The sequence below is a fragment of the Bombus huntii genome, unplaced genomic scaffold (genome assembly GCF_024542735.1).
Source record: "Bombus huntii isolate Logan2020A unplaced genomic scaffold, iyBomHunt1.1 ctg00000061.1, whole genome shotgun sequence".
Taxonomy (NCBI): Eukaryota; Metazoa; Arthropoda; class Insecta; order Hymenoptera; family Apidae; genus Bombus; species Bombus huntii.
In genome coordinates, this window is record NW_026099322.1 from 965,120 (window position 1) to 1,109,298 (window position 144,179).

The following is a 144,179-nucleotide window of genomic DNA, read 5'->3' on the forward strand; positions in this document are numbered from 1 at the left end:
TTTGGACAAACTGTAAATCCAGAAGACTCGCTACGTGCGTAAATGATGTAGAGACATCAGAGAGAAAGGAACCGAAATCGACGCGTAGGAACGTCGGTTTTTAGAAATATTCCATCCAATGTACCGATGAAGCAATGTACTCACGACAGGAATTCGAACGAAATCCTTTCTGGTCCTAGCCGCTACCGAAGAATAATGGCCGCGCAGAGGATTGCCACTTCACTCATCGCCGACTATCCTTGCACTAAAGCTCTGTCACCTCGCTCTGGCAACGATAACAAAACTTGCGGACGTAGTTCAGCATTCTAGAGGCCCTGCATTCGATCAGGGTACGTGGAGAGCGTGCCAGCGTGTAATTCTTCGCCACTTAGAGTGGGTCATTAACGATGCCCTCCACGATCTTTCGAAGCTCGCGTAATTCTCGTGCACGCGCTTCTTATCCTCTTTATTCTTTTTCGTTACGTTCACCTTCTTTGCTTCTTTTCTTTTTTCGATCGAAAAATGCAAGATAAAGTTACGATCTTCGTTATTCGCTGACTCGAGTCGATTATTAGACTATGTGGATTTTTAAACGTTCGCGGGCAGTTGAAAAGGCTTTCGATGAGAACATTCAACGAATGTCGAAAGCATTGTGATTTTTAAAACGCACGATCCTCTACGAGGAGATCTAATTTTCTATAGTAAACTTGTTCCATATTGTCGTTGCTACTATCTACCATATACTTATTACGCGTGGTTGATAGATGGTTATGCAACGTACATTCTATGCATTTTTGAGAAACTAGAGAAGCTTTGAATAAAAATCACTACTGCATCATAAAAATATTCTATTTTTCGATAGATTCGGTGCTACATAAAAAGATGTCGTTCTTCATAGCGATCTTTTGCATAATTTATTCTTGTTAATCTCAACATTTCTTTAATTAATACTCTCCTAATACCTACCCAATGTAAAAATATTAATTTTCATTGAGACATTAATGTGCATAGATAGAACATTAGTGTGGAGTTTTATCCATCTATAGGAAATTTAGAAACGAGAAAATCCGTAAGACGCTCCTAATATACAAAAATGTATTCTTTATAATGTTCCAGAATATTTGGTAAATAAACAAATTTCTGCTTACAATCTATTTCGTTGATCATTCATTAAAGTATAAACTTTGCCTTTTGACATATTTTTTCTTTTTTTCTCTCATCTAAATAATGTCTTTGATACACGAAGGTGTAAATTTACATAAATATCCTTGATCAAATTTGATTCTCACGCGAATAGTATAACGATGTGTTGTCACGATAAGCATTTTTGTATTCGAGTAAAGTCTGATCGAAAAAGAGGACTGAAGAGGGTTATACGATGGAAGAGAGGCTTGCAGAGAAGCTGGGAAACAGTTTACAAGTCGGGCTAGGAAATGGAAGATTGAGTAGTTTAGTTGTATGTTGGAAAAGAGGTTATATGAGAGGGACTGGGAAATAGAATCGAAAAATTATGCGTTCAAGCTTATTGAAAAGAACTTTTTTTAAGAGTGTTCGTAATATATTCATCGTACATGTTTTAAGGAATTTATTTGATACATCTGAGATTTATGTAGCTTTTGCTTGTGTAATTCTGCTCATTTCTTATAGATGCCTTTTCTTTGTCGCAATATAATGTTATTCATAACATGCAATGACATTTCCAATGGTGTTCCCTATCCTCGCATAATACGTATCGGTAATTCTGTCATAATACTTCATCTATGCACATATGCAGTCGACTACGTCAGCGATATGTGTAATACGTTTGTATCAGCTTTAAGATTAAACAATACTGCTATTGAGTTGGAAATTCATCCGATTGTTCGCATCGTACAGTGTGTAGTGTAATAGTGGATATTAAACAATAAATATTTGCTACGATATGTGTAACTAATTGCTTCAGATCGCAGTCAGAATTAGCTCAAACTCGCGCTATATCTAAAAAAATGTTCTTAAGTTACACAGACGGTTGTCTGTCATCTCGGAAGATGCAGTCATTGAAATCAGCGTTTGAATGTCATATTTTCTGGATGATATAATTTTCATCGGTAAAATTAGAACATATGAATTATCACAAACCAGGAATTAAGCCAAGTTTACGCAACGTGTTTATGCACCAGTTATAGTTTACATAAGAAATTCCAAATTATTTACATAATACGTCATACTAATACGTCAAAAAATTCATTTACTAAAATCCATGTCTCATCGAAATATGAAAAATACGAAAAAGAAAGCAGGAAACTATGGAGAACGATAGAATTCGATCGAAGAATCGGTCTCGTTCGGATAAAGAGGCTCTAGAACGCACGCAGGCCTAGTGGCCCCGATACTGGAAGAGGCCTCCATTGTGCGAAACCCACGAAGATGGAGATAACGTAATGAAACTAACTGGCTTGCTCTGACCAATTAACCAACCCAACTACGGCATAATATTTAACGTACACTCGCCGCCTTCCCCTGTTCACGTGGCCACGTTTACGCGATGGATATAGCGTTACATGAAAACGCGTTGCGAGGGAATCTCGCGTGATGATGAATTCGCTCACGCGCATCATCCCAGCGTGAGTTACAAGTACCTTCACGCGATTGACGGATCAAATATTCAAGGCAATTCGATTGGAATTATATTCGTGGGCCATAAAAATATTCACCTTCGCGATTTTATCGATCTATTCAAGACAGATTGGAAATCGATGTGTCGGAGATGAAAGAACACCTGTCGGAGATAAAAGAACACCGGAGCCTTTGGAACTTTGGATAACCCCGCAACATCGTAACCTAGAGTCTACTAAAACAGTAATTAAACAATTATAGTTATTCAATCCGATTGTAATTGTTCGAGATAGGTGATAGCGAGCTCTGGCTCGAGGCGACAGTCTGTCGCCCAACGTAGCCGCGGCCAACGGGATGACAAAAGGACGTACTCACAAAGTCTAAGTCTGGTTAAAACGTGAAATAACCACTGATCACGAAGATGTTAGTCTTTAGTCGATGAGATCGCGAGCGAGAATGACTTTCCCGTCCCGATGATACCACGGAGGAAAACTATATTGGGGCGTGTCTAAGGACACGAGATCGGATTCGTCGAGAAAAGCCTCCGTTCAGAAAGTAAGGGAAATTGTCGTTGCCGCTAATTGGTCAATCTCTATACCGGTGGTTAGAAAGAGATGCTGGCTGTTTTCGAGGGGAAGTTGCTAGTGGGAGACGCCGCTCGTTGAAAAATTGGTCTCCCCTATTTTCCCGTAGTGGGGACAAAGATTGTTTGTCTGTTTGATGGACTTTAGTTGACTAAATCTTAAGATTTATAACGAGCCCTCGAGCTAGCTGAACATGTACTGTGGAGACGCATCGACATCAGGCAATTATCTTACTCCAGGAATAGGGTCTGCGCGTGGCGAGCCACGGGACAAAAACCGTTGGAATATTTACTGTCACGTGTCGCCACGAATATTTCTTTTAAGCTATAGGATTTTAAGCTTTTGAGCTATAGGATTACTCCATACCTTCGTTAAACAAAGCGTTCATTCCTTGGCCGCGGCAACGTTGGGCGACAGACTGTCGCCTCGAGCCAGAGCTCACTATCACCAATCTCGAACAATTACAATCGGATTAAATAACTACAATTGTTTAATTACTGCTATAGTAGACTCTAGGTTACAATGTTGCGGGGTTATCCAAAGTTCCAAAGGCTCCGGTGTTCTTTCATCTCCGACAGATGAAATATTTTTATTCTCTGATTTATAATTTTGGAAGTGTAAGGATTTCGTCGAGTGAACGAAGAATATTCGTAACGGAGTACCACGTCTTTAAATCAGGAATTTTTGATAAATAAGTAACGTAAGGTTTTCTGAAGCAGATTACTGCAAAAAAAGAAATTCATCATAAATATTTATAATATTAGATAAATATTAAAAATGCCTTTTTATGCAAATGCGAGAGGTATATTACCATGAGACTGTGTTCGCATGATAACGATGATAATGGTCGCAGAAACTGTTTTTTGCCTAACGCTATTTTAACATAGACATCGTGTTTTTTGATGGTTACAAAAAAAAAAATTAAATTTTATAGATTATGTATAATCAATTAATTCAGTGATCAGAATTTTAAAGAAACTTTTTAATAGAATAAATGAGAACTCGAAAGGGCAAATACGTGGAATTGTAACGATGTGTTAAGGTGTAGGAAGATTTAAGATTAAGCTGTTACTGTTAATTTGTGTTTCCGCCTGTTTGCACGCGTCTGACCATAGACAGGCACGCTCTACTGCGGCTGCCAGGCATCCGCTGCACGTGAGCAATCGTATTTGAATATAACATCTGTTTGATTTGTTTTTACCAACTTTGTGTACCACTAATTACCAGTGGCGAAATTCAGAAATTATTCCTATTTCCTCGAAACAAAAAACATAGAATCTCGTCTTTTTAGATATATGATTTTACTTGGATATGTCTTACAGTTCGAACACCTAACCGATTTTCTGTACATTTAGTATTTATAATAATAATAGACTTTAGACTAGCTTCACGTACGAATATACAGGGTGGTTGGTAACTGGTGGTACAAGCGGAAAGGGGGTGATTCTACGCGAAAAAAGAAAATATAGAATAGAAATCTTTCGTTCGAGGCTTTGTTTTCGAGAAAATCAACTTTGAATCTTATCTCGTTATAACGGATCTCACTGTAGATCGTTGTCTCGATGGAAAAATTAAGAAAAAAATTTTTATTCTATATTTTCGACTTCTTTCACCCCCTTTCCGCTTGTACCATTAGTTACCATCCACATCCATTCCATATACATCCTGTCCATAAAATTATGAAATACCTACATTTTTCAATTATGTTCAAAATTCTACAGACCTCCCCCTTCCCCGAAATCTCATTTTGCGCTTTCGTCAATCATAAAAGTTTATTTGCGAAAACAAGCAGCCCAAGAAGAACAATTTGCGTCAGTCTAAAATTACCATCACGCATCAAGGAACGTACCTGACGTCAACAAACCTGAAGTCCCTCCCATATTTAACTCTACTAAGCCAACCACGGGAGTTCCGCGTTCAAAATACCAATCGTTCGTTTATTTGCATGAGAAAAGATTTGTCGGTGGCTGGGGAGGAAACGAGCCGAAGCGCGGATAGGTGAATGTCGGAAGAGAAGGGGAAAACCTTCCGAGTCCTGAAACAATTTTCGTTTCGAACAGCTCGTCCTGCTGGTGGGGAGGGTTGCATAAATATTCGAGGTTGCGCATCGTGCTCGACATAGCTGGAAACTGCTGGCAAGCGAACAAGTGGTGGAGAAGGAGCACCAGGACCTTAGTTTCGCCACAGCTCAGTACCAGTTGCGCTCCATACGAGTGTTCATCCAACCTGCTCGAAAGGGTGGAATTCCAACGTGAAGACATTGAGTTCGGTGACATCGGTGAGTTTAAATCCACTATATCTTCTATGAAATCATCGTGACGCTAAATGTAGTTACAAGAAATCATTCTAATTTATTTCTGTGTGTAATTTCTTTTCTTCATTTCGCGTGGTTTCTTACTTGGTCAAAAAGGTGAGGAACTTTTATGCGAGGATACTGTTGATAAATTTGCACCGTCCATCCTTTATTGAATTTATACGCAAGACCATCGACGTTGAGTTTCGCTCGATCATTGTCTATCGAATAATTATAAAATTTATTCTGATTTTTGTGCGTCTTCGGTCCTTTCCTTAGCTTTGTCCGATTCTTTTTTATTTGATCTGATTGATTGTAGCAATTTAAATACGAGGAGACTGCTGGTCAGTTCGAATCGATTATTTTCTGTGCAGTAATCGTAGCAAAATGAATATATTCTAATTTATACGTGTCCTTTGTCCCACTTTGTGCCCGCTCTTTTTCCCCTACTTTCTACTGTTTCGAGGCATGAATGAATCCTCTGAACTTGTTGCTCTGGCAGTGAATGAAAAGTGAAGTTTAGGATTGGAAAGTGAAATGAAAGTTTCAATTCCTCGCTTGTGTTTCACTTGTGGAAAGAATCTTCATCAGAAGTTTGACATTTTTGATAGACGCAAGTGTTTGTGCTTACATTTAGATTTTAGAAAGAATTTTGAATTGTATATGTCGATTACGTATATTGGTCTTTTAAAAAAATCATAAACACTGTTCAAACTTCTAAGGTACAATGAGAAAAATACAATGTTCATCATTTTATCTTTCCCATGCATTACTGTACTATTACTTAATGCTGGAAGTTATAAATACCTTTTGTCGTAACTTATCAAAATGTTCTGCTCAATGATATAGTCCCATTCATCCCCTGTCATTCCCACCCACCATTTACATCTCATAACATAATAATAAAACAGTACTTGACATGATTAATAACATATTAAAAGCATCACTTAGAAGAGATGAATTATTTCATAATATAAACTTTCATGTTTATTAATCCCTTAATGTTTTTGTATTCTAATACTTTTGTATATCGCTTATGCTGTAGGTTGAATATGCAAATTAATATTTTTATAGATATAATTTAAATAATACTCGATAATAGCGCTGGATAATATTATATCGAGTACTATTCCTCGAATATTTTACACGTTTTTCCATATTACATAATGGAACATAATTTTTGTCTAAATTACGATGCTTCTAATTAAATTTAAATATAAACGAAAGATTGCTTTCCTTCAAAGTTATTGAAATTCGTAAGAAAAGCGAAAGACAAAACAGAATCGATGTATCGATTAATTCCTTAAAAATTTTTACTCGATAACTGGCCCTTAACATTTCACGAACTATACGCGTTTTAATATTCATGGTTACAAGAAAGTAAGAAGAAAGAAGCCGAAATAGGTCGACGCGTGTTAGCGGCATATTTTTTATTCATGTACCCACTTCAAAGTCGTCTATACGTACCTCACCGACCTAATACGAACAGCTCTCTTTTCGGTCTCCTCCTTTTTATTTCTCTCGCATTTTTCTTCTTCCATTTCCTCCTGCCCCCCCCCTCTCTCTCTCTCGTTCGTTCCTTTGGCCTGGATATTTTTCGCGTGGTTCGAGCAACGATGAATTTCCGTGCCGCGAAATTGATGACACGAGGGATAATGAAAATTTATCGAGTATAATAGCCGACGTTCTGATCAAAGACCAAGCCAATCCGTGCCTAAAAAAAAAAAAAAATTTTTGGATACCGTCAATGAAGCTGTATTATATTTACATATAAACTATATTATATATGGGACGCAGGTGTTCTATATTAAACATAGCTAAATATAGGTAAATGCAATTAAATAGAGTTAAATATACCGTAATGAAATATATTTAGTTTATGAAACTTTTCCTAAATTAAATGAGAAAATTATTCGCATAGCTGGAAATTCGTATAGTATCTATAATAAAAATTTATAAAATAACAAGACAGCTCAGAGGACTTTTCAATATTTTTTATTTCGATATATATACTGCATTTCCATTAATCTTCGTTTCAGATATTTTTAAAAGGTACTTATTAATATCACTTCTAGTCATTTTTTAACATTATTCGATAAAGTTACATTAACAAAATCGTGTTTTTCAATTATACCATTTACTACTCTTTATCTTCATGATTATAATTGATTATACAAATATCCCATATATCGTAATGAAGCAATTGTGTATAGTTGTAGCATTGTAAAGTTATGACTCTGAGACAACAAAATCGTAAAAATTCTTAAAAAAAATTGGCTGACAGAATATCCTACCAAGTATTATTTTCAGCGAAGCAACAGGTTTTGTCAAACGTATAACCTTTATAAATTTCTGACGTAAAGTATTTCAAATCTATCTTCTCCAAAAAGAAGAACGTCGTAGGATAAAATTGTACATTTTAAAATGTACATTGTAAAATTATACATTTTCGATTTATTTCTTCACGTAGAAAATTTTACCTTATCCTTTATAGTACGATTAATGAGACACACTAAATATTTGAATGCTACGAAACTCGTAAGAACCAGTTGTACTATACTTTAACCAGTTACACATACTAAACGGTATCAAGTAACTTATCGATCAGTATCGCTTTCCTTTAATATGAAAGAACGAAATAAACGTAGAACAGAATTTTTACGAACAGAGAAAGTATTAGGTTGTCCGGAAAGTGTCTTTCTTTCGCAAGCGTGTCTTTTACAACGATGCACCTTCGTACAAACGTAAAACCAAGTCTGTGAAATTTATCTCAACAGAACAAATTGGATCGTACGTAATTCGACAAAATAATATAAAACAAAAAAACGTTGTGCGTCTATTATTTCCTCATAAAACGAAAGAAACTTCTTGGACAAGCTAATAGTTTTCGAAAGATTTACGACTTGTCTATGGAAGACGAGGGATTGAAAGAACGCCGAAGAATGAGGTTCAATGGATGAACCAGCAGGAAGTTCTCGAAGCAGCCGCGAATCGCGAGTATCCCCTCGAAAAGAGATGAAAGTGAATCGAAACTGTAAGACTGTTACGACTTTTCCTCTCCGATATTCGTGAATTGAATCACGGTCAACTCAGCTTGAAAGAGAAGTTCGATTAAAAACTTCTATTGTAAAATTCCTTAGTCACTCAGGCAGATCCATGCGATTAACTCTTAATTAGTATTCTTGATACAGCAATAGTTACTCAATTTTAGAGTTTCAATAATATACGTTGATTTGTATTTCGTACTTTACGTAATAAGTATCATTGATATTATTTACGGCATAACACTAAATAATAATTTAAATTTCAATATTGAAATTCTGTAATCATATATTAAAATATTGAAATTGTATACTGAAAGTATTTCATTCTGTTAGCTTAATTTGCTCAGGAGCCACGCTGATCACCTTCATAAATTCAAGCACAGAGAAAAATAACAGAAAACAATTACAAACGCTTTTGAAAATTTACCTTGGAGCCTGTGACTTTTTACAATTCTTTGCGATAGATAATTGCAAATTTGGAAAAATAGATCGTTCGTTTTTTAGCATGCTGAATATTAATTATATACTTAAATAATTAAATCGAGGAATTTTATATTAATTTTATATTTTTCACAAGGCTGATCAGTTTCTCGTGTGAAAATCTCACTGAAAAGAATTCATATGCTATTGTTAAATTAATCCTCGTCTTAAATTCTCGTTACTGATCTAATTTATACAAAATAAGGTTACACACTTGCAACAATAAAGAAGCTATAGAACGGCGAAGATATCCTCAAAGAAGGAGAGAAGAATCAATTATACGAGCCATTATTCGCCACTTACCTAATCTTAAATCTAACTGCAATTGTCCTTTGTTAATTTTATGATTTCCATTACGCGAATCGAGTTGAGTGTAAAAATTCTGTTTTACGACTAAACCATATTTACGACTAAACGAATCCTTACTCAACATATATATAAACATAAACATATATATAAACATTATAATGCAGAGATTGGAACACAATTCAATTTCGTGGACAGCATGTGTTCGTGATCAATCGACGCGTCAGATAATTTATTATTGAATAAACTGGCCGGTGGCGTCTGCGTTTCATGATTGGCAAGTCGATAACGATACAACCGATAGGTAACCGAAATAAATGTTCTACATCTGCGAAGTAAACGTTGTTCTACTAAGCTTTCGACGAGTGAATATTTCTCTTCTTTCTTTCCATCGATAAATCGCGTATCTCTTAGTAACATTCAACTAAATTTTACAAATTTCACCATAGGCAGAGTAATTCTATAGCCGAAAGATAGAAAAAAAGAAAAAAATGGAACAGCGAAAGAACCAAGTCAATTTCCCTCTTTCATCCAGTTTCAGAGCGAAATACGACATATATGATATTTTCATGCTTCAATTTACGATCAAAGGATATTCAGAGTCGCAACTTTTTATCGAATCGAAACTCCCAAGCTGCATGTTTCACGCAGAGGAAATGGGAGAAAGAGTTACATAAACACTGATAAGTGAGCCAGTGAGAAGTTAAATTGATCGATTCCATTTTTAAACAAGTTTTTTCGTTCTAAGATCCGATCGACTAAATCGCTACACTCACTGCTGATATTTATTTAAATTTATGTTTTTATAGAGCGCGACGAAGGAGAAGAACCTAGACAGAAATTTATTTTACTTACTGAACTATTAATAGCTGCTAGACTTTGCATATTTGTACACTTTCGCGCGTATTTTTACATCTTTCAATTTACCGTAAAACCTTATTCACATTGAACTCTTCAGAAACCAAACGATTAATCTCAATAGAGTCAACCTTCTTTACAAACAAGGTATTTCTATATTGCAACTATTTTGAAACATATACATGTATGAAATATAAACATATTTTTCATCCTAATTCCGGACACTCTTTTCACATGGATTTCGTCAAAATTATGCGGCCTTGCGATTAAAAGAAATTTTCTCGAGAAGTGTCGCGATTAGGCAACTTATTGGTATTAACAGATTATTAACAGAAAGACAAAATAAACTCCGTTACACAAATCGGATGATCAAGTTTTCGGAGGAGAAAGAGAAAGAGACAGAGAGGGGGGGAGAGAGAGAGAGAGAGAGAGAGAAACAAGGTTTATTGAAGGGAGGATGAGGGAACGGAAACACTTTGAGGAAACACTTTGAGCTCTATGCTTCGACCTGTCCAGCCGCCAATCGAATTAGCGTGCCATCCAGCATTGATTTTGCGTCCATATCGTGGAACCATGCCGTATTTATTGTTTACCAGGTTTCCTGTGTCCTATGAATTTCAGTTTTTCCGCAAGATGCCGCAAGATGCAGCTCGTTTTCCTTAGACTCCGATGTGAAATCGCGCGAAAAAGTAAGAATGAAGGCGTTTCCATTGGATCGCGATTGCACTTTATCGTATTAATTAACTCGACATTACAGCGTAGTCCTAGAAAATCGTATTAATCGAGGTAATCCGATGCAATTGATTCACGGCCAGCGTACTGCTGCGCATCACGCGAGTCGTTGTCTCAATTATTGAATTGCTCGTTGCGAAGTATTGTAGCGGAACCTCGGAAACGAAATTAACGATGTAATTGGGGACAGGATGCATTGTAACGATGGAAAATATTTTAGTTATAACAGCTAATTCGAAGGTTGAAAAATATCGATCGAACTGTTTGCTGGTGTTCGCCCAAGGATTCGAACATGTAGGGGTATAGTGGTTGAACAATTAGATCTGGTCATATCTGTTAATTTTTCTGTCGTTATTGTATAATTCATTGTATTCTTTGGTTTACTATATACACGTATCCCGTTTGATAAATTATATTTCTAATTTTCGTTAATAATATTAATACTTTGCATTCGAAGGTTTCATTTATTCATATTACCAGATACTCCAAGTAATTTCAGTAGAAAGAACGTGTTTTCGTATAATTGGTTAAATATATGCGTAGAATGAAGAGTCATAGCCGCATCACTCATCACCTACTCACTCACTCACTATCATCGCGCAGTGCGATACGATTTTGCTTGGTAGTGTAATATATCTTCGGCCAATACGTCGGTTTATTTTTCTGATTGTATCTTACCTGTTCGTTGCAAGAATACGTGAGATAATTATGATTTGACAGGTTAAGGACAAATTTTTAATTTATTGATTTATTAAATTTTTAATTTATTAATTATTTAATTTATTTGATATTATTAGCGGAGCCCTCGATTGCGAAGGGTTATAGTAGCGTCGAATAAAATTGAAATTGTTAATAGATCATTTTCTGATATTATATTTCAATGGATCTTCGTGGAAATTGGAATAATGTCTGATTCTATTATTTATCTTAGAAAACTTGAAAAACTAATTAATTATTCGTATCGAATTAGTAATATTCGTTTGTTTGTAAAATGTACTTGTCAAGATAGTATTATATAAAAATGCTGAATCTCGACAGGTTAATTTCTCATGTGAGTTTTCACGAAGCTTGAAAAAATAGAATTTGTAATTAGTGTTATTTGCAACAGACATTTATTTTCCCTGAAACCTATGTAGGTCACAAATATTCCTAGTAGCAATGCGTGTGAACTACATTCGCTTCTCTATGTACGTACATATGTACTCTCAAAATTTCATTAAAATCGTTCTTACGTTATTTTAAAATCCATTCTAAAATCGATTCTATGGTGACAACCAACGGTGTAACTTTATAATTCGACGAAATTTTCCAATGCATTTCAAACAGACAAATTTTTACAATCCCAATATAGAGAAGGTATAAAAATAAAATAGTTATTTTTCTTGCTCGGTTCTAGATGAGAACAATAAAAGTTGCGTGGACAGTGATTAAATTGCTTTAAGGAAAAACCTCCTATTTTTTGTTTTATATATTGACTTTTTGTTGCAATATTTTCCAAGAGCTTCGACTGGCATCGAGTCGTATAAAATCGCAGAAAAAGGCGCTAGTATTCTTTATAGTTGCATAGCTTCCATCATCGCCTGGGTAATAGGCCTCGCTTCGTCTTTGACGCGACAATCTCGTTACCAAGACTTCGATCTTCGAGTTGCTTAATGCGATATCGACATCAGAACGATGCCTCGACGAGCAATTCATCAAAAAAGTTTTTTAAATTTTATTCGTGTAATCTCGAAAGTGACTCGATATTGACCGAGAATAATACGATGTTTCATTTATTTGTCGAAGCTTGGGTGAAAATTTTCCGCCGACAGATTTTTGATTGCAACCAACGACATTTGAAATTACTGACACGAGAAATAGAAATTTATTGTCATAACTAGCAACGTTGTAAATTGTTCGTATTTGCTTTGATACGAAGATGAATTGGAAATTATTAAAATTTAACAATTTAATAGCATTTACAATTATTCGTATTATCTCATTTAATTATATCATAATTGACAATACAGAAGTGTCACTGTTTCTGTATACCTAAATATATTATGTAGTATCGTTTGTTTTTTTACAATAACTGTGCAATTCCATCGTATTGATGCCTTTTCTACTGTAATTCTACTCCTAACTAATTACATTGAATCAACGTCAGTCATTCGCATAATAACAATTCTATTCCCTGATATTCCCAACCCGAAAGCAAATATCCTCTTCCAAATTGTTGCGTATGTATAACCATCCGATTTCTATAGTGATATATTAGCCGTACTGTATTATGTGGATTCTTCGTTGTACGAACGTAAGTAGTCAAGTGAAATTTGTGATGTTCCTTGATCTATGTACGTTACGATCAGTTTGCAACAGGCAGTTTTCCCGAGTCGTTGCACGTTCAGCAAGAAATTAATCAGCAGTGAAGAAAAATATAAAGTTCCCCTGTATTTCTAACTTTGTACTCTGTAATGTCACGGTTTCTAATCTTTCATCCATAGTTCACACTTTAAGAAAAATTAATCAATTACATTAATTACGTTGCTTAAAATCATCGAATTTATCTAGTCGGTTAAGCGTGTAAAATCGACGAACGGAAGATTATTCAATGAGAAAACTCGACATTACAAAAATGAACGTTTGCCCATGTTGAAGTAGCATTTAAAGGATGAACGCGATACTCAGCGTCGAGTCGAAAACGTTTCGAGTTCGAGTTTCTATTCGCCTCCATATGAACCCATTGAATAATCGATACGAGTTGCTCGTTACACGGTAATTCCTTGCTTTCAAATTTGAAAGCCACCCCCATAGGCCCTGTTAATCGGTCAGACTAGCGCAGAGACGCGTTTCATTTGCTATAATTCGATCATCGGACGGTTTAGTTATCGTCGAATTTTGACGCTGCTTACCAGCAGATTAATCTCTAGCAAACAATTGATAGGCGTCACAAACAGACCAGTTGCTTCGTAGTTAGCGAGTCTCTGGACGTTCAGAATATGAGGATCCAGCTGATCCACCATTACAATTAATCGGATTAATTCTCACTCCCTCTCGCCAAGGGATATATGTAATTGATTTTCTGAATCAGGGATGGCTATTCCGATAATATACAGTAAATATAAAATATAGCGAAAATACATAGTAAATCGAATTTTTCCTTTTCATTTCTTAACTTTATCTGTTCTCAAGATACATAGCTTTTGCAGTTTTCCGTAATGGGACAGAAAGCGGAACGTCTTTAGGCTACCATCTTTTTCTTTTTACAATTTAAATTCGTTTCTTCAATGTCCGTTAGAACATTTTCCAGCCAATATTTTCTAAAATTTCACACGTATCCTTCCTTCGCTATAAGACGCGAGATACACGTGTACTTCAGCATCGACGTGTCTTCAACTCATCGATGCCTCTTTCTCGGCGTTTCCCATAGTCCGTTTTCCATTCTGTCCGCGTTTCAACCCCCGACCACATTTTCTGTGCAACGTGTACACACATCCAAATATGGGTTGACTGCGACACGGGAAAACTCAGCGTTAGAAACGAACGAAGAAACGCCTAACCATCGTGAAAGCGATGTGAACGCGGAAATCGGACGAGGCGAAGTTAATTTCGACTATCAGCCAGCTTTGGGCAATGAATCTCGACGATTTCCGCGAGCATATTGGACTTATCTGCTCCAGCACGCCTTACAATCACGATAACACCTTCTGTTGCACGCACGTGAACACGCAACCCCCTCGTTACCCTCGAAACGAGCGGTCAGAGATCCGTGAACAAGATTGAAATTCGTTGCGGTTACGGAAGCCGTTTACGAGCCTATGGATTACGAGGGTCGTTTCGAAGAATGCAGTGAGCGATCCCATGGAGCGTAATTCTTAGCCCATTAACGGGCAACGTTGCGTTAGCGAATTTCATCTGTCACCTTTTCCCCAATGAATTTGCGTTATCGAATTCTATTTGTTAACATTATCACCACGACAAGCAATTCCAAGGATGAGCTTCGCGTTTACCTCGTCTCTACTTTTTCTATCTGGATTCTACAATTTCATGAGTTTCAAAGGATGTGGATAAAACGGCATTATGAGAAACTGTTGGTTGATTCTTCATGGGTTAACGTAGTTTTGAAGAAATTCTTCCAGGAACCGGGAAGAATATTAAACATTGAAATCGGATACAGTACCAATTCTGAGAACTTTGAAAATGACACGGTACCACAATGTCGCTATAGAGACCAATATAATGTTACTCTAGAGGCTTTCACTGCTCGAATTGTCACAATTATTTTTTATACTTCCGATCCTTGATCATGCCAAAGCGTTATTTTTAAAAAATAAAATATATAATAGAAGTGTGTATAGAACTGTTGAAAGGGTCCGTGTAACAGACTTTCGTCGATGATCTATACAACTAAAATTCTTAATATTAAATTCAATTCGTAGAATATTCAAATCTATCTATAGTTTGATCGAATCTTCGATTATAAATCGACGTAAAATTTTTGGATACTACAAGCGTAGCCATCGTTCAGTATCTCGTAAACGTCTGATGAAGAAGTACATGTTACAAGGCTTATACGTCAAATCTATAGAACACCTGAATATAACTGACTTCCCAATATTTCAATATTCCAGGTCCCATAGCTATATCGGATGTCGATTAATACGAAACATGAGAAGTCAATCAATCGATATGTTCAATGGCACGTAATCTTGATAAAAGCTGTACAAACTTGCAGTCCTTTCCTTGTTTATAACGGGAAATTGAATACTTTGTAATTAAATTGTAGAAACAGAAGCAATAAAATGTTGCGTGGCCTGTCGCAATAACGTAACGAATCGATATAATGGTTGCCACAGATTAATTAATTAATATCAATCCCGCGATCCTCCATCGCAGCTGTCTTTATTTCCGCGTAGTTTGTATCGAATTCGTCGCGTTTCATCGTGAGAAATCTTCAGCCGTTCCAAAAGTCTCGTAAAGATTAATCCTTCATAATTGAAGAGCGGAAGTAGATAAAGTTGCCAGTATCGAAACTAAAGTTTTCTGGGAAACGACTGTTTATGAGAAATTGTTTGTTTATGGAAATGTTATTTATTAGAAAAATATAACGATACTTATTTATTACGCATATTATAATACTTTATATAATTTTACGATATCTCTATTCTATCGTTTCAAAGATCTGTTAATTAACGATAAAAAAAATATCTTCTTTATATCTTAAGAGAAGATATGTAAGTCCATTATGTAGTTTGCTTAAGAAGGTCAGTAGAGATTTTCTTATCTGATGGGATAATTGAGGCAGATTTATCTACGCACATGTTCAAGCACGATGGAGGGAGTTTGCTGGCACATGGTGCACACAGTCTAATTTAGGGAACTAATCGTATAACATACATCATACACAACCTATATCACGTATGAAACGTTAAAAACTGTACGAATTATTATGATTACACTTCCCTTCATATTTAGTGATATTAACCTTCATACAAACAACCTCTTCAAGGAAAAACAAAATTCTTTTTCGAAAATGGCACTTCCAATTCTTCTTATTCTCACTATTTAATTGCTAGCCGTATCAAGTAACAACGAAAAAAATAATAATATCTAATCGTTAAGCAGGGCCATATTTTTGGGGATACAATTAAAAAAGTAAATCGTCGGTGGAATATTGTTTCACCTATCAAGAATTTTTGAAGATATAATTAGAAAGGTACAACCTGGGTAGAAAATTGTACTCCTTATCGAGCATTTTTGAAAATATAATTGAGAAAGTGGAATCTGGATAGAGAATTGTTTTACCTACGAAGCATTATAAAAAGTAAGTTTAATAAAACTATACCTTGGATAGTTCATATATTTTTTCATATTATACGCATTCGTTAAAATTTTACACTCTCAAACATCCTGCTATACTTGCACAAAAAAGCGCAGTCTAGTAATATCCCCCTTACTGCTCCTCGCATTTTCTTTCTAATCATCTCTCGTTCGCTTTTCCTGATATTATTCTCAGCGTAAGTTCAGAGTGGCGGTTTTTAAACTCAGGAACGCGCGGCTGTTCGTTAAATGAAATATCAAACGTAAGAATTGCCGCAGTCTTAACGCGAGATAATTCATTTCGTGGCAAAGAGCGCACGTCGTTGAATATTAATTCATATCTCATATAAGTTGCGAATAAAAAAAGCAGATAAAAGAGGACAAAAATCCGATAATTACCGCGAATCTTTACGCAATTTCAAGAAATACAAAAGAAATTTGTTTGTAAGCATGCTACTAAGTATTATTAGAAGTACTGTACTTTCGATATTTTACATATTCTTGCATATTTTCTACATTTTTCTGTATTTTTGTATCCTTAAACTTTCTGTAAACGCGTAAACGTCTGCGCTCTGACAATGACAAGGAAGATTCTACTGATAAAAATAAAGCATCGAATTTCACCGAACTCTTAGAAATGTAATTCTCAGATCACATAAATTAAAAAGATATATATATATATATATATATATATATATATATATATATATATATATATATATATATATATATATATGTATATATGTATGTGTATATATATATATATATATATATATATATACATACGTAGCCACAAATCAATTTGGATCACGACAGATAAAATAGGTAGCAATAATGTCTCCACGAACATTATCATAATTTATTGGAATTTACATAAAAGCCAAAGAATGCTATTGTTTCAATGACACGGCGTTTTGTCGAGTTAGATAAATATGAATTGTGTGTTTGAACAAGTGTTCGGTCGTGTTTCACGCGACGAAAAAGGAAATCACAAGACAAGGTGTCGCCTCGTTGGAAGCAACAAATCGCAATACGAGAGTGGAAATTGGGTGATACCGGGAGGATTACGAGGGATGAGAAATCTGTCGAGAGCGTGAAAGGCTCGCAGTCACCGGGTTTCTCCAGTTCTGTCGCTTTTAACGCCGAGTTCTTCCGCTTCGAGGATAGAAGCTGCGAAATATCGAGGCCATTGTCCAAAGATTTTCAAGAATATCCGATGCAACGTCTTGAAATTTACGAGAGCAAGTCTGATAAATTCTTATCTCTGGTCCATTCGTGGCCAATTTTTTAATATCCTCGTAACTTGTAACGACAAATAAAAATATTGGTACAGGCCAATTTTTTTTTTGGATAAAATCTTGTGTGAATTTACAAAAAATACGATTCTTCGTTTAAATTTTTTCCCTTATTGTCTTTACATATTTGGAGTTTAAACGCGTTATAAGTACGTTTTTTTTTTTTAACATGATTACGTAGAATTCTTATTCTGAATAAATTATTTGTTTCCGCTTCATAACTGTTTCTAAATTACAGTGCATTTAATCTTGAAATGCACAGTAACATTTTATACTTTTTACGTTCTAAGGAATGTTCAGGATCGGTTAAAAATTAAATTACAGTAATGGTAATACTCAATATTAATGTCAGACGTGGATACTTCACTGTTTTGTATAATAATTTGTTATCTTGACATCGATCAAGGTATTTAATATACAAAGCGTACAGATTAATAAGAATTTTAATTAATCCTTCTTCTATAGTATTCACCGTTCTTTTCGAGCTCGTACCATTTCAAATAGACTTTCGAATAGATTTCAAAGATTTGTCTGTTCAAATAAAACGAGATCTTTTTTATTTCCCTATCAGTCGTCCCGTTACTGTTCCGTAGTTTCCAACAGATTGCAGATTCGTTTAAAAAACATTTGTAACGAAAAACAAACCCACTCGCAGAAATGTTATTCAATATCGCATATATAACTTTCATAGACATCCTCCTCTCATTGCTATCATTGTAAACAGATTGAAACTTCGTTTGCAAACACTCGCGATTAAAAAAAAAAAAAGAAGAATTAATCTTAAACAATTTTATCTTGTGTTCCATTTATAATTTTCATAATTGTCTTCCCGACGTTGTATCATTTTAAATGGCTTTTTTCTATCCATCTATGTTGCAGCGAGATCAACGGTCCTAATTACTAAATTGCACGATGTGTTCATACAAATTCACTTTTTATGAACGCGATGAAACGGAATGAAACCTAAGTAGAGATTTGTTTTCTCATCAAGTGTAACGAGTTTTATACTTTGGATAGATTGCCTCGTTGTGAGAAGGTCTTAATCGTTTATAATTGCGATTAAGTAATTGCAATAAGTCATATTTTTAAGAAACGTTCTCACATGCTGTCACACACTGTAATTAGAAAAGGATCATGAAACATTCGGTTTATGATATTATTTGTTTGTAAATCTTCCTGCTTCCGGAAACTTTTTTAAATATGAAAATATTTATATACAAAATGAAATATTTTTTTCAATATCAACACTTCTTGCGTTTATGTTGTCCTAGTCAGAATTATATTATTTCGTGTATCCTGTTGCTTTTTATATGATAGTCCTCCCGTTGGCCGCGGATTCGTTATCAAGCCTGAGGCCCTCGTCACTAGTATCACTATCGACAATAAAGGTACCCCACCCGCGACCGGACGATGGAGAACTCCAACACGGAATCGCAATCTCCCGCGAGCCCTGCCCGGGAGGGCGCCTCGAGCTCGGACTCGGAATGTGACTCGAGCTCGGCCTGCTCATGAGGGACCACCCCCTGAAAAACAGCGCACTGTATTCTGCCCTAAACCGTGCCCTAGGGGGTCCGGCAGCGTATTGGCTTACGCAGATAATGAACGGCGACGAGCTCACCTGGCCAGATTTTAAGGAACAATTCGCCGCGCACTTCGGTGGCCAAGAAGTAGCAGCCGCGTCGCTAATCAAGGTAGCCGAGAAACTACCGCGGGACGGCGAAACACCAGGAGCGTACGGAAATCATATCATCACCCTCCTGGGGTCGAAGTGGCGAAATTCAACCAGGGAAGAGGTACTCGCCGCCACCGCCCTCCATCTGCTGGGCTCGCGCGATGAACGTTTTAAACGACTAGCGCTCACGAGTGACATCACGTCGGTGAAACAATTCCAAAGAGAAATGAAGCCCTTCCTATACACGGAGTGGCCAACGCCCCCGCCGTGGAGGTCATTAGCGAGCTCCGGAAACAAAAAAGGCAGGTCACCCGCCCCCTGGACCAGGTGTGGTCACTGCGGTATTTACGGACATCCGACATTCGAATGCCGCAAGAGGGCGAAGTGGGAACCGAAGAAGGACCCCCGACTCCCGAAGGAAAGCCGACCGGCTGCACCACCAAAAGCGTTGTGCTTTCACTGCCACATGCCGGGACACATCGCGTCTCGCTGTCCATCGCGGCGAGAAGAAAAACATTGCCCCGAGGACAAGCGCCGGGTCGGTGCCTGCGTGGTGGAAGCCCCGACGCGTAGACTAAGCCAGCAGGCCACACACGAGGATGTGTAAGTGTCAGGATGGCCGAGTCGGAGACGAAAGGACGCCGGGGCCCCTCTGGAACTTCAGGACAACACCCTAACCTTGCAACCTAGACCCTAATATAGCCATAACGAAACAATCGCAAGTCCAAACCGATAGCAATCGTACGTCGATCGGAGGATCGTGTGTACTGAGACACTCGACCGGAGTCTTGTTTCGGTGGCGTCGTTGGGATGACGAGCAGTCTTGCTAGAGAGCTGATCGGTGAAGGAAGTCGAGTGCCTTACGAGCAGGGAGTGGTGCACGTGTGAGTTAGAGCAAGGGAACCTGTCCTCCCGTTGGTCACGGATTCGTTATCAAGCCTGAGGCCCTCGTCACTAGTACGCTCCCAATATTTTCTATTTGTGAAAACATACTTGTTGCTATTGCAACTACAAATATTTTTACAGTCGACGCTTTTGCCGTGAATCATTGGCTAACATGTAAAATCGAGAAAAAACATGGTTTATTGTGATGGAAATGTGGAAAACCGCAAAACCGATATAGAAGGGAAAATAAAGGAAAGGAAGGTAGGGATAAGTAGAAGCTTGGGCCCAAGTTTAATTCACTGAAACCGAGCTGCTTGTATTATCACAAAACAAAATTGCCAGTACGTCATTTCCGTACTCTCGTCCTCGCGAAAATGGTTTTGCTCGTTAAGAAAAAACGAAGAGACAGGGAAGAGAGGAAAAAGCAAACGGAGAGCGCTTTTAAAAAGCTGGCGAACCGTGTGTTACCACGACGAGACACGCGGTGCTATTTGTCGCTTTAAATTGTGTCGCAACTCGTTTTTGAGATCTTTGCCAGGGACGCGTTAAAACACGCTGCAAATATATTTCTGGCTTTTCTGGGGTTTAACTGAAATATGACAAATAACGTTGTAAAACATATGTACTTATGACTTACAGAGTAATTGAGTGTACAAAATATAATAGCCAGCGATTTAGGGCTTAAAAGATCAAAAGAAAAGAAAAGAAAAGAAAAGAAGAAAGATAATATGTTGCGGCAGTTTAAGTCGATCTAAGAAAATAGATAACGGGAGGGGGGGAGGGCAAAGCTAGTTAATCTGGAAAGAATCCAAGCGTCAATTTCAAGCATTTACAGAGAATCAAGCGGGCTGGTTAAAGTCGTGAGTTGAGCAATTATCCCGCGTTAGGTTCAATCAGGTTAGTCCCACGCGAAATTGATCCAACCATGCGAAAACGAGTGTATTCTGATTTCTGTCGCAGATACTTCTGGCTAGTGCACTTCTTTTACGCTTCTCATCGCGACTTCTGACGACTAACGAAGATGTTCGGCATTTTGACACTCTACATGAAGATGATGATAATTGCGGTCTGTGTACCGCCTACCCTTCCTTCTATTCTTCCGTTAAAGACTGGTAAGTTGATACTGATTAATTATGCGATCGAAATCCTATATAATGGCTACAAAAAATATTTGCATCATTATTCTCGTTTCCTAATGAATCGCTGTTTTAATCAAGTTTTATATTGCATCAAATTTCTGTAGTTACACGAAAGTACTAAATTATAGAAAACTTGATATACACGGATTTAATTAATTGATAAATTAGTCAATATATAGGCATTATTATTTATTATATTATATATTATAGGCATTATATATTAGTAATGTATATATACACTTTTGAATTTTAGCTTTCTATTATTCTTATATCCTTTAAACGTCATTTCAAGCTACAAGCGACTTTAACTCAAATAGCTCGATTTCAAGTTCTAACGTATACTGTAAAGCACACTTGAGAAGTGAAACAGTAAACACGATATGAAAACTCTCTCCCCAGTAAGAAATCGAATATCCAATTTCAATCGTGCTTCATCGATGAAGCATCAATGCTACGTAGAAGCATCGTGGCAGCCGCAATGCGGATCCGTTACGGATCCGAACAAAAATTTCCTGGCACGATCGTTTTCGTAACGCTATTAACCGTTTCAGTATCAGGGATGTTTTAAAAATCCGTATCGGATTGTACCATGAAGCGCAATAGCGCTTCGTTTATTTATTTACGAGAAGTGCCGATCAACTCGATTGCACTGCTCTTTTTTTTTGTCGAAACATACCGTTCAACGCGTTCACGCTTCACTTCATCAGCTATATCAGAAACGTTACACTAAAGAGTCAAAAGGTTGCCAAATATTCGTGCTTTACCTTTTGTTTGTGTGACGTTCTGTAATTGGTTTTCCAATTCAAGAGGTAATTTATACATTAGTTTTTTCTTTATTTGATTTACGATTATTTGAAAGAAAAGTAATTACGAGAGGAAACTCTGATAGACTAGCGGCAAGCTACGTTCGGAACCGAGCGCGTTGTGAGTTGACAGTCATAACCAAACATCGCGACACAGTTCACCACACTACGCGTACAGCATGATCACGCTGAGTGGCGTTGAAACGGTTAACGTAACTGCGCGTACGACCGTCGAATGACAAAGATATTCAAGCTGAGAATCGTTTTCAGATGCTATAAACAACAGCTGTGCTGACTTTCAAGGAGAAACCATTCGACATAATCTTACGTTTGAGCCGGGACCTTCGGTTTGCAGTTTCTGCGTCTGCTATAATTCGAGGTTGAAGTGGTGCCTGTCGATCGTATGCGACCCGCCCGTAGTGAGTATATGCTCATTACTTAAACACTTAACACAACCAGAGAGAAACTAAAGCACACCGTTAACGCTTGCACGCTGGTCGTTAAAGCACATGCTACGCGAATAGGGTACACAGCGATTCATCTAACTTGCCTTGAATTACTTTTACAAAGAGAAACATGGACAGGAATAATTTTTTGTTACGAGTCGTTTAATTTATTCGTTCGTTAGAACGATTGGTCTGACAAATTCAAAGTCTTGTTCCGTATAAATATTTTTAAACAAGCACGTCATAAGATTTGTATATTTTTTTTATCGCAACGAAACTGTTCAGAGAAATGTTGAAATTATTAATTACAAAAGAAGACATTTACGTTGTAAAAATGTTAGCGAAAACATTTGTGAAAAAGTTACTTTGTTATAAATTCTACAAAAAGAAATATTGAAAATCACGCCCCATTTATTCAGTTGCACGTATGAAAAGTATTTTGCTTTCGCGCAAAAAAATCCCTTAAGGATACATATTTTATAATAATTGGAGTGTCAAAGTTATTACGCGGATTGGCGTACACGTGCCTTTTAATGAAACTAGGTTATTCATTTGTTATTCGTTCCTAACTTTCAACTTTATGATTTTTGCGGAATAAAATTTTATATTCCGGTTCAGTTTATAAATGATTCATTTTGAATTTAATAAAATTAGAGTTACAGCAGTGCAATTTAATAAAGAACAAATAATCATTTGTACTTTATTAAAATGTTCTTTTAGCGTCTCGTTTTAATATTTCTCTAATAATATTTTGTTAACCGTTATATTTAAATGAAGGTTTTCAAAGCAGAGACGTACTTTAACGTAGGAAATGGACGTACATTTATAATGAGAATTCAGAAGCAAAAATATTTCATACAAAAATAAATATTCCCCATGTGTAAATAGCTACGTTATGACTTTTATATGTATCTAACGTTTTTCCATGCAAGGTAACGTATATTTGCTTCTTCGCTTCTTCGCTTCTGAGTAATAAAACCTGGCATTCATGCGGCTGATAGGTAGTTACGCGCTGACAACGAAAAACATAAAATGAATAAAAAGCATGAGCCATCCTATAAAAAAAATAAAGCTGCTTTTATCTTTCATTACATATTCGTCAGAATATTGTTAATAAATATTTAAGTTCAGATTTCAGCTTAAATAAATGCATAGGATTGGACATTTATTTATATATGTATCTGTGAACGCTTTTTGACATAAAATTTTTATAACGACTAAAATGACATATTCCGATATTAAATTAATTTGATGAGAATAAAAACTGAATTTTTTAAACGAGATTTTGTATGAAGTTACATTTATTGGGAAAAATTCATTCTTTTATAATATGATAAAACGAGACTCATAGTCTGTATAAATCATTTCATGGAATATTATGTGTATGTACATGTGTTCTACGCTTTTATTATAAAAATGCTAAATGAACATAACGATCAAATGCATCGACAAATGCATTGAACATATCGATTGTTATTTTGAAAAATTGATTATTTTTTATTTGTTTCGAACTACAAATTGATTGAGACATTCGTGTTTGCTAAATTGCGAATTTAACGCAATGAAGTCGTCTGAATGCCTTGCGAGCATGTAAATATAGCGTCGAAATATAGGTCAATTACTTGAGGTTGGAACTGAAAGAAAGAGAAAGATGGAGGAGGTCTTGCCTTTGAATGCTGGACACTTCTAAAGCCCACAGTTCGCTGAAATTGCCAGAGAATTCAATTAAATGGCAAATTAAACCATTGAACTGAATCTGTTTCCAATCGTGAGCTTGGAGGTTCTACCCTTTGAATTTTTAAACCAGTCACCCTTCTTTTGTACGTATGGTAACGAATATAATTCATAAACTAATGAAGTGTGTAATTCAATTGAAAGCTCTTTTCACTGAATTCAGTTTAGACTAAGAAAAATGATATAATAACGAAATTATCAATTTACAATTTATAGAGCGTATACTTTATTCGAAAGTGAAGTTTATTACTGCAAATATTAGTTGGCTATTTATAGCCTGTTTGAAAAGGTGATTTAATTTCGATTGATTTTCGATAAGTTTTTGTTGGTTTACTCAGGTTAATTAATCTCCAATAAAATAGAAATACCAATCCGGTAGTATAATTGCTTTCTTGCTTATTACTTTTTTACTAATTAGCGATGCACGATTCCCCACCAGTAAATATTTTTCCATCGGGAGAAGTCAGGTCGAGAAATGCAAGATTTATACGCTCGTTCTGTCTAACAATTTTTTTAAATTTAAATTAATATTTATCCTTTTAAATGCAACAATTTTTTTTAATAATAACTTCACGCGTAAGTCAGCTGCGCACATATTTGATCGTTCTTTAAAGCTTGAATCTCTGCGAAGAGAAAAAATCTTTCAACCAACAAGAACTGGTTCTACGTTTTCTATCCATTTCCTTCCAGATAAATCTCTCTATCTAAAATCCTTATTTCCGTATTTCCTTGAAAAGGTTAAAGTCGTTTTGTATAAAATCCAACGTAGAGAAGAAGGAAGATCCGCAAAAGATTCTTTCAGCTTTCCCTATGTTTGAGCTCGAATCAAAGCAATCCTATTCCCAATAGGGTGACTATGCGTTTAACTTCTCATAGAATCTCTTTGATTCCGTGTGATACCTTCGGTGTTTTTGAAGTATGTAATTGATGTCGTAACGTCGACGCTTTGCAGTGCGAATTCAATTTTGAGTTGCAATTTCCCTGTTTGCGTGGCAAAAGCATAAAATCGATAGCGCACGTTTCGATAAACACGTTTTCTTTGCTGATGGCGCACTGTAAATATAAATATTTGAATAAATATCGCGAATTTCATGTTGCTAAAAGATTTATACTATTTATTCGTAAATAACTGTTGGATATGTTTAAGTTGAAACCACTGCATTAGGTCTTTTTTCTTGTTTAAAATTATTTGTATTGGTAAATTGAATGAAAGTTCTAACATGTAATTTGTTCTTCTTTTATAAATAGTTTACAGAGGATAAAGCGTGGGTAACTCACGACTGTCGCGATCATGACACTATACATACCTATGTATAGCACGTATACTAAACTAACTAAAATAGCAAGTCAGAGAAATGGAAACTTAGGAAAATCTAAAGGAAGATAAAACGTTCGAGCCTTGCCAGGAATATAAGATGCTAAGTAATCTTCCTAAGTAATCTCCTCCAGCTTTTTCTAGTTTGATCAATAATTATTAGTACATGTTAGGAAAATAAATAGAATTTTTGTTCTCAAGCGAGATATAATTTAAATTTTGTATGTACACAAAAATGTTAAATATCTGTAATAAACATGGTATAATCAATTTTTTTACATAAAATTATATTGTATAGGCTATTGTTATTTAAACATTTTAAATTGGATGAAGGAAAAAAATGACGCAAATAAAACGTAGGACATACCTCTACCTCTTCTATTAATTATGCTTCGTTAAACTATGATTACAGAGGATGGGTTTTTTGATAAAATGACATTCTGACAAATATATATAGATCGATATATATATAGATATAGATAGACAAATATATAGATTCTTACAACAGTAGTTATGAATGAACAGTAGTTATTGTATCAATTCCGTTCTTCAGAAGCTTCATTTGTGAAAAGACAATTCGCCAGAATATGGATTCACTGTAGTTATAGCTATAGGATTTCAATCTAGTTGACAGACTTGCTTTACGTAGAGAATATCTGTCCCTTGTTCTACCTTATCGCGATTCTCTCCTCATCTTATACGCTTTGTCGAGCAAAGTAATATTGGCATATATCTCGGCTCTGGTTACAATCATTAGTTTCCGCCTAAACGGTTAGAATCACATAGCTCGCGCTCTACTCTCGTTTATTCAACATTCAGGCCATATGGTCGCATGCGACGAGTTTTATGTTAATTCCGACCGATTACAATACCTTTCTTTCGTTTACAAGGAACGACGAGACTGGCAGTTGCGTGATTTCCAATGCAAAAGCCGCGATATCTGCACGACAACCTAACCTCAACCGATTTTGTTGTACTATTCTTATGTGGACTTCGTTTGTACCACTTTCGTAACAGAAATAGAATACGTAGAACACAGCATGCCGTTATGCGATATTGTCGATTCCTAACATCCGAAAAATCAGAGATAATTTTTTCCCTACAGTTGTACATTTGTGTGAAAAATTACGAACGTAAAGTTGTTTGGTGCATGCACAGTCCTCCCCTCCCCTGCATTTGCGTGGACATGCTAGAAAGATTCACTTTTCCACGGTGAAACTGTATGAAATGTATTATAATTTCATTTTTACAAAGGTCGAACATCCTACTATGCATAAATTTAATATTAATATAAGCAGGTTTCGTGTTAAGTATTACATCTGACGTATAAGCACACGTGTGTACGAGCCTTGGTTTTAAATGTCTTATAGTAGACACCGAAAAGATTATTCAGTTGGATATCTGACTCAACATCAATATTTTACTAGGAGATAACATGTTAAGAACACGTTGGTGGATGGCATGGGAGATGATGAATGAAGACATACTTCTGTGAGATACATAAAATAGTAGTCAGAACGTATTTTGGCGCTTGGGGACAGCAACAGCTGGTGATACTGTCATACACCTCCATTTATAAACTTTCGAAAATCGATGTGACCTTCAAACTTTAGTGTATTCTGTTTCACAGCACAAAATGTTTCCGAAACGTACGTTTATTGTTACAATGAACTTGACTAATGGCTCTGAAATACTATCCTTGAAAAAACAATGGGGGAATTGGAGCAAAAAAAAGAAGGAAATAAACAAAGACCTTGTTGGTTCGTAAAAATAAAATATGCTACAGGAAAAACTTTTTCCAACGGATTGAGATGCGACGAGCTTTAAAAGCTATGACGCGAATCGAGCGTTTGTCTACAAGAGCGCATTTTCGGTGGATATATAGATATACATGTATATGTGACGAAATATACTAAAGCAATATTGACCCTTTGTCGCTGAAAGTATCAAACTACAAAACTTCCTTTCAAATTTTCAGAATAAGGAAATCAGGATCATGATAAATAATTGGAACATAATTAAAAATAATATATCTTCTCTATAAGATAATGAATACATTGGTTCATTTAATTTTTATGGATATTCAAACGCTTCTGTGAAATAAAACGTCAAGATTATAGAGTATAAAATTCATAGCTATGAAATAACTAAAACTCTGATGTATTATTAAAAATATACGTTAGGTTGTATGTAGTGATACATACAAAGATTACATGTACAAACCCATAATTAACACAATGCTACCGCAACCATTCTGCAATCTACCTTGCCCAAAACACTCTTCCAGTCACCTCCAAACTCTTCAATTCTCTCCACCTAATCACCCACAAACCATTCACAAACATGCAATTCTCGACAAAAAAAGAACTTATCGTCAGTTGTCCTTAACATCTCGTTCATTCATTTGGTCCCTATCCCCCTATTTCCTCCCACTGTGATGATCGCACTACATTTTTCCACATTTTCTACATTTTTCTCTATTCTATTCTCTGGATGACCTGAATTCTCGAGCAGTCGAGTGACGATTGATCTGTACAATTGATCGATTTCTTTTTACTACAGCCATGCAGAAAATTTCGTCTTGGAAAACGATGTTGTGATTTCGAATGCCTGGACCACGTAAAGAACATTACCGGAAGTGGTAAAATTTATGTCCTTGAGTATAAGAAATCCTCCAGCTCCTCGACTCAGCGACAAACGCTACTCTGGGTGATGAGCGTAATGGTGCTATTGCGGCTAGTTTAATTTTTCAACAAGGATCCAGATGGCGCCGTTGACGGAATTCTTTCGCTATAAACGTCAACGATCAACATCAGCCATCAGGTAATTTCACATTTGTGACTTATTTCTTCTGTGTTATTTCTTCTAATTTTATTGTTAGTTCTTCAATTTGTATTCCAAAAGATTGAACTCTTTTTACGTGCGTGTGTGTTTTTCTTTTTTTTGTAACTCGTCGAATTGCAATTCTAATTTTTGCACTTCCTCCTTCATGTCCTCTATGTGTTTCTCGAACTCTTGTGTCGTCCTGTCTTTGTCGGAACATTCTACTTGAAGATCAGCGAGTTGATGCTCGGGATCGTAATTCAATTTTTGGTCGTTAGCAGTAATAAGCTCACGTAACTTCACTTTTGAACTTGATCTTGTTTGGTCTTGATTGTGTTTTCGTGGTGCTTGTGGTGTTCTAAAAGTAATCGTCACGTTACTTGCATTTTTAGTGCACATTGATACACTGCACTCTGCAGTTCTCCTATTTTCAAACTTGCTTCATTTAAGGTAACTTTATGAATTTCCGATTGATGCTTTAACATTTGATGTAAGTCTTCTATTGCTGTTTCACGTTCTTTCAACTGTTCATTAAATTCGTTGTTTAGCATATCCACTCGAGAAATTCCGAGTTCTTGAGCATCGTTTCTTCTTTTAGAAATTTGGCTTATTTTCTCTCGCCTGCTGCTACATGTTGCTGTCATTTTATCAACTTCTTTCTTCTTTTTTTTTCTTTTTTTTTTTGAACTTAAAATCTTGATTTAAGGTTTGTGTTTCACTATATGATTTATTATTATTAACTAGTTCAACATTATTTTCAGTAGATTTTTTTCGCGTGATTTTTATACTTATTTAAATAGTTTAACACGAGCAAATGCATCGTACGTCAGATATACCATTTTTAATAAATTGTCGCCTTTACAACTCGAGTTACCTCTGAACGAGTCGCATGATTGATCAATAAGCCATGAGTAATTATGCAAATTCAGTTTTTTTTTCATCTATCTATCTGAATATTATAACAAAGACTTTACATTGAATATTTTATTAAAATTGTAAGTTTTTCATAAACGCTTCAAAATCCACAGTCTATTGATCAACTCCTCTATCCTTTCTCTTTCTCCTCACTAAAATAGATAAATTCCTAATGTAGTTTGTGGATAATATTTTTTTCTTTTTCTAAAGCAAATCACATTTATCATCTGATATATTTTTTGAAATAATTTCTGTCTGTACATTTTCTTCTTTTCCCTTACTCCTCTTTCTCTTTCTAATGAATTCTTTTTATTCCGTAAAATAGTTTCAATTGTATATTCAATTTTGTTAAGTGCAATCCTTATTTCTGATAACTTACTTTTATTAGATAATTCTTGTGAATCTTCTACTACATCTTCCATATCATTTTGAGTGCGGCTTCTACCTTCAGTAAATTTAATATCTTGAACCGTATCATTAATTTCAATAGCTCTTTCGGTATCAAGTAAATCGCACTTATTATTTAATATACCTTTTGAATTGACTTCTGTCTCTGTAGTTTCTTCTTCTGTATCTTCTTCGAGTTTTCTTCGTTCTTCTAATCCACCCTTCTCATTTTCTAGGATCTTCCTTGTTGTTACGCCGCCTAAAACATCTGCACGCCAGCCCGCGCCAGCTCGCACCACCGGACAACAACCAGCCTGCGTAACGTCACTTCGACCCTCAATAAACCTAAGGACCCACCATAACTTTCACTTCCCTGTATTGTTTCGCCATGTGTCTTCAATCCGTTTGTCTAGAAGAATTTCTAAAGCTTAAAAATATTCTCGAAACACAGTCGGTTTTTAGAGAGGTCCTTGGGTTTATTAGACGTACTTAAAACACGGAGAAAGCGGGTATGCACCCATTAGGAAAATCCGAATAGCCCTCTAATAAAACAAGCTATGTTTTCCTCACGCACACAGTCATCTATCCACCACGATGGTAGGAGACTTCCTACTCATCCCTTCGAGCAGTAGTGCAGGTCATGACCAATCGACACCGCGGTTCGTTACCCTCACTTTTCCTAACGAAAGTGGGGACAACGAATCCGCGTTCTTTAGGCACAGGGGCACACCCACACCGAACTTTTCTTCTGTATTAGAAAAAGAGCGACAGTCAGTCTAAAAACTAACGCCTAACGCGGCAATCTACACATAGCGCGAGAGTCGCATACTTCACGAAAATCTTTTGTCATCTTCTCTCCTAAATATATTATAGTGCTAAGTACATTAATACATTAATTTCCATTATAAGATCCCTGCTCTAGCGTACATATCTATCACATCTTCGTGCGACAAGTTGTTAACTATTTATTTCTCTACGTCAGTGTAATCTAAGTGTTGGAAATATATAATTTATAATTCAGTGAATCACAGTGTTATACAAACTCAATCACCCCTATTATCTCAACGGAAATCAGGGGATCGATCAATTCGTGGTGTCGATTGATATAATCGTACGACCCCCGTTGACGTCTCTCCTCGCGGTTACGTCTCCCCGCAATTGGTCGGAATTTACACTTGTATTTTCATCTTCTTTAACTTCGACTTTATCCGATCTCCTAGGTCTGCCTCTATGTTTCGCTTCATCAGTTGCTATTACACCCGTTACTGCATTATCATTTTCTACAGATTTATACCTATCGCTATCACTAGCTGTGTTCGTTAAAAGAACTTCCCTTCGTTGACGAACTTATCAGTTGTTTCGTTTTCACTATCTGAAATTGATTTTTGTTTAACACCTCTTTTTTCTTCTTTGGCAAATTTATTTTCTACATTTTCCGATGCCTTTTGTTTATTAATTATTTCAGACTTGTCTTCGATTAATTTCGTCTTTAAAGCGCTTCGCAAAATTTTATTTGTATTTGATTGTCTGGTTTGATTATAAACAATTTCTTCAAATTTTGGCGAAGTAGCAGGCTTTGCAGCGACATTATAACGACTGCTCCGTTTACTACTATCTAACATAGATGGAGATGGATTCTTGTCATCTTTATTCTCTAAAGACTTCTCTTGTGTATTAGCATCTAAATTTCTCGACATAAGATCTGCTGAAGTTTTTGATTCTGTAGTGTCACACGCATTTTTCGCTGTCATCATTTGGTCTTCTTCTATAAGCAAATGTTCATTATTGTAAGCATTATCTCTTGCTTTTTGTATGGATTCTAATGATATATTTTGTTCAACGTTGTCTATTGATTTTGTATCATTTTCAGCAGTTGATTTACTAACTGCTTCTAATTCCTTCGTTTCAATTTGGTTTTCTTTATTTGTATCGCCGTCCAAAATATTTCTCATTGAAATATTATCCTTCTTGTTATGATCTTTTTCTGCTTCTCCTAAACTTTTACTTTTTTTGTCAAACCATTCTTGTAAATTTTGAGTATCTTGTGACGAAGATGGTGACAAATCATTATACAATACTGCAATATCTTCTTTCCTTCGTTTCACAGACTCTTTCTGGTATTCTGTTGAGCTATTGACATCAAACATTAAGTCTGTTTTAATGAAAATATAATCCTGTGAAGCGGTGTCAATTGATACTTTCTTTTCATAAGAATTTTCTACATTAGACTGCAATTCTTTTGAAAATTCTTTCAAAACCATTTCTTCATTTCCCACAGTAACGTGTTTTCTCCAAGCTTTTGTTCAAATTATTAGAAACTAAACTACCCTGATAACTCCGACTAGTCGCTGCTTTAATAGTCTCCTTTAACAGTTTTCTTAACTTGATTTCGTTCTGCTTCTGCATAGCGTCTAGTATGGCCCGAATACTTGGATCCACACTAGTAGCCATAGGGCTAACAAAAGATGTGTCTTCTGATTTTTTGCTCATAGTGGTTATTGTACTGTTGTTGGAGTCTGTACTAGCGAAGCTATTGCGACGAGTACGATAATATTTAAAAGAATCCAGTTCTTTACCTGAATATTCTTCTTTTCGTGACCAGTTTCAATTTTGGTGATGACCGTAGTCCGCTTTCCGTAGAAGTCGTTTTCACGCAAAGTGAGCTGATCTGCAGAGGTCCGCTGATCCCTCAATCTTCAATGATGCACGTATGCCGAAATGCGTAATTTCGTTTTCTTGAAGTTGATGGATCCTGGCACGGATCGCCAAAATGTCACGTAAAGTTGGTACTTGGGTGGTAGTAAGAAGGCTGAGTCGTAACCCAATTACTTATTTTCCTTTATAAAACTTTATTATAAACACAAAATAACACCGAACCGGAGAATAGGTGTTGTATGAGTACAGCAACTGGAAGAGGAACAAGAACTGTCCAAGCTGGGTGAAGTCTCGGTTTATATACGTTTTGGTTTTAGGATGTTGAGGGGCTAGGTGTAGGTTATGATGTAGAAAAGTGTCCGAAGGTCGGGGGTCCATATTCTATCTCTGATGTGGACTGAGGTGCGTCACAGCCTTGGTGTATGCTATGATGATAAGGTGGTGATGTGTCCAAAAGTGTCCGAAGGTCGGGTGTCGATGTATTATCACTGATGTAGGTTGAGATGTGATTGATGTCACAAGAGCTTGGTCGAATATTAACTTTCAACAACTCTTTTCAAGCTCACCAGTCACAAGCCACGGTTTACTGAATACATCTTTTTGGAAAATCCTTTTTAGATTTTCGTACAAGGAACATGGTTTGTTTGACAAGGGATTTTCTTTTGAAGCAATTTGGGGTGACAAAAAGGTCTTTTTGTTAGGTAGCTTATCAATAAAAATGTTTTATTAATGACGTAACTGGAACGAATACTAATGAATTTAAATAAAATCGACGACCAAATGGAATATATCTTCTTTTCAATTTTCATAAATCGAAAGCCCTATGGATACGTATAAATGTTTCTTTTACTCGTAGTAAATTATTATTATTCTATTATACGTGTGTATACTACAGAAGGACCATACTAATAGGCACCAACAGCTTTCATCTAACATAATATTTTCATGGAATCTTATAATCATTTTCGCCTCATTGTCTCCGAATAAGTCGTATTTAACAACATTTCGAATTTCGATTTGTTGAAAAAGCCGCTCAATTTGATGCACAAATTTGACTTCGCAAATCGCCTTTTTGTACTCCCCGTACTGGCGAGAACGAAGATAAATGTTCGGCATTGAGCTACTGCTCAGTTGCTACGAGTTAATCCTCGTTTTGCTTCAAGTAAATGAAACGCTCTAATCTGTAAGACGTCCATAAGATTCGGTTGACGGTGGCTGTTTCGTGTTAATCGGTGTCTCAATTTTCTAATTTAATTATTGTGCTCGATTTAATGACATGGCGATCTGGTCCAAAAAAAAAAAAAAAAAGTGACTCCTTTTTTTGCTTTGATATAAGATTTTTATTTTTACGTATGAAATATGGCGAAGAAGTAGTGACCTCTCTTTTATCGATGTAATCATACTAGGGGAACGCAGTAAATGGCTTCTGCAATATCATGGAACTATTCGTATCCCTCGATTAATCAAGTTCCCCTAGGTCAGTGGTTCTCAATTCTTGAAGCGTTTATCGATTAAAAAGTAGTTCTAAATCTTCTTCGATTTTCTCCAAAGAATTTTCAAATTGAATATTTAAGACAACATTTAATGAATTCAAATTGAAACGCCTTATTTTATCACGTAAACGATAATTGGGAAAGAGAAAGAATTCGTATTCTATATAGAATATATATTCCATGCAAAGTGTTCCAACAATTTTTAAACCTTTACAAATTTTCCATAACATACTAAAGGAATGTCAGTAATTTGTCATCTCAGTATGCCAATTTCCTTAAATTATGCCAATTGCCAATGTATGCCAATTTGTATAAAATTTAAATCCACCTTTTATTGGTAATCTAAAAATCATTACTTTCTTCAATAATATAGGAAATAATACCTTAAAAATTGCTCAAGAAATACGCAAAATGCGTCGAAGGTAACCGAGCCAAAAAGATAATAAATAAATAAATAAAAAAGAAATAAATGAATTTAATAGTAAACACGTGGGTACTTGTTGAAATTTGCACCATTTGACGCGAGCAAGCCGTTCGAAAGGAAAACACGTTCAGCCGCCAAAGCTGTGGAATTGAGATCACTTAATTCCGTTTGAATTCATCCATTCTCGTTTAATGGCCTATTTGTTTTCAATATCATATCATTTCCAAACATATCGTTCCTGAAAGGCGAAACAAAATGGCAAAACAAATGTACAAAGGTGTATATCAACGTAAGTGTACCTGTATGTCTATATTCGAGATTATTTATCTATTCAAGATAGCAAATTAAAAATACTATATAGAGGATTTAATTAATGTGTGGATCAACGTATGTATCACTATATGTAACAATAATATTGACTGTATATGTACGTGTGTAATAAAAGATTTCCGGTTTACAATGTTTACGATACTGATATAAAAATACCATATAGAGGATTTAATTAACGTGCATATCTACGTATATATCATTATATGTAACAGTAACATTATGTGCATATACGTATAATATTGGTTAAATGTTAAATGTTAATATTGGTTAAATGCGTTAAAGTGAAATGTTATTTACCTATTCAAGATAGCAAAGTAAACATACCATATAGAGGATTTACTACTGTTAACACTCGGTATTATCGTATTCAAAGTATTTAACCAAATAATTTGGGAATCCAGCGGACGAGCTTGTATTTAATATGATTATATTTAATATAACAACTTTACTCAATATACGCGTAGGATTTTAAATGTCATGAGGGTTGCAGCGGACTCAATTTTAATGTACCTCGATATCTTAGCTTCTTATAATATCCTAATAAAATGTTATTTATCGATTACAATTGTCCTGTCGTATTTTATAGTGTTTGCTTTATAAATGTGAACTTTATTCAAAAAGAGTTCATCGATGATTATCCATTACAGGTTGTTAATAAACCTGAATTACGCACAAAGGAATTGCCGTTAATAACTTAAGATTCTCTGCCCGCCGTACAGGGTACATATAGTAATTATTCTCGACGATCGTAACGTTTAAGTCCAATTCGAGCTTATAGTCCCATGCGAGTTAAACAACGACAATAGTTTGAATTTCTATTTGTTCGTTTGTCGTCTGTTTATACCCGGAGCACCTGCTGTAAACCAATACAAAATTTATTAGATCTATAAATAACACATATAAAACTTATTAATTTATAATTAATATAAAATAGGAGAGCACGAAACTTCCTATTTGATGGATATGTTAAATCTTTGTAAAAAATACCATATCATTAGTATCATTTTAATCGTTCTAAAGGATTTAGCCGCATAAAGCTGTGACCCTTGGAAGAATCGATGTTCACGCGTGACAAATTGAAATTGTGCGAAGGTTCCGGTACGAACATCACAAGCCGAACATCGATACCAGAGGCACAGGCACATGTTCTAGGTTCATTATATATTTATAAAGGACTGACGATTCAGTGGATGGTCCGGGTAAATTTAAATTGTAAATGAACGCATTGCTGGTTTCAAGTAAAAGCCTGGATAAGAGCGGATATGGTATGAGAGTCTGTCGTGGAAAGGGGAACAGGCCGCTTTTATTTGTAAAGTTTGAATCTCCTCGATATTGAAGATGTTGAAGCTGCAAGTATGTATTTCATTTTAATCCATTCGAGACCGAGATTTAATTGTAAGACGATACATAGGTGTCGGTACGATCTGAATGTTTAGTTGGAATGATTCTGTGTTTTACTCTCTCCAGGGTATCCTTTTCATACTTTGATTTTAAATCGATGACAATCTTAAATAGTATGCCTCATATTTCTAAAATATAAAATATATGTAATATCGTGATATAATGTGTTTACAAAGAGTGGACAATAGAGATGTTAATCAGAAAGAAAAAGACGATTGTTGTTCAACCTGAACTATTCACGCCAAACGCACAGAAAACAGCGCAATCCACACTCTCTCGGCAACGCCACTCGCAACCTCTGTCTCCGCTCAGCTCGCACTCTGCTTCTCGACTCGCACTCTGTTTCTCGACTCACACTCTCTGCTTTTCGACTAACTCTCTGGTCGTTGCCGCATTCTGTTGTCTTTTTCCTAGGCCCACCGCACACGTGTTCTGCAGACGCTCGTGGCCAGGGTCACGTAGGTCTTTTCCACGAAACTATGCACTTGAAAAGACCGATGACACATTGATGGGCCCGACGGCGCCTCGGCTCTCGCGACATTGTTCATAGTTCGCCCGATATTTCTTAGGCCTTTCGTCCACGATACTACATATATATATATATACACATACACACACACAATATATACAGATACACAAGATATACAGATTATTATTTATAACGTTTTGGTTTTCTTAATTGAGTCATTCATTTAGTACAAATGATAAGAAATTAGTAATAATTCACAAAAAAGGGATATTGTAGTAGAAATATTATAAAAAAACATTTTCTGTTTTAGTGTAGAGTTACTCCTTCTTACAGACAGTGTCGTACAAATCTGTACGTCTCTGAGAAAATGTAGGTATCTGAGCCCTTACTTCCTCAACAACTTTTAGATCTGATAGAAAAAAGAAACATACGAAGTAATAAGTAATGCTTACTAATAAATTCAACAAATACAGAGGAAGATGGCTAAATCGATAAATTAACGAGACTAAAAATTAATTACATCATGGATCTCTCGCTTTTAATTTTAAGCTGTAAATTACCGATATCGGTGATTGCCATATTCTCTTGAGTTTCCAAATCGTAAAGAATCTTTCCCCAGGGATTGGTCAACTGTGTATGCCCCCATGCGACGTAACTTGCTGAAGGAACACGAGCCGGTGATATGCAAGCAACGTATAATTGATTATCATTCGCTCTGGAACGCTGAAGTAATGACCAGTGCAGTGGTCCAGTGGTCATATTGAATGCCGCTGGATATATCAGCATTTGGCAACCTAACCCAGAGAAGCAGGAAATATGAAGCCACCGAATACCAATTAACTTCGTAGTTGCACGGTTCACATTCCATCATTTCTGAATATGCGAGGACAGTCCTCTTATTGTGCTTTTAATTCTTTTATTTGTTTCATTTTCAGCAAATATACTGGTTTTTTAAATTAAGCTTCTTTTTATACAGAGTTACCGATTATATTAATTTTATATAGAATATATTTAAGAAAGATATTTAATTTTTTGCTAGTTAAGTATTGATCGATTAAGTTACTGTACCTTTGTTACGATAAATGCGTGCCATTTCCTCGAATCTAATATCATAGCAAATGCCAATACCTATTTTGCAGCCCTTCACGTCGAACGTCGTTAGGGAGTTACCAGGACTGAGTGAATCACTCTCTCGAAAAGTAATCTTATTAGGAATGTCGATGTCGAATAGATGTACCTAATAACATAAAAATGTAGTCGCTAATTCTATTGCTGCAACTTTTGTAATTTAATATCAAAGTTACCAACTCCTAAACTTTAATTATTTTTTATTTAATAACTGACAGCGTTTTTATCACTTTCTTTTATTAAAAAATCTTATCATTTAATAATGTTTAAAAAGGAGAAAAAATAAGTATAATAATATTTTAAGTATGTGAAAAATTTATATTACACATTACAACAAAAATGGGCGTTTCCCGTATCATAACGTATTTTATAAACCGTAAATTATAGAATTGGTTATAGTATACGTATGTACATATGTATATTCCTAAATTATTCCTAGATAGAGTCACTTTCTTCACCCCAATATTTTCAAATCCAAAGCCATAAAGGAATATATTACTTACCTTTCGGTGTTTTGCTATCAAAGTTCCATCGGGACCCCAAATAGTACAGGTATTGTACAATTTATCGCCCTCTATTTCAGGCATCGTACCACCAACTACATAGATGTTGTTTTCTTTAGCTGCGTTCGATGAAGCAACGCTCGTTTCACCATCAGGAATACTCTCGGCGTATTTTCGAAAGTACTCTGCATTGCAATATTTCAATTAATGAAAAATAACTGTCTTTTGTTCCAACCATAAATTAAATTGAAATGTTTGTCAGTTTTTTATTTTTTAAATTATTAAAATAACTAAGTTTTATATTTCGACTTAATTAAATATGCAATTACTTAGCTAATAGTATATATAATAAATTGTTTCTACAGGTTCAAAATGAAAAATGAATATTTAGAAATATTTAATTACGACAATGCTATTTGTGTTAGCATCAGTGGCTTGTTACTCAACGACTTTGCTAGTACTTTTTCAAACATAAAGTTAATTTTCAATTAACACTTATACTAGAGGCGGAATTATAAATGCAAAATAATTGATAATACTAATTTATAAGTACCTAATTATTAGTATCTTAAAAAATATATTTATACAAAAATCACGATAATCATGAAAATGGGGAAATCCTATATTCTCGAATCAATTCACAATTTATTTTGTATATTAATTAGATTCCGCGCTCATCAGTACGTACTCACTGGCGACATCGAGAAAATGTATCGGCAATTCCTCGTACGACCAGAGGATCGGAAATATCAAAGGATATTATGGCGCAGCGCGAGTGGAGAAACAGAAACATATGAGCTTAACACCGTAATACTCTTATCATAGAAATAGAAGCAGTCCTCAATTCCCGCCCGCTAACTCCTATCTCCACCGATCCAAATGATCTCCTAGCCCTCACTCCCGGACATTTCCTCATTGGCGATTCATTAATGTGCTTACGTGATCGAGATTTCAGAGACATTCCATCGAACCGACTCTCCAAATGGCAGCATATCCAACAGCTTAAACAACATTTTTGGAACCGCTGGCATAAGGAGTATTTGAACGAGCTAACCAACCGCAATAAATGGAGCAAGGGTGGACACAGCATCCAAAAGGGCACAATCGTCATCCTCAGAGAGGACAACGTTCCCTCCATGCATTGGCCTCTGGGCCGAGTTATCAAGGTTCATCCAGGCGCCGATGGTGTCATCCGGACAGCTACAGTTCAGACGGCAAAGAGCATTTTGGATCGGGGCGTCAAAAGGCTTGTCCCACTGCCAATTCAACCCGATCTCGAGAAACCCGAACAACTAGCCACCGAGACGAAATAAGATGGGAACTTCAACCACACCTCCCTAGTTTGATCGGTACTCTCTCAACGGGGGGAGAATGTTACGCCATGCGGCTTACCATAGGTCATATTCTTAACTATCGATCGCGGCACTATAATGTCGCAGACGGATCGTCGCGTCTGCCCGGCAAACAAACATTGTAGTGGCAAGCGCATGGTTCATTAAGCAGGGCGACTTCCAGAAACGTCGACTCGTGGCCCGTATTTTACCTCGCAGTAAAAGAATGTGGCGTGATCCGAACGTAGTGGGGGTCGCCTTCCAGAAAAAACGAAAAAAATCGAAAGGCGTTCAGAACTTTTCGAGAAGTCGAACCGTCAACACATGTGGTATGTCGCGCATTACTTATCAACCAAAACGCAGTTACATTTTTTTTGTTCCATTTATATCTTTCTAGTTAATAAGTTGTTGAAATAAACATTAATTTATTTGTGTTAATTCTGTGGAATTTCATTGAACTACCCTTATTATCATAATCGAAATAAGGGGATCGATCAGTTCGTGGCGTCGATTATTTAATCGTAACGGGAATTTACAACTCTCGTTGACGTGCTATCTCGCGATCGCGTCTCTCCGCGAACGGTCGAAACGCCTATTTTTTAATGAACGACGTCTCCCACTAGAGACTTTCTCTCGAGAGCGGCTAGCATCCTTTTCTAACCACCGATATACAAATTGACCAATTAGCAGCAATGCCAATTTCCCTTACTTTCTGAACGAAGGTTGTCCTCGACGAATCCGATTTTTCCTCTGCAATATTTTTAAAGCTACACATTTCGAATTTTCCAATTATGCCGAAACAATTGCGTGAACCACTCTATATATTCCATACAATAAACTATTTTTTGCGTTTTAAAGTAGTTGAATATTTTATTAAAATACTCTGAGCAATTCTCAGGTTTCTGTGAAAACAAGATAACCCAAATGTAGTTGTGTTTCCTTCAGAATTATGCAGATTTTATTTGAAATATGTGAGGTGTAAGTGACCCCGACGTGATCGAGCTAATGAGATTTCAATTATCGTGATTCCGGGCGCGCCTACGATATGTCAAACAAGAATAAAACAGTTACGACCAGTGAAGAGTCCGCGTGCCTTTGACGATGCCCTAGAAGATAGTGCTATGGTTCTCCTTACTAGAGAAATAGCTCGCGGCGGCGAGCATCGCGGGCGATGAAGAAAAATCTACGGCCCTCCAAGGGTGTCTAGAACCTGAGTACTTAGAGCGAATCGAGGACATAGCGTTGAATCCCCCGGCCACCACAATATGATAAACTCAAGGACGAAACACTTCTCTCTCCTTTTCCTTTATTTGTCGGCTCTACATCCATCCCCCTTGCTTACTCAAGTTGTTGTTTGTCTATATACGATTCAGCAGCTATGGAACCACATATGGGCAAGATGGATTGACAGAAAGGAAGCGGAGGATGTAATTGAAGGATGAGCGTTGTAATGAATTGGTTTTGGTTTGTAAATATATTTGTTATGTTCTTGCAGCACTTCTTCTTTGCATTCTCAAGTCCCTTGGACGGCCTTTAGGAGAGAACAAAGACACAAATGATAATTGTAGCTGCTGGCTGTAGATGTCGCTGCTAGGGTACTGCTGTATTTTCTTTTCATTTAAGAATCGTGGAAGAAAAATCGGACTACGGTCGCCGGGATTTAAGAACCCAGATCCCGAACGCTCGTAACTTGAGACGCTAACCACTGCGCTGCCGTTGTCTGGTATTAGTTAGTGTCGAGTTGTCGTATTTGTGCTGTCGAGTGCCGCCACATATGTATGCATTTATGAATCGAGTGGTTTACAAGTAATTACAATCGATATACATTACAAGTAATTACAATTTATTACAAATGACTCGCTGTGCATATTACTATAACAGTCAGTACTAATTCTATAGATCAGCAGCATTATAACTTTCCAATAAACAACCGAAAATCACGTCGTTGAATAATAAATGCATTCACTGTAGAACGAAATTATTATTACGAATATAAGAGAAACGATTTAAAAACCATGTATTTTTTCATTTAAATTATTTGCATTTGCAAAGGGAGATACAAAATTTTAACAACGTTGCAAATTATAAAGACACAAATTACAGTTTCGTGTTTAAGTTATTGTTCAGAGTTTGTTGGAATACAACGATATTAATCGCATACAGATGAGGTGATTGATCGAACGGATTCTTTCCTTCGTTGTTCAGCGATATCCTCATTAGCGTGCGTTCGTGAGATGTACCACGGCGGCTAGCACGTGCATGCTCTTTCGAGAATTCGGCGGAAGAAGCGTAGGAATATGGATGGAACATTCCCGATGGGCACGTCGAGAAGCTACTAGAAGGTTCTGCGGCACATGTGACGCCACACAGACACCCACACAGGTCACACTCATTACTGCATAGAGAGTGGGGTTCAAAACCTTTTCAAGGGCCATGGGTCACTAAGCCAGTCAGTCTGTGTCTGTGTCTGTGCCAGTCAGTCAACTGTCTACATTCCAGAACACACACACTTATAATTCCTGTAATAATTGTTTAATAAATATCACATTATATTGTTTCAACACAAACATTGTGTCTTCCACAGATTATTAATCTTAATTCCAAGATTAAATTCTAACAGAGCTTCCTAATAATTATGGTACAATTGGTAAAATGATGATTTTACATGAAAAAAGTAAAAAATATATTAGATAATTGAAATAACGCGATATAAATATAATTGAAATAACATCAGTAAGAACGGATGTTTTAAGCTTTCGATTTTGAGAAAACAGGGTATGAATATGTTTAGTTAAAAAGCAATCCGTGTTTATTCGAGCATTCGCGGAGAGACGCGATCGCGAGAAAGCACGTCAACGGGAGTAGTAAATTCCCGTTGCAATTAGATAACCGACGCCACGAACTGATCGATCCCCTGATTTATTTATCCCGATAATAGGGGTGGTTCAATGAATTTAACACTGTATTAACAGGTTAATATAGCTTGTATATTTAAAAATAATGAATGTAATAATAAAAACGTCACAAATTATTTAGCGATAAATACAGTTGATATGTTATAGGAATTCGACCCGACTTTGCGATATCTCTCAATGAATTCGTTAGACTAAGCAGTTTATAACGTTTGACTCTTCAGAAGGGACCGATTACTCTTCGATCCTTTTCGTTGTCTTCTCTGGAAGACGACCCCCACTACGCTCGGATCACGCCACCGTTCGCGCCTATGATCACGTATACCAGCTTCTTTATGCGGATAAAATAACGCACCGAAGGCGAATAGATGTTTCTGGAACTCGCTGCTTGACGACAACTATGCGTTTATCGCTACTTTGTGTATATCTCGACGGTCATGTAAGACGATCTGTTTGCGACGGTTAGGAACACGGCCTATAGTAAGCCTTGGGGCGTAATAAACGGAGAGAATAGAATAATCTACAGAATTATCAACGGTGAAGTATATAAATATACTAACGACTCAGAAAACATAATTGAAGTGAGTTGCTTAGATATGAAATTATTGTTAATAACTAAAAGAATAATAGTACAAGTTAGATTAGCAGAGAGACAAACGTGATTGTGCAGTGAGTCTAGGAAACAGGATAAAATATAAAACAAATAAAAATGGAATATACAATACGTCCTATCCAAGAAGATTGGATACCAACTAATGCATAATAAAAGAATGTCCGCAATATTTGGAATTAAGAACAAAATTCTTAAAATAAACAACCACCATCTTTATGAACAGAGAAAATTGATTATTGAGACTAAAGAATTTTATTAAGAAACAACATGACGCTCAGAGCATAATAACTGAAGTTATAATAAGCTGAGCACAACTCAAAAACTTAGCTATGACCCTTTTGTAATAACTAACAAACAAACATTTCAAACTTAATTAATTATAAACAAGCTACAGATAATTTGAAGTTAGATATGAACAAGCTTAATAACAAAATTACATAAATAGAATTTTTCTTATTTAAATGCGACAGTTCGTAGTACAAAACAAATTTTGTTCAGGAATAAGGTTTTCTGAAAATTTCCAGCGAAAATTTTTGCAAAAATTTCCTAAAGGAATTATAATCTATGAGATAAATGAAATAAAAATACAAAAACCAACTGATATTAAAAGAAGAATGATTATTTTACAAGATCATATGAAACTGTGTAAGGGATTACATATGTAACATATTGTCCCGATGTACACATATTTGCGAAGCGACTTACTACCCTGTATATTCCAGAAACTTCTTAGTTTGCCCCAGCCTTAGCAATTTGAAACTATTTTATTAAAATTAAGAATTTTCCACATTAGATCGAACGCACTTCTAATAGGTACCAAACAGTATATATATATAGCAAGATTTCACATATCTCTAAATTATTCACAGAAAATTAATACGGCACATAAATTAGACTTCGGATTGTAAATATTAAGAATAAATAACCGATACAGTCTCACAAAAATAGAAGGATAAAGATAGAGATAAGGGATCAAAAACAACAGTTATTTTTCAAATTTGTATGAAAAGCCCTTAAGAAAATAAGTTCCTCCTTAAATTGAAAACAGTTATATGTATAGAAATCAAACTTGCGATAAAAGTAAAAAAGATAGAAAATAAGAAAATTGTATTTGTTTTTATGACTCACTTTTACATGTAGTATAATTTCCACCGCTATTTTAGCATAGAACGCTATTTTCAAACACGAACTGTTCCAACTCGATAGTCCCTTGCTTTATTGTAAACGGAAAATTCTTTCGTGTTCTCAACCAAATTTATCAAATTCCAGCAATGACACATGCTATGTGATTGTCAGTAGAACATGGAGAAATGTTTCCAGTAAAGTTTCGAGCGACTTATCGCCGATTTTCAGGAGACACTGCGACGATATCGCGTGTACAGTGCTTCTATCGGTGTTGATGCGCTTTAATACATGGTGCAAGAGAACACTAATAAGATTTCCCAGTGGGCCTGTAAATCCTTATAGATCACTCAAAAATATATCATATTGTTTGTTTCAACTACTAGCAATTTAAAACGTCGTCTACATATATTTAGAAAGTTAGCAAAGACATATATTTGTTCCTGAGCATGATTTCTATCAGTTGAGCGTTGTAGCAAAATGTCCGATACAATTTAATGTTGAATTTGTCTTTTTTTTAGGCTAGCTTGATTGGATTACAGGTAGATTTAAACGATCCGTGTGTTGCATCTCCAAGGCATTTTCGACTCATCGATACGCAGTGATACCCGGCAAACTTCTAGTGGACAAGCGACGTTGCTTGCAGGCAGTTTATATACATGTTTTGGCATGTGTTGTCGGCAGGCAATGTCTACAGACGCCTGTAGTCTGCCCGTACGCGCCTTAAGTTTCACTGACAGACATTGTCCGCCGATTACTACGACATCTGTCTGTGGACAATAGGCCGTCAGTGTGGAGTTATCTTTACCCGAATAATTTAAGAAATATAAAATAAACTTCAACGAAAAGTTGCTAGCTTCGATATCTTACTAATACAATGTTATCGAAATTGAATAAACCTCGTTACTGTATTTAAAAGGAAATTGCATTTATATTTCAAGTTTATAGAGACAACAACAACAACCAAACAAAGAATCGCAACGAAGAAATAAACGGATACAACAAACAGAACACTGGATCGAAGATAGAACAATAAACAAGATAGAACCAAGAAAACAACAGTAACGAAGAACCGGGGCGCAGAAAAAAGCACGAAGCGTGCGAGCTGGAGAGGAAACCTGTGACCGTCGGTGCAAGCGGTAAGCATACAAAATGGTTGTCGAGCAGGAATAATCGGCTGGAGAGCCAACCTGCTGGGACCGAGCTATATGGTGGCAGGTATCGCGTGGCGCCAGCTAAGCGAGCTGCCGCCCGAAAGGGTAGGTTTAACTTGTCCAATGATCCGCAAGGAGAGGGCAAGTCTATGCGCGCCATTCCCAAGTCGAACGCGAACATCTAAATGCGAAGCCAGTATGCGTTTTTACTGCAGGTATGGCGCGGTCGACCAAAAGGTCGGGCCCTCAAACGCACACATTACTTGTACAATTCGAGTGCTGCAGATACGGAAAAGCAATTTATAATTTATCGTAATTTATCGTAATGCGAATTTTGGCGCGTCGTCATAAATAGATTTTTATTTAAAACGAAATTGTTAAATATCCTTTTGTATCAATTCACATAACGTTAATAAATCAATATTAGACATATTACTCATAAATTGTACATATCTTTGTGCATATACGCATAGTTTTCGTGCATATATCAATATTTGTATATTTTATGTGTATAACTTTCATATGCTTTTCGCAAATTTTACATTCATAAACATCTGCAATCTACACGTTACGTTTTTCGTTGTATTTACAAGTACGGACATTAGATATTCTATTACATTCTTTTATTATAATCTTTTGATATATTTATAGTTGTTTAATTATTAGGTCATCCCATAAGTTCGTGCCGTTTTTCGAGAGGTTATATATGTTAAGATCGTTTACATACCTTTCAGTTTCATGAAAAAATGTAATCCCCCTCTCGTTGTACAACTTCTTCCCATTTTTCTGGTAGGTTCCGTCTGGATAAAAGTTCTCTTGTTTTTCTTTAAAATAATTTTCTATGCTATTTTTGAGAGTGTCAATATTTTCCAATTTTTTAGCTACTAAAAAGTGTTGTAATGCTCTGAACAGGTATGAATCAGATGAGGCAAAGTCTGGGGAATATGGGGGATGTGGTAAAATTTTTCAATTAAATTCAGACAATTTTTTTGTAACGCTTTTCGCGACATGCTGTTTAGCATTGTCGTGATGGAAGATAACGTTGTTCCTATTCACTAAACCTGGCCGTTTTTCAGCTAGTGCTTCCCTTAATTTTTCCAACTGAGCGCAATATTTGTCTGAATTAATGGTATCACCACTAGATAAAAGTTCAAAATAGAGTATTCCTTTATAATCCCACCATACACACAAAAGAACTTTACGTGGATGTAACCCTGGTTTTGCACAGCGTTCAGGTGGCTGATTTCGTTGGGATCAGCTACGTTTCCGTTCAGGGTTTTCGAAAAGTATCCACTTTTCATCACCAGTTACCAGGGGCGTTTAAGGAATGGTTCACGTTTATTACGTGCAATTAATGACATGCACGCTGTCATTCGTTCAAGACGGTTCCGTTCCGTAAGTTCATGGGGCACCCAAACGTTCAACTTTGACACCATCCCCATTTTTTTTAAACACCTATGAATCGTTGTCTTAGGTATTTTCAGGACATTTGACATCTCTTGAACTGTCAAACTTGGTGATTTTTCAACAAGATCCCGAATTTTATCTCCGTCTGTCTGAGGAGGACGCCCGGAGCGTACCTCCTCTTCTAAACAGAAATTCCCAGCTCTAAAACGTTGGAACCACTTCCTACAGGTGCGAGATGAAAGCGCATTTTCTCCGTAAACAGCACATATGTTTTTCCTGGCAATTGTTACCGAACTTTCTTTCCGAAATTCATATAACATGAGATGTCGAAAATGGATACGCATTTCACTCGTGATTTTTTACTGTTAGAAGTCACTGTGTTCACTATATTACGATCTTATGCCCACGAAGATCTACTCTAGCCTGTTCTCGATCAGCTAAGCTCAAGTGCATTGGTCCCTTATCGCCGTATGTTTAGAAATCGACACATGAAATATATACACAAAAGTGTATAAATATATACACAAAAACTTATGGGATCACCTAATATGTAAACGATTTTGAACTATTTAATTTAATAAAGACCTTAGATCGACGGATTTTAATTGCTGTCACATAATCGTTAATTCATTACTTTTCCTCCAACTGTCACGAATTTTCACAAAGTGTGTATTTCGGATCGTTAATCTCATACGGATGTAAACATCATTTTCTTAATAATCTTGGTCAATCATGTATCACATTTTCTATAAAATCTATAAGATCAGCAAGTGCTCTAATACTTGTGAATAATCATATATCTTAATTCGTGCCTTTTGTATTAATACGGAAGCTTCATGCGAGAAAGAATTTTCGATATAAATGTTCTCAATGTTGTAAATCGAGTTCTGCCAGAGCAACCGAGCTAAACGGACGTGTAAAACAGTGCTTCAGAAAAAGTGCGGCAAGTGGGGAAGAGAAAGTTACGACAACGCCCATAGCTAAATGGTGGAAACTCGTGTCTTCTACTAAGAAGACTACAAGCAAAACTAAAATGAAAAAGCACATCCCACCGATAAAAATAATTAACAAAGACGAACAATACTACATAAATAAAACAACAAACATATCAAAACCAAGCCAACCAATAAACGAAGAACAGGAATGCTCAGCTACAAACGAAGTTGATATGGAAACAATACCAAACAATGAAGAGAATATTACCAATAACGAATTAACCCAACAGGATGAAAGCTGGAAGGTGGCAAGTTATAGCAAGAAACGAAAAATAACAGGAAATTCAGATACAGAAAAGCAGCGATGGCTGCAAGAATTACCATTAAGAAACTCCTTCAGCTCACTTACGGAAGAAATAGACGACCCAACAACCAAAAACACAACTAAATCAACGCAAACTACAAAACCACCACCAATATTTGTCGACGCCCAGATAATAGACCCGCTTATTGATCGACTAAACGATATAGTTGGGAAGGAAAACTACACAATAAAACAAACAAAATTAGAACAAGTAAAAATTCAAATAAACACCCCAGAAAATTATAGGAAAGTGATAAAGGAATTAAAAGAAAAAACGCTGTGTACCACACATACCAGCTGAAAACGGAAAGGAGCTACGAAATAGTTATAAGAGGACTACATTCAAAAACTAACACAAAAAAAATTAAGTGACGAATTAGCAAAAATTGGTCACCAAACAAGAGCAATAAACAATATGACAAGATACGATACGAAGCATTTAACAACACACTGTCCATACGTAGGGAAAATAAATGAAGTAAATGTTAAGGAAATTCGAGGATTTGGAAATACAAATTATTGACTATATTTCCCACACAACAGTTATACATCTATATTACTCTCTGAAAACGTCTTGCACGCACGCTGGTCGCCAACCGACTATCCTAGATTCTTCTAACATCTGGCAACAGTCTTTTGTCTCCACTAAGACCTTGACGCCCTCTAACCCTTACACACACACTCTCATGTACAGTGTAAATGTATCACTTCCCTAACACGCCTCCTTACATTTATACTGTACACTTAATTTTATTTACATACTTGTCGAATTAACAAAATATTTAACATTTATCGCTTTATTTACATTTCTCTTATTTTACATTCATCCATGACCTAAACCTTTCAAATTTCTCTCTACACAGTGCCTTCGTAAAAATATCCGCAGTGTTTTCTTCTGTACTTACTTTTATTATGTTTATCTTATTTTCCTTTACGTACTCGTGAACGTAGTGGTAATGAACTTCGATGTGTTTAGAATTTTTTGTAAAAGTTCCGTATTTTGCTATACTCATTACTCCAGAGTTATCCTCATAGATTTTTACAGGGTTATCGTCTACATTTACATCGAAGATTTTCATTAGTTCTCTGATAGTCATTACTTCGCTCACCGCTTCCGATAGAGCAACATACTCTGCATACGTCGAGGCTTTTGTCACACACCTTTGTTTTTTAGACTTCCATCCAATTACATTTCCATACCATCTAATTACATACCCAGAAGTCGATTTCCTATCTATATGATCTCCTGCCCAATCAGCGTCCACATAACAATCTATCGTTTCGCACTTTTCATTTCTTTTATAATGTAGCCCTAAATCTCTAGTCCGGTACAAATATTTCAATATTCGCAAGGCATATTTAAAATGTGTCTCGTTACAACAATCTTGAAATCTGCTCAGATAATTCACACTATAACTTATATCGGGTCTGGTATTTACACTAATATACAGCAATGCGCCAATTAAATTCTTGTATCCAATGTCCTCTCTATTTATCTCAGCTTTTTCAATTTTTAAGTTGGTCTCCATAGGTGTACAGTACAATTTGCTGTTATGTAATTTATATTTGTTTGCTAATGATTCTATGTATTTCTTTTGGCTTAATCTCATTTCATTTTTTAAATAATCATACTCTACATTTATTCCAAGATATTCTTTTACTTCACCTAAATCTTTCATTTCAAATTTATCAGTTAATAATTTTTTTTACACTTTGTATCTTCCCTTTGTTTTTACTACAAATCAACAAATCGTCTACGTATATTAACAAATAAACAACATTTTCTCCCTCTCCATAAGTATATAGGCACAGCTCTATATTGTTCTTTTTAAAACCTAATCTCGTCACATACTTATCAAAACACTCATACCAGTCCCTCGGACTTTCTTTTAACCCATAAAGCGCTTTCGATAATTTACAAACTCTATTCGTTCCGTCCGCATATCCCTTTGGTTGATTTACATATACCTCCGAGCTTACTTCACCATTTAAAAAGGCAGTTTCTACATCCATTTGCTCAATTATTAATCCATTTTGACAACAATATGATAGCAATATCTTAAAGGTCTGATTACTCGCCACTCGAGAATATATGTCATCGGCTACGTTTCTTTGTTGAAATCCCCTTACCACTAATCTAGCCTTATACCTGTCCTCTGATTTTTTTCGTGTAAACCCATTTTACATCTAATATTTCTTTGCCTTTTACCCTTTCTACCAATTTCCAAGTTTTATTCTTATAGAGACATTCTATTTCCTTATCCATAGCCTGTTTCCAAACTTCATTATTTTCGCAACCAATCGCCTCCTCAAATGTACGAGGGATATCTACTTTACAATAATTTGCATGAATCTCGCAAATATTTTCCTTTTCTGGATACCTTACTGGAGTTTTCTTAATACGTGTAGATCTCCTAGGAGTGTTTGAGCTTTCAATACTACTATTATTTTCATCTTTCCTACCTTCTAACTCTTCCATATCCATACCATCCAATGAATAGTTATCTTCGCTATCATTTCTATCTGCCTCTAATGAATTTTCCTCAAAACCGATACATTTAGTGTCTGTCTCTATGACCTCTACATGTCTAGCTATTGTTATGTTCCCACCTAATAAGACTCTGTATCCTACTTCACTATATCCTAATAGAATTCCCATATCTGCCTTCTTGTCCCATTTGGAAACTCTTTTTTGTTCTGGCCTTCTTACAAAAACTTTACTTCCATATAGATGTAGATTTTTAACACTTGGTTTTTTCCCGAAGAATATTTCAAAAGGTGTCTTTCTTTCTATAGTATTCGCTAATATTCGATTTTTCAAGTATGCCGCTGTACAAACTATTTCCGGCCAGTACCTTTTATGTACTTTCGCTTCCGCTAACAAGCAACGCGCCATGTCCATCACTGTTCTATTATACCTTTCCGCTGTCCCGTTTAATTCATGTACGTATGTTGAGCAATTATTTATTCTTATACCTTTATCCCTAGCAAATTTATAAATTCGATTATTTAAATATTCTTTACCATTATCGCATCTTAATATTTTTAACCTCTTGCCCGTTAAATTTTCGGCTTCATTTACGAACTGTACGAAAGAATCAAAGACCTCATCTTTTGATTTTATACAATAGATCCTAGCTATTTTACTATAATCATCGATAAATGAAATGAAATATTTTTCTCCATTGAATCCGGTAGTCTTAAAGGGACCACATACGTCCGTATGAATAATTTCCATTATTTCCCTAGTCTTAGTTCGATTATTTTTGAAAGGTAAGTTATGCATTTTGCTTTCTATACACACCCTACATTTCAAAAGTTCCTTTTCAAATTCATTCGGTATGCCAGTCACTAGTTGCTCTTTACCCAAAATCTCTAAATATTTAAAATTTACGTGTCCTAGCATCCTATGCCATCTTTCCTTTTTACTCATACCACTACGTTCGGCGCTGTTTACTAAGTGCGCCGTTGCTGTCCATATGCCTGCTCTTGAGTTTCCATGCTCGCCCGTGCCGGTTCTTGATTGACGATGAAAGTTTCTACGTCCTCTGCTCGTATTGCCTTTGTTCCCTCTTCCTCTGTTTCGACCACGTGTTGGCCCATGCCAATAGCCGTTACTGCTTCCCGCTTGGACGCCATTTTGACACTCTCTCGCAAAGTGTCCTAATCTTCCACATCTGAAGCATCCTTCCTTTTTTGCAGAAAAGGCGTTGGTTTGCCTTTCTCCTCGATTGGATTTATTTTTCTTCTCTGCTATCTCTATTTTATTTTTTACATACGCTACCGTTTGATCCTCTTCTTTCAATGCGTCTATTATGTCCGCTATGTAGCTGTATTCTTCGGGTAACGTATTCAGCATGTAATTCAGCTTTTCCCTCTCACTTACTTGTGCGCCCGCACTTTTTAATTCATTGATTAATTTCTCAAAATCGTTAAAGAATGATGCTGAATCACTGTAGTTCTCCAGTTTTATGTTTTCCAATCTCCTTCTGCATACGATCTGCAGTGCCGTCGACTCTTTCAAGTACATTTCATCGAACCTTTTTATTATATCATACGCCGTTTTTCCTTCCCTAACATACTCCAATTGTCTGTTCGATATTGCACTATAAATTATATTAATCGCCTTCAAATCCTTTTTGTCCCAGTCTTCATCGTCTCTTTCGTTCTTCATTCTAGTTGTAGCAACCTCGCATTCCTTATATTTGAAAAACATCGTGATTCTTTGCTTCCACATTCCATAATCCTCACCATCGAATATAGGTATCATGATTTCCGATCTCTCCATTTTAATTGATTCTTCTTTTTTTCTTTTCTTACTCAAGCGTTCCTACGTGCTCGAAGTATATTTTTTCCTCTGAAAGTTTTTTTTTCCTTACTGAAAACTCACTCGCAAGATCGTAACCACGCACCAAATATCTTGCAAAACTAGTAACCACGCTCTGCTACCATGTTAAGGAAATTCGAGGATTTGGGAATACAAATTATTGACTATATTTCCCACGCAACAGTTATACATCTATATTACACTCTGAAGAACGTCTTGCACGCACGCTGGTCGCCAACCGACTATCCTAGATTCTTCTAACATCTGGCAACAGTCTTTTGTCTCCACTAAGACCTTGACGCCCTCTGGCCCTTACACACACACTCTCATGTACAGTGTAAATGTATCACTTCCCTAACACAATTATCCCGCGTTAGGTTCAATCAGGTTAGTCCCACGCGAAATTGATCCAACCATGCGAAAACGAGTGTATTCTGATTTCTGTCGCAGATACTTCTGGCTAGTGCACTTCTTTTACGCTTCTCATCGCGACTTCTGACGACTAACGAAGATGTTCGGCATTTTGACACTCTACATGAAGATGATGATAATTGCGGTCTGTGTACCGCCTACCCTTCCTTCTATTCTTCCGTTAAAGACTGGTAAGTTGATACTGATTAATTATGCGATCGAAATCCTATATAATGGCTACAAAAAATATTTGCATCATTATTCTCGTTTCCTAATGAATCGCTGTTTTAATCAAGTTTTATATTGCATCAAATTTCTGTAGTTACACGAAAGTACTAAATTATAGAAAACTTGATATACACGGATTTAATTAATTGATAAATTAGTCAATATATAGGCATTATTATTTCACGTGAAATTTTACAACGTCAAAAACCTAATATTCCTGTACGAGCAGTATTAATCACAAATTGTGAGAATGCCTACTGGTAAGGAAGAAAGATAATATAGAAAACGCAGACTTGTGGAAAGAGAATCCCTGACATTAGACACGAATACGCGATTTCACGAAATATTTTATGGTATATCTAAGATAGAGAATATATATAGAGTACATATAAGTATATATAGAGTAAGAATATATATATAGAGTATATATAAGTACCAAAAATACATCCTAAGACGTGTATGCGATCTACGCTGTATGGGACGTGTTATAAATGGTTTCCGCCACTCAACCGCATTTGAATTTGTGAACACGATCGAACAATTGACACGAATTATTAATTCCCGTCTCTACTCTAGTAACGATTTGCTTTGGAACGAGGTCGAATCGTTCTGATTCCGCGCATGATTAACAAATAATTACAGAGGACATCAATTACTTGGATGGTCTTCCTGAAACTTGATCCAGTTTCGAGAAAATGAAAAATTCGTTTCTTCTCTTTGCTTCCCTGTTCCTTCTTTCCTCCTTTTTCCCTTTTTACATCGCTTTGTTTTACATCGCAATTTACATTTATTTGTAAAGTTTGAATCTCCTCGATATTGAAGATGTTGAAGCTGCAAGTATGTATTTCATTTTAATCCATTCGAGACCGAGATTTAATTGTAAGACGATACCTAGGTGTCGGTACGATCTGAATGTTTAGTTGGAATAATTCTGTGTTTTACTCTCTCCAGGGTATCCTTTTCATACTTTGATTTTAAATCGATGACAATCTTATATAGTATGCCTCATATTTTTTTTTTTTTTTTTTTTTTTTTTTGATATCGGTGACTGCCATATTCTCTTGAGTTTCCAAATCGTAAAGAATCTTTCCCCAGGGATTGGTCAACTGTGTATGCCCCCATGCGACGTAACTTGCTGAAGGAACACGAGCCGGTGATATGCAGGCAACGTATAATTGATTATCATTCGCTCTGGAACGCTGAAGTAATGACCAGTGCAGTGGTCCAGTGGTCATATTGAATGCCGCTGGATATATCAGCATTTGGCAACCTAACCCAGAGAAGCAGGAAATATGAAGCCACCGAATACCAATTAACTTCGTAGTTGCACGGTTCACATTCCATCATTTCTGAATATGCGAGGACAGTCCTCTTATTGTGCTTTTAATTCTTTTATTTGTTTCATTTTCAGCAAATATACTGGTTTTTTAAATTAAGCTTCTTTTTATACAGAGTTACAGATTATATTAATTTTATATAGAATATATTTAAGAAAGATATTTAATTTTTTGCTAGTTAAGTATTGATCGATTAAGTTACTGTACCTTTGTTACGATAAATGCGTGCCATTTCCTCGAATCTAATATCATAGCAAATGCCAATACCTATTTTGCAGCCCTTCACGTCGAACGTCGTTAGGGAGTTACCAGGACTGAGTGAATCACTCTCTCGAAAAGTAATCTTATTAGGAATGTCGATGTCGAATAGATGTACCTAATAACATAAAAATGTAGTCGCTAATTCTATTGCTGCAACTTTTGTAATTTAATATCAAAGTTACCAACTCCTAAACTTTAATTATTTTTTATTTAATAACTGACAGCGTTTTTATCACTTTCTTTTATTAAAAAATCTTATCATTTAATAATGTTTAAAAAGGAGAAAAAATAAGTATAATAATATTTTAAGTATGTGAAAAATTTATATTACACATTACAACAAAAATGGGCGTTTCCCGTATCATAACGTATTTTATAAACCGTAAATTATAGAATTGGTTATAGTATACGTATGTACATATGTATATTCCTAAATTATTCCTAGATAGAGTCACTTTCTTCACCCCAATATTTTCAAATCCAAAGCCATAAAGGAATATATTACTTACCTTTCGGTGTTTTGCTATCAAAGTTCCATCGGGACCCCAAATAGTACAGGTATTGTACAATTTATCGCCCTCTATTTCAGGCATCGTACCACCAACTACATAGATGTTGTTTTCTTTAGCTGCGTTCGATGAAGCAACGCTCGTTTCACCATCAGGAATACTCTCGGCGTATTTTCGAAAGTACTCTGCATTGCAATATTTCAATTAATGAAAAATAACTGTCTTTTGTTCCAACCATAAATTAAATTGAAATGTTTGTCAGTTTTTTATTTTTTAAATTATTAAAATAACTAAGTTTTATATTTCGACTTAATTAAATATGCAATTACTTAGCTAATAGTATATATAATAAATTGTTTCTACAGGTTCAAAATGAAAAATGAATATTTAGAAATATTTAATTACGACAATGCTATTTGTGTTAGCATCAGTGGCTTGTTACTCAACGACTTTGCTAGTACTTTTTCAAACATAAAGTTAGTTTTCAATTAACACTTATACTAGAGGCGGAATTATAAATGCAAAATAATTGATAATACTAATTTATAAGTACCTAATTATTAGTATCTTAAAAAATATATTTATACAAAAATCACGATAATCATGAAAATGGGGAAATCCTATATTCTCGAATCAATTCACAATTTATTTTGTATATTAATTAGATTCCGCGCTCATCAGTACGTACTCACTGGCGACATCGAGAAAATGTATCGGCAATTCCTCGTACGACCAGAGGATCGGAAATATCAAAGGATATTATGGCGCAGCGTGAGTGGAGAAACAGAAACATATGAGCTTAACACCGTAATACTCTTATCATAGAAATAGAAGCAGTCCTCAATTCCCGCCCGCTAACTCCTATCTCCACCGATCCAAATGATCTCCTAGCCCTCACTCCCGGACATTTCCTCATTGGCGATTCATTAATGTGCTTACGTGATCGAGATTTCAGAGACATTCCATCGAACCGACTCTCCAAATGGCAGCATATCCAACAGCTTAAACAACATTTTTGGAACCGCTGGCATAAGGAGTATTTGAACGAGCTAACCAACCGCAATAAATGGAGCAAGGGTGGACACAGCATCCAAAAGGGCACAATCGTCATCCTCAGAGAGGACAACGTTCCCTCCATGCATTGGCCTCTGGGCCGAGTTATCAAGGTTCATCCAGGCGCCGATGGTGTCATCCGGACAGCTACAGTTCAGACGGCAAAGAGCATTTTGGATCGGGGCGTCAAAAGGCTTGTCCCACTGCCAATTCAACCCGATCTCGAGAAACCCGAACAACTAGCCACCGAGACGAAATAAGATGGGAACTTCAACCACACCTCCCTAGTTTGATCGGTACCCTCTCAACGGGGGGAGAATGTTACGCCATGCGGCTTACCATAGGTCATATTCTTAACTATCGATCGCGGCACTATAATGTCGCAGACGGATCGTCGCGTCTGCCCGGCAAACAAACATTGTAGTGGCAAGCGCATGGTTCATTAAGCAGGGCGACTTCCAGAAACGTCGACTCGTGGCCCGTATTTTACCTCGCAGTAAAAGAATGTGGCGTGATCCGAACGTAGTGGGGGTCACCTTCCAGAAAAAACGAAAAAAATCGAAAGGCGTTCAGAACTTTTCCAGAAGTCGAACCGTCAACACATGTGGTATGTCGCGCATTACTTATCAACCAAAACGCAGTTACATTTTTTTTGTTCCATTTATATCTTTCTAGTTAATAAGTTGTTGAAATAAACATTAATTTATTTGTGTTAATTCTGTGGAATTTCATTGAACTACCCTTATTATCATAATCGAAATAAGGGGATCGATCAGTTCGTGGCGTCGATTATTTAATCGTAACGGGAACTTACAACTCTCGTTGACGTGCTATCTCGCGATCGCGTCTCTCCGCGAACGGTCGAAACAAAATGATTCACTAAAAACTGTCCTGAATTCCTAAGAATTTATTTACCGCAAAACTGACAAAGTGTTTATTTAAAAAATGAGGTTGAAGGTAGTCCTTTTCTTTCATTTCATTCATTTTCATTTTCTTTCTTAAGTATGGCTAACACAATATCTAATCAATTAAAAGTTTATATTTTCACGTGAAAAGTTTCTTTAGATAATTATTATCAACATGATGACTAACTCTTACGGATTAATACGTGTCTGTAGGGCAATCCGGTGGACTTGATCGGCTTCCTACTTCGAAAGTTGAGTAATCGGTGTCGCTTTCTTACGCATCTTTGAACTGTATAAATGTTTTAAAATTGTTTGATCCAGAATGTACCACACCGGACAATCAAGAAGGCAGGTGCCTTGACTACAGAAAATGTAAACCTCTGCAAGAAATATGGCAGATACAGTACCGTACAGCCACCGATTTTTATAGACGATCAGTGTGCAGATACCAGGGCAATGTTACGATCGTTTGCTGTCCGAACGATCCAAACAAAGAGAAGAGAGAAATTTTAATAAAAACTGTGTATAAGTATAAGGCTTTGCGACCACCATACTGTGGTTTTAGCAACGTCTCTCATACCAGGGTGGTGGTCGATGGTAAACCAGCTGAACTTGGTACGTTTTATGTCTTTCTTTCCGATTAATAATAAGCCATTTACTGCAAAGAATGAACTTTAAAGGCATTAAACAGCACATCAATGTACATTTCAATTAGACTAAATAATAATGCTATGATTTTATCGGTAGTAACTTTACTTATTAACTTGAATTATTTCTTTCTTTTACTTCATGTTAGGAAGAGTATCTTTTTGCTCGAAATAAAAAATTGATATAGGAGTAATAATATGGATAGAGATCAAAAACTGTTAGGGCAGAAATTACACGTTTGAACTTTATAGTTCAGTATAGTTCAAATAGAAATTATATAGAATTATTTAATAATTTGTATTCCACTGGAATAAAAATTTAATTTCTGTCTTTATCAAATCTCTATTTCAGAGTATTTGTACGTATGTACTTATCGTCTGCTGTATGATCGAATATCGAATAGGTAATAATCGTTGTTACTCGTTATGTGAGAAAAAATTATGTATATTCACAACTATGACTATTGCATTTTAGGCGCTTGGCCATGGATCGTTGCATTAGGTTTTCGTAATCCCCGAAACCCAGACAAACCACTATGGAAGTGCGGAGGTTCCCTGATATCGGCTAGGCATGTTTTGACCGCAGCACATTGTGCACATATGGATGGAATAGAAAACATACACAATCATAATATTGCCATTCTTAGATTGGTGGAGGAGGTGCCATTTTCGAGTAAGTCCTCAAATATATATATATATATATGCTATTGAGTATTACTGAAGTATCATATCCTGAAATTTCTTACTGTACACATATATTGTGTCATAAAGCGTGTACAATTCTTTCTCATACTTTTGGTCATTCGTTTCCTGCATTTTCATTTATTTTTTTATTTTTCAGGGTACGTATATCCCATTTGTACGAAAGAGCTCCTGCGAAAGAGCAACTTCGTCGGCTATAACCCCCTTGTTGCTGGATGGGGAGCATTAAGATATAGTAAGTGATATCAATTTTATAATAAAATTAAACAGTTCCAGTCTTAAATATCTTTCTTATTTTCTTCGTAGGACGACCACGACGTAATGCATTAATGGAAGTACAAATGCCAGTGATTAAGAACGCCGAATGCAAAATAGCTTATTCCAAATTTCCTAATGCACCTGATGTCACTGATGGTATAATATGCGCCGAACGTGCTCAGGGTGGAAAGGATTCTTGTACGGTAATTAAGTTACAGAGTTACTACAAACTATACGGTATCTGAAGACACGTCAATTCGAATTAACATCAAATCGACGTCTTAAACATTAAAAATAATAGATAAACACAATTTAATAGTTTTGCCCACTTCTCACACCTCGTTATGGTATTTAATCTAATTTCCTCCTAATCTTAGTTTTGCTCAAAATACATATAACATGTACGTTATAAATTGGAGTATTTCAATACACAAATCAATAGAAGATTATTACTGTATATAAGTATAATTTCAATACAATTCGATCGATATATTTCAGTATCTTTGATTAAAAATTTAACGATCCTTTCAGGCTGACCGCGGCGGACCACTGCTGATACAACATGAATTAACCTCGTATTTAATAGGTATTGTGTCTTATGCTTATAAGTGCGGCACAGCTGGGTATCCCAGCGTTTACACTAGGGTTACATCGTACCTTGACTTCATTCTCCAAGCGATGCAATAATATGATATTACTGTTCCATAAATATCATTGTGTAAAAAACGTAAAGTTGGATTTTCTTATTGTGGAGATAAGAAACAGCTCAAATTTACATTGTTTTGTACGTTACAAATTATAGGCTTAAAATGTACGAAATGTAACTTTGAAACGACACTAATTTTTTACGCACGATAAACCTCCACGACTTAGGTATGTAAAGATGATAAACGTATATTAATTCTATTAATTTGGTAATAATAAACCAACTTTCTGAGAAGTTCTGTAAATTTCGTTTCTGTTGTATCAAGAGAATAATGGAATATTCCACTTAGATCGTATACTTCTTGTATGTACGTACAAAATTTTCCGGCTAATCTAAAACGCTTCATAAGATAGAGAGCTTCTGGAAATTCGGACACAGAGAGTGCATAAAATACACGATAAGTCTCGTGTCTTTCAAAATTACTTTTTATTCGCTAAAAACGTCCTGTGTACTCATGCAATCACATGCAACCTCGAAACTTCACTTATTTTTTATCACTTTCCAATTCAATACACAGTTTCTGCATTTTTGACTATATGTAAGAGAAATTTCTATTCAGCCAAAGGTGTACTTACAGATTATAGATTCCTATACGACTCTCAGTAAAAATTTATCCGCACTCCAGATAGTTAAAACTTCTGTCGACCGTATTGATCCATCTGCACTCTTCGTATGACGTCAATATCTGTTCAGTGCTGCTGCGCAGGTTTCTTTGTGTTACGTCAATTCGTTTGTGACCGTTGCGCGAGTAATGGCGCTTTGCAATGGTGATTTGCAGGAAAACAGTGCAGAATGCTGTGATTCGTTTCTTGTGGTCGGAGGTTATGTTTGATGCCTATATTTATCAAAGATTTAATGCACATTATGGAGAAAGTGTTTTGTCACGAAGTGTGTTTGAATGGGCACAAAAGTTCAAAGAAGATCGCACAAGTGTTATGAAAAAACAGGTGGACGCTCGTCCACATCCACGATGACAACATTGAACGTGCTCATGAACTTATGCTCTATGGAATAGACGAGTGACACTGGATAATGTGGCAAATCATTTGCAAATCAGCCACGGCTCTGCTTATGCAATAGTGCACGACAGATTTGGGTTTTAAAAAGTTTGTGCGAGATGGATGCCGAAAAAGCTGATGAAAAGGTGAAGACGACGATGCATTCGTGGTTCGCAGCTCAGCCCAAAACATTTTTTAATGAGAAAATACGAAGGTCCTTCGGCAAATGGACAAAGTGTATACAGAAATTGAGTGATTATGTCAAAAAATGATGTATGTCTTTTTTGACAATTGCTTAAAACAAATTCTACACCGACAGAGCGGGTAACTTTTTACTCACCCTCGTAAGACACTTAAATTTCCAATCTATTATGATGAATAAAAGAGCTTATACTATTGAATCTAATTGTATTTTGTTGCATGAGAGTACACGTGTATGTGATGTACATTACCTTTATATCCCCTTGAACGCTTCAATATTGCGCATATATACTATATTTTGTACAGCTTCTATAAAATTTCGTATGTTTGTTTAGGCTGTTAATCTAGAGGCTGGAGTACAAAGAAGTGGCACAATGATGTGGGCTGATGACATTTATAATTATCAAGGAATCACCCCTACATTCGCTCAGGTATATATCGTTGACTATAATGTATTTAACATATATGATTGTTAGAATATTAATAATTAATTTTTAATTCTATCAGAATTTTAATGAAACTGTCCCTTGGGAAGGAAGAACTGATACCTTGATATCACGGTTTGTACATCCTATATATACGACAAATTTTAGAACATTATATAACGAAGAACCAGATCGTCGTGGCCATGTGATGTGAATAAAAGGACTTGAATTTGATGATATTTTTATAATGTTAGATAACATAACTAAGTATCTTCACAGTAAGATAGGATGACATCTTAATGTTGTTCACTTGAGTGATGATATTATAAGGAAAAGTGTAATATCACAGGTAGGATGATTCATAATTTAGAACTACTAACTCATGTATGTATTAAAAATTAAAGAAATATATTAAATTTTATAGGATATTTATGTTTAGTAACCAGTAATTCAGAGATTGGTATTCATGGTTACTATAACGAGGCTGTAGAAACGCACCCTTTCTTCTTTGCAAATGGTCCTGTATTTATGTCTAAGCCGAAACTGGAACCTCTGAATAATTTAGATTTATTCTTGTTATTTTCTAAAATACTTATCTACAGTATACCATAAGGAATGATACCGTATCGCACCTAATCAAGTGCCTTAAGAAACATCAACAGGATATCACAGTAATCCCGTATCGACTGATATGTAAGTAAAAGTTATGTGTCATTGTTACACACAGTTATGTGTTAGTGTTATACACAGTTATTTATCATTTTCTATTAATTCAGTTGTAGCCACTACAATATCTATGACACTGGTAGTAATTATGAGAACAATAATGATGTGTTCTATAAGAGGAAATGATGATTAGGAACAAAAACTTACAGGTAAGTCAAAGTATATGTTATTTGCCATTTGAAAAGAAAGTTACTAACTTGGAATTTTTTGATAAATAATAATTGTATCATACGTACTTTTGAATTCGTGCAAGAACATATGTAATTTTGAAGTAGTTATTATTAGGAAATTGTTAGACGCGAACAGTATGCGAAAAGTTAGTATGCAGTGTAATAATTATCAATCAAAACACAAGAATTAAATTCTTGAGGAAAAAATTTCCGGAATTTCTTATTTACATGATTATAAAGAAATCCATAATAAAAAGGAGCTGCTTTCTAATACTTCTCTTCCTTGTAATGCCTGCGTTAATAATAACGAGGTTCGACTTTTTGTTTTTAGAGGGATACTGGAAAATTTGAAAGTACAGTACCATTGGGAAGAAAATCACGATATTGAAAACGATATTTGCAAGTAAATTTCCAAAAAATCTGTTTTCAAATTTTCGCTTTCTATTTCACATTAAAAGAAAGGGAGGGCTGCCTTCTTTTTCTGCAAGACAAAACAAACATTCTGAATCTCGTATCAATGAATGATGTCAATAAGTTATTTTTCTTTTCAGATTGAACAATATTCCAGATTTATTCATAATTTCATACTACGCGAAGAATAGACTTTTCATAGGTATATAAAGGAAATATTAAGTATAGGAAAACTCTTTTTCGTTGTAGGTGACATATGCTTCACGGTTGAACACATGTATTTTTGAACACATATAAATGAAAAAGTACTCTTATGGAGAAAAAGAATTGATACCTTCGATTGACATTAGATAATGTATATAAACTTATGAACAATCACTATCAGTTTGTATCTTAGGTGCACACGCAGATTTGTTGGAGTTCTTATAAAATGTACTTCCTGTACGAACGTTTTATTCTTCCAAATTTTACGATACTATGTCTCATATAATAACTATATGGATTAAACGTAATATAAATGATCCGAAAATAGACTCGAACGACATTAATTGTCTTTCTATTTATACCAATATCGAAAATACAAGTAAAGCTGGAGCAATAGTATGCAAGAATGGACTATTTATTATTTTAAACCAAATCATAGCATATTCAGAATGCACAGTATTATCATGAAATGTAAATGAATCAGTTGTAAACGAACGATTTTACTGTAAAATCGTTGCCTCCTTTTTTTCATCTGAAATATAGCAGCAATGAGTACATTCTTTTAATATATAATAAAACGAGATATCTTTATAAAGTTACATATGTCATCACTGGTAACTGTTATCTCGTATGACACCAAATATACCGTTAGTATGGAATGATATTTTTATGAAGATATACTTTAATGATAGATTTTATGAATGAAACGTTATATAAGAAAAATTATCTCTTGTTATTCTATGAAGTGTAGTAGCTAATGAAGATTAATTTTACGAAGTATTAGAGCAAAAGAGAATTAAAAAATTAAAAAGATCTAAATAAGATTGTTCGTGTGGCTTAATTATCTCAATTCTGGTACACCACTTGTTACATTCTAACTAATTAGCGCTAAACAATAACTTGCAAATATTAAAGATATTAACACCTTAATATTAACACCTAAAGGTTTTCAGGAAATTTTATAATATTTGATTATTGTATATCTAGTCATTGATTGATAAAATTTCTTGTATAAGCATAGATCGAGGTTGACGTCATACGCAGATTGCATTACAGGTATCGTTTTAATTTATTTTATGGCTAGAATCGTTTGAATATTATACGAATAATTATTTCCATTCGAACGATTAATAAATCACGTACCTATAAAAGATATATTATGAAAAAGACGTGACGAAACAAAAAAATATTGGAAATTCCGTTGTCATTAGATCAATTATTTTTGCAATGATTTTTATTTCCATGTAATTACATATGAAATGGGTAATTCATTAACATCTCCTCGAATCGAATATAATTCGTTACACTTCACAACGATTCAAATAATGGACGGGAAATATATAATAACTTTCCTGTCCTTGCGTTAAAATAGTACTGTACAAATCAGATGATACAACCTAACCCCAACCTAACCCCAAAAAACCCAATTACATCCACATTGCATGACAGCACACTTGCAATGGATTTTTGTGATTTCAATGTCACAGACAATGACACAACTAATCAGAACACGTTCGAGGCTACAGACATTGAAATTACCGCGTGTTTAATACGTTTAAAGCATAAATCTAAATTTCACGCGATTATTTCTTTGTACATTGTGAAACTCTTAAATTATCTTAATCGAATAAATAATCCTAATGTAATAAAACATCTTGAAATAGACCTAGATATCTGAAACAGAAACTCGAAGGATAAGAAATCCTAAAAGGTACTAATCCTAAAATAACAAACTCCTAAATAATAAACAAGTGATAAAACCTGTTATAAATAATAAACCTTACCTGGAATAATCAAATCCTAACTAATCGAAAATAAAATAAGGCAAGCAATTCTTAATCTTTCAAGTAATTTTTCCGAAAACACAGAAAGATAGAGAAATTAAAAAGACGCAGCACAAATTGCAGCACAATGAAAGTTTCAGAGCGATGAATACGATCGTATTAAACTAAATAATTTTCAAAAGTGAAATTACACTGAAACGTATATCGATGATATTTGTCATTTCTACGATCTGTTTCGCTTGATCGTGCTTCTTTTCTGATGTAAATTCAATTTATAATACGAACTAAGTTTCCTTTATTATTATTAGTCCTGCGTCTTTTTAATTCGTCACTTCTTTTATTTCAGAACAATGACGGGCTCCAAGATGCTGTTCGGATGTTTGGCGTTAATTGCTTTTCTGCATCCATTAGTTCACGTTTGTACTTCGAGTAGTACAGCTCAAGATTTGTACTTCGAGTTGTCTTTTTCCATGCACTTCAAATTCCAATACGATCTGGTCACGTGGCCTTCGTACAATTTCGAAATTTTACCTGTTTGGTAATCGTCAATGAAAAAAGAAGTTATGCGTGACCTTAACACATTGAAACAATTTTTATGATTTTTTATTTGCCGGTTGGTCAGCAAGTTAATGGAAAAATTTCACTTAACTATTCGCGTTAATTTCTTCGGTTTAACTTTTGGGAAATGCTTCGTTAGCTTCGGAAATATTCCAACGATTCGTTTTACGTACAAAATAAGCATGATAAATATTACATCACGGTAATGTAATATCGGAATATATTAAAGGTGTAATTTTGTTCGATTAATTATAATTTATTAATAATGGATTGAAAATACAGATATTAGTTAGACAGAGAAACGATGTTTGATTAACAGGAAAACTAAATGCAACGCTCGTATTTACAACAAATAACTTGACAACTATTTGGTAACTCTCTCTCTCTCTCTCTCTCTCTCTCACTAGCAACTCTAACACTCGACAACACTCGCAACTCAATTCTAACGATTCTATGCTTCGACGTCTCGATCAACTCTGATTCTCGCAACACGCACACTTTTCGATTCGCCTTGGATAGCGAAACCGTCCTTCTTCTAACGCGTTTTTAAAACGCGATGGCGCTATCACTTTCTAAAAGCGTCGTCTTTACATTTCCGATGGCCACGGGCACACCCGACTGCCAGATATACAATGTATTATAAGAGTATCATTACCATACTTTTCATGAAAAGAGCAATTTTTCTTGATAACTATACTCTGTAACATAGATTGAAGTCGCTGATTTGATCCCTCTGATATCGTTGTCTTATGAGAGTCTCGCCTGGTCTTGATTGGTTCTGTTGACTCTTATCGTTGTGAAAAATCGATTCGTTGTGTACCTTTTTTGTATAGAGAATTATTTTGTGGTAGAATATAATGTTGTTATATTTGTGGTCTTTACTTTACTAATTTTGTCACTGAGCCGCTCTTTGGTTCGTTGAGCGATTCATATTCCGCATATATTCCGTACTTGCTTCGCTTGGTACTTTTATAATTTTCGCAGTTACAATAAAAAATTTAATTCTTAACAGATTAAAGATTTAACCTCTTGCTTTATAGTGTACAATAATTTTTTTTTTTTTTTGTATAGGTTATGTGATCCATAGTTTGAGTAAGTAGTACATATATATATATATATATATATATATATATATATATATATATATATATATATATATATATTTACGTGACAAGCTTTCATTTCAATCTATATTTAAGATTAATATTTTATCAGTTTCTGTTCGTAACAACATCGAAGTAGTCAATAAGTTTGAAGAGTATAATTAAGGAAGTTATGAAGCAAGAGGTTAAGAACAAATTCTGAAAGAGGTTATGTACAACTCAGTAGTACTGCTTTACATTACTTTGCGAATTACTTTTCAAGCATAAAAATAGTTTAACAGCCACTTATAGTTACTTCCTTACCATTACATTCATTAAATTCGTTTGATTTTGTAAACAAAATAACCACTCTGACCAGTCTCTTATTTAAAATAGAATTATTTTGTCATATATCCAACAGTTTACTTTCTCTTCGTAAATATTATTAATAATTTTATCAATTTCGTATACTTCCATCCTTCGTATAAGTGACAATGAATCAGAAGAGTTTCATAGCAATATTGAACAACATACAGTCAACTACAACACCATTAGATACATCCACCATACAGTCAACTACAACACCATTAGATAACAGCAATACAATAGATTATAATTTTCTACGTGTCATTGATTCATCATCATCATTTTCCATTTTTTTAGCATATGTAAAAACGTATCTGACGTAATCTTACCTCGCTCTTTGAGTACAAAAATCCATTCAAATGAAACAAAGGGAAAAGAAATAAGAAAACAAACACTCACATACGAATCTTCATTACATAACTGTATGTACTTGAGGCGGATGAAAAGAGAGTCGTGCGTTTCGTCCCGGGACTACCGGTGGACTCGTCAGTAAGGCTATGCCCGGTAGTCCCTGCCTTAGACGTAGAGGGAGTCTCGCTAGGTGCGGTATTTATATCAATCGCTCGTATATTCGACCGCTAGCGAGTTAGACAGACAGACTCGTTGTCGTCGTAGCCCTCTAGTGTTGGCGGTTGGTACCCGCGGTTCGCCCGGGAGGTGTTGCGCCGCGTTGATGCCTCGACCTGTCGGCGTCCTCTGTTGATACCGATCCGCCACACAGCCTCCCCCTAGCGCTATAGCGTGACCCCAAAGCTATATAGCGCGATACAAGTTAGAGGGAATGGCTCGTCGTCGATGATGGAAGGCTGATCGTCGTGGGGACGAGGTGGTTGTCTCCTCCTCTGACGTGCTGCTGGAGGTGATGCCCATGAACTATTGCAATGGCTACATCACTTCCTGGCTTGGTCGTCGTCGGTGGTTGGCTCCTTTCCTGACTCCTTCTCCAAAGGTGCGTGTTCGTTGTCGGTGGTCACCAGGTGAGGCGGATGAAAAGAGAGTCGTGCGTTTCGTCCCGGGACTACCGGTGGACTCGTCAGTAAGGCTATGCCCGGTAGTCCCTGCCTTAGACGTAGAGGGAGTCTCGCTAGGTGCGGTATTTATATCAATCGCTCGTATATTCGACCGCTAGCGAGTTAGACAGACAGACTCGTTGTCGTCGTAGCCCTCTAGTGTTGGCGGTTGGTACCCGCGGATCGCCCGGGAGGTGTTGCGCCGCGTTGATGCCTCGACCTGTCGGCGTCCTCTGTTGATACCGATCCGCCACATACTCCTCGAGGTATAATTACTCAGACACGTTACAGCGTACCTTCTTCGTTCCCTGATGGCTGATGTTGATCGTTGACGTTTATAATGAAAGAATTTCGTCAACGGCGCCATTTGGATCCTTGTTGAAAAATTAAAATAGCCGCAACAGCACCATTAAGCTCATCACCCAGAGTAGCTCTTGTTGCTGAGTCGTGGAGGAATTATTATCATCAACGACATAAACTATACCAGTTCCGGTCTTCAGGTGGTCCAGGCACTCGAACTCGCAACATCGCTCTCCAACACGGAATTTCTTGCATGTCTGTAGTAAAAAGAAATCGATCAATTGTACAGATCAATCGTCACTCGACTGCTCGAGAATTCAGATCATCCAGAGAATAGAATAGAGACGTGGAAAAATGTAGTGCGATCATCGCAGTGGGAGGAAATAGGGGGATAGGGACCAAATGAATGAACGAGATGTTAAGGACAACTGACGATAAGTTCTTCTTTTGTCGAGAATTGCATGTTTGTGAATGGTTTGTGGGTGGTTAGGTGGAGAGAATTGAAGAGTTTGGAGGTGACTGGAGGAGTGTTTTGGGCAAGGTAGATTGCAGAATGGTTGTGGTAGCATTGTGTTAATTATGGGTTTGTACATGTAATCTTTGTATGTATCACTACATACAACCTAACGTATATTTTTAATAATACATCAGAGTTTTAGTTATTTCATAGCTATGAATTTTATACTCTATAATCTTGACGTTTTATTTCACAGAAGCGGTTTGAATATCCATAAAAATTAAATGAACCAATGTATTCATTATCTTATAGAGAAGATATATTATTTTTAATTATGTTCCAATTATTTATCATGATCCTGATTTCCTTATTCTGAAAATTTGAAAGGAAGTTTTGTAGTTTGATACTTTCAGCGACAAAGGGTCAATATTGCTTTAGTATATTTCGTCACATATACATGTATATCTATATGTCGGAGATGAAAGGATACCGGAACCTTTGGATAGCCCCGCAACATTGCAATCTAAAGTCTACTATAACTGTAACTAAACTATTGTAGTTATTCAATCCGATTGTAATTGTTCGAGATTAGTGACGGTGAGCTTTGGCTCGAGGTGACAGTCTGTCGCCCAACGTAGCCGCGGTCAAGGGATGAACGCTTTGCCTAACAACAGGTATCGAGTAATTCTATAGCTCTCCTTAAAAGAAATATTAATATACACGCGACAATAAACATTCCAACGGTTTCTGTCCCGTGGCTCGCCACACGCAGACCCTATTCTTCGAGTAAGATGATTGCCAGATGTCGATGCGTCTCCGCAGTACATGTTCGGCTAGCCCGAGGGCCCGTTATAAATCTTAAGGTTTAGTTAACTAAAGTCCTTCAAACAGACAAACAGTCTTTGTCCCAACTACGGGAAGATAGGGGAAACATATTTTTCAACGAGCGGCGTCTCCCACTAGCAACTTTCCCTCGAGGGCGGCTAGCATCTTTTTCTAACCACCGATATGGAAATTGACCAATTAGCAGCAACGCCAATTTCCCTTACTTTCTGAACGAAGGCTTTTCTCGACGAATCCGATGATCTCGTGTCCTTAGACACACCCCATTATAGTTTTCCTCTGTGGCATCATCGGGACGGGAAAGGCATTCTCGCTCGTGATCTCACTGATGAAAGGAGTAACTCTTTACGATCAGTGAATATTACGCGTCCGACTTAGATTTTGTGAGTACGTTCATCTATCATCCCGTCGACCGCGGATTCGTTATTGAACCTAGGATCATTGTCATTAGTTTCTCGAGTACCTAACTACCGCGGTTACTTGTCCGGTTCTATAATAATCGTATTTGCACTAGTCAATGTCTTCTCTATTGCATAACGACAACGTGTAACCCAAACGAAGATTCGTTTCACGCCCCTAACCCTAATTCTAATGTTCGTTCCGACATATATATATATATATATATATATATATATATATATATCGTATATAAAACAAAATACATCTAAAAAATAATAATAATAAGGAACCTCTGATGGAAATGCCTCCGCAAACATTGTCCGAACGACGATCACCGAAGCCTAGGGAAACAACAAAAAAGGAAAAAACATTAAAATCGCAAAAACAACCATAATATGCGAATATCCAAACTTACGAAAAATAACTCGAAGAAGGAGGTCCTTGTTGTGGGAGAGCAGCGGAATTGCGCGTGTTGCCCGAGCAAACATCGAGGTGATAATGATGCTGCAGCCGCCGGCCCTTGCACGCGCCGAAGAAACACGGGTAATTCCCACGGTACAAAACATAGAAGTTTCTCGCGGAAAATACTAGATCAGCATGGAATGCTTCAAGCCTCCTAGACGCTAGCTCAGCAGAAGCACAGGACCGATAAAAACTAAGTCGAAATACGGAATTTACATTTTGTCACGTACGATTCCAAGAAACCCAAACTGCAACATCCCGATTCCCACGGAAGCGTACCCCCAGTGGACCACCACCCCGTGGGGGATGGCATTATAAATAAGCGAAGCAACATAGAGCAGCGCTCATTATTATTCTGGTGAACATTCTTATTACGCTCATTATATTTTGTGTTCATTGTTATTACGGATCATTCGTATTACGTTTATTATCCTTGCGTTCATTATTATAGTGATCATTGTTATTACCGTTCATTATTCTTGTGCTCATTATATTTTGTGTTCATTGTTACTACGTTCGTTATTGCGCTCATCATTGCGTTTAGAAATTTTGTATAGTATTTTGCGTTTCGGGGTCTTTAGTTTTTCGGTCAAGAAAAGAGAACCGCGACTAAGTAAAAGAAAGATTTTATCTTTGAAGTCCTCATTTCATCGCTTAGACAGAAATGCGCATTGTAATTGCGGTATTAATCCAGTTAGTAAATTGTTCAGTCTGTATCGAAATAGATAAATAAAGTAAAAGTTGATAGTAAACTATATTCGAGTTCAAGTAATAAACCCAACAAAAACTTCGACGACCACCGGAGCAGCTGAGGTAATGGCACCAGACAGCACCTACTCCTCAAGGTAAGAAAATTAATTTTGAAAATTTCCTTCTTCTCTGATAATCTCGTTGCCCTCGAGAATCGAATTAGAACTTCCTATCATCGATCTCGTTTTATTTTCGTGAACGGTTTTGAAGATAGAATCATTGTTTAAACTTTAAACAAAGGAGTTGTCCGCTGTGTCGGCTTGTGCGAACGGTATTTTCAGCTACTGAAACACCCACTGATCTTCGCATTCCTCCTCCCATTGTTGGTAAAATATTGTCCGTTTTTGGGCAAGGCTTGCGAAATCACACAAGTCCCGCACAGAGAGGACCATTAAATACATCGTCGGGGTCAATCGAAAATTAAGAGCAATACCGGCATTGCTATTAACCGATATTCTTGCCATCATTGCATGCGATTGTAAGAGAGAAATAGCAGAACAATTTCCCTTCGAAAATTTAACCAAAGGATCGTTCGCTGTGTTGGCTTGTGCAAACGGTGTTTTCGATTATCGAAAACACCCATCGATCTTCGCATTCCTCCTCCCACTGTTGGTAAAATATTACCCGTCTTTGGGCAAGGCTTGCGAAATCACACGAGTCCCACACAGAGAGGATCGTTAGAATCATCCTCGATTATTAAACTCAAAAGGCAAGAAAATCATGGTAACAGAATCCATCGTAGAAAATGAATTGAGTTTCGGTTCTAACGGCAAACTACTACAGCGAAATTAAAAGAGAAGAAGAAGTCAAACGTAAAAATAAATTTATATAAAACAACGAAAAATCTCACATTCCTATCCAATCCAGCAACGCTAAAATATATATATCCGGCTAATAAAATATATATAAAGGTAATAATCTAAGCAATTCTACATTCAAATAAAAATCCGTTTAACGAGGACAAATATTTATTGTTCCCAGCTTTAATCCTCTCCCGTGCCAATATCCCTACACATAGCAGGTTAGCCGAAAAGTGGAAATCGTTTACCAGTTGCATTAAGCGTCAGTTAACGCTACCCATTAAACGAAAAAAAATAATAAAAAATAAAATATTTTGAAATAGTCCTTAGACTATTTCTGGTGGCAGCAACTACCGTATTAATTAGAAATCTAAATCAGTATTACATACACAATAATATCAATTCAATTTATTTCCCTTCAGATTAAATTCAAACTCAAACGAAAAAAGAAATTTTTTAGTAAAATTTAAACTTAAGATTTGATCGATTTAAACAAACAAATTGATACGTAACATTAGAGATTTAAATTTTTGGTGGCAGCGGTGGGATCCGCTTCACGGAGGATTAAAGTTGGTTTAAACGGTTCGATTCGCTCCACAAAAAATTAAAGTTGTTACGATTATCGATAAAATATATACCTAAGAAATAATGTCGACTAAATTAGAATCGTTGGACAAAGACATGATCTTGATGTTGTCGGAAAAACTTAAAGCAAAAAAAGAAATCAAGACACCCGTATCATCGCCGATAATTTCCCAAGCGACAATACCGATAGAAGTTAATCCCCAACCAATTAAGTTAAAAGATGCAATAGAGACAGTACCAGTGTTCGACGGACATCGACCCTCGGTATTTCGATTTTTAAGAGCATGCGAGCGCGCACGAAACATGGTTCCTAGGCATCAAGAATCTCAGTTAGTAAAATTATTAACGAATAAGCTTCGCGGACACGCATTTCTCGCCATAGAAGACACAGAAGTAATAAGTTTAAACGATTTCGGGAATAAATTAAAAGATATGTTCGGTCCGGGAAAAACGGTTAACGAATATAAAGGGGAATTAGCTACAATATTTCAACGACCAGGAGAAGATATTTTGGACTACATAGGACGCGTCAAAGATCTCAGACTGGCGATAACGAACGGGGAAAGGTACGAGTACGGCACCGTATTTCAAGATAGGATAGATCGAGACACGAGGGAAGCTTTCGTTAAGGGGCTTCCAAACGAGGTGTATTTACGAGTAAAGATAGCAGGATACCAATCCTTGGACGTTCCGCCGTCGCGGAAACATCTAAACAACCCGGGAATAGAAGAAAATGTTAGAAAAGAAGCAAGAGCAATAATTTGGGAAGAAAAATGCATAAATAAATACCTCGATAGAGATCTAAATCAAAAGAGAGATGCTGATCATTTCAACCAATCAACTTTTCAATGCAAACACCATTCCGTTGCTGTGATAAGGGATAATGTCACGTTAAATAATAAGAGGACGCACGGTGCCATAGACAGGATCATGAGTGAGAAATTTCCTGAGTTACCAAACAAGATAAATAATATTAGTGCCAAAGAACTTTCAGACGAAGCAGAAACTAGGAAATTGAACGACGAGACGACAGGCAATGCTTATCCACTGCATAATATCACAGAGATATTGGACCCGCTGGGAAGTGCGAATTGCCTCTCCACGTTCGACTTGGCAAAGATACAAAAGCAAGACTCCACGAATTTCGTGAATGTCTCAACCATAATAGGAAAAGAGATAGCGAGTGTATCTCACTCAAAAACTTCTATAAAACCATCAGAAGGAAACTTTATCGAACTCAAAGCCAAATCATTAAATTGCAAGGAAGATCACACTATAGAAAATAAAAATATAGCTATCCCTAAATCCAAAACAGAATCTATAAGCAAAAAGGTTTGTAATAAAAATTCAAAGAATAATTCCAAATCTACCAAAAATATTCCTAAACGTTCCATACAAATAAATAATAATTTAATTATAATAAGCACTTCCAATGAAACTATTCATCCTGAAAAGGTAGAGAAAAATAAAGGTGTTGTGAATAAAGTAAATAAAGAAGGAAAAAAGGTAACTAAGGAAAAGGATTCTAAACATTTTCAAGCTGAAGAAACGCAAATTCAACGAGCCCAAAGAAATCAAAAGGGAGAAAATAGGGAATCACCAGTTGAAGATATATATAAAAACTTGAATACGCTAGCCATTGGATTATAATTGGATTAAAAATACTTTATTGGTTACTACATCTAATATTTGACGTAGGTAACATAGTAGGTAGTGCTGATCTTATGATTCCCCCAGGAAAATATAGATGGTATCACACTATACTATATACAAAATATTTTTGGGTTAATATGGCTGCGACACTTTCAAAAATTTGTATTTTGAATGCTATTAGCAAGCAATTGGATAATTGGATCGATGTGAGTAAACTTGCGTCTTGGCGCAAAATAAAAACTAAAATGAAGGAAAGGAACGAAATTCTCCCCGCACGAATTAGTTTTGGACATCTAGCCAGAGAACCTACTGGTGAAGTAATAATCGAAGAGAACATGGAACCAACATACTCAGAATATCTCGAAGATCTGTTCAATAAAATTTACACCGTACAACGAATGGCAAGAGAAAATTTGATAAAATCCAAACTAAGATCAAAGGAATATTACGATCGACGAATCAACCCTCAAGATTTTAAAATAGGAGATTCGATATATTTACTAAAAGAACCTAGTAAAGGAAAATTCTCCGATCAATATACTGGACCACACAAAGTGCTAGAAATCTTGCAGAACCAAAACGTCAAGATTGAAGTAAAAAAGGGATTCCGCGAACGGTGCACTTAAACAAGTTAAAACTAGCGCATAATCGAAATAAACAATGAATAAAGTGATTTCAGTGGGCAACGTAGTGCAGTAGTGTATGTTGTAGTGCTGTTCGTCGAATGACACAGATAGCGAAAACATAAAAGAAAAGAAAAGGAAAATTATTATATGTGCTTCAATTATTGTTTAAATATAAAACGTGTTAACTCAATGAATAATTAACTAGTAAAAGTGAAAGTTACCTTGTGAACAAGTGATCAACATACAAGAAAGTGTACGTGTAAGTATAGGTTATGGATCGTTGTTCGTGGTACATAATGTACGACAGCTACCTAAAATAAGTGAATAAATTAGTTTCAATCGTCTCAGTGCAAAATACAAGGTTACTAAATGTTATAACTATATTGTGGATAAATCAAAAGGAGGTGTGACACTGTTCGTCGAATAATACAGATAGCGAACACCTAAAAAGAAAAAAAAGAAAATTATCATGTGTACTCCAATCATTGTTTGAATATAAAACGTGTTGATTCAATAAATAATTAAAAGAGTGAAAGTGAAAGTTACCTTGTGAACAAGTAATCATCATACGAGAAGGTTTACGTGCAAAATAGGTTATGGCTCCCTGTTTACGGAACACCATGTACAACAGCCAGCTGAAAAATAAATGAACAAATTAACTTCAATTGCCTTAATGCAAAATACAACAGTACTAAATGTTATAACAATACTGTGGAAACATGGCACTGTTCGTTGAATAACACAGATAGCGGAAACTTGAAAAGAAAAGGTTTATTACGAGTGCTCCAATTACTGTTTGAACGTAAAACGTGTTAGTTCAACGAATAACTAAAACAGTGAAAGTGCAACCTACCTCGTGAACAATTAATCACTATACAAGGAAGTGTACATGCATGAATTTCGCAGGTTAATAAGAAGAAATAAAATAGCTGATAAAGTATAGAAAGCGGTTAGAAAATAATCAAGATAGATTAATTGAGAGTTAGTAATAAATATAACCGGAGTAAAAGGATATTTTGTTATGCATTAATCTACGTAGTATTGTTATGTTATTTTGTAATGCCCAATAGCGGTCGCACATACAATGCATTATACACATATTGAATTAAATAAATTAAACACCACCTTTATGACCACAGATATAAGACGATTGAAGGCAGCCGTAGTAAGTATCCAAGGCATATCAAAGAATCGGATGATGTTGTGGGAACGATCCAGGTAAGTGACGCAGCATCGAAAGAGCAGAATCTAAAGAATTACAGACAATGTTAATCTAACAAATAAATTTTAATCATTAATAAGGGAACTAATTCATATCATGCATAAAATAATAACAAATAGCAAGTACAAGCAATAATAAATTAATAGGGAAAATAAGAAAAGTCAATAAACACAGAAATAGGTTAGAAATTAATCAAGATAGACTAACTAAATATTAACAACAAGACATGACTGAACTCGGTGCAAAGGAATAAAGTTATGCTACACGAAAATAACTGGTAACACAATACACAAAACATTAACTAAATTAAACAAGACTTACATAAATGCAAGTCACGTATAATCAAAACAATGACTATTGAAATTCGGTAACAATACAATCCATGCTATCACATTAAAGTAGCACACGGTATTGACACAGACAATATCATGAAATACAAAACAATATTACAAAAACACTACTAAATAAAATTATAATGATTAACAATTAATTAGCTATTTCAACAACACGTTACTGTTGACATTAAACCAACGCCATACCAAAGAGACACGCGAGCGGCCATGTTGAAAAATTCGTCGCACATACAAATAATAGCCAATGCAATGTAATACAGCATCATAATAGCAATGTTAGGTACTAATAAAAAAAAAACAAACAAAAAAAGAGAGAGATAAGGAAAATATATATATAATAAATAACAACTAACATAATCATAACATATTATATATATTATATTATATACAGGGATACAGTCTTCGTACAAAGGAACAGGTCCGAACGAAACTTATAAAAAAAAAAAAAATAAAAATAAATAATATATATATACATTAACTATTTTTGTATGTGTGTGCAGAACGGATGGCGAATTCATCAACCATTCTCTGAACGACGGAGGAAGTACATGTAGGTGTTGTCCAGACGTTTCACGAGGAATCCAGAGAGCATTTTGAATCTCTGCAGAAAATCCTCCCATGCATGATCGTTACAATAATCTGACTCATCTCGAAAGAAATTTTTTTAGTCCAAGGAATAGCAATCCGCACCGTAGAACTGTAAGGCACCTGTACGCCACCCACGAAACCAAATACTTTTGCTATCCACCTGTAAACAAACAACATTTATAACTATACATATAATTCTCACTTATATCTACCAATATATATATACACGCATGTTGTAAAATAGGCGATATTTATAACACTCACTTCCATTGATAATGCAAGTGACTCATAAAAATAAGCCGTCATATTTACCATTACACGCACATATATATATATTCAAAGACAAGCTATATTTGTAATATCTATTCCTATTGATAATATATACTTATATATTCATAACAATAAAACAAATCTCATCTATACTACTTACCAATACGTATGCATATATGTATATAATTATAACCCAAGTAGCATTCATAATGTAATATCGGAAAATAAGTATAGAAATTTTTTTTTTCGATTACTTACAATTTATTAATATTAAATTGAATATACAAATATAAATTGGACAGAGAACGATATTTTTTTAACGGAACTAAATGCAATACTCGTATCTATATCAAATAACTTTACAGTTATTTGATCACTCTCGTCACAACGAATCTAACACACACACTCTCTCTCTCTCTAACAACTCTATCAATTCTCACGACTCTACTCTTCGACAACTCGAAACCTCTAACGACTCTACTCTTCGACAACTCGAAACCTCTAACGACTCTACTCTTCAACGATTCAATTAGCTCTGACTCTCGCAACACACTCGCTTTTCGACTCGCATACTCTGACCTCTCGGTCATCGCTCCTTGAACCCGAAACCGTCCTTCTGCTCTAGCGTTCTTTATTGTTTTTTCTCATATCTCTGTAAGAACTAGGTGACTTTAGTCACATAGGCGCTCTTAAATGTAAACGAACCACAGAAGGACGACATACACGGTTTTTTCTATTTTCAACCGATCTCTAATTCAAATTTATTCTACGATATTACAATAATATTTATTTTCACTGATAACATGTACGTAAAACCTAAAATAAAACAAAGGTTTTAACAATAAGAAAAAAAAAGAGAAAAAAATACATATAAATATAAAAATTTTCTTTTTCTATATATATATATATATATATTAATAATAATAAAAGGTTATTCTTATTTCTAATAAACTCGAAAGTAAAATGACAAATGAAAACATTATACCATGATATACCGACACAAAGACGCACCACATAGAAGAAACTAATAGAGAACGCTTTAAGATTGGCAAACTTACCGCCCGACGAATTTGCATACACCATAACCAAAACCCAGGACACATGGCTCTGATCACAGGAGAAGCGGTCCATATAGTCGAATGCATTCCGGTACAAGTAAAGGTACGACATACAACAGAATGCTACTCGGAGCTATCCGTTTGGCAAGGGAATCACACCACAGGAACTCCGCCCGGACGTGCGCCAAACGTGGCGATATTCAGCACCATCGTCGTTGGCCACGAGCGGAATATATACCCAAAAAGACCTCGACGCACTACGGGACCACGTCATGTTCCCGGCAGAAAAATCTGCAGTCTTGAACACATTGGCCAGAGGAGCGACAGGAAAAACAATCGTCCCTGGAACAGTAAACATCCTGGGAATGATGGACGAAAACACATTAACGACAATAGCGAAAAATACCGTATCAAGCTTATGGACTGGTTTCATGGAATTTGGAACTGTCAGTGCAGCAATATTTGGAATACTCGTAATGTTTAAATTAATCAAGACGATAATAGATATAGCCATATACGGTGTTACGCCATGCGGCTTGCCATATATCATATTCTTAACTGTCGGTCGCGGCACTATAATGTCGCAGACGGATCGTCGCGGCTGCCCGGCAAAACAAACATTGTAGTGGCAAGCGCATGTTTCATTAAGCAGGGCGACCTCCAGAAACGTCGATTCGTGGCCGTTATTTTATCTGGCGTAAAAGAATGTGGCATGATCCGAAGGTAGTGGGGGTCGCCTTCCAGAAAGAATCAGATCGTTTCGAGAAGCCAAACAGTCAACACATATCTTATATCGCGCATTACGTAGTCACATTTCTTTTTGTTGTTCCATTTATATCTTTCTAGTTAATAAGTTGTTGCAATAAACATTAATTTAGTTGTGTTAATTCTGTGAAATTTCATTGAACTACCCTTATTATCATAATCGAAATAAGGGAATCGATCAGTTCGTGGCGTCGATTGTTTAATCGTAACGAGAACTTACAACTCTCGTTGACGTGATATCTCGCGATCGCGTCTCTCCGCGAATGATCGAAACATTTTGGTCCTTCGAGCCGGATCACGTGCCAGTGAAGAGTGCACTTACCAGTGACCACACAGTGCCACGTGACTTTATCAAAACCAGCAGCGGAAGCAGGAGCATCCACTACAGCGAAACCAATGACGTCAGGCGCGTCATCTTCGAAGAAGCACATCCCATTGGCAAGGGAACGCAACCACGCAGCCTTCCGTCGCAGCTGGACAACCATCAACGCAACGAATTTCACAACTTAACATACACGCGACCTCACGCCGCACGACAGTAAGGTAAGCTCGTTCCTTATTTCGACCATCTCCTATCCTCGGCAACGATGACGAGCGAAGACCAACTCATCTCCCTGCGTCGGAGACGAGGCTATTGTAGCGGCCGATTCACATATTTATCGAACCGACTGGACGAGTACGAGCAATCCGAGAGTCAGCAAAATTCCTTATTAAAGAATTACGAGAAACAACTGACCGAAGTTGCGAGTCAATTCGAAGCGATTCAACTCGAATTAGAAGTATTGGACGAGGAGGAACAAGCGCGCGGCTTCGAAATAAGGGATCAGTACGTCGCGGTAGACACAAGGCTACAAAATTTTCTGAGGAACGCGCAAACAGCTTCGCCGTCGACATCCATAAACCCTCCAACCTGTGCATCATCCGCAAGTTTAAATCCGATATCCATTAAATTACCAGATCTTCGGCTCCCTACTTTTGACGGAAGCTTAGAAAAATGGAACACGTTTTATGATACCTTTTCCTCCACAATCGATAAAAATCCTAGTCTCACTGACATACAGAAATTCCATTACCTGCAGTCCGCCCTGCAAGGAGAAGCAGCCGATTGCTTAAACGCGTTACCCCTTAGTAATGTAAACTACAGTCAGGCTATAGCCGTTCTCAAGGAAAGTTTTGAATGTCCACGATACACAGCTTTCAGTCACTGCATGGCAATAATTGATTATCCAAGGATAACCAAGGAGTCTCCAACGGAATTAAGGCGCTTAGTCCACACATTTAAACAACACATATATGCATTGAACAAATTAGGAGAGTCCTACCCCGATACCAGTGCTATGCTCAACAGCCTCATCCTCTCGAAAATACCACTAAGTATCCAAAAGCAATGGGAAATGACGCTGCCCAATAACGAGGTACCTCCGTACATTCATTTATTAAACTTCCTAGAGAGATTAGCACGAAGCTCCAGACCGATCACCACGGTCAGACAAACAAGAGAATCACCGGAACAAACTACTCCGGTCCGTCAACGCGCATCACGAGGGCATGCACTTACGGCGACACAGGTTACTCCAACATGCCCCACCTGTCAAGGACCACACCCCATTTGGAGATGTGACACCTTCAAAACCAAATCCCTTCGCGAACGCATTCGGGAGGTCAAAACAGCATCACTATGCCTCAACTGCCTCGGGAAAGGGCACACAACGAAGCATTGTTTCGCAGGATCATGTCGCATATGCGGAGAACGACATCATACAATGCTGCATAGGACAAAACGCCATTCAGGGTCTCGTTCCAGCACGTCCAGCCCGAAATCTTCCCCATCCAATAGCCGATCCAAAACACCTTCCTTGCCACCTTACGTATCACCCACTCGCCGCAAAAGGCACACAACAGACCACAGATCGGAAACACCACGAACAGCCGCGTCTCCAAGTCCACCGCCCAGTGACAGACGAACACACAACCAATGACGCCGACGATCGACTCCGTTGATGACCGAACATACCAGACCAATAGCATCCGAATTACTGTCCAATGATCTAGTCATCACAGCGCAGATTAATATTTTGAATGATAAACAGCAACCAATCCGTTGTCGAGCGTTGCTCGACACCGGATCCAGTATGAACTTCATTACCGAGGAATTAGCAAAATCGTTAAAGATAAGACAAAACAAATGTTCGGTCCCGATCGGAGCTCTAGACACCTTGACAACGACCTCTAAGCGACACATCACGGCCACGATCACTTCCACTGACGGTACATACACGCGGACATTAACGTTCCTTATCATTCCAACCATATCAACCTTAATTCCCAGCGAACCCATCGATCGTTCGACACTTGAGATACCAAAAAATCTCAAATTGGCCGATCCACGATTTCATCTACCAGCTCCGATAGATGTACTACTAAGCTCAGGTTCAACACTCGCGTCGATGTGTGTGGGACAAGTCAACCTCACGCAGCCAGACGAGCCTGGACTGCGTCTGCAAAAGACGCGATTCGGATGGGTAATCGGGGGGAGTCCAACTTCCCAAACCGCTACAAACATATTTCACACATCCACGACGACTTTACAAGCAGACCTCGCGCGGTTTTGGGAAATCGATGAAGGACCCTCAATTAAACATATCTCAGAGGCAGATCGACGATGCGAAGAACACTTCCAAGCCCACACCCGACGCACCAGCGAAGGACGATACATCGTCGCTCTACCTTTCAACGATCAGCTTCAGTCACTCGGATCCTCTAAAACGCTGGCGAGTAAACGACTCGCCTCACTCAATCGCCGATTCCAGCACGACAAACGCTTCGAATCAGAATATCGAACGGTAATACAGGAATACCTGGCGTTGGGACACATGACGAAGGTCAATGACAACCACTCCGACGACAACGGATACTATTTACCCCATCATGGCGTGACCAAAGCATCGAGTCAAACCACCAAACTCCGTGTAGTTTTCGACGGATCGGCACCAAGCACTACCGGAACCTCCTTAAACGATACACTTCACACAGGACCCAAGTTACAGGAAGATTTATTTTATATGTCGGGTCACGATTCGAATTTTGGGCGCGCGACGACTCTTCATGTGGACTAGCCATCGTTTCACAAAGCCGAGATTTTATTTACACGTATATACAGGTCTATCACTAAGCTTAACAAATAATAAGTACGACTAATAATAAGTCTAACAAACACTAAGCCTAATGAATAATACGATCTACGAATAATTAAATTAAATAATACTATTAGCAATGTTTGAGTTCAAACGAATCCACGGTCACCGGGATAACTCCTTACTAAGCGAAACTAACTTAGACGCAAATGCGATCGTCGAAAATGCTCGATGTATCACTCTCCAAGGCAGTCGCAAGAATGCCAGCCTCGTGGAGATTTTTCTCCCTGTACGATTGCATTTTGTTTTCTATACCCGTTTGGAAGCATCGAGAAGGTTCCAAACGCCGTTGCTAGGCACACTCGTTGGAAGCATCGAGAAAGTTCCAAACGCCGTTGCTAGGCAGTTTCTGCCTGGAGTTTTGATTACTAATACAATGTATGTACCATTGCATCGGCACCTCCGAGGCAACATCACACGTGGCTCGGCCCGCTCTCGAGGCCGCATGCCGCCACAACCACATTTCTCGGAAAACACATACAACCACTCCAGACCTCCGTTAGATAAAACATCCATCCCGTGACCGTGGCTACGTTCAGCGACCGATTGTCACCTCGAACCCAATCTCGCTTATTACAAATCTTAAGCAATTACAACTATAATAAAATCTAGGCTAAGGTACTAGAGGATGTTCCCAAAATTTCCAAGGAAAGGCTTCGGCTTTCCTTTCATCTCCGACATATATATTAATTAGATTCCGCGCTCATCAATACGTACTCACCGGCGACATCGAGAAAATGTATCGGCAATTCCTCGTACGACCAGAGGATCGGAAATATCAAAGGATATTATGGCGCAGCGCGAGTGGAGAAACAGAAACATATGAGCTTAACACTGTAACGTTCGGTTTATCCGCAGCCCCGTATCTAGCTATTCGGTGCCTCAAGCAACTGGCAGAGGACGAAGGACATCGATTTCCACGTGCAGCACAGGTACTGCAGCGGGATTTCTACGTCGACGACGCTCTCACCGGAGCTGAAACGAAGGACGAAGCCCTCACGCTCAGAACAGAACTCACCAATTTACTTCAACTGGCCGGCTTAAACATACGAAAATGGGCGTCAAACGATAAGGACTTATTACACGGACTTTCCTTAGAAGAAACAAATCACCAACATTTTTTGGGCGACTCGCAAACCTTGAAGACGCTGGGAGTGTTTTGGAATTCATCCGACGATTCTATTCTTTACTCGGTCGAAGTCAAACCCACGCCCTCTCGAGTCACGAAACGAATCATCAGCTCGGAGATTGCAAAAATTTACGATCCGCTCGGTCTGCTCGCACCGGTGATTATTCGGGCCAAGATGCTACTTCAACGAATATGGTCGTCGAAAATCGATTGGGATGAATCACTTCCGATCGAGTTACATACAGAGTGGGAAAGGTACTATGCCCAATTACCCTTATTAAACAACGTCAGGTTCCCACGCAAGGCAATAATCGAGTCCGCAATGGAAATTGAACTGCATGGTTTCTGCGATGCCAGCGAAAAGGCTTACGGAGCCTGTGTTTATCTTCGAACCCTTAACACCAACGGCCGTGTTTGGACCTAACTTTTAACCGCAAAATCGAAAGTCGCCCCACTCAAGTGCCAGACCATTCCTCGGCTCGAGCTGAGCGGAGCACTCCTTCTTACGTCCCTGATGTCGACAGTACAACAAGCCCTATCACACAAAATTACTCGAACTATCTATTGGACCGATTCCACTATCGTCCTCCATTGGCTCAATACATCACCTCACACCCTTAAAACATTCGTCGCTAACAGAGTCTCCGAAATTCAAACAAAAACCAGCATCCGCGATTGGCGCCACGTTCCTACCGACGACAACCCCGCGGACTTAATATCACGCGGCCAAACACCCGAAGAGTTTCTGCGCCCAACCATCTGGCAGCACGGTCCTGCATGGCTCTACCAGTCGGAAGGCTATTGGCCGACATGGGCGCTAACACCGCAAATTGAAGTACCGGAGCAGAAGGGGGCGATTTGTCTGTCCGCAAACCCCGCCGATTACAGTTTGTTGCAAAGGTATTCATCCTGGCCCAAGTTGATACGAATCATAGCTCGTTGCCTCCGTTGGAAACAGAAAAGGAACCGAGCGGCACCCCTAACCGTTACTGAATTACTCATAACGCACAATAAACTGATAAAATTGTTGCAAAACATCCATTTCTCCGAGGAAATTCGTACACTCCAAAAAGATCGGAACGCGGCGATAAAGGGTAAGCTCACGCGACTCAATCCGTTCATAGACAAGGAAGGAATATTGCGAGTCGGGGGTCGACTCAGTCATTCGTCGATGACCTTCGCTCAGAAACATCCCATAGTATTACCTAAGTCATCCGTTACAACACGCATCATAGACCACGAGCACAAGATCCACATGCATTCCGGAACGCAGGCTACGTTATACGCAGTAAGACAAAGATACTGGCCCGTTGACGGTCGAAGTCAAGTATGGCGGGCGATCAAAGGCTGCGTCCGCTGCTGCCGCGCTCAACCACCGCCGGTAGAATACGTGATGGGTAATCTGCCGGAGGCGCGAGTAACGGAATCTCGCCCATTTACAAACGTCGGCGTCGATTACTGCGGGCCGTTCCACATCAAGGAAAAACGAGATCGTAACCGTCGTCAGATAAAAGTATACGTAGCCATTTTCGTATGCCTAGCAATTAAAGCGGTACACATCGAGCTCGTTGACGATCTCACTAGCGAAGCCTTCATCGCCGCTCTTCGCAGATTTATCGCTCGACGAGGGTATTGCTCCACCATCCATTCTGATAACGGCACCAACTTCAGAGGAGCAAGCAACGAATTACGAGAGCTTCACGATTTATTACAATCGGACGATCACAAGGAAAAAGTAACCGCATTTTTAGCCGACAAACAAATCGAATGGCGCTTCATTCCCCCTCATTCGCCGCATTTCGGTGGGCTATGGGAAGCAGCGGTGAAGTCATTTAAACGCCACCTCAGGCGTGTAGCCGGCAACGAGTTACTCACCTCTGAACAATTGAATACTCTTATCATAGAAATAGAAGCAGTCCTCAATTCCCGCCCGCTAACTCCTATCTCCACCGATCCAAATGATCTCCTAGTCTTCACTCCCGGACATTTTCTCATTGGCGATTCACTAATGTGCTTACGTGATCGAGATTTCAGAGACATTCCATCGAACCGACTCTCCAGATGGCAGCATATCCAACAGCTTAAACAGCATTTTTGGAACCGCTGGCATAAGGAGTGTTTGAACGAGCTAACCAACCGCAATAAGTGGAGCAAGGGTGGACACGGCATCCAAAAAGGCACAATCGTCATCCTCAGAGAGGACAACGTTCCCTCCATGCATTGGCCTCTGGGCCGAGTTATCAAGGTTCATCCAGGCGCCGATGGTGTCATCCGGACAGCTACAGTTCAGACGGCAAAGAGCGTTTTGGATCGGGCCGTCAAAAGGCTTGTCCCACTGCCAATTCAACCCGATCTCGAGAAACCCGAACAACTAGCCACCGAGACGAACTAAGATGGGAACTTCAACCACATCTCGCTAATTTGATCGGTACCCTCTCAACGGGGGGAGGATGTTACGCCATGCGGCTTGCCATATATCATATTCTTAACTGTCGGTCGCGGCACTATAATGTCGCAGACGGATCGTCGCGGCTGCCCGGCAAAACAAACATTGTAGTGGCAAGCGCATGGTTCATTAAGCAGGGCGACCTCCAGAAACGTCGATTCGTGGCCGTTATTTTATCTGGCGTAAAAGAATGTGGCATGATCCGAAGGTAGTGGGGGTCGCCTTCCAGAAAGAATCAGATCGTTTCGAGAAGCCAAACAGTCAACACATATCTTATATCGCACATTACGTAGTCACATTTCTTTTTGTTGTTCCATTTATATCTTTCTAGTTAATAAGTTGTTGCAATAAACATTAATTTAGTTGTGTTAATTCTGTGAAATTTCATTGAACTACCCTTATTATCATAATCGAAATAAGGGAATCGATCAGTTCGTGGCGTCGATTGTTTAATCGTAACGAGAACTTACAACTCTCGTTGACGTGATATCTCGCGATCGCGTCTCTCCGCGAATGATCGAAACATACGGATACCAGTTACGTGAAACTTACGGATGTGGAATCGCCCTATTAGGAGCAATATGCGGATCAGTCACCCACCTGCTCCTATACCTCAAAGGAAGACGAAATATCGATGATCAAACATCACAACCTCAAGGGATATCGATAACACCGGTAGTCACTCAACAACCAACGACATCTACGTCCGCCTTGAGCGAACTCAGAGACACCATCAGTCAAATTTCCTTTGGAAATTTGAACTCCAAGGGCGGGGGTGTCACGTCCCGCGCTCCGCACGCGCCGTAACAAGAACAAGAAAACCATTCTATACAAAACGCGCGAATAAGGATTTGAATGCACAAACGAACACACGGCGCTACGAAACTAAAGGAAGGATTAACAAAACGAGGGCGACTAATAGATCCAACCAATAAACAAAACACATATACACACAACTCTAAATAAACCTACCAATAACCGACTTGCAATTTGAAAACTTGTGGTTCAATATAATATAAATCCAACCAGTATAAAATAAAATAAATAGAACCAGTTAATGGATTGAACGAGTTACGAACCAAACAAATAAACCAGGAAATAAGAATAACTACAAAAGGGGAAATAATTGAAACGCCAGGAATACATGTATATATAAATATATTTTAATCAATCAACTTGGAGAGTTACATATAAGTATAAACATATATGCCAGACATGTAATAAACTAGTAAATATTAGAGACAGTACTTCCAATACTATGCAACAAATACAATATTATCAATTTATGAAATATAAGTATATATGAAGTCAAAAACTAATAGTCTAACGAATACATAAAACATACAATATTGTATTATTAAAGAAATAAAAGTTACATTGTCAGAAACATATATATATGTGTGCGCATTCTACATTATTAAATCAAATTAGTAATCTAAGATACATACTTAAAACTAGCCTACATTCCGGTAAAGTGTTATAAAATAAGAACTACATTACGAAACATGCATGTCTCTACATAAATATATAAATAATCTATATTCTAAACTAAACCACTACTAATAATCTACAAAAGAAATAGAACACACAACGCAACACTTGGGACGAATATAGGTACTAATGTTTAATCTGATTTTCTGTAATTTTGACAGTTTTGTAATCTTTTATTTTTATATTTTTATATTTTCTATATCTTTGTGCTCTTGTATTTTTTATATAATTCTATATTCAAGTAACAGTATAAAAAGGATACGAAAAGTATGGAATGGCAATGCATGTAACGGTACGTGAATGTTACGCGTGCGCAAGATAACCAGGAGAGGTTGTATAGGAATCAAGAGGTCGTTGGACAAAGAGAACGTTTTTTAGCATTACGTTATGTTTAAGACATTCATATATTCTGCAGATATTAGTTCCTATCAGTATACCCACGTCGTTATTAACAAGATGTTTATGTATTTCCATTATCTTTGTTCTAAAATTCACTGTTATTTTGGGAATTTGTTAAAAAATCTCTTAATCCTTTTAGGAGATGTATCACTCTAAACTGAGATCTAAACTCAGATCACAGGTTTTTTTTTATTTTATAGATTAGATTCACAATTTGTCCAGTTTGGACATTTGGTAGAATTTTTTAGCTGTTAGATTATTATGTGGGTAGCTACCCCCAGTGGGATACCATCTTCGTGTTTGTTTGGTTGTGTCCTTTGTGAGGTCTGCTAGGTATTTCCCTTTCAGCCTTCTATCCATGTTTGAGGTGTTGATCGTTTCCGCAGCTAGCCAGTTTGGCTGTGTTCCTATTCTTTCTTTGTATTTTTCTGCGTGTCTGCTAATTTTCTCTTTGACCATTGGTATTCCCAGGTTCTTCCGTATGCCTTCGTTTCTAACGTACCATGGGGCGTTTACTATTGTTCTAAGAATTTTAGCTTGTACTGTCTCTATTTTGTTTATATGGCTCATTGCCGCTACCCCCCATAGTGGTATTCCGTACGTCCAGATTGGATTTATGATCGTTTTGTATATTTTTAATTTATTTTCTATGCTTAATTTGGATTTTCGACTTGTTAGCCAATGCATTTGTCTCCTTGTTGTCTGTATTTTGTCTATTATTGATTTAGTATGCTGTTTCCATGTGAGTTGTGTTTCTAGGTGGTCTAGTCCTAGGTATTTGACTTGCCTTGTTTGCGGTTTTTGTGCGTGCCGTTCAGTAGGATGTTTGATGGTGTCTGTTTTCGCAGTGTGAGTGTAATATGGTTGCATTTATCGGGGTTTGCTTTTATTTGTTTATCTTGCAGCCACTTTTCTATTTTTGTGATATGTTCTTGTAGTAATTTGACTGCTATTTCTGGGTTAGTGTGCCTGACTAGTACAGCTGTGTCGTCCGTGAGTGTCAGTATTTTGCTATTGGTAGTTGTTGGTATGTTTTGTGTATAGTATTGATCCTAAGACGCTTCTTCGCGGAACCCCTGCCTTGACGTCTTTAACTTCAGAGTATGTGTCCTTGATTTTTATTACGAAGGTTCTGCTGCTTAAGTAAGATTTTATTAATTGGTATATTTGCTCCGGAAATTGTTTTCTGATTGTTTGTAGTAGGCTTTCGTGGTTTATTTTGTCAAATGCTTTATCTATGTCCATAGAGAGGGCTGTACAGTATTGTTTGTTTTCTAATGCTAGTATTATTTCTTTAATGAGCCTGTGCATGTGCTCTATAGTGGAGTGTATGTTTCTGAATCGAAATTGGTGATCTGGTATTAATTTTTCCTTCTATATTATTGGTTTTATGCGGTTGCATATTATTTCCTCTAGTATTTTGGAAAACACAGGAAGTAGTGATATTGGTCTGTAAGATGCAGTTTGGTGTGGTTCTTTGCCTGGTTTAGGTAACATTATGTCCTGTGCTAGTTTCCACAGTTTAGGAAAGTATTGGATTCTTAGTATTGCATTGAATATTATTGTCATTAGTGTTATCGCTTTTGGCGGAAGGTTTTTCAAGATTTTACCATTGATTAGGTCGATTCGTGGTGTTTTATTGTTTTTTGTTTTCTCGATTATGTTTCTAATTTCTTGTGCTGTTGTTTTAGGTATGGTATAGTGGTTGTCAGTTGAGGTACTAGTGGTAAACGCATCCTCGTCCGTATGACATTTGGGGTTGCTGTTGTTCATATTATGTGGTATAAATATGTTTCAAAGGTGGTTGGAAAATTCTTCAGCTTGCTCTTCGTTGCTTCTTGCCCATGTGTTGTCTGCCGTCCTGATTGCTGTGACTAGTTTTATTGGTTTCTTCTTTTTTCGTGGCTTTCCATAGGGAGTAGTTGGAGTTCTCGTGAGCAGAGAGTGACTCTATGAATTTTGTGAATTCGTTATTGTTGTGCACTTTTATTTTGTTTTTTATTTCCTTTGCAAGTTTGTTTAGGTGTTTTTTGTTTTCTCATGTTCTATGTTTTTGCCATTTTGCTTTCGCTTTTCTTTTTTCTCTAATTTTTTCAAGTATGTCTGATGGAATTATTTTTGTTTGTCTGTTGGTTGGTTCAGGTATAGTGGTTGTCCATGATGCTTCTTGGATAGTTTCTGTCAATGGTGTTACTGCCTGTTCGACGTGTTCGGGTGTTTCCAATGGGATGCTGCAACTGGTTTTGCTCTCGATTATTTCTTTAAAAATTTGCCATTTGGTTGTTCTGTTGCATAGTGTCCCTGGATTGCTATAAAGTATTAATTTGTTTCTGTAAGCAATTGGGCTGTATGCAATGAGGCTGGGTGTTATTTTTAGTTTATTTGCGTTTAGTCCCTTTGTAACTGCAAAATCGAGTAGGCCAGGTATTTTGCTCAGGTCTGTCGGCCAGTATGTCTTCCTGTGGATAATATATTGAGGTTGTTGTTAATGTATTTTTCCAGGGTTCTACCTCGAGGTGTGGTAATTCTTGATCCCCATAGCGTGTGGTTTGCATTGTAGTCTCCCGTTGCGATATACTTGTCACCTAAGTGTTGAAAGTACTCTTCCCACGTTTGTGATGTCATTTTGTGTCGCGGTGGTACATATACTGCTGACAACTGTAAATGGTTGCTGCTAGTTTGTACAGTAACGGTGGTTGCTTGTATATATTCCTTACTAGCTTGGCTGTGTTAGTGGTGTTTAATGTCGTTTCTTATTATTACTGCGGTCCCTCCGTGTGATTTTCCTGAGGGATGCTTGGTATCATATATTGTGTAGTACGGTATTTTTATGTAACTTTTTATAGTGAAGTGTGTTTCCGATACGAGTAGTATGTCGATATTATTATTATACAGGAATGTTTTAGTTTCTAGGGCCCTTTGTTATAGTCCGTTAGAGTTCCATGCTGCTATTTCAAGCATGTCCATTTTTATTTTTTACTTAGCAAGTTTGTGAGTAGTAACATGACTGTTGTTTGTTGTACTTGTTGCCTTAGTATTGTGTTTTTCTCACTTACCATTTTTCTTAATATCTCTGTACCTTTAATGGATTGTTTGAGCATTTCTTTGATTTCTGTATCGTCTTCGGTGTTGTTGCTTTGATTCTGTTTGTTTGTGGGCGTTGTTTGTCTAATGTTTTGGGTTACTTGCGCGTAGCTGCGGTTTCCTTGGGGATCGGTGTTTCCGTTTATAGCTTTTGGTTCATTTTGTGCTTTCAATGTTGCTTAATTATCCGTTATACTTTGTTGTGGTTGGTAGTTATTGATTGATCTATTGCCAAGTGGTGGAAACTGTTTACGTTGTGATTGTTTTCTGATTTCGCATCCTTTATAGCTGGCTGGGTGGTTTCCATTACAGTTGTAACATTTTACTGTTAGGGAAGTGATACATTTACACTGTACATGAGAGTGTGTGTGTAAGAGCCAGAGGGCGTCAAGATCTTAGTGGAGACAAAAGACTGTTGCCAGATGTTAGAAGAATCTAGGATAGTCGGTTGGCGACAAGCGTGCGTGCAAGACGTTCTTCAGAGAGTAATATAGATGTATAACTGTTGTGTGGGAAATATAGTCAATAATTTGTATTCCCAAATCCTCGAATTTCCTTAACATGGTAGCAGAGCGTGGTTACTAGTTTTGCAAGATATTTAGTGCGTGGTTACGATCTTGCGAGTGAGTTTTCAGTAAAGAAAAAAAAACTTTCAGAGGAAAAAATATTCTTCGAGCACGTAGGAACGCTTGAGTAAGAAAAGAAAAAAAGAAGAATCAATTAAAATGGAGAGATCGGAAATCATGATACCTATATTCGATGGTGAGGATTATGGAATGTGGAAGCAAAGAATCACGATGTTTTTCAAATATAAGGAATGCGAGGTTGTTACAACTAGAATGAAGAACGAAAGAGACGATGAAGACTGGGACAAAAAGGATTTGAAGGCGATTAATATAATTTATAGTGCAATATCGAACAGACAATTGGAGTATGTTAGGGAAGGAAAAACGGCGTATGATATAATAAAAAGGTTCGATGAAATGTACTTGAAAGAGTCGACGGCACTGCAGATCGTATGCAGAAGGAGATTGGAAAACATAAGACTGGAGAACTACAGTGATTCAGCATCATTCTTTAACGATTTTGAGAAATTAATCAATGAATTAAAAAGTGCGGGCGCACAAGTAAGTGAGAGGGAAAAGCTGAATTACATGCTGAATACGTTACCCGAAGAATACAGCTACATAGCGGACATAATAGACGCATTGAAAGAAGAGGATCAAACGGTAGCGTATGTAAAAAATAAAATAGAGATAGCAGAGAAGAAAAATAAATCCAATCGAGGAGAAAGGCAAACCAACGCCTTTTCTGCAAAAAAGGAAGGATGCTTCAGATGTGGAAGATTAGGACACTTTGCGAGAGAGTGTCAAAATGGCGTCCAAGCGGGAAGCAGTAACGGCTATTGGCATGGGCCAACACGTGGTCGAAACAGAGGAAGAGGGAACAAAGGCAATACGAGCAGAGGACGTGGAAACTTTCATCGTCAATCAAGAACCGGCACGGGCGAGCATGGAAACTCAAGAGCAGGCATATGGACAGCAACGGCGCACTTAGTAAACAGCGCCGAACGTAGTGGTATGAGTAAAAAGGAAAGATGGCATAGGATGCTAGGACACGTAAATTTTAAATATTTAGAGATTTTGGGTAAAGAGCAACTAGTGACTGGCATACCGAATGAATTTGAAAAGGAACTTTTGAAATGTAGGGTGTGTATAGAAAGCAAAATGCATAACTTACCTTTCAAAAATAATCGAACTAAGACTAGGGAAATAATGGAAATTATTCATACGGACGTATGTGGTCCCTTTAAGACTACCGGATTCAATGGAGAAAAATATTTCATTTCATTTATCGATGATTATAGTAAAATAGCTAGGATCTATTGTATAAAATCAAAAGATGAGGTCTTTGATTCTTTCGTACAGTTCGTAAATGAAGCCGAAAATTTAACGGGCAAGAGGTTAAAAATATTAAGATGCGATAATGGTAAAGAATATTTAAATAATCGAATTTATAAATTTGCTAGGGATAAAGGTATAAGAATAAATAATTGCCCAACATACGTACATGAATTAAACGGGACAGCGGAAAGGTATAATAGAACAGTGATGGACATGGCGCGTTGCTTGTTAGCGGAAGCGAAAGTACATAAAAGGTACTGGCCGGAAATAGTTTGTACAGCGGCATATTTGAAAAATCGAATATTAGCGAATACTATAGAAAGAAAGACACCTTTTGAAATATTCTTCGGGAAAAAACCAAGTGTTAAAAATCTACATCTATATGGAAGTAAAGTTTTTGTAAGAAGGCCAGAACAAAAAAGAGTTTCCAAATGGGACAAGAAGGCAGATATGGGAATTCTATTAGGATATAGTGAAGTAGGATACAGAGTCTTATTAGGTGGGAAAATAACAATAGCTAGACATGTAGAGGTCATAGAGACAGACACTAAATGTATCGGTTTTGAGGAAAATTCATTAGAGGCAGATAGAAATGATAGCGAAGATAACTATTCATTGGATGGTATGGATAAGGAAGAGTTAGAAGGTAGGAAAGATGAAAATAATAGTAGTATTGAAAGCTCAAACACTCCTAGGAGATCTACACGTATTAAGAAAACTCCAGTAAGGTATCCAGAAAAGGAAAATATTTACGAGATGCATGCAAATTATTGTAAAGTAGATATCCCTCGTACATTTGAGGAGGCGATTTGTTGCGAAAATAATGAAGTTTGGAAACAGGCTATGGATAAGGAAATAGAATGTCTCTATAAGAATAAAACTTGGAAATTGGTAGAAAGGGTAAAAGGCAAAGAAGTATTAGATGTAAAATGGGTTTACACGAAAAAAATCAGAGGACAGGTATAAGGCTAGATTAGTGGTAAGGGGATTTCAACAAAGAAACGTAGCCGATGACATATATTCTCCAGTGGCGAGTAATCAGACCTTTAAGATATTGCTATCATATTGTTGTCAAAATGGATTAATAATTGAGCAAATGGATGTAGAAACTGCCTTTTTAAATGGTGAAGTAAGCTCGGAGGTATATGTAAATCAACCAAAGGGATATGCGGACGGAACGAATAGAGTTTGTAAATTATCGAAAGCGCTTTATGGGTTAAAAGAAAGTCCGAGGGACTGGTATGAGTGTTTTGATAAGTATGTGACGAGATTAGGTTTTAAAAAGAACAATATAGAGCTGTGCCTATATACTTATGGAGAGGGAGAAAATGTTGTTTGTTTGTTAATATACGTAGACGATTTGTTGATTTGTAGTAAAAACAAAGGGAAGATACAAAGTGTAAAAAAAATTATTAACTGATAAATTTGAAATGAAAGATTTAGGTGAAGTAAAAGAATATCTTGGAACAAATATAGAGTATGATTATTTAAAAAATGAAATGAGATTAAGCCAAAAGAAATACATAGAATCATTAGCAAACAAATATAAATTACATAACAGCAAATTGTACTGTACACCTATGGAGACCAACTTAAAAATTGAAAAAGCTGAGATAAATAGAGAGGACATTGGATACAAGAATTTAATTGGCGCATTGCTGTATATTAGTGTAAATACCAGACCCGATATAAGTTATAGTGTGAATTATCTGAGCAGATTTCAAGATTGTTGTAACGAGACACATTTTAAATATGCCTTGCGAATATTGAAATATTTGTACCGGACTAGAGATTTAGGGCTACATTATAAAAGAAATGAAAAGTGCGAAACGATAGATTGTTATGTGGACGCTGATTGGGCAGGAGATCATATAGATAGGAAATCGACTTCTGGGTATGTAATTAGATGGTATGGAAATGTAATTGGATGGAAGTCTAAAAAACAAAGGTGTGTGACAAAAGCCTCGACGTATGCAGAGTATGTTGCTCTATCGGAAGCGGTGAGCGAAGTAATGACTATCAGAGAACTAATGAAAATCTTCGATGTAAATGTAGACGATAACCCTGTAAAAATCTATGAGGATAACTCTGGAGTAATGAGTATAGCAAAATACGGAACTTTTACAAAAAATTCTAAACACATCGAAGTTCATTACCACTACGTTCACGAGTACGTAAAGGAAAATAAGATAAACATAATAAAAGTAAGTACAGAAGAAAACACTGCGGATATTTTTACGAAGACACTGTGTAGAGAGAAATTTGAAAGGTTTAGGTCATGGATGAATGTAAAATAAGAGAAATGTAAATAAAGCGATAAATGTTAAATATTTTGTTAATTCGACAAGTATGTAAATAAAATTAAGTGTACAGTATAAATGTAAGGAGGCGTGTTAGGGAAGTGATACATTTACACTGTACATGAGAGTGTGTGTGTAAGGGTTAGAGGGCGTCAAGGTCTTAGTGGAGACAAAAGACTGTTGCCAGATGTTAGAAGAATCTAGGATAGTCGGTTGGCGACCAGCGTGCGTGCAAGACGTTTTCAGAGAGTAATATAGATGTATAACTGTTGTGTGGGAAATATAGTCAATAATTTGTATTTCCAAATCCTCGAATTTCCTTAACATTTACTTCATTTATTTTCCCTACGTATGGACAGTGTGTTGTTAAATGCTTCGTATCGTATCTTGTCATATTGTTTATTGCTCTTGTTTGGTGACCAATTTTTGCTAATTCGTCACTTAATTTTTTTTGTGTTAGTTTTTGAATGTAGTCCTCTTATAACTATTTCGTAGCTCCTTTCCGTTTTCAGCTGGTATGTGTGGTACACAGCGTTTTTTCTTTTAATTCCTTTATCACTTTCCTATAATTTTCTGGGGTGTTTATTTGAATTTTTACTTGTTCTAATTTTGTTTGTTTTATTGTGTAGTTTTCCTTCCCAACTATATCGTTTAGTCGATCAATAAGCGGGTCTATTATCTGGGCGTCGACAAATATTGGTGGTGGTTTTGTAGTTTGCGTTGATTTAGTTGTGTTTTTGGTTGTTGGGTCGTCTATTTCTTCCGTAAGTGAGCTGAAGGAGTTTCTTAATGGTAATTCTTGCAGCCATCGCTGCTTTTCTGTATCTGAATTTCCTGTTATTTTTCGTTTCTTGCTATAACTTGCCACCTTCCAGCTTTCATCCTGTTGGGTTAATTCGTTATTGGTAATATTCTCTTCATTGTTTGGTATTGTTTCCATATCAACTTCGTTTGTAGCTGAGCATTCCTGTTCTTCGTTTATTGGTTGGCTTGGTTTTGATATGTTTGTTGTTTTATTTATGTAGTATTGTTCGTCTTTGTTAATTATTTTTATCGGTGGGATGTGCTTTTTCATTTTAGTTTTGCTTGTAGTCTTCTTAGTAGAAGACACGAGTTTCCACCATTTAGCTATGGGCGTTGCCGTTCGTAACTTTCTCTTCCCCACTTGCCGCACTTTTTCTGAAGCACTGTTTTACACGTCCGTTTAGCTCGGTTGCTCTGGCAGAACTCGATTTACAACATTGAGAACATTTATATCGAAAATTCTTTCTCGCATGAAGCTTCTGTATTAATACAAAAGGCACGAATTAAGATATATGATTATTCACAAGTATTAGAGCACTTGCTGATCTTATAGATTTTATAGAAAATGTGATACATGATTGACCAAGATTATTAAGAAAATGAAGTTTACATCCGTATGAGATTAACGATCCGAAATACACACTTTGTGAAAATTCGTGACAGTTGGAGGAAAAGTAATGAATTAACGATTATGTGACAGCAATTAAAATCCGTCGATCTAAGGTCTTTATTAAATTAAATAGTTCAAAATCGTTTACATATTAGGTGATCCCATAAGTTTTTGTGTATATATTTATACACTTTTGTGTATATATTTCATGTGTCGATTTCTAAACATACGGCGATAAGGGACCAATGCACTTGAGCTTAGCTGATCGAGAACAGGCTAGAGTAGATCTTCGTGGGCATAAGATCGTAATATAGTGAACACAGTGACTTCTAACAGTAAAAAATCACGAGTGAAATGCGTATCCATTTTCGACATCTCATGTTATATGAATTTTGGAAAGAAAGTTCGGTAACAATTGCCAGGAAAAACATATGTGCTGTTTACGGAGAAAATGCGCTTTCATCTCGCACCTGTAGGAAGTGGTTCCAACGTTTTAGAGCTGGGAATTTCTGTTTAGAAGAGGAGGTACGCTCCGGGCGTCCTCCTCAGACAGACGGAGATAAAATTCGGGATCTTGTTGAAAAATCACCAAGTTTGACAGTTCAAGAGATGTCAAATGTCCTGAAAATACCTAAGACAACGATTCATAGGTGTTTAAAAAAAATGGGGATGGTGTCAAAGTTGAACGTTTGGGTGCCCCATGAACTTACGGAACGGAACCGTCTTGAACGAATGACAGCGTGCATGTCATTAATTGCACGTAATAAACGTGAACCATTCCTTAAACGCCCCTGGTAACTGGTGATGAAAAGTGGATACTTTTCGAAAACCCTGAACGGAAACGTAGCTGATCCCAACGAAATCAGCCACCTGAACGCTGTGCAAAACCAGGGTTACATCCACGTAAAGTTCTTTTGTGTGTATGGTGGGATTATAAAGGAATACTCTATTTTGAACTTTTATCTAGTGGTGATACCATTAATTCAGACAAATATTGCGCTCAGTTGGAAAAATTAAGGGAAGCACTAGCTGAAAAACGGCCAGGTTTAGTGAATAGGAACAACGTTATCTTCCATCACGACAATGCTAAACAGCATGTCGCGAAAAGCGTTACAAAAAAATTGTCTGAATTTAATTGAAAAATTTTACCACATCCTCCATATTCCCCAGACTTTGCCTCATCTGATTACCACCTGTTCAGAGCATTACAACACTTTTTAGTAGCTAAAAAATTGGAAAATATTGACACTCTCAAAAATAGCATAGAAAATTATTTTAAAGAAAAACAAGAGAACTTTTATCCAGACGGAACCTACCAGAAAAATGGGAAGAAGTTGTACAACGAGAGGGGGATTACATTTTTTCATGAAACTGAAAGGTATGTAAACGATCTTAACATATATAACCTCTCGAAAAACGGCACGAACTTATGGGATGACCTAATAATTAAACAACTATAAATATATCAAAAGATTATAATAAAAGAATGTAATAGAATATCTAATGTCCGTACTTGTAAATACAACGAAAAACGTAACGTGTAGATTGCAGATGTTTATGAATGTAAAATTTGCGAAAAGCATATGAAAGTTATACACATAAAATATACAAATATTGATATATGCACGAAAACTATGCGTATATGCACAAAGATATGTACAATTTATGAGTAATATGTCTAATATTGATTTATTAACGTTATGTGAATTGATACAAAAGGATATTTAACAATTTCGTTTTAAATAAAAATCTATTTATGACGACGCGCCAAAATTCGCATTACGATAAATTACGATAAATTATAAATTGCTTTTCCGTATCTGCAGCACTCGAATTGTACAAGTAATGTGTGCGTTTGAGGGCCCGACCTTTTGGTCGACCGCGCCATACCTGCAGTAAAAACGCATACTGGCTTCGCATTTAGATGTTCGCGTTCGACTTGGGAATGGCGCGCATAGATGGTCGGCGCGCGACTTGCCCTCTCCTTGCGGATCATTGGACAAGTTAAACCTACCCTTTCGGGCGGCAGCTCGCTTAGCTGGCGCCATGCGATACCTGCCACCATATAGCTCGGTCCCAGCAGGTTGGCTCTCCAGCCGATTATTCCTGCTCGACAACCATTTTGTATGCTTACCGCTTGCACCGACGGTCACAGGTTTCCTCTCCAGCTCGCACGCTTCGTGCTTTTTTCTGCGCCCCGGTTCTTCGTTACTGTTGTTTTCTTGGTTCTATCTTGTTTATTGTTCTATCTTCGATCCAGTGTTCTGTTTGTTGTATCCGTTTATTTCTTCGTTGCGATTCTTTGTTTGGTTGTTGTTGTTGTCTCTATAAACTTGAAATATAAATGCAATTTCCTTTTAAATACAGTAACGAGGTTTATTCAATTTCGATAACATTGTATTAGTAAGATATCGAAGCTAGCAACTTTTCGTTGAAGTTTATTTTATATTTCTTAAATTATTCGGGTAAAGATAACTCCACACTGACGGCCTATTGTCCACAGACAGATGTCGTAGTAATCGGCGGACAATGTCTGTCAGTGAAACTTAAGGCGCGTACGGGCAGACTACAGGCGTCTGTAGACATTGCCTGCCGACAACACATGCCAAAACATGTATATAAACTGCCTGCAAGCAACGTCGCTTGTCCACTAGAAGTTTGCCGGGTATCACTGCGTATCGATGAGTCGAAAATGCCTTGGAGATGCAACACACGGATCGTTTAAATCTACCTGTAATCCAATCAAGCTAGCCTAAAAAAAAGACAAATTCAACATTAAATTGTATCGGACATTTTGCTACAACGCTCAACTGATAGAAATCATGCCCAGGAACAAATATATGTCTTTGCTAACTTTCTAAATATATGTAGACGACGTTTTAAATTGCTAGTAGTTGAAACAAACAATATGATATATTTTTGAGTGATCTATAAGGATTTACAGGCCCACTGGGAAATCTTATTAGTGTTCTCTTGCACCATGTATTAAAGCGCATCAACACCGATAGAAGCACTGTACACGCGATATCGTCGCAGTGTCTCCTGAAAATCGGCGATAAGTCGCTCGAAACTTTACTGGAAACATTTCTCCATGTTCTACTGACAATCACATAGCATGTGTCATTGCTGGAATTTGATAAATTTGGTTGAGAACACGAAAGAATTTTCCGTTTACAATAAAGCAAGGGACTATCGAGTTGGAACAGTTCGTGTTTGAAAATAGCGTTCTATGCTAAAATAGCGGTGGAAATTATACTACATGTAAAAGTGAGTCATAAAAACAAATACAATTTTCTTATTTTCTATCTTTTTTACTTTTATCGCAAGTTTGATTTCTATACATATAACTGTTTTCAATTTAAGGAGGAACTTATTTTCTTAAGGGCTTTTCATACAAATTTGAAAAATAACTGTTGTTTTTGATCCCTTATCTCTATCTTTATCCTTCTATTTTTGTGAGACTGTATCGGTTATTTATTCTTAATACTTACAATCCGAAGTCTAATTTATGTGCCGTATTAATTTTCTGTGAATAATTTAGAGATATGTGAAATCTTGCTATATATATATACTGTTTGGTACCTATTAGAAGTGCGTTCGATCTAATGTGGAAAATTCTTAATTTTAATAAAATAGTTTCAAATTGCTAAGGCTGGGGCAAACTAAGAAGTTTCTGGAATATACAGGGTAGTAATTCGCTTCGCAAATATGTGTACATCGGGACAATATGTTACATATGTAATCCCTTACACAGTTTCATATGATCTTGTAAAATAATCATTCTTCTTTTAATATCAGTTGGTTTTTGTATTTTTATTTCATTTATCTCATAGATTATAATTCCTTTAGGAAATTTTTGCAAAAATTTTCGCTGGAAATTTTCAGAAAACCTTATTCCTGAACAAAATTTGTTTTGTACTACGAACTGTCGCATTTAAATAAGAAAAATTCTATTTATGTAATTTTGTTATTAAGCTTGTTCATATCTAACTTCAAATTATCTGTAGCTTGTTTATAATTAATTAAGTTTGAAATGTTTGTTTGTTAGTTATTACAAAAGGGTCATAGCTAAGTTTTTGAGTTGTGCTCAGGTTATTATAACTTCAGTTATTATGCTCTGAGCGTCATGTTGTTTCTTAATAAAATTCTTTAGTCTCAATAATCAATTTTCTCTGTTCATAAAGATGGTGGTTGTTTATTTTAAGAATTTTGTTCTTAATTCCAAATATTGCGGACATTCTTTTATTATGCATTAGTTGGTATCCAATCTTCTTGGATAGGACGTATTGTATATTCCATTTTTATTTGTTTTATATTTTATCCTGTTTCCTAGACTCACTGCACAATCACGTTTGTCTCTCTGCTAATCTAACTTGTACTATTATTCTTTTAGTTATTAACAATAATTTCATATCTAAGCAACTCACTTCAATTATGTTTTCTGAGTCGTTAGTATATTTATATACTTCACCGTTGATAATTCTGTAGATTATTCTATTCTCTCCGTTTATTACGCCCCAAGGCTTACTATAGGCCGTGTTCCTAACCGTCGCAAACAGATCGTCTTACATGACCGTCGAGATATACACAAAGTAGCGATAAACGCATAGTTGTCGTCAAGCAGCGAGTTCCAGAAACATCTATTCGCCTTCGGTGCGTTATTTTATCCGCATAAAGAAGCTGGTATACGTGATCATAGGCGCGAACGGTGGCGTGATCCGAGCGTAGTGGGGGTCGTCTTCCAGAGAAGACAACGAAAAGGATCGAAGAGTAATCGGTCCCTTCTGAAGAGTCAAACGTTATAAACTGCTTAGTCTAACGAATTCATTGGGAGATATCGCAAAGTCGGGTCGAATTCCTATAACATATCAACTGTATTTATCGCTAAATAATTTGTGACGTTTTTATTATTACATTCATTATTTTTAAATATACAAGCTATATTAACCTGTTAATACAGTGTTAAATTCATTGAACCACCCCTATTATCGGGATAAATAAATCAGGGGATCGATCAGTTCGTGGCGTCGGTTATCTAATTGCAACGGGAATTTACTACTCCCGTTGACGTGCTTTCTCGCGATCGCGTCTCTCCGCGAATGCTCGAATAAACACGGATTGCTTTTTAACTAAACATATTCATACCCTGTTTTCTCAAAATCGAAAGCTTAAAACATCCGTTCTTACTGATGTTATTTCAATTATATTTATATCGCGTTATTTCAATTATCTAATATATTTTTTACTTTTTTCATGTAAAATCATCATTTTACCAATTGTACCATAATTATTAGGAAGCTCTGTTAGAATTTAATCTTGGAATTAAGATTAATAATCTGTGGAAGACACAATGTTTGTGTTGAAACAATATAATGTGATATTTATTAAACAATTATTACAGGAATTATAAGTGTGTGTGTTCTGGAATGTAGACAGTTGACTGACTGGCACAGACACAGACACAGACTGACTGGCTTAGTGACCCATGGCCCTTGAAAAGGTTTTGAACCCCACTCTCTATGCAGTAATGAGTGTGACCTGTGTGGGTGTCTGTGTGGCGTCACATGTGCCGCAGAACCTTCTAGTAGCTTCTCGACGTGCCCATCGGGAATGTTCCATCCATATTCCTACGCTTCTTCCGCCGAATTCTCGAAAGAGCATGCACGTGCTAGCCGCCGTGGTACATCTCACGAACGCACGCTAATGAGGATATCGCTGAACAACGAAGGAAAGAATCCGTTCGATCAATCACCTCATCTGTATGCGATTAATATCGTTGTATTCCAACAAACTCTGAACAATAACTTAAACACGAAACTGTAATTTGTGTCTTTATAATTTGCAACGTTGTTAAAATTTTGTATCTCCCTTTGCAAATGCAAATAATTTAAATGAAAAAATACATGGTTTTTAAATCGTTTCTCTTATATTCGTAATAATAATTTCGTTCTACAGTGAATGCATTTATTATTCAACGACGTGATTTTCGGTTGTTTATTGGAAAGTTATAATGCTGCTGATCTATAGAATTAGTACTGACTGTTATAGTAATATGCACAGCGAGTCATTTGTAATAAATTGTAATTACTTGTAATGTATATCGATTGTAATTACTTGTAAACCACTCAATTCATAAATGCATACATATGTGGCGGCACTCGACAGCACAAATACGACAACTCGACACTAACTAATACCAGACAACGGCAGCGCAGTGGTTAGCGTCTCAAGTTACGAACGTTCGGGATCTGGGTTCTTAAATCCCGGCGACCGTAGTCCGATTTTTCTTCCACGATTCTTAAATGAAAAGAAAATACAGCAGTACCCTAGCAGCGACATCTACAGCCAGCAGCTACAATTATCATTTGTGTCTTTGTTCTCTCCTAAAGGCCGTCCAAGGGACTCGAGAATGCAAAGAAGAAGTGCTGCAAGAACATAACAAATATATTTACAAACCAAAACCAATTCATTACAACGCTCATCCTTCAATTACATCCTCCGCTTCCTTTCTGTCAATCCATCTTGCCCATATGTGGTTCCATAGCTGCTGAATCGTATATAGACAAACAACAACTTGAGTAAGCAAGGGGGATGGATGTAGAGCCGACAAATAAAGGAAAAGGAGAGAGAAGTGTTTCGTCCTTGAGTTTATCATATTGTGGTGGCCGGGGGATTCAACGCTATGTCCTCGATTCGCTCTAAGTACTCAGGTTCTAGACACCCTTGGAGGGCCGTAGATTTTTCTTCATCGCCCGCGATGCTCGCCGCCGCGAGCTATTTCTCTAGTAAGGAGAACCATAGCACTATCTTCTAGGGCATCGTCAAAGGCACGCGGACTCTTCACTGGTCGTAACTGTTTTATTCTTGTTTGACATATCGTAGGCGCGCCCGGAATCACGATAATTGAAATCTCATTAGCTCGATCACGTCGGGGTCACTTACACCTCACATATTTCAAATAAAATCTGCATAATTCTGAAGGAAACACAACTACATTTGGGTTATCTTGTTTTCACAGAAACCTGAGAATTGCTCAGAGTATTTTAATAAAATATTCAACTACTTTAAAACGCAAAAAATAGTTTATTGTATGGAATATATAGAGTGGTTCACGCAATTGTTTCGGCATAATTGGAAAATTCGAAATGTGTAGCTTTAAAAATATTGCAGAGGAAAAATCGGATTCGTCGAGGACAACCTTCGTTCAGAAAGTAAGGGAAATTGGCATTGCTGCTAATTGGTCAATTTGTATATCGGTGGTTAGAAAAGGATGCTAGCCGCTCTCGAGAGAAAGTCTCTAGTGGGAGACGTCGTTCATTAAAAAATAGGCGTTTCGACCGTTCGCGGAGAGACGCGATCGCGAGATAGCACGTCAACGAGAGTTGTAAGTTCCCGTTACGATTAAATAATCGACGCCACGAACTCATCGATCCCCTTATTTCGATTATGATAATAAGGGTAGTTCAATGAAATTCCACAGAATTAACACAAATAAATTAATGTTTATTTCAACAACTTATTAACTAGAAAGATATAAATGGAACAAAAAAAATGTAACTGCGTTTTGGTTGATAAGTAATGCGCGACATACCACATGTGTTGACGGTTCGACTTCTCGAATAGTTCTGAACGCCTTTCGATTTTTTTCGTTTTTTTTGGAAGGCGACCCCCACTACGTTCGGATCACGCCATATTCTTTTACTGCGAGGTAAAATACGGGCCACGAGTCGACGTTTCTGGAAGTCGCCCTGCTTAATGAACCATGCGCTTGCCACTACAATGTTTGTTTGCCGGGCAGACGCGACGATCCGTCTGCGACATTATAGTGCCGCGATCGATAGTTAAGAATATGACCTATGGTAAGCCGCATGGCGTAACATTCTCCCCCCGTTGAGAGGGTACCGATCAAACTAGCGAGGTGTGGTTGAAGTTCCCATCTTATTTCGTCTCGGTGGCTAGTTGTTCGGGTTTCTCGAGATCGGGTTGAATTGGCAGTGGGACAAGCCTTTTGACGCCCCGATTCAAAATGCTCTTTGCCGTCTGAACTGTAGCTGTCCGGATGACACCATCGGCGCCTGGATGAACCTTGATAACTCGGCCCAGAGGCCAATGCATGGAGGGAACGTTGTCCTCTCTGAGGATGACGATTGTGCCCTTTTGGATGCTGTGTCCACCCTTGCTCCATTTATTGCGGTTGGTTAGCTCGTTCAAATACTCCTTATGCCAGCGGTTCCAAAAATGTTGTTTAAGCTGTTGGATATGCTGCCATTTGGAGAGTCGGTTCGATGGAATGTCTCTGAAATCTCGATCACGTAAGCACATTAATGAATCGCCAATGAGGAAATGTCCGGGAGTGAGGGCTAGGAGATCATTTGGATCGGTGGAGATAGGAGTTAGCGGGCGGGAATTGAGGACTGCTTCTATTTCTATGATAAGAGTATTACGGTGTTAAGCTCATATGTTTCTGTTTCTCCACTCGCGCTGCGCCATAATATCCTTTGATATTTCCGATCCTCTGGTCGTACGAGGAATTGCCGATACATTTTCTCGATGTCGCCAGTGAGTACGTACTGATGAGCGCGGAATCTAATTAATATACAAAATAAATTGTGAATTGATTCGAGAATATAGGATTTCCCCATTTTCATGATTATCGTGATTTTTGTATAAATATATTTTTTAAGATACTAATAATTAGGTACTTATAAATTAGTATTATCAATTATTTTGCATTTATAATTCCGCCTCTAGTATAAGTGTTAATTGAAAACTAACTTTATGTTTGAAAAAGTACTAGCAAAGTCGTTGAGTAACAAGCCACTGATGCTAACACAAATAGCATTGTCGTAATTAAATATTTCTAAATATTCATTTTTCATTTTGAACCTGTAGAAACAATTTATTATATATACTATTAGCTAAGTAATTGCATATTTAATTAAGTCGAAATATAAAACTTAGTTATTTTAATAATTTAAAAAATAAAAAACTGACAAACATTTCAATTTAATTTATGGTTGGAACAAAAGACAGTTATTTTTCATTAATTGAAATATTGCAATGCAGAGTACTTTCGAAAATACGCCGAGAGTATTCCTGATGGTGAAACGAGCGTTGCTTCATCGAACGCAGCTAAAGAAAACAACATCTATGTAGTTGGTGGTACGATGCCTGAAATAGAGGGCGATAAATTGTACAATACCTGTACTATTTGGGGTCCCGATGGAACTTTGATAGCAAAACACCGAAAGGTAAGTAATATATTCCTTTATGGCTTTGGATTTGAAAATATTGGGGTGAAGAAAGTGACTCTATCTAGGAATAATTTAGGAATATACATATGTACATACGTATACTATAACCAATTCTATAATTTACGGTTTATAAAATACGTTATGATACGGGAAACGCCCATTTTTGTTGTAATGTGTAATATAAATTTTTCACATACTTAAAATATTATTATACTTATTTTTTCTCCTTTTTAAACATTATTAAATGATAAGATTTTTTAATAAAAGAAAGTGATAAAAACGCTGTCAGTTATTAAATAAAAAATAATTAAAGTTTAGGAGTTGGTAACTTTGATATTAAATTACAAAAGTTGCAGCAATAGAATTAGCGACTACATTTTTATGTTATTAGGTACATCTATTCGACATCGACATTCCTAATAAGATTACTTTTCGAGAGAGTGATTCACTCAGTCCTGGTAACTCCCTAACGACGTTCGACGTGAAGGGCTGCAAAATAGGTATTGGCATTTGCTATGATATTAGATTCGAGGAAATGGCACGCATTTATCGTAACAAAGGTACAGTAACTTAATCGATCAATACTTAACTAGCAAAAAATTAAATATCTTTCTTAAATATATTCTATATAAAATTAATATAATCGGTAACTCTGTATAAAAAGAAGCTTAATTTAAAAAACCAGTATATTTGCTGAAAATGAAACAAATAAAAGAATTAAAAGCACAATAAGAGGACTGTCCTCGCATATTCAGAAATGATGGAATGTGAACCGTGCAACTACGAAGTTAATTGGTATTCGGTGGCTTCATATTTCCTGCTTCTCTGGGTTAGGTTGCCAAATGCTGATATATCCAGCGGCATTCAATATGACCACTGGACCACTGCACTGGTCATTACTTCAGCGTTCCAGAGCGAATGATAATCAATTATACGTTGCTTGCATATCACCGGCTCGTGTTCCTTCAGCAAGTTACGTCGCATGGGGGCATACACAGTTGACCAATCCCTGGGGAAAGATTCTTTACGATTTGGAAACTCAAGAGAATATGGCAGTCACCGATATCGGTAATTTACAGCTTAAAATTAAAAGCGAGAGATCCATGATGCAATTAATTTTTAGTCTCGTTAATTTATCGATTTAGCCATCTTCCTCTGTATTTGTTGAATTTATTAGTAAGCATTACTTATTACTTCGTATGTTTCTTTTTTCTATCAGATCTAAAAGTTGTTGAGGAAGTAAGGGTTCAGATACCTACATTTTCTCAGAGACGTACAGATTTGTACGACACTGTCTGTAAGAAGGAGTAACTCTACACTAAAACAGAAAATGTTTTTTTATAATATTTCTACTACAATATCCCTTTTTTGTGAATTATTACTAATTTCTTATCGTTTGTACTAAATAACACCCCAGCGGAAAGGCCCACGGTGGCACCGGAATAATAATCAAAGCAAGTATTAAGCACTACGAACTCCCACCATTCCAGAAAGACTACCTCCAAGCAACAAACGTAGCAATAGAAGACTGTCATGGCTCAATCACCACCTCAGCAGTATACTGCCCTCCCAGACACTCCATCGCCAAAGAAGACTTTGATAACTTCCTGGACACTCTGGGCAACAGATTCATAGTTGGAGGAGACTATAACGCCAAGCACATCCAATGGGGCAGCAGACTGGTTACAGCAAGAGGCAAAAACCTCTTAAACAGCATAATAAACAACAACCTCAACTACCTCACCACATACGAACCCACATACTGGCCCACTGACACCAACAAAATACCCGACCTTCTCGACTTCTTCATAACTAAAAATATCCCATCAAGACACGTCCAGATCAACTCCTCGGCCGATCTCTCCTCTGATCATTCTCCCGTGATAGCAACAGTCAGTTCAACAATCATCGAGAGTACACCTAATGGCTCCATTCACAACCAACACACCAACTGGCAGCTCTTCAGAGAAGTCTTTACACACTCAACCTCAGCCTTCACCCCACTAAAAACAAAGGAAGATATCGAAGCAGCCACGGAATACTTAAACACGAGCATAATAAACGCAATCCGCCTCTCCACACCGACAAAGCCAACTAGCAGCAAACAAGAATATCCACAATACATACTAAAAAAAATAGGAGAAAAACGTAGACTAAGAAGAGTATGGCAGACCCACAGAACACCGGAGGACAAACGCAAACTTAACAACGCAACTAGAAAACTATCCAGAACCTTAACAAACTATAAAAACGACTGTTTCCATAAATACCTCGCCAGCTTATCCCCCACAGCCGACGCCAACTACTCACTATGGAAGGCCTCCAGGAAACTCACACGCCCCCCACAAATAATCCCACCTATCCGCCGTCCGCAAGGTGGATGGGCGCGGAGCCCTATAGAAAAAGCCGACCTGTTTGCAAAACACTTGTCAAAAGTATTCAAACCCCATTCCCCCCAAGCCGCCGCGGACGTTACTGAATACCTACACACCCCCTTCCAAATGTCCCCTCCTATCGAACCCTTCTCCTCTGCTGAGACTATAGAAACAATCAGTCGCCTAAACCCCAAGAAAGCAGCAGGACACGACCTAATAGGCAATAGAGCAATCAAGGAACTTCCAACAAAAGGGATAGCACTCATCACATCGATTTTTAATGTTATCCTTCGCCTGGAACACTATCCTAAGGCTTGGAAAATCTCATTGATTACCCTCATCCCTAAACCCGGTAAACCGATACACGAAACCTGCTCCTATCGCCCAATCAGTCTTTTACCTACCCTGTCCAAACTATTCGAGAAGATGCTCACGAACCGACTCCTTCCAATCCTAGAGAACTTGAAAACACTCCCAGATCACCAATTCGGCTTCCGAAAACATCATTCTACAGTAGAGCAAATCCACCGCTTAACTCATACGATCAGCCAAACACTCGAAAAGAAAAAATATTGCTCAGCGGTTTTCCTAGACATCCAACAGGCATTCGATAAAGTATGGCATGAAGGGCTACTTTACAAACTTAAAAAGATCCTACCCCACCCATACTACTCCATCCTAAAATCTTACCTAACCAATAGACAATTCATGGTTAAATACCTAGACGCCACTTCCGCAACATTCCCAATAGAAGCCGGCATACCCCAAGGTAGTGTCCTCGGACCCCTACTGTACTCCATCTACACTGCCGACCTACCTATATCAAACGATATAACAATAGCGACATTTGCAGACGACACAGCGCTATTAGCTTCCCACGCAGACCCGGTAATAGCCTCATCCACTCTCCAGCGAAGTCTCGACTCCATGGAAAAGTGGTTTCACAAATGGGGCTTCAAAGTCAACGAAAAGAAATCCTCACATGTAACCTTCACGCTCCGAAAACAAACCTGCCCCCAGGTCACCATCAACAATGCAACAGTTCCTAGCAGTGACACAGTCCGATACCTGGGCATGACCCTGGACAGGAGACTAACGTGGAAGACACACATCTCAGATAAAAGGAAGCAACTAAAGGACAAACTAAAAAAACTCTATTGGCTCACGGGCCGACGCTCCAAACTAAATTTACAGAATAAAATTACCCTCTACAAGACCGTAATAAAACCTGTCTGGACCTACGGAATCCAACTATGGGGAACAGCAAGTAACTCCAACATCGAAATACTCCAACGCTTTCAATCGAAAACGCTAAGATCCCTAATTGACGCACCTTGGTATGTAACCAATGAAACAATACACCGCGACCTCAAGATACCCACCGTCAAAGAGGAAATAGCAAAATATAGCAACAGATACAGCAAAAGAATCAACAAACACCGAAACCCCCTAATCACTGGACTACTCGATACGACGGACCAAATTCGCAGGCTGAAGAGGCACTACCCGCTAGACCTAAACGTTAGATTCATTTAATTATCCAAATTAAGCATATGCACTTACTTATAATACTTATAGATTATAAATTATATCTATCTATAATAAGTATTAACTTATTGTAAATAAACAGCCATGTCACTGCGCCACGCCAGAAAAATTACTGAAAATTCTCAACGCGAGAATTGATTGTAATTTCAACAAATAAATAAAAAAAAAAATTTACAATAATCTCATGTAAGAAAAAATAAAAGGGATAAAAGTAGTACAGAAGATAGAAAAATCTATAAAACTGGTGGCTGGGAAATAGAAAATATATAAATTTATGTTATTAGAGTTTAGTACTTCTGTCGATCAATGTGTTACGACCGTTCGCGGAGAGACGCAGTCGCAGTAGCGAGAGGCGTAAATTCTCGCTACGATTCGGTGAATCGACGCCGCGAAGTAGTCGTTCCCCTGTTTCGGTTAAGATAAGAGGTGGTTAAATGAATATGACACTGTATAGTAAGTTATATTTCACCGTTTATTCCAACAACTTATAACGAAGGCAGTTACGCTGGTGCGTATGTACGAGATTTTTTTTTTTTTATTTATTTGTTGAAATTACAATTAATTCTCGCGTTGAGAATATGTACGAGATGAATGAGTGGCTGATCTGTGGGTGTGCCCTACCCGGTGGAAGGATATTGACCGTTCGAAGGATGTGAAATCAGAACTGTCTTGGGAGACGATGCTGTCTCGGAGGAAAGCTAATGATAGGTGTGTCTAGCGCACGGGACCATCGGATTTGTTGGTGACGATTTTAGTTAGGAGAGTGAGGGAGTAGGCTTCGTCGTTAATTGGTCAGACGAAGGGTCTTAACCGCCCTCGAGAGAAAGTGGTTAGTGGGAGGAAAGTTGCAGCGTACGTGAGAAAAACTAACTTTCCCTTGTCCAGTCGGGGTAGACAATAGTCTTTAGAAATTCTTCGGAAACAGACGTTTGTTTGGTTTGAAGGACCTTTTCTAGGAAATCTATGAGATTTATGGAAGGTACTTGAAACTATGGAGGATACGCTGCGAGTATACGGTGACATCTGGTTGCCATATTGCTCGCGGTGCGACGTAACAAAATGGAATAGAAAGATTATATCACAGACGAAATTATACTTTACACTTTATTATACTTTATACTTTATTATACTTTATACTTTATTATTACATTACATCAATTGACATCTTTGGAATTACAACGATTCGATACACATTTTAACGTTTTAAACGTTTTAACGTTTAACATTCTAACATTCAGTTAGAACTTTGTATTGATTAGAGATATTGTAACGACCAGAAATATCGATACATATATCAATACTTTTACCTCGAAATTCGTAGATTCGTACTCTTCATTGTCCATACAAATTGTGTCATATATGTCCAAACCAAATTTAATTTACGTGCATTAACGTTTTCAAATCCATTTTTTATTTTCAAAGAACATCATATTTGTACTCGTTATTGCCAGTAAGTATCATGAAGAGACGAAACGAGTATCTCGAGTTAAGTATTGTTTAAAATAGTATATAGACATCTAGATATAACATTCAATGATTTTTCCCTCACTTATTGTAAATTATTGATATTGTAAAATTATAATTGTAAAATTATATAATAAATGATATTGTAAAATTATATAGTAAATGATATTGTAAAATTAAATAGTAATGTAGTATCGTGGACGAAAGGCCTAAGAAATATCGGGCGAACTATGAACAATGTCGCGAGAGCCGAGGCGTCGTCGGGCCGATCAATGTGTCATCGGTCTTTTCAAGTGCATAGTTTCGTGGAAAAGACCTACGTGACCCTGGCCACGAGCGCCTGCAGAACACGTGTGCGGTGTGCCTAGGAAAAAGACAACAGAATGCGGCAACGACCAGAGAGTTAGTCGAGAAGCAGAGAGTGCGAGTCGAGGAGCCGAGTGCGAGCTGAGCGGAGACAGAGGTTGCGAGTGGCGTTGCCGAGAGAGTGTGGATTGCGCTGTTTTCTGTGCGTTTGGCGTGAATAGTTCAGGTTGAACAACAATCGTCTTTTTCTGTCTGATTAACATCTCTATTGTCCACTCTTTGTAAACACATTATATCACGATATTACATATTTTTGGGGGCTCAGCCGGGATTGGACAAGACAGAAAACGAAACGGTTTAACAGAGCTATTCGAGCTAGTTGTGAATTTACCGGTACGCGGTGCGGTAAAAGACGATATCGTTGACGGTTTAAGTTCGTGTAGTGTGAAAAATGGCAAACGTCGGGGACGAGCGATTGTCGGGTGAAGAGGGTTCGACGCTGGAGGAGCTGAGGAGTAAGCTCGCGCGAATGAACCTCCCTATATCGGGTGCGAGGTCAGTGCTGATTGCAAGGCTGAATCGGGCGTGTAGGGCTGGACAATCGTATCGTAAGGGATCGACGGGCGGTGAAGAGCTAACCGGTCAACGAGATTTAGAAAATGTACAGAGAGCTGAGCGCGATTGTAACGAAGATGAAGATGTTGAGAAAATGAATACGAAGGAGTTGAAGGAGCGCCTCGCTAGTTTGGGTTTAAAAACGACGGGAAGAAAAGTAGAATTACGCGCACGGCTACAAGCGGCCATGGATGGTAACGACATATCGTCGGAAGAAGAAAGCGACGACGAAAGTGAGGATGAAGATGACAAGAAAAACGCAAGAGGATACAAGAGAGATACGCGAAGGGTGTATCAGGACCGTGATGAATGTTGTCGAAGGACATGCGTTGGTTCGACACTGAGTTTTAGAGACGTCGAAGATGCATTAGAGTCGTTTAGTGGCGACAAAGGTGAAAATGTCGAACGATGGTTCGAGTCGTTCGAGGAAGTCGCTGATACGTGCATGTGGTCGGATGGGCAGAAGGCAGTCTACGCCAGGAAGCTGCTGAAGGGATCAGCGAAAATATTCGCGAGCTTCGAGTGTCATGCCAGGACTTGGCATGAGTTGAAGAGGGGGCTAGTGAAAGAATTTTCGAGGAAAGTCAACAGTAGGCAAGTACATCAGAAACTTGAAGAAACAAAAAAGGAGAGTGATGAAGCATGTTTGGCCTACATGTACCGCATGCTCGAAATAGCCAGCCATGTGGACATGGAGGAGGAAGCAAAGGTGGAATACATAGTGGACGGAATAATAGACGACGAGAACAATAAGGCTATATTGTACGGCGCTACGTCAATCAAAGAGTTGAGGAAGAGGTTAGTGATGTACGAAGAACAGAAGAGTCGCAGAGCAAAGTCGATTGTGAAGCCGGCTAAAGCCCAGAAGAACGGGAAGCCCAGGCAATCTGTAGATGCAATGAAGAAAAGAAGATGCTTCATTTGCGATAGTGAGGATCATCTAAGTGTTAAGTGTCCGGAGAGGGGAGAAGGTGTTAGGTGTTTCGAGTGCAGCGGATTTGGACATATTGCAGCGAGGTGTACGGCACGACCGAAAGAGACTTGCGTAGTGTCAAGATCCGAAAAAGGGAAGTATGTGAAAGAAGTGGCGATAGATGACTGTAGGTTTGTGGCATTAGTGGATACGGGTAGTGATCTCACGTTCATCCGATCAGACGAGTATGCGAGGTTAGGGTCACCACCGCTAGGTAAATGCAAGTTTAAGTTCGACGGTTTTGGTTCCGCTGGCAATGAGACCTGGGGTGAATTCACTAAGGTAATGACGGTTGATGGGTGTAAACTGCCAATCACGTTGCACGTTGTTTCAAACAAAATATTGACGAAGCACGGCCTGTTGTTAGGCACTGATTTTCTGGATCAGGTAGAGTTACGGGTTAAACGGGGCGAAGTGACTTTCTTGCGGCTTGACGAACAGACTAACAAAGACGTGTCGGATGTGTTTAGAATTAACGTAGTAGAACAGACTGACGAAACAGACCTAACACACGTACAGGAACCGCATTATCGTGAAGCCATTCGGGATATTATTAAAGGGTATAGGCCGGAGAAGAAGAGAGACGTCGGGATAACCGCGAAAATAGTTCTGAAAAGCGACAAACCGGTAGCGCGAAGACCGCGAAGACTGGCGCCGAGGGGGAACGGGCAGCATGTCGACCAGGTTCAGAAATACCTGAATTCCACCGTAAACAGAAGCACAGGGAAGACTCCTTTCCAGCTACTGGTCGGGGTCGAAATGCAAGTCAGGGAAGAGGCGAAGATTAGAAAGCTGATCGACGAAGAGGGGGCCGCGAGGTTTGAAGAACAACGTCGCGAGCTACGTGAGGACGCGAAGAAGAAGATCGCCGCAACTCAAGAGGAGAATCGTCGAAGTTACAAGAAAAGAAGAAAGCGTGCGAAGCAGTACCGAAGGAAGGACCCGCACACACCTCGATTTTATGAAACCTTGGGTCCTAAACGCCGAAAGTGACGCATCTGATGACAGCGAGATAGAAGGCAACATCTGAGGGCAGATGTTATTGCAGGATGGCCGAGTGTAGTATCGTGGACGAAAGGCCTAAGAAATATCGGGCGAACTATGAACAATGTCGCGAGAGCCGAGGCGTCGTCGGGCCCATCAATGTGTCATCGGTCTTTTCAAGTGCATAGTTTCGTGGAAAAGACCTACGTGACCCTGGCCACGAGCGCCTGCAGAACACGTGTGCGGTGTGCCTAGGAAAAAGACAACAGAATGCGGCAACGACCAGAGAGTTAGTCGAGAAGCAGAGAGTGCGAGTCGAGGAGCCGAGTGCGAGCTGAGCGGAGACAGAGGTTGCGAGTGGCGTTGCCGAGAGAGTGTGGATTGCGCTGTTTTCTGTGCGTTTGGCGTGAATAGTTCAGGTTGAACAACAATCGTCTTTTTCTGTCTGATTAACATCTCTATTGTCCACTCTTTGTAAACACATTATATCACGATATTACAGTAAATTCACACGATGTTCAAATAATTCGAAATAACGATAGACCAAAAGCTGTTTAAACGAGACACAAGAATTAATCGTGCATTTTATTAAAAAGTTAAGTACGAATAAAAGAAAGAAAAATTTCGAACTTTTTTCGAAAGAACATACATTTATTATACAACATACATACATTTATTATATATTGTGTTCTTTCAAACACAATAATACCTTCCATAAAGGAGCACAGCCCAGATGAGACTTTTTATAGTTAAACTTTTAACGTACTCATAGAAACGAAATTTTTTTTTTTAAATAGAACTGTTACATTTTACGACACGTATAACATCGAACATTTACCAACATAGCGATGCCAGCGTACATATATATATACTGGTGTACTGGTCATCTTTTTTCCACACGTTTTTAGCTTCTCAGCTGTTTGTGAATGGGCGCCTAATCAGCCAATCAGAAATGGCCGGTATTCTATGAATCCTTTTCTTCAATGCTCGAAGAGCTGGATATTTATCCAAAGCTGGTGCCCCAAACATATACTCGTAATTTTCAAGGGCCGCTGCAAATACGAAGTCCGCCCATGTCGTCTGAAAAAAGGTTTGTATACATTTATTTTGTACCTCCTCTATTAAACAATTTTTTTAATTTACCTCGAAAAATGTGAAAAATCGAACTCTTAACTACAGATCACTAGCTTTTTAGGAAGAATTTGGATTTTTATTTTATTGTCAGAATTTAATGGATAATTTTAGAAACTTCAACCTTTGGAGGTATTTGTTAATTAAAAATGACAAAACTGGTATTATGTAAAAAAGAGTAATCAATCAATGTCGAATGGAAATTAGACAGTTCTATAAAAATAATCCTTCTCACGATTCCACAACTTCATAGCTTAATTAAATACAATTCTTCGGCGATATAATTACAAATACATTTACAGGAATTGTGTAATATGATAAATATCTCGTTAAAGAAATTGAAATCGTAAACTCTAGATTCTAGTATTCTTTCACTTTCATGTTTCCTATGAGCCCTTCAATCGCTAAATATTTTGCAATGAAACACGTATTATTAAACATCATAGTCATACTAAATTAATTTAATGTGACTATTTATTATTATTATATAATAACACAGTGATGAAAGAAATAAACTGGTCAAGTAATCTAAGGAACGATAATACGTATCTATGTCAGTGACAGTGAGAAAAATTCAGATATCTGTACTTAAGTGATTACACTTATAAGTATCATTATATATTATATAAATATGATATTTCGAATGGTATCATTTATCACTCATTAAACAAGAGTGTCATATCCAGAGAAATGATCTTACATATCTTAATCTTTGCTTTGATTACGATAGTAATAATTTCTATCAAACTTGATGAGGAAGATACATGAATAATTATCTAAAAGCTGAAAATCTTGGCAAATTCATTTGTACATAAACTAACAGGAGTGAATTTTAAAGATACACTCTGCTCTCAACAATTAAAGCTGTCTTGTCGCAACAAAGTTTCAATAATTTTTTATGGACAACATGGCCCAGTTTGCACAAAGACTAAAAATTTTAACATTAAATTTGGATAAAAAATCTTACGGTAGAAGGAATGATATATCCTTTATTTTTGCCAATAATCTGGTCGAATTTAGTCAAGTAAAATGGTATTGTTTCGTTCAAAAGTTGATTCTTCCTCGCTTCCTTCTTTTCAGGATTCTCCTCCATGCGATAGTAGCAGATATCTGAAACGTATATGAAACCAACCGTTACGTTCATTTGTGTTTTTCCCCCCAAACGAAGAGAAAATAAGGTGTGAAAGAAGGAGTAGCCTCTCATAGTTCCTACAATTTCTTCATTCTCTTTGCTTTCTTCAATATTGCCTCAACAAGTTCCTGTGGTTCACGATACTTGAAATATATACAATGTTACCAGCGTGGAAATTGTCTTGGAAACTTGGAAAATCTTTCAAGAGGAACAACATTGCTAACTGAGATTCGAGAAAGGAAATGTAAGTAAATCCTTGCTTCTACGTAGAGCTTTTTTATTTACTTCTGACGAGTAAAGTACTGTTATTAAAATTTGATTAAAAGTACCAAGAATGTCGAGATATAAACAACCATTTGTGGAAAGGTCAGGAGAAGCAGAATTATCGAATAAACGTTATATAACTCTTAGTGATTAAGTAAGAGAAGAGAAACGAGAAAAAAGTCTTTTATCTAGGTCTTAATAAAGTATACTATATTTATCTCCATATCAAGAATAACAACAAGATATAAACAGTCTTCTAGAAATTGAGTAAATATTACATAATTACATCTTGAGCAATATTTTGCGTCTTAGCTTTTGCTTAATCATTATGATAATCTTAAATATCTGTAAATTCTTCACAGACTCTTTGCATCTTCTATACAGGTATCTCATGATCATGTGATAACACACAGGAAGAAAAAATAGAGGAAAAAACAGCGTAAAAAAAAGTTGCGTAGGAGTATCGTCGCACTACATCATTCGACAATTGATGCACGTCATGGCGATCGTCACGGTTTAAAGCAGGCCATCAAAAACACGTTTGTTATCGTACGGAAAAATCTGCGACGTTCCAGCTGTTCAGGTGCATCGAATTGTGAATCATCGGCGGTACGAAGCAAGGCGAGGGGCGTAAATAGAGAAAGAAGAGAAGAGAAGGATTCGCATAAATGATAAAATATAATCGTTCGTTCCTCGTCGATGGCGGATGGATGGCTTTAATCGTGGACGATATCGATACGATTATATTTTATACATTTGAAACAAATATAAAAGACGAGCAAAAACCAGAGATACGATCGTTATGATATTATTCAATCGGTAGCCTATTTACCTCGTTTTTTGTTCACCTTCTCTGTCTAGTAATAATTTTTCGATTCGACTGGCGTGACGTTACGTTGGCGGTGTAGAAACACGATTTTAAACACCTGCGGATAGTTGCATGAGTTTCGAGCGATTCCATTCCCTTCGATTTATATTTATGCGATCAACGCGCGGATCGTTAACGCATTATGCAGACAGCAGATGTTACGTAATCACACATATCGTAATTGGAAATTAGTAACGTTATCGCGTACCAGGATCTTCCTGTCTTTGATCATCGAGTAACACTTCGTTGTCCTCGCTTCTTCCGCGGATAACCAGCGTTTATCATATAGAGACAGGGATTTGCAAAGAATAAAAGTTGTAGAACGTTGAAAGGCGTTGAGAGAAACGTGATGTTATCCCGTTATTCGTTAACGCAACGCAGTTAAAAAAAATCCCGTAGGAAGATTACGATAATAGATAACCTGAGTCGAGTGTTTGTCGGGGGATCTAAAAGATTCTTTCGAGTTGAGCGTCTGAGATTGCAGAGAAGAAAATTTGGAAGCCATCGAATTCGTGATGTCGATAGAAATCTTCAGTTGGAATCGTTGTATCATAACGTAGTCTGCTTATTGTCGATAAGACTTTACTAAACTAAAAGTGACTACTAAAAGTTTCTATCCTCTAAATTCTATCTACGATTCTATAATCTAAAAACTGACTTTTGCAAACAAACTGTAACATTCGCTTAACGGAAAGACATACGTATCTTGTTTGTACTCGTCTTTTCACAATGAATTCTTGAACGTCTGTCTCTGTGGTGAGACAAATGCAAAGTCATCTCATCAGTTACTCACCTTGCTTCAAATCTCCAAGAGTATCGACGAGCTCGTCGCATATCATCGCATCCCATTCGTCCTTTCCCATTAGATCGTACTTCCTCGCCAAGTATCGCGCCACAGCGTTACTCTGCGCTACCGGTTTCCCGTCTATCTCCAGCACAGGCAGCTTTTTATAAGGCATTGCTAAGAACAAACATGGCTCATATGAACACTGTGTAGAGGGAAACGATCGATAGGAAATCACAACACAGCTTCCGAGGCCGTTGCGTTCTTGTGAATAGATGAATCGAAATCATTTCGGTTTTAATCAACATGACCTAGTAAAGAAATACAGAAATGTCTTCTTTCTCCTTTTTTTCTTTTCTTACGATTACGATGGACAGGGTATCGCGTGTTTTTGACTGTTGGGAAGAACCTAAAGTTTTTAAAATCAAGGATAAAAGATAATACCAGACACGGAAAAAATATTAGAAAATGTACACGGTTCTTGTAATGAAAATTGAAATGCAAGGAATATAAATCGAATGTCTCTTGCGAACGTAATTTTGTGTTTTACACCGACAGGATTGATTTACAGACTTACGTTGATTTTTTGTTTCTCTATCTGCAAGCGACATATAAGATTATATCGAAGACTATTTACGATAGAAATGTCGCAACGGAAGATCGAATTTTATGTCTGCTTTGTTCTTTCTACTTTTTAGCTATGTTCTTGTTCATTTTCGAACTGATTTCAATTTTTTATCCTTTTTTTCCGACAAGTCCTAAAAAGTTTTTAAATTAACGAGAAACGTAGAAGTATTTTTGTATTCCTATTTTAAGTCACCTATTTACGGTTTTCTCAAAATATTCGAAATGCTTCGATTCATTGAAAACAATAAAGATTGCAACACAAAAATTCGAGAATCGTAAGTGAATTAAGTTGGTATTCGATGAACACGATATTACGGAAGCAAAACTTAATGAAAAGTTCGACTTTATTCCGTATGAAATTTTACTTTAAGTAAGTTTAGCCTGCACGTGAAACGAAAGTTTTATATACAGAAAAGTTTGAGTAAATGGCAGATATCTGAGAGTTGAACGATGAAAGTAAAAATCGATTCTTCACGCTTACAATCCTTGTATTCAGGCCAGAGTTCTTCGGGGATCCTCTCGTCGGTATACTCGATGCCAGTATATGCAAATATGTACCGTATATGTTCGGCACGACCACGGGCATTGAAGTAGATTAGTTTGTAGGTATGTTCGTCGCTCATTTTCCTTGCTCTGTCAACTTATCGAGAAAAATGTTACAATTAACTCGTGTAATTAACAGACTGTGTGCGTGTTTGTGTGTAGAGAGAACAATTTATTTATAGATGGAATAATTCGTATAATACGCAAAATAAATCATTTAGAAGGCTGGAATATATGTTTTTGAAACAATTAATTATGTCGAAAAATATTTCAAACGAGATATAATTATGAAAAAAATAATAATTAAATGTATGTAAATGTATGTAATAATAGTTAAATGTATGTAAATGTAATAATTAAATGTAATTAGTTGTGAAAAAAATAATAATAAAAAATAAATAAATGTAAAAAAAGAATTAAATGTAATTAGTTTCTTTTTACGCACGCGATATTATTGGCGATATATGAAGGTCAACTTTATTTTTTTAAATAGATATATTTATACATATATTTATAGATATAAATACATATATTATATAGATATAATAATATATATAATATATATAATAATATATATGTCGAGCCTGAATCTCCGAGTCCGAGCTCGAGGCGCCCTCCCGGGGAGGGCTCGCGGGAGGTAGCGGTACTGCGTTGAAGTTCTCCATCGTCCGGTCGCGCGTGGGGTACCTTTATTGTCGATAGTTACACTAGTGACGAGGGCCTCAGGCTTGATAACGAATCCGTGACCAACGGGAGGACAGGTTCCCTTGCTCTAACTCACACGTGCACCACTCCCTGCTCGTAAGGCACTCGACTTCCTTCACCGATCAGCTCTCTAGCAAGACTGCTCGTCATCCCAACGACGCCACCGAAACAAGACTCCGGTCGAGTGTCTCAGTACACACGATCCTCCGATCGACGTACGATTGCAATGTTTTTCTTCTCGCCGCGATGGACAGCGAGACGCGATGTGTCCCGGCATGTGGCAGTGAAAGCACAACGCTTTTGGTGGTGCAACCGGTCGGCTTTCCTCCGGGCGTCGGGGGTCCTTCTTCGGTTCCCACTTCGCCCTCTTGCGGCATTCGAATGTCGGATGTCCGTAAATACCGCAGTGGCCACACCTGGTCCAGGGGGCGGGTGACCTGCCTCGTTTGTTTCCGGAGCTCGCTAATGACCTCCACGGCGGGGGCGTTGGCCACTCCGTGTATAGGAAGGGCTTCATTTCTCTTTGGAATTGTTTCACCGACGTGATGTCACTCGTGAGTGCTAGTCGTTTAAAACGTTCATCGCGCGAGCCCAGCAGATGGAGGGCGGTGGCGGCGAGTACCTCTTCCCTGGTTGAATTTCGCCACTTCGACCCCAGAAGGGTGATGATACGATTTCCGTACGCTCCTGGTGTTTCGCCGTCCCGCGGTAGTTCCTCGGCTACCTTGATTAGCGACGCGGCTGCTACTTCTTGGCCACCGAAGTGCGCGGCGAATTGTTCCTTAAAATCTGGCCAGGTGAGCTCGTCGCCGTTCATTATCTGCGTAAGCCAATACGCTGCCGGACCCTCTAGGGCACGGTTTAGGGCAGAATACAGTGCGCTGTTTTTCAGGGGGTGGTCCCTCATTAGCAGGCCGACGGCTGTGCACCAGGCGGCTGGATCTGCGTCCGCGGCTTCGGGGTTGAAGCGCGGTAGCGATACCCAGGTTGCCTGGTGTCCTTTCTTCTTCTTCTTCTTCTTCTTCCTCTTCTTCTTCCCTAGCGACCGCTTTAGTGCGCGCACGATACTCTTACGATCCCGTGCCGACAACGTGTGTTCGGATGCCACTTCTGATGTCGAGTCTGAATCCGAATCCGAGCTCGAGTCACATTCCGAGTCCGAGCTCGAGGCGCCCTCCCGGGCAGGGCTCGTGGGAGATTGCGATTCCGTGTTGGAGTTCTCCATCGTCCGGTCGCGGGTGGGGCACCTTTATTGTCGATAGTGACACTAGTGACGAGGGCCTCAGGCTTGATAACGAATCCGCGGCCAACGGGAGGACTATCATATAAAAAGCAACAGGATACACGAAATAATATAATTCTGACTAGGACAACATAAACGCAAGAAGTGTTGATATTGAAAAAAATATTTCATTTTGTATATAAATATTTTCATATTTAAAAAAGTTTCCGGAAGCAGGAAGATTTACAAACAAATAATATCATAAACCGAATGTTTCATGATCCTTTTCTAATTAGAGTGTGTGACAGCATGTGAGACCGTTTCTTAAAAATATGACTTATTGCAATTACTTAATCGCAATTATAAACGATTAAGACCTTCTCACAACGAGGCTATCTATCCAAAGTATAAAACTCGTTATACTTGATGAGAAAACAAATCTCTACTTAGGTTTCATTTCGTTTCATCGCGTTCATAAAAAGTGAATTTGTATGAACACATCGTGCAATTTAGTAATTAGGACCGTTGATCTCGCTGCAACATAGATGGATAGAAAAAAGCCATTTAAAATGATACAACGTCGGGAAGACAATTATGAAAATTATAAATGGAACACAAGATAAAATTGTTTAAGATTAATTCTTCTTTTTTTTTTTTAATCGCGAGTGTTTGCAAACGAAGTTTCAATCTGTTTACAATGATAGCAATGAGAGGAGGATGTCTATGAAAGTTATAAATGCGATATTGAATAACATTTCTGCGAGTGGGTTTGTTTTTCGTTACAAATGTTTTTTAAACGAATCTGCAATCTGTTGGAAACTACGGAACAGTAACGGGACGACTGATAGGGAAATAAAAAAGATCGCGTTTTATTTGAACAGACAAATCTTTGAAATCTATTCGAAAGTCTATTTGAAATGGTACGAGCTCGAAAAGAACGGTGAATACTATAGAAGAAGGATTAATTAAAATTCTTATTAATCTGTACGCTTTGTATATTAAATACCTTTATCGATGCCAAGATAACAAATTATTATACAAAACAGTGAAGTATTCACGTCTGACATTAATATTGAGTATTACCATTACTGTAATTTAATTTTTAACCGATCCTGAAAATTCCTTAGAACGTAAAAGGTATAAAATGTTACTGTGCATTTCAAGATTAAATGCACTGTAATTTAGAAACAGTTATGAAGCGGAAACAAATAATTTATTCAGAATAAGAATTCTACGTAATCATGTTAAAAAAAAAACGTACTTATAACGCGTTTAAACTCCAAATATGTAAAGACAATAAGGGAAAAAATTTAAACGAAGAATCGTATTTTTTGTAAATTCACACAAGATTTTATCCAAAAAAAAAAAATTGGCCTGTACCAATATTTTTATTTGTCGTTACAAGTTACGAGGGTATTAAAAAATTGGCCACGAATGGACCAGAGATAAGAATTTATCAGACTTGCTCTCGTAAATTTCAAGACGTTGCATCGGATATTCTTGAAAATCTTTGGACAATGGCCTCGATATTTCGCAGCTTCTATCCTCGAAGCGGAAGAACTCGGCGTTAAAAGCGACAGAACTGGAGAAACCCGGTGACTGCGAGCCTTTCACGCTCTCGACAGATTTCTCATCCCTCGTAATCCTCCCGGTATCACCCAATTTCCACCCTCGTATTGCGATTTGTTGCTTCCAACGAGGCGACACCTTGTCTTGTGATTTCCTTTTTCGTCGCGTGAAACACGACCGAACACTTGTTCAAACACACAATTCATATTTATCTAACTCGACAAAACGCCGTGTCATTGAAACAATAGCATTCTTTGGCTTTTATGTAAATTCCAATAAATTATGATAATGTTCGTGGAGACATTATTGCTACCTATTTTATCTGTCGTGATCCAAATTGATTTGTGGCTACGTATGTATATATATATATATTTGTATTTTCTTTTGTTCATTCTTTTTAATTTATGTGATCTGAGAATTACATTTCTAAGAGTTCGGTGAAATTCGATGCTTTATTTTTATCAGTAGAATCTTCCTTGTCATTGTCAGAGCGCAGACGTTTACGCGTTTACAGAAAGTTTAAGGATACAAAAATACAGAAAAATGTAGAAAATATGCAAGAATATGTAAAATATCGAAAGTACAGTACTTATAATAATACTTAGTAGCATGCTTACAAACAAATTTCTTTTGTATTTCTTGAAATTGCGTAAAGATTCGCGGTAATTATCGGATTTTTGTCCTCTTTTATCTGCTTTTTTTATTCGCAACTTATATGAGATATGAATTAATATTCAACGACGTGCGCTCTTTGCCACGAAATGAATTATCTCGCGTTAAGACTGCGGCAATTCTTACGTTTGATATTTCATTTAACGAACAGCCGCGCGTTCCTGAGTTTAAAAACCGCCACTCTGAACTTACGCTGAGAATAATATCAGGAAAAGCGAACGAGAGATGATTAGAAAGAAAATGCGAGGAGCAGTAAGGGGGATATTACTAGACTGCGCTTTTTTGTGCAAGTATAGCAGGATGTTTGGGAGTGTAAAATTTTAACGAATGCGTATAATATGAAAAAATATATGAACTATCCAAGGTATAGTTTTATTAAACTTACTTTTTATAATGCTTCGTAGGTAAAACAATTTTCTATCCAGATTCCACTTTCTCAATTATATTTTCAAAAATGCTCGATAAGGAGTACAATTTTCTACCCAGGTTGTACCTTTCTAATTATATCTTCCAAAATTCTTGATAGGTGAAACAATATTCCACCGACGATTTACTTTTTTAATTGTATCCCCCAAAATATGGCCCTGCTTAACGATTAGATATTATTATTTTTTTCGTTGTTACTTGATACGGCTAGCAATTAAATAGTGAGAATAAGAAGAATTGGAAGTGCCATTTTCGAAAAAGAATTTTGTTTTTCCTTGAAGAGGTTGTTTGTATGAAGGTTAATATCACTAAATATGAAGGGAAGTGTAATCATAATAATTCGTACAGTTTTTAACGTTTCATACGTGATATAGGTTGTGTATGATGTATGTTATACGATTAGTTCCCTAAATTAGACTGTGTGCACCATGTGCCAGCAAACTTCCTCCATCGTGCTTGAACATGTGCGTAGATAAATCTGCCTCAATTATCCCATCAGATAAGAAAATCTCTACTGACCTTCTTAAGCAAACTACATAATGGACTTACATATCTTCTCTTAAGATATAAAGAAGATATTTTTTTTATCGTTAATTAACAGATCTTTGAAACGATAGAATAGAGATATCGTAAAATTATATAAAGTATTATAATATGCGTAATAAATAAGTATCGTTATATTTTTCTAATAAATAACATTTCCATAAACAAACAATTTCTCATAAACAGTCGTTTCCCAGAAAACTTTAGTTTCGATACTGGCAACTTTATCTACTTCCGCTCTTCAATTATGAAGGATTAATCTTTACGAGACTTTTGGAACGGCTGAAGATTTCTCACGATGAAACGCGACGAATTCGATACAAACTACGCGGAAATAAAGACAGCTGCGATGGAGGATCGCGGGATTGATATTAATTAATTAATCTGTGGCAACCATTATATCGATTCGTTACGTTATTGCGACAGGCCACGCAACATTTTATTGCTTCTGTTTCTACAATTTAATTACAAAGTATTCAATTTCCCGTTATAAACAAGGAAAGGACTGCAAGTTTGTACAGCTTTTATCAAGATTACGTGCCATTGAACATATCGATTGATTGACTTCTCATGTTTCGTATTAATCGACATCCGATATAGCTATGGGACCTGGAATATTGAAATATTGGGAAGTCAGTTATATTCAGGTGTTCTATAGATTTGACGTATAAGCCTTGTAACATGTACTTCTTCATCAGACGTTTACGAGATACTGAACGATGGCTACGCTTGTAGTATCCAAAAATTTTACGTCGATTTATAATCGAAGATTCGATCAAACTATAGATAGATTTGAATATTCTACGAATTGAATTTAATATTAAGAATTTTAGTTGTATAGATCATCGACGAAAGTCTGTTACACGGACCCTTTCAACAGTTCTATACACACTTCTATTATATATTTTATTTTTTAAAAATAACGCTTTGGCATGATCAAGGATCGGAAGTATAAAAAATAATTGTGACAATTCGAGCAGTGAAAGCCTCTAGAGTAACATTATATTGGTCTCTATAGCGACATTGTGGTACCGTGTCATTTTCAAAGTTCTCAGAATTGGTACTGTATCCGATTTCAATGTTTAATATTCTTCCCGGTTCCTGGAAGAATTTCTTCAAAACTACGTTAACCCATGAAGAATCAACCAACAGTTTCTCATAATGCCGTTTTATCCACATCCTTTGAAACTCATGAAATTGTAGAATCCAGATAGAAAAAGTAGAGACGAGGTAAACGCGAAGCTCATCCTTGGAATTGCTTGTCGTGGTGATAATGTTAACAAATAGAATTCGATAACGCAAATTCATTGGGGAAAAGGTGACAGATGAAATTCGCTAACGCAACGTTGCCCGTTAATGGGCTAAGAATTACGCTCCATGGGATCGCTCACTGCATTCTTCGAAACGACCCTCGTAATCCATAGGCTCGTAAACGGCTTCCGTAACCGCAACGAATTTCAATCTTGTTCACGGATCTCTGACCGCTCGTTTCGAGGGTAACGAGGGGGTTGCGTGTTCACGTGCGTGCAACAGAAGGTGTTATCGTGATTGTAAGGCGTGCTGGAGCAGATAAGTCCAATATGCTCGCGGAAATCGTCGAGATTCATTGCCCAAAGCTGGCTGATAGTCGAAATTAACTTCGCCTCGTCCGATTTCCGCGTTCACATCGCTTTCACGATGGTTAGGCGTTTCTTCGTTCGTTTCTAACGCTGAGTTTTCCCGTGTCGCAGTCAACCCATATTTGGATGTGTGTACACGTTGCACAGAAAATGTGGTCGGGGGTTGAAACGCGGACAGAATGGAAAACGGACTATGGGAAACGCCGAGAAAGAGGCGTCGATGAGTTGAAGACACGTCGATGCTGAAGTACACGTGTATCTCGCGTCTTATAGCGAAGGAAGGATACGTGTGAAATTTTAGAAAATATTGGCTGGAAAATGTTCTAACGGACATTGAAGAAACGAATTTAAATTGTAAAAAGAAAAAGATGGTAGCCTAAAGACGTTCCGCTTTCTGTCCCATTACGGAAAACTGCAAAAGCTATGTATCTTGAGAACAGATAAAGTTAAGAAATGAAAAGGAAAAATTCGATTTACTATGTATTTTCGCTATATTTTATATTTACTGTATATTATCGGAATAGCCATCCCTGATTCAGAAAATCAATTACATATATCCCTTGGCGAGAGGGAGTGAGAATTAATCCGATTAATTGTAATGGTGGATCAGCTGGATCCTCATATTCTGAACGTCCAGAGACTCGCTAACTACGAAGCAACTGGTCTGTTTGTGACGCCTATCAATTGTTTGCTAGAGATTAATCTGCTGGTAAGCAGCGTCAAAATGCGACGATAACTAAACCGTCCGAAGATCGAATTATAGCAAATGAAACGCGTCTCTGCGCTAGTCTGACCGATTAACAGGGCCTATGGGGGTGGCTTTCAAATTTGAAAGCAAGGAATTACCGTGTAACGAGCAACTCGTATCGATTATTCAATGGGTTCATATGGAGGCGAATAGAAACTCGAACTCGAAACGTTTTCGACTCGACGCTGAGTATCGCGTTCATCCTTTAAATGCTACTTCAACATGGGCAAACGTTCATTTTGGTAATGTCGAGTTTTCTCATTGAATAATCTTCCGTTCGTCGATTTTACACGCTTAACCGACTAGATAAATTCGATGATTTTAAGCAACGTAATTAATGTAATTGATTAATTTTTCTTAAAGTGTGAACTATGGATGAAAGATTAGAAACCTTGACATTACAGAGTACAAAGTTAGAAATACAGGGGAACTTTATATTTTTCTTCACTGCTGATTAATTTCTTGCTGAACGTGCAACGACTCGGGAAAACTGCCGTTGCCTGTTGCAAACTGATCGTAACGTACATAGATCAAGGAACATCACAAATTTCACTTGACTACTTACGTTCGTACAACGAAGAATCCACATAATACAGTACGGCTAATATATCACTATAGAAATCGGATGGTTATACATACGCAACAATTTGGAAGAGGATATTTGCTTTCGGGTTGGGAATATCAGGGAATAGAATTGTTATTATGCGAATGACTGACGTTGATTCAATGTAATTAGTTAGGAGTAGAATTACAGTAGAAAAGGCATCAATACGATGGAATTGCACAGTTATTGTAAAAAAACAAACGATACTACATAATATATTTAGGTATACAGAAACAGTGACACTTCTGTATTGTCAATTATGATATAATTAAATGAGATAATACGAATAATTGTAAATGCTATTAAATTGTTAAATTTTAATAATTTCCAATTCATCTTCGTATCAAAGCAAATACGAACAATTTACAACGTTGCTAGTTATGACAATAAATTTCTATTTCTCGTGTCAGTAATTTCAAATGTCGTTGGTTGCAATCAAAAATCTGTCGGCGGAAAATTTTCACCCAAGCTTCGACAAATAAATGAAACATCGTATTATTCTCGGTCAATATCGAGTCACTTTCGAGATTACACGAATAAGATTTAAAAAACTTTTTTGATGAATTGCTCGTCGAGGCATCGTTCTGATGTCGATATCGCATTAAGCAACTCGAAGATCGAAGTCTTGGTAACGAGATTGTCGCGTCAAAGACGAAGCGAGGCCTATTACCCAGGCGATGATGGAAGCTATGCAACTATAAAGAATACTAGCGCCTTTTTCTGCGATTTTATACGACTCGATGCCAGTCGAAGCTCTTGGAAAATATTGCAACAAAAAGTCAATATATAAAACAAAAAATATGAGGTTTTTCCTTAAAGCAATTTAATCACTGTCCACGCAACTTTTATTGTTCTCATCTAGAACCGAGCAAGAAAAATAACTATTTTATTTTTATACCTTCTCTATATTGGGATTGTAAAAATTTGTCTGTTTGAAATGCATTGGAAAATTTCGTCGAATTATAAAGTTACACCGTTGGTTGTCACCATAGAATCGATTTTAGAATGGATTTTAAAATAACGTAAGAACGATTTTAATGAAATTTTGAGAGTACATATGTACGTACATAGAGAAGCGAATGTAGTTCACACGCATTGCTACTAGGAATATTTGTGACCTACATAGGTTTCAGGGAAAATAAATGTCTGTTGCAAATAACACTAATTACAAATTCTATTTTTTCAAGCTTCGTGAAAACTCACATGAGAAATTAACCTGTCGAGATTCAGCATTTTTATATAATACTATCTTGACAAGTACATTTTACAAACAAACGAATATTACTAATTCGATACGAATAATTAATTAGTTTTTCAAGTTTTCTAAGATAAATAATAGAATCAGACATTATTCCAATTTCCACGAAGATCCATTGAAATATAATATCAGAAAATGATCTATTAACAATTTCAATTTTATTCGACGCTACTATAACCCTTCGCAATCGAGGGCTCCGCTAATAATATCAAATAAATTAAATAATTAATAAATTAAAAATTTAATAAATCAATAAATTAAAAATTTGTCCTTAACCTGTCAAATCATAATTATCTCACGTATTCTTGCAACGAACAGGTAAGATACAATCAGAAAAATAAACCGACGTATTGGCCGAAGATATATTACACTACCAAGCAAAATCGTATCGCACTGCGCGATGATAGTGAGTGAGTGAGTAGGTGATGAGTGATGCGGCTATGACTCTTCATTCTACGCATATATTTAACCAATTATACGAAAACACGTTCTTTCTACTGAAATTACTTGGAGTATCTGGTAATATGAATAAATGAAACCTTCGAATGCAAAGTATTAATATTATTAACGAAAATTAGAAATATAATTTATCAAACGGGATACGTGTATATAGTAAACCAAAGAATACAATGAATTATACAATAACGACAGAAAAATTAACAGATATGACCAGATCTAATTGTTCAACCACTATACCCCTACATGTTCGAATCCTTGGGCGAACACCAGCAAACAGTTCGATCGATATTTTTCAACCTTCGAATTAGCTGTTATAACTAAAATATTTTCCATCGTTACAATGCATCCTGTCCCCAATTACATCGTTAATTTCGTTTCCGAGGTTCCGCTACAATACTTCGCAACGAGCAATTCAATAATTGAGACAACGACTCGCGTGATGCGCAGCAGTACGCTGGCCGTGAATCAATTGCATCGGATTACCTCGATTAATACGATTTTCTAGGACTACGCTGTAATGTCGAGTTAATTAATACGATAAAGTGCAATCGCGATCCAATGGAAACGCCTTCATTCTTACTTTTTCGCGCGATTTCACATCTAAGGAAAAAGCGAGTCTAAGGAAAACGAGCTGCATCTTGCGGCATCTTGCGGAAAAACTGAAATTCATAGGACACAGGAAACCTGGTAAACAATAAATACGGCATGGTTCCACGATATGGACGCAAAATCAATGCTGGATGGTACGCTAATTCGATTGGCGGCTGGACAGGTCGAAGCATAGAGCTCAAAGTGTTTCCTCAAAGTGTTTCCGTTCCCTCATCCTCCCTTCAATAAATCTTGTTTCTCTCTCTCTCTCTCTCTCCCCCCTCTCTGTCTCTTTCTCTTTCTCCTCCGAAAACTTGATCATCCGATTTGTGTAACGGAGTTTATTTTGTCTTTCTGTTAATAATCTGTTAATACCAATAAGTTGCCTAATCGCGACACTTCTCGAGAAAATTTCTTTTAATTGCAAGGCCGCATAATTTTGACGAAATCCATGTGAAAAGAGTGTCCGGAATTAGGATGAAAAATATGTTTATATTTCATACATGTATATGTTTCAAAATAGTTGCAATATAGAAATACCTTGTTTGTAAAGAAGGTTGACTCTATTGAGATTAATCGTTTGGTTTCTGAAGAGTTCAATGTGAATAAGGTTTTACGGTAAATTGAAAGATGTAAAAATACGCGCGAAAGTGTACAAATATGCAAAGTCTAGCAGCTATTAATAGTTCAGTAAGTAAAATAAATTTCTGTCTAGGTTCTTCTCCTTCGTCGCGCTCTATAAAAACATAAATTTAAATAAATATCAGCAGTGAGTGTAGCGATTTAGTCGATCGGATCTTAGAACGAAAAAACTTGTTTAAAAATGGAATCGATCAATTTAACTTCTCACTGGCTCACTTATCAGTGTTTATGTAACTCTTTCTCCCATTTCCTCTGCGTGAAACATGCAGCTTGGGAGTTTCGATTCGATAAAAATTTGCGACTCTGAATATCCTTTGATCGTAAATTGAAGCATGAAAATATCATATATGTCGTATTTCGCTCTGAAACTGGATGAAAGAGGGAAATTGACTTGGTTCTTTCGCTGTTCCATTTTTTTCTTTTTTTCTATCTTTCGGCTATAGAATTACTCTGCCTATGGTGAAATTTGTAAAATTTAGTTGAATGTTACTAAGAGATACGCGATTTATCGATGGAAAGAAAGAAGAGAAATATTCACTCGTCGAAAGCTTAGTAGAACAACGTTTACTTCGCAGATGTAGAACATTTATTTCGGTTATCTATCGGTTGTATCGTTATCGACTTGCCAATCATGAAACGCAGACGCCACCGGCCAGTTTATTCAATAATAAATTATCTGACGCGTCGATTGATCACGAACACATGCTGTCCACGAAATTGAATTGTGTTCCAATCTCTGCATTATAATGTTTATATATATGTTTATGTTTATATATATGTTGAGTAAGGATTCGTTTAGTCGTAAATATGGTTTAGTCGTAAAACAGAATTTTTACACTCAACTCGATTCGCGTAATGGAAATCATAAAATTAACAAAGGACAATTGCAGTTAGATTTAAGATTAGGTAAGTGGCGAATAATGGCTCGTATAATTGATTCTTCTCTCCTTCTTTGAGGATATCTTCGCCGTTCTATAGCTTCTTTATTGTTGCAAGTGTGTAACCTTATTTTGTATAAATTAGATCAGTAACGAGGATTTAAGACGAGGATTAATTTAACAATAGCATATGAATTCTTTTCATTGAGATTTTCACACGAGAAACTGATCAGCCTTGTGAAAAATATAAAATTAATATAAAATTCCTCGATTTAATTATTTAAGTATATAATTAATATTCAGCATGCTAAAAAACGAACGATCTATTTTTCCAAATTTGCAATTATCTATCGCAAAGAATTGTAAAAAGTCACAGGCTCCAAGGTAAATTTTCAAAAGCGTTTGTAATTGTTTTCTGTTATTTTTCTCTGTGCTTGAATTTATGAAGGTGATCAGCGTGACTCCTGAGCAAATTAAGCTAACAGAATGAAATACTTTCAGTATACAATTTCAATATTTTAATATATGATTACAGAATTTCAATATTGAAATTTAAATTATTATTTAGTGTTATGCCGTAAATAATATCAATGATACTTATTACGTAAAGTACGAAATACAAATCAACGTATATTATTGAAACTCTAAAATTGAGTAACTATTGCTGTATCAAGAATACTAATTAAGAGTTAATCGCATGGATCTGCCTGAGTGACTAAGGAATTTTACAATAGAAGTTTTTAATCGAACTTCTCTTTCAAGCTGAGTTGACCGTGATTCAATTCACGAATATCGGAGAGGAAAAGTCGTAACAGTCTTACAGTTTCGATTCACTTTCATCTCTTTTCGAGGGGATACTCGCGATTCGCGGCTGCTTCGAGAACTTCCTGCTGGTTCATCCATTGAACCTCATTCTTCGGCGTTCTTTCAATCCCTCGTCTTCCATAGACAAGTCGTAAATCTTTCGAAAACTATTAGCTTGTCCAAGAAGTTTCTTTCGTTTTATGAGGAAATAATAGACGCACAACGTTTTTTTGTTTTATATTATTTTGTCGAATTACGTACGATCCAATTTGTTCTGTTGAGATAAATTTCACAGACTTGGTTTTACGTTTGTACGAAGGTGCATCGTTGTAAAAGACACGCTTGCGAAAGAAAGACACTTTCCGGACAACCTAATACTTTCTCTGTTCGTAAAAATTCTGTTCTACGTTTATTTCGTTCTTTCATATTAAAGGAAAGCGATACTGATCGATAAGTTACTTGATACCGTTTAGTATGTGTAACTGGTTAAAGTATAGTACAACTGGTTCTTACGAGTTTCGTAGCATTCAAATATTTAGTGTGTCTCATTAATCGTACTATAAAGGATAAGGTAAAATTTTCTACGTGAAGAAATAAATCGAAAATGTATAATTTTACAATGTACATTTTAAAATGTACAATTTTATCCTACGACGTTCTTCTTTTTGGAGAAGATAGATTTGAAATACTTTACGTCAGAAATTTATAAAGGTTATACGTTTGACAAAACCTGTTGCTTCGCTGAAAATAATACTTGGTAGGATATTCTGTCAGCCAATTTTTTTTAAGAATTTTTACGATTTTGTTGTCTCAGAGTCATAACTTTACAATGCTACAACTATACACAATTGCTTCATTACGATATATGGGATACTTGTATAATCAATTATAATCATGAAGATAAAGAGTAGTAAATGGTATAATTGAAAAACACGATTTTGTTAATGTAACTTTATCGAATAATGTTAAAAAATGACTAGAAGTGATATTAATAAGTACCTTTTAAAAATATCTGAAACGAAGATTAATGGAAATGCTATATATATATCGAAATAAAAAATATTGAAAAGTCCTCTGAGCTGTCTTGTTATTTTATAAATTTTTATTATAGATACTATACGAATTTCCAGCTATGCGAATAATTTTCCCATTTAATTTAGGAAAAGTTTCATAAACTAAATATATTTCATTACGGTATATTTAACTCTATTTAATTGCATTTACCTATATTTAGCTATGTTTAATATAGAACACCTGCGTCCCATATATAATATAGTTTATATGTAAATATAATACAGCTTCATTGACGGTATCCAAAAATTTTTTTTTTTTTTTAGGCACGGATTGGCTTGGTCTTTGATCAGAACGTCGGCTATTATACTCGATAAATTTTCATTATCCCTCGTGTCATCAATTTCGCGGCACGGAAATTCATCGTTGCTCGAACCACGCGAAAAATATCCAGGCCAAAGGAACGAACGAGAGAGAGAGAGAGAGGGGGGGGGGCAGGAGGAAATGGAAGAAGAAAAATGCGAGAGAAATAAAAGGGAGGAGACCGAAAAGAGAGCTGTTCGTATTAGGTCGGTGAGGTACGTATAGACGACTTTGAAGTGGGTACATGAATAAAAAATATGCCGCTAACACGCGTCGACCTATTTCGGCTTCTTTCTTCTTACTTTCTTGTAACCATGAATATTAAAACGCGTATAGTTCGTAAAATGTTAAGGGCCAGTTATCGAGTAGAAATTTTTAAGGAATTAATCGATACATCGATTCTGTTTTGTCTTTCGCTTTTCTTACGAATTTCAATAACTTTGAAGGAAAGCAATCTTTCGTTTATATTTAAATTTAATTAGAAGCATCGTAATTTAGACAAAAATTATGTTCCATTATGTAATATGGAAAAACGTGTAAAATATTCGAGGAATAGTACTCGATATAATATTATCCAGTGCTATTATCGAGTATTATTTAAATTATATCTATAAAAATATTAATTTGCATATTCAACCTACAGCATAAGCGATATACAAAAGTATTAGAATACAAAAACATTAAGGGATTAATAAACATGAAAGTTTATATTATGAAATAATTCATCTCTTCTAAGTGATGCTTTTAATATGTTATTAATCATGTCAAGTACTGTTTTATTATTATGTTATGAGATGTAAATGGTGGGTGGGAATGACAGGGGATGAATGGGACTATATCATTGAGCAGAACATTTTGATAAGTTACGACAAGAGGTATTTATAACTTCCAGCACTAAGTAATAGTACAGTAATGCATGGGAAAGATAAAATGATGAACATTGTATTTTTCTCATTGTACCTTAGAAGTTTGAACAGTGTTTATGATTTTTTTAAATGACCAATATACGTAATCGACATATACAATTCAAAATTCTTTCTAAAATCTAAATGTAAGCACAAAAACTTGCGTCTATCAAAAATGTCAAACTTCTGATGAAGATTCTTTCCACAAGTGAAACACAAGCGAGGAATTGAAACTTTCATTTCACTTTCCAATCCTAAACTTCACTTTTCATTCACTGCCAGAGCAACAAGTTCAGAGGATTCATTCATGCCTCGAAACAGTAGAAAGTAGGGGAAAAAGAGCGGGCACAAAGTGGGACAAAGGACACGTATAAATTAGAATATATTCATTTTGCTACGATTACTGCACAGAAAATAATCGATTCGAACTGACCAGCAGTCTCCTCGTATTTAAATTGCTACAATCAATCAGATCAAATAAAAAAGAATCGGACAAAGCTAAGGAAGGGACCGAAGACGCACAAAAATCAGAATAAATTTTATAATTATTCGATAGACAATGATCGAGCGAAACTCAACGTCGATGGTCTTGCGTATAAATTCAATAAAGGATGGACGATGCAAATTTATCAACAGTATCCTCGCATAAAAGTTCCTCACCTTTTTGACCAAGTAAGAAACCACGCGAAATGAAGAAAAGAAATTACACACAGAAATAAATTAGAATGATTTCTTGTAACTACATTTAGCGTCACGATGATTTCATAGAAGATATAGTGGATTTAAACTCACCGATGTCACCGAACTCAATATCTTCACGTTGGAATTCCACCCTTTCGAGCAGGTTGGATGAACACTCGTATGGAGCGCAACTGGTACTGAGCTGTGGCGAAACTAAGGTCCTGGTGCTCCTTCTCCACCACTTGTTCGCTTGCCAGCAGTTTCCAGCTATGTCGAGCACGATGCGCAACCTCGAATATTTATGCAACCCTCCCCACCAGCAGGACGAGCTGTTCGAAACGAAAATTGTTTCAGGACTCGGAAGGTTTTCCCCTTCTCTTCCGACATTCACCTATCCGCGCTTCGGCTCGTTTCCTCCCCAGCCACCGACAAATCTTTTCTCATGCAAATAAACGAACGATTGGTATTTTGAACGCGGAACTCCCGTGGTTGGCTTAGTAGAGTTAAATATGGGAGGGACTTCAGGTTTGTTGACGTCAGGTACGTTCCTTGATGCGTGATGGTAATTTTAGACTGACGCAAATTGTTCTTCTTGGGCTGCTTGTTTTCGCAAATAAACTTTTATGATTGACGAAAGCGCAAAATGAGATTTCGGGGAAGGGGGAGGTCTGTAGAATTTTGAACATAATTGAAAAATGTAGGTATTTCATAATTTTATGGACAGGATGTATATGGAATGGATGTGGATGGTAACTGATGGTACAAGCGGAAAGGGGGTGAAAGAAGTCGAAAATATAGAATAAAAATTTTTTTCTTAATTTTTCCATCGAGACAACGATCTACAGTGAGATCCGTTATAACGAGATAAGATTCAAAGTTGATTTTCTCGAAAACAAAGCCTCGAACGAAAGATTTCTATTCTATATTTTCTTTTTTCGCGTAGAATCACCCCCTTTCCGCTTGTACCACCAGTTACCAACCACCCTGTATATTCGTACGTGAAGCTAGTCTAAAGTCTATTATTATAAATACTAAATGTACAGAAAATCGGTTAGGTGTTCGAACTGTAAGACATATCCAAGTAAAATCATATATCTAAAAGGACGAGATTCTATGTTTTTTGTTTCGAGGAAATAGGAATAATTTCTGAATTTCGCCACTGGTAATTAGTGGTACACAAAGTTGGTAAAAACAAATCAAACAGATGTTATATTCAAATACGATTGCTCACGTGCAGCGGATGCCTGGCAGCCGCAGTAGAGCGTGCCTGTCTATGGTCAGACGCGTGCAAACAGGCGGAAACACAAATTAACAGTAACAGCTTAATCTTAAATCTTCCTACACCTTAACACATCGTTACAATTCCACGTATTTGCCCTTTCGAGTTCTCATTTATTCTATTAAAAAGTTTCTTTAAAATTCTGATCACTGAATTAATTGATTATACATAATCTATAAAATTTAATTTTTTTTTTTGTAACCATCAAAAAACACGATGTCTATGTTAAAATAGCGTTAGGCAAAAAACAGTTTCTGCGACCATTATCATCGTTATCATGCGAACACAGTCTCATGGTAATATACCTCTCGCATTTGCATAAAAAGGCATTTTTAATATTTATCTAATATTATAAATATTTATGATGAATTTCTTTTTTTGCAGTAATCTGCTTCAGAAAACCTTACGTTACTTATTTATCAAAAATTCCTGATTTAAAGACGTGGTACTCCGTTACGAATATTCTTCGTTCACTCGACGAAATCCTTACACTTCCAAAATTATAAATCAGAGAATAAAAATATTTCATCTGTCGGAGATGAAAGAACACCGGAGCCTTTGGAACTTTGGATAACCCCGCAACATTGTAACCTAGAGTCTACTATAGCAGTAATTAAACAATTGTAGTTATTTAATCCGATTGTAATTGTTCGAGATTGGTGATAGTGAGCTCTGGCTCGAGGCGACAGTCTGTCGCCCAACGTTGCCGCGGCCAAGGAATGAACGCTTTGTTTAACGAAGGTATGGAGTAATCCTATAGCTCAAAAGCTTAAAATCCTATAGCTTAAAAGAAATATTCGTGGCGACACGTGACAGTAAATATTCCAACGGTTTTTGTCCCGTGGCTCGCCACGCGCAGACCCTATTCCTGGAGTAAGATAATTGCCAGATGTCGATGCGTCTCCACAGTACATGTTCAGCTAGCTCGAGGGCTCGTTATAAATCTTAAGATTTAGTCAACTAAAGTCCATCAAACAGACAAACAATCTTTGTCCCCACTACGGGAAAATAGGGGAGACCAATTTTTCAACGAGCGGCGTCTCCCACTAGCAACTTCCCCTCGAAAACAGCCAGCATCTCTTTCTAACCACCGGTATAGAGATTGACCAATTAGCGGCAACGACAATTTCCCTTACTTTCTGAACGGAGGCTTTTCTCGACGAATCCGATCTCGTGTCCTTAGACACGCCCCAATATAGTTTTCCTCCGTGGTATCATCGGGACGGGAAAGTCATTCTCGCTCGCGATCTCATCGACTAAAGACTAACATCTTCGCGATCAGTGGTTATTTCACGTTTTAACCAGACTTAGACTTTGTGAGTACGTCCTTTTGTCATCCCGTTGGCCGCGGCTACGTTGGGCGACAGACTATCGCCTCGAGCCAGAGCTCACTATCACCTATCTCGAACAATTACAATCGGATTGAATAACTACAATTGTTTAATTACTGTTTTAGTAGACTCTAGGTTACAATGTTGCGGGGTTATCCAAAGTTCCAAAGGCTCCGGTGTTCTTTTATCTCCGACAGGTGTTCTTTCATCTCCGACACATCGATTTCCAATCTGTCTTGAATAGATCGATAAAATCGCGAAGGTGAATATTTTTATGGCCCACGAATATAATTCCAATCGAATTGCCTTGAATATTTGATCCGTCAATCGCGTGAAGGTACTTGTAACTCACGCTGGGATGATGCGCGTGAGCGAATTCATCATCACGCGAGATTCCCTCGCAACGCGTTTTCATGTAACGCTATATCCATCGCGTAAACGTGGCCACGTGAACAGGGGAAGGCGGCGAGTGTACGTTAAATATTATGCCGTAGTTGGGTTGGTTAATTGGTCAGAGCAAGCCAGTTAGTTTCATTACGTTATCTCCATCTTCGTGGGTTTCGCACAATGGAGGCCTCTTCCAGTATCGGGGCCACTAGGCCTGCGTGCGTTCTAGAGCCTCTTTATCCGAACGAGACCGATTCTTCGATCGAATTCTATCGTTCTCCATAGTTTCCTGCTTTCTTTTTCGTATTTTTCATATTTCGATGAGACATGGATTTTAGTAAATGATTTTTTTTGACGTATTAGTATGACGTATTATGTAAATAATTTGGAATTTCTTATGTAAACTATAACTGGTGCATAAACACGTTGCGTAAACTTGGCTTAATTCCTGGTTTGTGATAATTCATATGTTCTAATTTTACCGATGAAAATTATATCATCCAGAAAATATGACATTCAAACGCTGATTTCAATGACTGCATCTTCCGAGATGACAGACAACCGTCTGTGTAACTTAAGAACATTTTTTTAGATATAGCGCGAGTTTGAGCTAATTCTGACTGCGAACTGAAGCAATTAGTTATACATATCGTAGCAAATATTTATTGTTTAATATCCACTATTACACTACACACTGTACGATGCGAACTATCGGATGAATTTCCAACTCAATAGCAGTATTGTTTAATCTTAAAGCTGATACAAACGTATTACACATATCGCTGACGTAGTCGACTGCATATGTGCATAGATGAAGTATTATGACAGAATTACCGATACGTATTATGCGAGGATAGGGAACACCATTGGAAATGTCATTGCATGTTATGAATAACATTATATTGCGACAAAGAAAAGGCATCTATAAGAAATGAGCAGAATTACACAAGCAAAAGCTACATAAATCTCAGATGTATCAAATAAATTCCTTAAAACATGTACGATGAATATATTACGAACACTCTTAAAAAAAGTTCTTTTCAATATGCTTGAACGCATAATTTTTCGATTCTATTTCCCAGTCCCTCTCATATAACCTCTTTTCCAACATACAACTAAACTACTCAATCTTCTATTTCCTAGCCCGACTTGTAAACTGTTTCCCAGCTTCTCTGCAAGCCTCTCTTCCATCGTATAACCCTCTTCAGTCCTCTTTTTCGATCAGACTTTACTCGAATACAAAAATGCTTATCGTGACAACACATCGTTATACTATTCGCGTGAGAATCAAATTTGATCAAGGATATTTATGTAAATTTACACCTTCGTGTATCAAAGACATTATTAAGATGAGAGAAAAAAAGAAAAAATATGTCAAAAGGCAAAGTTTATACTTTAATGAATGATCAACGAAATAGATTGTAAGCAGAAATTTGTTTATTTACCAAATATTCTGGAACATTATAAAGAATACATTTTTGTATATTAGGAGCGTCTTACGGATTTTCTCGTTTCTAAATTTCCTATAGATGGATAAAACTCCACACTAATGTTCTATCTATGCACATTAATGTCTCAATGAAAATTAATATTTTTACATTGGGTAGGTATTAGGAGAGTATTAATTAAAGAAATGTTGAGATTAACAAGAATAAATTATGCAAAAGATCGCTATGAAGAACGACATCTTTTTATGTAGCACCGAATCTATCGAAAAATAGAATATTTTTATGATGCAGTAGTGATTTTTATTCAAAGCTTCTCTAGTTTCTCAAAAATGCATAGAATGTACGTTGCATAACCATCTATCAACCACGCGTAATAAGTATATGGTAGATAGTAGCAACGACAATATGGAACAAGTTTACTATAGAAAATTAGATCTCCTCGTAGAGGATCGTGCGTTTTAAAAATCACAATGCTTTCGACATTCGTTGAATGTTCTCATCGAAAGCCTTTTCACGTTTAAAAATCCACATAGTCTAATAATCGACTCGAGTCGGCGAATAACGAAGATCGTAACTTTATCTTGCATTTTTCGATCGAAAAAAGAAAAGAAGCAAAGAAGGTGAACGTAACGAAAAAGAATAAAGAGGATAAAAAGCGCGTGCACGAGAATTACGCGAGCTTCGAAAGATCGTGGAGGGCATCGTTAATGACCCACTCTAAGTGGCGAAGAATTACACGCTGGCACGCTCTCCACGTACCCTGATCGAATGCAGGGCCTCTAAAATGCTGAACTACGTCCGCAAGTTTTGTTATCGTTGCCAGAGCGAGGTGACAGAGCTTTAGTGCAAGGATAGTCGGCGATGAGTGAAGTGGCAATCCTCTGCGCGGCCATTATTCTTCGGTAGCGGCTAGGACCAGAAAGGATTTCGTTCGAATTCCTGTCGTGAGTACATTGCTTCATCGGTACATTGGATGGAATATTTCTAAAAACCGACGTTCCTACGCGTCGATTTCGGTTCCTTTCTCTCTAATGTCTCTACATCATTTACGCACGTAGCGAGTCTTCTGGATTTACAGTTTGTCCAAACTATTTCTCATTAAGAATCTCTAAAAAAGTGAATATGATATGGTGTCTTTCTCTCAAGACTATCGGTTTTCTTTATCCTCGATCGAGTCGTTAAAAGTTTGTCTTAGATATTTTATGCAAAGATTGTCAAGAGAAATGTTATCACATTTACTTGTAAGATTTTAGTATTCGAATTATGAAGGTTTAATATGTGTAAAAATATATGTACACATTTTAAAAACCTGTTAAGCTATAGCTACATCGAATTACTCCTAGTAATTTTTGTTTTGAAACGATAAATTTGTCAGTGGTAATTTTCTTCAGTTCGATAGAATTCTGATGTAAAAGTTTTCTAACAGAATACAAAGTCCTGAACTGACTTTCTCTTAAATTCTTGAATTTTATTACAAATGTTTGATCAATAGCGTAAATAATTATGATTGAAGCGATATAACGAAAACCGTAACAATTTTGCCAATTGTAATGTACAAACGAAAAATCGGTCTGTGTCATTTTAACAGATTTAGCAATCTTAGTGTTGAGAGGGTGGTTTTTCATTTCTTTGTTTTAGCGGGGTAAATATAAGAGAACTGTAAGTCGTTAGCTTAGTGGAAGCGCGTTTCGCAGAAATAATTAATGCATCTTTCATTCCATTGTATCAAACTGTGATTAATCGCGACGAAAGTGCAATTAAGATGTGCACCGGAGAAAAATCTGCTGTATTTAGTTGCGTGAATTCGAGTTAATCCGAGGCAGTGGAGAAATAATCTTATCGATAAATAACACATAATTTTGTCGTATATTTCATGCCAGGAAACCTTGTCGACTGAAAAATTGTGATTTTCGTAAGTGATAATAAATTTACCAAGCAATTTGTTTGTTTCTGATTAGAAAACCGATCGACTTTAAATTCTGAGAGAACGTGTTTCACAAATGATGAAGAATTTTCGAAACAATAGTGGCAAAATCTTTAATTTGATCTCTCAATAAAAAAAATCTGTACTCTCATTATGTTCTTAACTTCGATCGGTTCACACGAATTTAATCTAACAAATCGTTACTTGGTACTGAAATAAATCAAATTTAACATGCAATCTTATGATACAATATTTCAATTATTAATTTTTCATAGAGAGTTTTTCAACGTTTCTTAATTTGAAAACCTAAAGGAACAGTGAACAGATATCTTCAGTCCTATGTAATTCAAATAAAACACTACAAAATACATTGTTATGGACGCTTGGAAAATTCAAAACAAAGTCCTTCGCGTGAATAGAGATATAGCACACATAGGATTAATCTTTCAATAATTTTCTAATAATATTTACGTATATTCAAAAATATTTCTAACAAATATAATATTAGTAAAATTGTCTACAATTCCAAGAATACATATTTCGCTGAAGATGGTCTCGCGTGAAAGAATTACCTGAATTTAAGTACAAAACAGAAACGAAAGAAAAATCCGCGACGGATCAAGTCTATTGTCCCAGCGAATGGAACTTGAAATCGAATTTGGATTGTTCGTCACGGACACGATTTCCAGGTAAATCGATACATTCTAAAAAGCAAGGAAGCCCGTGGGACGGGACAACAAAAATAAATTGAGAAGATTAGTTGCAATTACCACATAGGTCGGGTTACACCATTGTTTGACCGACGTCCCTCCTGAACTTCGAAACTGGGTTGCATAATGCGGTCGAGGTACGAGCTTAACCCTGCATTGGGCTAAAATTTCATACATGCTCGTCAAAGAAAGCCTAGACGATGATAATTACCATTTTCAACTATGAAAATTATCACGGAAACTTAGAATTGCACAGCATTTCTGTCCATCTATTAACACGACGTAACATTTCTTCTTCTAGAAAGAAATTCAGAAGAAAAGATGATTGTGTCTAAAAAAAAAAAAAAAAAAAAAATGAAAAATGAAAAACACGAGATTCAAGTTTACGATCATAGAGAGTTTTCACCGTAACGTTGCGTTTACACAATTTTTATGTATTATTTTGCTACTTGGTTCTTAATAAGTTAATCGATGCCGTGACCAAGAGCACTCGAGAAGCAGAGTCGCGAGAATTCGAGACGTAGAGATCGTGCGAGTCAACGAATTTCTCGAGAGAAAAGTTTATTCGCTCGAGAGGAGATAAACTCTTAAACAACATGTAATTTCTTTTCTCTTGTATTTTCCCAGCGTTTCGTTTACTTTCTCTCCCCTTTGATAAAAAGTTACGATAGTTGACATGGTTCAGCATTTTGAAACATCTGATTTTTAATTGACAAGTTTCTCGATCGAAGAATATTAAATGGAGAACCTTTTAATTGAAAAGACGTTGGGTTTTTAAAATCACTGAGGAGCTTGTTTCAACTTCTGAAACTTTTCGGTCGGGATAGATTTTTGGAAAGTAATTTTAATTGATACGCTTGTACTTCGCTTAGTATACTACACCACCTGGAATATTTTCAATGGGATTTTTTATTGCAAAAATTTATTAATATTGAGAAAACTTTATTCTGCAACTGCATTCTCTTATACAAATATTTCTTCTTCATTTGCTACCCACCTCATTCTACAAATATTTCTCCACGATAATTTTGTAGCTCACTCTCTCTTAGAAATTTGTTCAAATAATTAATATACGCGGGCAGTAGTCAAACGAAATCCATCTGTCACTCCATTTGATTATTTTACAAATTTCCATTTAATATTAAGGGGACAAATATTTAATTCGTTATTTTCACGATTTATGCTAAGGATCGCGCTACATCAAAACTTTCAGTTCGTAATGTACGTCAATTTTAATGTCATCTGAAGGTTGGAATTATTCTGTATTTCTATCTCATTTAAAATTTAAACTCCACTCTGTAGCATTAATTTGCAGCAGAGACAGCGAATGTATGTAGTAGTCATCTTATCCGTATGCTACAGCGTTCAACGAATTTGCAACTCGTTAATCTAAGCGATACGCAACAAGTATTTTGTTTTAGCAGCATTGCCATTCGTTTCAACTTCATCTGAGCGAATGGAAAATCCACGTTCGATCAAAGGAAATATGGTGCGCGAGTTATTCAATTAATTGTCGTATTTATTGATAGTTTAATTAGTTTGCACATTTTCTTTATTTTCACCACAAATTCTGACCAGTTACAGCCTCCTGTTCTAATGTATTTGAAAAAATTAGTGGTTTTATATACAATTTATATACAAGGATAAAATGAGAATATTTTAACGTTAATCGAACAAGCTTTCCTTTTAATCAGTAAAAATTATATCCTCGCGAAAAGTTATGACCATCGATATATTCTACCAATTCACGATATATTACGAGTCGTTAACGAATTAAAGAGCTCGTTTTCAAACATAAATCGTACAAAAATTGTTCATTAACCGAATTTGACGAATCGCCAGGCAATTTCTTTTAATTGAAAAAAAGAAACGTGAGGTCTTTTAATCCACCGAGAAGATTATTCGTACAGTTGTAAAATGTCGAATAGATAAAGATTGTACGCGTCTTGTCTTAAGCTCTCATTAGCGTAGGTTGATTCGTGCAGTAAAAAAAAAAGGAGGGGAAAATAACTTTACTAAATTCAACCAGGCAGCTTTCGTCGTATTAAAAGTTTTAGGATTGTTTTATAATTATGAGCCGAGGTTTGCGACAACGCGACGCAGTTTACAATAGTTCGTCGCAGTTGACAATACTTCAGCAACGCGTAGAATAACAGACGATGAAGAATAGTGGTGCAAAAAAACGAATGATATATTATAACGCATGTTGTCATTGATCTGGAAACTCATTAAACGATAGGATTACGGCCATATTCGCGGATTGTATCCGCGACGGATATAAAACGACAAATTCCGTGGATAGGTTCGTTGTAACAACGTCGACCACTTGGACACAATACTCCTTGATTATCCGTGTGATTTTATTCGCGGGCGTGGAATTTCTACGAAAATTCGAAACTGTATGCCACGGTTTCGTAAACCGGTGTTCCATCGCGAAAG

General features: G+C 36.9%; 6 protein-coding genes and 4 long non-coding RNA genes across 22 annotated transcripts; 7 read left to right on the forward strand and 3 right to left on the reverse strand.

The window, feature by feature from the left end:
• Positions 1–35,071: 35,071 nt before the first annotated feature.
• LOC126875981 (omega-amidase NIT2-like) lies at positions 35,072–60,284 on the reverse strand. Of its 3 annotated transcripts, XR_007693834.1 has the most exons (5): positions 60,245–60,284; positions 55,399–55,583; positions 54,836–55,004; positions 54,183–54,561; positions 35,072–36,333 (listed from the first exon to the last, which is right to left on the reverse strand). XR_007693834.1 is itself a non-coding variant. In XM_050638914.1 (4 exons), the coding sequence occupies exons 2-4, from the start codon at positions 55,480–55,482 to the stop codon at positions 54,266–54,268; spliced, it is 549 nt and encodes a 182-aa protein (XP_050494871.1). In that variant the 5' UTR covers positions 55,483–55,583; positions 60,245–60,284; the 3' UTR covers positions 53,450–54,265. The 3 variants fall into 3 exon arrangements, 1 of the variants encoding a protein (XP_050494871.1); XM_050638914.1 differs by lacking the exon at positions 35,072–36,333 and having other exon boundaries at positions 53,450–54,561; XR_007693835.1 differs by lacking the exons at positions 35,072–36,333; positions 54,183–54,561; positions 54,836–55,004; positions 55,399–55,583 and adding exons at positions 37,871–38,093; positions 38,488–38,672.
• LOC126875988 (omega-amidase NIT2-like) lies at positions 37,020–37,767 on the reverse strand. Its single transcript, XM_050638921.1, has 2 exons — positions 37,417–37,767; positions 37,020–37,265 (listed from the first exon to the last, which is right to left on the reverse strand). The coding sequence occupies exons 1-2, from the start codon at positions 37,640–37,642 to the stop codon at positions 37,174–37,176; spliced, it is 318 nt and encodes a 105-aa protein (XP_050494878.1). The 5' UTR covers positions 37,643–37,767; the 3' UTR covers positions 37,020–37,173.
• Positions 40,045–62,460, forward strand: LOC126875968 (venom serine protease Bi-VSP-like). Of its 8 annotated transcripts, none has more exons than XM_050638877.1 (8): positions 40,045–40,147; positions 58,479–58,676; positions 58,845–58,940; positions 59,012–59,166; positions 61,204–61,299; positions 61,376–61,428; positions 61,718–61,986; positions 62,070–62,460. In XM_050638877.1, exons 1-7 carry the CDS (start codon positions 40,045–40,047, stop codon positions 61,740–61,742), a joined length of 726 nt encoding a protein of 241 aa, XP_050494834.1. In that variant the 3' UTR covers positions 61,743–61,986; positions 62,070–62,460. The 8 variants fall into 8 exon arrangements, 7 of the variants coding, with proteins under 7 accessions (XP_050494834.1, XP_050494835.1, XP_050494837.1 ...); XM_050638878.1 differs by having other exon boundaries at positions 62,076–62,460; XM_050638880.1 differs by lacking the exons at positions 61,376–61,428; positions 61,718–61,986; positions 62,070–62,460 and adding exons at positions 59,495–59,549; positions 60,247–60,991 and having other exon boundaries at positions 61,204–61,279.
• Positions 62,461–62,799: 339 nt separating this feature from the next.
• Positions 62,800–66,581, forward strand: LOC126876013 (uncharacterized). Its single transcript, XR_007693871.1, has 2 exons — positions 62,800–63,860; positions 64,935–66,581. It is a non-coding gene; the product is annotated as an uncharacterized LOC126876013 (long non-coding RNA).
• A 12,741-nt stretch (positions 66,582–79,322) lies between these two features.
• On the forward strand, positions 79,323–80,714 carry LOC126876023 (uncharacterized). The gene has a single exon (XM_050638934.1). The coding sequence runs from the start codon at positions 79,323–79,325 to the stop codon at positions 80,712–80,714; it is 1,392 nt and encodes a 463-aa protein (XP_050494891.1).
• A 2,858-nt stretch (positions 80,715–83,572) lies between these two features.
• On the forward strand, positions 83,573–89,118 carry LOC126876024 (uncharacterized). The gene is made up of 2 exons (XM_050638935.1): positions 83,573–84,880; positions 89,086–89,118. Exons 1-2 carry the CDS (start codon positions 83,573–83,575, stop codon positions 89,116–89,118), a joined length of 1,341 nt encoding a protein of 446 aa, XP_050494892.1.
• A 16,021-nt stretch (positions 89,119–105,139) lies between these two features.
• LOC126875978 (omega-amidase NIT2-like) lies at positions 105,140–106,751 on the forward strand. Its single transcript, XM_050638910.1, has 4 exons — positions 105,140–105,347; positions 105,742–105,910; positions 106,185–106,418; positions 106,570–106,751. Exons 1-4 carry the CDS (start codon positions 105,264–105,266, stop codon positions 106,659–106,661), a joined length of 579 nt encoding a protein of 192 aa, XP_050494867.1. The 5' UTR covers positions 105,140–105,263; the 3' UTR covers positions 106,662–106,751.
• A 7,373-nt stretch (positions 106,752–114,124) lies between these two features.
• Positions 114,125–119,390, forward strand: LOC126875999 (uncharacterized). 4 transcript variants are annotated; one of them, XR_007693852.1, is made up of 5 exons: positions 114,125–114,705; positions 115,827–116,122; positions 116,205–116,409; positions 116,505–117,258; positions 117,300–119,390. It is a non-coding gene; the product is annotated as an uncharacterized LOC126875999 (long non-coding RNA). The 4 variants fall into 4 exon arrangements; XR_007693849.1 differs by having other exon boundaries at positions 114,126–114,705; positions 116,527–117,258; XR_007693853.1 differs by having other exon boundaries at positions 114,128–114,705; positions 116,335–116,409; positions 116,527–117,258.
• On the reverse strand, positions 118,367–123,995 carry LOC126876008 (uncharacterized). Its single transcript, XR_007693866.1, has 2 exons — positions 123,518–123,995; positions 118,367–119,061 (listed from the first exon to the last, which is right to left on the reverse strand). It is a non-coding gene; the product is annotated as an uncharacterized LOC126876008 (long non-coding RNA).
• Positions 123,996–131,641: 7,646 nt separating this feature from the next.
• LOC126876009 (uncharacterized) lies at positions 131,642–134,766 on the forward strand. Its single transcript, XR_007693867.1, has 3 exons — positions 131,642–133,290; positions 134,537–134,652; positions 134,730–134,766. It is a non-coding gene; the product is annotated as an uncharacterized LOC126876009 (long non-coding RNA).
• Positions 134,767–144,179: the final 9,413 nt, after the last annotated feature.

Excerpts from the sequence above, each read along its gene's own strand:
- LOC126875988 (XM_050638921.1), bottom strand. The coding sequence starts at position 37,642 with ATGCTGATATATCCAGCGGCATTCAATATGACCACTGGACCACTGCAC. Across the intron at positions 37,266-37,416 it reads TATGGCAATCACCGATATCG|ATCTAAAAGTTGTTGAGGAA; the intron begins GTAATTTACAGC and ends TTTTTCTATCAG.
- LOC126875968 (XM_050638875.1), top strand. The coding sequence starts at position 40,045 with ATGTGGCGTGATCCGAACGTAGTGGGGGTCGCCTTCCAGAAAAAACGA. Across the intron at positions 40,148-58,478 it reads TCGAACCGTCAACACATGTG|GCGCTTGGCCATGGATCGTT; the intron begins GTATGTCGCGCA and ends ATTGCATTTTAG. Across the intron at positions 59,167-61,203 it reads GTGGAAAGGATTCTTGTACG|GCTGTTAATCTAGAGGCTGG; the intron begins GTAATTAAGTTA and ends ATGTTTGTTTAG.
- LOC126875981 (XM_050638914.1), bottom strand. The coding sequence starts at position 55,482 with ATGCCTGAAATAGAGGGCGATAAATTGTACAATACCTGTACTATTTGG. Across the intron at positions 55,005-55,398 it reads TGATAGCAAAACACCGAAAG|GTACATCTATTCGACATCGA; the intron begins GTAAGTAATATA and ends TTATGTTATTAG. Across the intron at positions 54,562-54,835 it reads ACGCATTTATCGTAACAAAG|GTTGCCAAATGCTGATATAT; the intron begins GTACAGTAACTT and ends TCTCTGGGTTAG.
- LOC126876023 (XM_050638934.1), top strand. The coding sequence starts at position 79,323 with ATGACGAGCGAAGACCAACTCATCTCCCTGCGTCGGAGACGAGGCTAT.
- LOC126876024 (XM_050638935.1), top strand. The coding sequence starts at position 83,573 with ATGTCGACAGTACAACAAGCCCTATCACACAAAATTACTCGAACTATC. Across the intron at positions 84,881-89,085 it reads GTGGGCTATGGGAAGCAGCG|GTATGGTATAGTGGTTGTCA; the intron begins GTGAAGTCATTT and ends CTGTTGTTTTAG.
- LOC126875978 (XM_050638910.1), top strand. The coding sequence starts at position 105,264 with ATGCCTGAAATAGAGGGCGATAAATTGTACAATACCTGTACTATTTGG. Across the intron at positions 105,348-105,741 it reads TGATAGCAAAACACCGAAAG|GTACATCTATTCGACATCGA; the intron begins GTAAGTAATATA and ends TTATGTTATTAG. Across the intron at positions 106,419-106,569 it reads TATGGCAGTCACCGATATCG|ATCTAAAAGTTGTTGAGGAA; the intron begins GTAATTTACAGC and ends TTTTTCTATCAG.